Source organism: Bubalus kerabau, chromosome 22 (genome assembly GCF_029407905.1).
Source record: "Bubalus kerabau isolate K-KA32 ecotype Philippines breed swamp buffalo chromosome 22, PCC_UOA_SB_1v2, whole genome shotgun sequence".
Lineage (NCBI taxonomy): Eukaryota > Metazoa > Chordata > Mammalia > Artiodactyla > Bovidae > Bubalus > Bubalus kerabau.
Window position 1 is genome coordinate 2321161 of NC_073645.1, and position 144179 is coordinate 2465339.

Consider the following 144179-nt stretch of genomic DNA (forward strand, 5'->3'; position numbering starts at 1 on the left):
CTGTGTTGAATCTGTAACTTCATATGACAACTAGCACTCTGCACAACTTGATGACTATTCACTTTTTTTCTCAATGGGTTTTTTTCCCTGAATTCTATAATTTCTTGTTATTTTCTGACTGGGAACATCTCACTTATCCTTCATGTACCAGTTCACATGCCAGTTTTTTTTGAAAAATGATCTCAACCTCTCTGTAACCCCTTTTATTGTTGTTGTTGTTCAGTTGCTCGGTCGTGTCCCTAATAATGGAATTTGAATTGATTGAACCATGGTACTTTGCACATACTTTTATTTTAGCTGTAATTATTTTGTTCATGCCAAAGTGAAAGTGTTAGTCGCTCAGTCGTGTCTGACTCTGCGACCCTATGGACTGTAGCCTACCAGGCTTCTCTGTCCATGAAATTCTCCAGGCAAAAATACTGGAGTGGATTGCCATTTCCTTCTCCAGGGGAATCTTCCCAATCCAGGGTTTGAACTGGGGTCTCCTGTATTGCAGGCAGATTCTTTACCGTCTGAGCCATTATAGTTATTATTATCAATTCTCAAACTAGGCTGGAATTGTTTTGAGGTCAAGGGCTGCTTTTTAGTACATCTTTGTCTCCAAAACATCTGTTAAGATATTTCATATTTGTTCCTCGAATGACTATCTCCATATTAGTGTCTTGGCAGTGCAAAAGGAATTGGAAATAATCATTAACTTCTCAGAGGAAATAGCATTTGTGGACGTTTAACAGAAGCGACATACACAAAAAAAGAGTGAAAGAGGGCGTATATGCAAATGGAATAGCACAAATGAAGATGTGACTTTTTAAAGAATATAATTTATTTATTTTTTATTATTTATTTTGGCTGTGCTGGGTCTTTGTTGCTGCAATCAGCCCCCCTGGAGTGTGGGGCTCAGTAGTTGTGATGCATGGGCTTAGCTGCCCCTCGGCATGTGGAATCTTCTTAGAGGGTTAGAACCTGTGTCCCCTGCATTGGCAGGTGGATTCAGGCTTCTGTTTTCAGTGGCTTATCTTGCTGTGGAGTGTGGGGATCTAGGGTGCTTGGGCTTCAGTAGTTGTAGCTCAGTCTTCAGAGCAGGGGCTCAGTAGTTGTGATGCATGGGCTTAGCTGCCCCTCGGCATGTGGAATCTTCTTAGAGGGTTAGAACCTGTGTCCCCTGCATTGGCAGGTGGATTCAGGCTTCTGTTTTCAGTGGCTTATCTTGCTGTGGAGTGTGGGGATCTAGGGTGCTTGGGCTTCAGTAGTTGTAGCTCAGTCTTCAGAGCAGGGGCTCAGTAGTTGTGATGCATGGGCTTAGCTGCCCCTCGGCATGTGGAATCTTCTTAGAGGGTTAGAACCTGTGTCCCCTGCATTGGCAGGTGGATTCTTAGTTAGTGGACCACCAGGGAAGCCTCAAAATATGATTTCTTATTAAATCATTTGGATTAAAATGATTGCCTAAGTGATTAGTGGGGATAAAGAAAATTTGATAATATTTGCATAGGAGGAAGGTTGTAATAAAATTCCATTTCACATTGAGCTCTTGTTCTATTACTTTATCCTTGTTCCAACATTTTTGAGGCGGTGGAGCTATTTGTTCTTGTGTGTGCGTGGGCTAGTGCAGTTGAACAGAGTACTATGACAGGTCTTCTAGTCCTGTGTGGTTGTTCAGTCACTAAGTCATGTCCACCTCTTTTGTGACCCCATGGATGGTAACCCCCCAGTCTCCTCCATCCATAGGATGTACCAGGCAAGAATAGTGGAGAGAGTTGCCATTTCCTTCTCCATAGATCTTCCTAAACCAAGGATCAAACCCTTGTCTCCTACATTGGCAGGTGGATCCTTACCACGGAGCCACCAGGGAAACCCATCTTTTATCCCTTACTAAATGTATTTTAAGTTTGTTTTTGGCCCTTCCGTGAAGTCTTTTCCAACTATTGAAACCTCAAGGGCTCCTTTATCCTTTCTGAATTTTTCTGGACTTTCTGCTGGTTCGGTTCAGTTCGGTTACTCAGTCGTGTCTGACTCTTGCAGCACACCAGGCTTCCCTGTCCTTCACCAACTTCCAGGACTTGCTCAGACTCATGTCCATCGAGTCAGTGGTGCCATCCAACCATCTCATCCTCTGTTGTCCCCTTTTCCTCCTGGCATCAATTTTCCCCAGCATCAGGGTCTCTTCCTATAAGTCAGTTCTTTGCCTCAGGTGGCCAAAGTATTGGAGCTTCAGCATCAGTCCTTCCAATGAATATTCAGGACTGATTTCCTTTCGGGTTGATGGGTTGGATCTCCTTGTAGTCCAAGGGACTCTCAGGAGTCTTCTCCAATACCACAGTTTAAAAGCATCAATTCTTTGGTGCTCTGCTTTCTTTATGGTCCAACTGTCCCATCCATACATGGCTACTGGAAAAACCATACCTTTGACTAGATGGACCTTCGTTGGCAAAGTAATGTCTCTGCTTTTTAATATGCTGTCTAGGTTAGTCATAGCTTTTCTTCCAAGGAGCAAGTGTTTTTTAACTTCATGGCTGCAGAAACCATCTGTAGTGATTTTGGAGCCCAAGAAAATAAAGTCTGTCACTGTTTCCATTGTTTCCCCATCCATTTTCCACGAAGTGATGGGACCAGATGCCATGATCTTAGTTTTCTGAATTTTGAGCTTTAAGCCAACTTTTTCACTCTCCTCTTTCACTTTCATCAATAGAGTCTTTAGCTCTTCTTCGCTTTCTGCCATAAGGGTGGTATCATCTGCATATCTGAGGTTATTGATATTTCTCCCAGCAATCGTGATTCCAGATTGTACTTCATCCAGCCCAGCATGTTGCATGATGTACTCTGCATATAACTTATATAAGCAGGATGACAATATACAGCTTTGATGTACTCCTTTCCCTATTTGTAACCAGTCTATTGTTCCATGTGCAGTTCTAACTGTTGTTTCTTGACCTGTATACAGATTTCTCAGGAGGCAGGTCAGGTGGTCTGGTATTCCCATCTCTTTCAGAATTTTCCACAGTCTGTTGTGATCCACACAGTCAAAGGCTTTGGCATAGTCAATAAAGCAGAAGTTTTTCTGGAACTCTCTTGCTTTTTAGATGATCCAATGGATGTTTGGCAATTTGATCTCTGGTTACTCTGCCTTTTCTAAAACCAGCTTGAACATCTGGAAGTTCACAGTTCACTTACTGTTGAAGCCTGGCTTGGAGAATTTTGAGGATTACTTCATTACCGTGTGAGATGAGTGCAATTGTGAGATAGTTTGAACATTCTTTGGCATTGCCTTTCTTTGGGATTCGAATGAAAACTGACATTTTCCATACTAGACCATTCAAGCATGACCTAAATCAAATCCATTACAATTATACAGTAGAAGTGACAAAGAGATTCAAGGTATTAGATCTGATAGAGTGCCTGAAGAGCTATGGACAGAGGTTCTGCTGGTACATCTTCCGCAAAGGCAGGATTATTTCTTTTGCAATTGTATACTTTTTATTTTGATTTGTATTTGTAAAGTGAAGTTTTGACTTGGAGCTTATAGTGCAAAATATAAACATTTACGAGAAAGAGAAGACAAGGAAAAAAAAAACAAAAAACAAAACAAAAAAATATATAAATATTTACCACATATATAAATATACAGAGAAAAAGGACTGACTCTTCATTTCACCTTCCCAGAGAATTATGAGTATATTGAATACTTCTCACCAAGAAGAAAAGGGCTTTCCTGGTGGTTCAGACAGTAAAGAATTTTCCTGCAATGCAGGACACCCAGGTTTGATCCCTGGGTCAGGAAGATCCCCTGGAGAAGGCAATGGCTACCCACTCCAGTATTCTTGCCTAGAGAATTCCATGGACAGAGGAACCTGGCAAGCTACATACAGTCCACAGGGTCAAAAAGAGTCAGGCACGACTGAGCGACTAAGATGAAAAATAAATCTTATTTCTCTTTGGAAATTAGAAGATTAAGCCTAGAGAATTGTACTTCACTTAGGAAGTATTTTAAAAGTTTCCTATCATTTAAGATGTGTTTGAAGGCAATAGGAGATTAGAAATATTATTTGATATTACACATGGAGTTTTATGAAGCTCTTCCCCTGCAAGTGTGCATTTTTTTTCTGTGCTTACTGATAAAGAACAATCTCAAATCCACTTGCTTTGATCTGCTTATTATTTGGAGTTTGATTCTGCCCTTAGGGTTTACATTCTCTTCTTAGGACACTAATAAAAACTGAACTGGATGAAATGGCTTCTTTGAAATCCAGTGGTACTCCCCATTAGTCAACAGTACTGAAGCTCTCAGTTCAGTTCAGTTCAGTTGCTCAGTCATGTCTGACTCTTTGCGACCCCTGCAGTATGCCAGGCTTCCCTGTCCATCACCAACTCCCAAAGTTTACTCAAACTCATGTTCATTGAGTCAGTGATGCCATCCAACCATCTCATCCTCTGTTGTCCCCTTCTCCTCCCTCCTTTAATCTTTCCCAGCATCAGGGTCTTTTCCAGTGAGTCAGTTCTTCACCTCAGATGGCCAAAGTATTGGAGTTTCAATACAAAGTGTTGGAGTTTCAGCCTCAGCATCAGTCCTTCCAATGAATATTCAGGACTGATTTCCTTTAGGATGGACTGGTTGGATCTCCTTGCTGTCTAAGGGACTCTTAAGAGTTTTCTCCAACACCACAGTTCAGAAGCATCAGTTCTTCAGTGGTCAGCTTTCTTCATAGTCCAACTCTCACATCCATGCATAACTACTGAAAAAAGCATAGCTTTGACTAGATGGACCTTTGTTGGCAAAGTAACGTCTCTGTTTTTAATAAGCTGTCTAGGTTGGTCAGACTTCCCTGCTGCCTCAGATGTAAAGCGTCTACCTACAATGTGGGATACACAGGTTCAATCCCTGGGTTGGGAAGATCTCCTGGAGAAGGAAATTGCAACCCACTCCCGTATTGTTGCCTGGAAAATCCCATGGACGGAGAAGCCTGGTAGGCTACAGTCCATGGGGTAAAGAGTTGGACACGATTGAACGACTTCACTTTTGCTTTCTTTCTAGGTTGGTCATAACTTTTCTTCCAAGGAGCAAGCGTCTTTTAATTTCATGGCTGCAGTCACCATCTGCAGTGATATTTGAAGCCCCCCAAAACGAAGTCTGTCACTATTTCTACTGTTTTCCCATCTATTTGCCATGAAGTGATGGGACCAGATGCCGTGATCTTAGTTTTCTGAATGTTGAGTTTTAAGCCAACTTTCTCACTCTCCTCTTTCACTTTCATCAAGAGGCTCTTTAGTTCTTCATAGTTGTTCTAATCTAGATTAAATGTTAATAAGAAACTTTTAAAATGAGAAAGCTCCACTCTACCTAGTACCTTGCCATAGAAATGTGTGGCTAGGCCTCCCCCTGGTGGTCATGGTAAAAAGTACATGGGAGTCTTCAGAACTTCGCATTTCTCACTAGGCTTTTTCATTCTTTGGAGTAGACATTAATAGAAAAGCTGCTGCTGCTGCTAAGTTGCTTCAGTCTTGTCCTACTCTGTGCGACCCCACAGACGGCATCCCATCAGGCTCCCCCGTCCCTGGGATTCTCCAGGCAAGAACACTGGAGTGGGTGCCATTTCCTTCTCCAATGCATGAAAGTGAAAGTGAAGTCGCTCAGTCGTGTCTGACTCTTAGCGACCCCATGGACTGCAGCCGACCAGGCTCCTCCGTCCATGGGATTTTCCAGGCAAGAGTACTGGAGTGCGTTGCCATTGCTTTCTCCTTAATGCTGCTAAGTCGCTTCAATCGTGTCCGACTCTGTGAGACCCCATAGACGGCAGCCCACCAGGCTCCCCCTTCCCTGGGATTCTCCAGGCAAGAACACTGGAGTGGGTGCCATTTCCTTCTCCAATGCATGAAAGTGAAAAGTGAAAGTGAAGTCGTTTTGGCGTGTCCGACTCTTAGCGACCCCATGGACTGCAGCCCACCAGGCTCCTCCACCCATGGGATTTTCCAGGCAAGAGTACTGGAGTGGGTTTGCCATTGCTTTATCCGTGATAGAAAAGGCTAAAGGACAAAAGGGGCTTCCCTGGTGGCTGAGAGGTTAAAGCATCTGCCTGGAATGCGGGAGACCTGGGGTCGACCCCATGGATCGGGAAGATCCCCTGGAGAAGGAAATGGCAACCCACTCCAGTACTCTTGCCTGTAGAATCCCATGGAGAGAGGAGTCCGGTAGGCTACAGTCCATGGAGGACAAAAGACTTCCCTGTTGGCTCAGTCAGTAAAGAATCCGCCTGCCAATGTAGGAGACAAGGTTTCTATCCTTGGGTCAGGAAGATCCCCTGGAGAAGGAAATGGCAACCCACTCCAGTATCTTTGCCTGGGAAATCCCATTAGTAAGAGGAGCCTGATGGGCTACAGTCCATGGAGTTGCAAGAGTCCAGTACGACTAAGTGACTAAACTACCAAAGGACAAAAGGGGAAGGAGAATAATGTAGCAATGTTTGGATTACTTCTCTCAGCTTAAATTTCCAATCTCATTACATTTGTGTGGTGTGTTTATTGCTTCAGTTATTTTCCAGCTTCTTGTTCAGGATACTGATCAAATAAAGCGTGTAACAATCCAAGCCTCCTTACGCTCAAATCTAAATATGGTTGGTTGACTATAGTTCTAACCAAACAAGTTTTTGATTAAGAAAAGGTTTCTTTGAATTGAAATGGTCATGGCAGATGCAACAGTAGTGATTCCTACAGCATTTTGATACTGTTAAACAGCTAAAATTCAATAAAGGACAATAATAATTGAGTACACCTACCTGAGGCTGAGCATAGTGTGAAGTGCTTCACATGCATTTCGTCTTCATGACAGCTCTGTGAGATAGCCCTATTATTGCTGTTTTACAGGGGCTCAACTAGGTTAAGGGATCTGATCAAATTCACACAGTGGAAAACACAGAGTCCCTAGCTCTTAGTCACTTCAGTTGTGTCTGACTCTTTGTGACCCTATGGACTGTAGCCCACCAGGCTCCTCTGTCCAAGGAATTCTTCAGGCACGAATACTGGACTGGGTTGCTGTGCCCTTCTCCAGGGGATCTTCCTGACCCAGGGATCCAACCCATGTCCCTTACATCTACCTGCAATGGCAGGTGGGTTCTTTACCACTAGTGCCACATGGGAAGTCCTTTCACTTCACTATCTTTTTGCTTTGTTAGGGACCTTCTAGCATGCTCATGGATGGGCAGTGAGCAACTAGGATGATTTTGGTATAAATACCCACTTAACCTTCTTCAAAATTACTTTGTTGTGTAGTAATTTCAGTACACTCCAGTACCCCAGTTGTTTGGGGGTACTGGGAAGATTTATGTAATGATTAATATTTGAAACATTTTCTTTCCCAGGGCTGAAAAAAAAAGTGAGTTGTGCAGCATTACCAATGTCTTGGCAAATCAGACACTAAAAGCACAAGAGAACCACAGAACTGTAAACTGAACTTGTACGTCACTAGAATTCTGGGGATATTAAGGTTCTTACAAACAGCTGAGAAGAGAAGCTAAATGCAAAGGAGAAAATGAAAGATATACCCATTTGAATGCAGAGTTCCAAAGAACAGCAAGGAGAGATAAGAAAGCCTTCCTCAGCAATCAATGCAAAGAAATAGAGGAAAATAACAGAATGGGAAAGACTAGAGAACTCTTCAAGAAAATTAGAGATACAAAGGGAACACTTCATGCAAAGATGGGCACAATAAAGAACATAAATGGTATAGACCTAACAGAAGCAGAAGATATTAAGAAGAGGGGGCAAGAATACACAGAAGAACTGTACAAAAAAGATCTTCATGACCCAGATAACCATGATGGTGTGATCACTCACCTAGAGCCAGACATCCTGGAATGTGAAGTCAAGTGGGCCTTAAGAAGCATTACTACAAACAAAGTTAGTGGAGGTGATGGAATTCCAGTTGGGCTATTTGAAGTCCCAAAAGAAGATGCTGTGAAAGTGCTGCACTCAATATGCCAGCAAATTTGGAAAACTCAGCAGTGGCCACAGGACTGGAAAAGGTCAGTTTTCATTCCAATCCCAAAGAAAGGCAATGCCAAAGAATGCTCAAACTACCGCGCAATTGCACTCATCTCACATGCTAGTATGGAGAAGGCAGTGGCACCCCACTCCAGTATTTTTGCCTAGAAAATCCCATGGACGGAGGAGCCTGGTAGGCTGCAGTCCATAGGGTCGCTAAGAGTTGGACACGAGTGAGCGACTTCACTTTCACTTTTCACTTTCATGCATTGGAGAAGGAAATGGCAACCCACTCCAGTGTTCTTGCCTGGAGAATCCCAGGGATGGGAAGCCTGGTGAGCTGCCATCTATGGGATCGCACAGAGTTGCACACGACTGAAGCAACTTAGCAGCAGCAGCAGCACATGCTTGTAAAGTAATGCTCAAAATTCTCCAAGCCAGGCTTAAACAATACGTGAACTGTGAACTTCCAGCTGTTCAACCTGGATTTAGAAAAGGCAGAGGAACCAGAGATAAAATTGCCAACATCCACTGGATCATAGAAAAAGAGAGTTCCATAAAAACTTCTACTTCTGTTTTATTGACTATGCCAAAGCCTTTGACTGTGTGGATCACAACAAACTGTGGAAAATTCTGAAAGAGATGGGAATACCAGACCACCTGATCTGCCTCCTGAGAAATCTGTATGCAGGTCAGGAAGCAACAGTTAGAACTGGACATAGAACAACATACTGGTTCCAAATAGGGAAAGGAGTACATCAAAGCTGTATATTGTCACCCTGCTTATTTAACTTGCAGAGTACACCATGCAAAATGCTGGGCTGGATGAAGTACAAGCTGGTATCAAGATTGCTGGGAGAAATATCAATAACCGCAGATGATACCACCCTTATGGCAGAAAGTGAAGAAGAACTAAAGAGTCTCTTGATGAAAGTGAAAGAGGAGAGTGAAAAAGTTGGCTTAAAACTCAACATTCATTGGGATTAATATCATATGTGAAATGGATCACCAGTCCAGGTTCGATGCATGATACAGGGTGCTCAGGGCTGGTGCACTGGGATGACCCAGAGGGATGGGATGGGGAGAGAGGTGGCAGGGGGGTTCAGGATGGGGAACACATGTACACTGTGGCAGATTCATGTCAGTGTATGGCAAAACCAATACAATATTGTAAAGTAATTAGCCTCCAAAAATATAAATAAAAAAAGAGTCTGAAAAAAAAAAAAAAAAACTCAACATTCAGGAAGCTAAGATCAAGGCATCTGGTCCCATCATGTCATGGCAAATAGATGGGGAAACAATGGAAACAGTGACAGACTTTATTTTCTTGGGCTCCAAAATCACTACAGATGGTGACTACATCCATGAAGTTAAAAGACATTTGCTCCTTGGAAGAAAAGCTGTGACTAACCTAGACAGCATATTAAAAAGCAGAGACATTACTTCGCTAACAAAGGTCCATCTAGTCAAAGGTATGGTTTTTCCAGTAGCCATGTATGGATGTGATACTTGGACCATACAGAAAGCTGAGTGCCAAAGAACTGATGCTTTTAAACTGTGGTGTTGGAGAAGACTCTTGAGAGTCCCTTGGACTGCAAGGAGATCCAAACAGTGAACCCTAAAGGAAATCAGTCCTGAATATTCATTGGAAGGACTGATGCTAAAACTGCAACTCCAATACTTTGGCCACCTGATATGAAGAACTGACTCATTGGAAAAGACTGTGATGCTGGGAAAGATTGAAGGCAGGAGGAGAAGGAGACGACAGAGGATGAGATGGTTGGATGGCATTACCGAACCGATGGACATGAGTTTGAGTAAACTCTGGGAGTTGGTGATGGACAAGAGAAGCCTGGCATGCTGCAGTCCATGGGGGTCACAAAAAGTTGGACAAGACTGAGCAACTGAACTGAAAGGTTTTTCAGGATCAGGGACTCACCTCAAGTGCATATGCTGGATGGCACTGTTAAATTAAGACATGTAATTCATGGTATAATATTCCCATTACAAGAGAGTCTACAACAGGTGGTTTTCAGGGTCAGAATAGAAACAGTAACCAACAATGAAAAGTCAATGTTGTTTTAGCTTCTGTGCTAGAAGCAGCTTCCCAGTGGGTTCTGAGAAATAGTATTAAATGAGAAAGGGATGAGATTGCTTTATATGATGATCAAAATGCTCTTCACCCGAAGAATTGCAGAGGAGAAGAGATAAAGGTTCATGTGTTGACTTCCAGGCAGACTGCAAGTTGGAAAGATAAAGGCTGACCAATTCTAAAAGTATAAAATCATAATGATATTAAAGGAAACATGTAATATCTTATTGTCTAGAATGAAGAGAGGAAGTCAGTATCAAGAAAGTTTATGATAAAAGAGTGCTGTGCAGAGATGGAATACATAAGTGGAACTCCATTTTTCATAGTTGGGAGATTTCAAAATAAATTTAACATATTTAGTTAGCTAAGTTTAATGGTTGATACAGACATAAGAGACACCATCTTTCATGTCTACCTTATACATGGAGTGAGATGAGCTGCTGCCTAACCCAATAATGAAAATGTTGACAGGCAGTATTACCATCAGAAAACCAATTTATCCTATAGTAATGAGCATGTAGAGGCAGTGAGCAATGTTCAAAGTTATTTAAAATTGAAAATAAAGCTGAGAATCTATAAAACTCTATATGCTTACAAATGAAAAAAACTTTTGAAATAGCACTTGAAGAACCAAGTCTTGACAGAAATTGGCTTCTGTTCATCTGTAAGGGACAAGCTGGAAGAACAAGAAAGATATAGACTATCCTCAAAGACACAGGCATTACTGCAAGTGAAGAACATCCAGTTTCTACATGGCCTAGCTGACAACATTCTCAGCCTGGCACTGTTCAGTTCCATGTTTGAGGTTGAACTGCCTTTAATGTTGTTCAGAGACCTTAGGACAAACATCATACCAATACCCTTAATTTATAATCTGAATAATAGTTACCCATTTACTGATTAAAATTTGATTTCTAGTCTTTCCCCTTGAGCATGATTACTGGTAACTTCAGCTCAACATGCAATTCTTTTGTTTATGAAATACTGTTAAGTCCATAAAAAATACTTTTCTCAGAAAATGCAGATGTGCAGTTAACAGTCATCCTATGCAAATCTCAGTGTTATTTTATTTAACCCTTTAAAGTCATAAGTTGTGAGGGGATTAGGATGGATTGATGTCATTCTTTTTTATTTTTTGGCTGTGCTGGGTATCCATTGCTGTGTGTGCTTTCTTCTAGTTGTGGTGAGCAGGGGCTTCTCATTGTGGTAGCTTCTCTTGTTGTGGAGCATGGGCTCTAGAGCATGCTGGCTTCAGTAGTTTTGGTTTATGGTCTCAATAGTACCAGCTCCTGGGCTCTAGAGCACAGGTTCAGTAGTTGTGGCTCCTGGGCTTAGTTGCTCTGAGGCATGTAGGATCTTCCTGCACCAGGGATCGAGCCCATGTCTCCTGCATTGGCAGGTGGATTCTTTACCACTGAGCCAGTAGGGAAGCCCGGATTGACATTATTCTTAATCTTGATCATGATAGTAAGTTGAGTGGAAGTAAAATCCACTTTTATTACATGAATAACTTTGCATGAAGGTTCACTCATTGTCTTAAGTTATATATAAAAAAATTCAAATATACAAACCAAATATCAAGATCAATGAACCTATTGTTTTAACATCTTTATAAAATAATACCTAAGTCCCAGAACTTTAGAAAAACTCTTGGTTTAGTGGTTCCCAGATTTTTAGATTTCATGGAGCAGTTAAAGTGGGAGCTAATATGAGGCTGTCAACATTTTATTTTGCCAAGAATATTGAAACCAACTAATACTACTAACAATAGTATTTCATAAAACAATACTTCAATACCACAAAAGTAGGGATTAATCATGTAATAAAAATGGAGTTCAAGTTGATCGTCTATCAACCTTTTTTTTCACCCCTTTAGGGATGCTGAAATTTTAGTTGTGGCCTAGAATTGGGGAACAAATGCCTAACATGCCATTTCATCCAACTGTTCTAATTAAAAGGCTAAGAGGTAGCTTTGCCTGACATCAGTTGGTGTTAAAATTGGCGAGGAAAAGCAAAGACAAAGTAGCTTTGCCTGACATCAGTTGGTGTTAAAATTGGGGAGGAAAAGCACAGCTCCTGACAGCCAGTAGAGTAAAATACCCTGAGAGACACCCAAGCATTAAACATGTTGCTAATTAGGAGGAACCTTAACCAATTAGTTAGGACTTCCCTGGTGGCTCAGACGGTAAAGCGTTTGCCTACAATGCAGAAGACCCAGGTTCGATCCCTGGGTCGGGAAGGTCCTCTGGAGAAGGAAATGGCAATCCACTCCAGTACTCTTGCCTGGAAAAATCCCATGGATGGAGGAGCATGGTAGGCTACAGTCTATGGGGTTGCAAAGAGTCAGACATGACTGAGCGACTTCACTTGGTCACTTAACAAATTAAAAAAGTTACGTATTTATTTGGCTGAGCCAGGTCCTAGTTGCATCGTGGAGGTTCTTTAGTTGTGGCATGTGGGATCTTTTACTAATAGTTGCTGTGTGTGAATTCTTAGGTGAGGCATGTGGGATCTAGTTCCTTGGCCAGGGATTGAACCCAGGCCCCCTGCACTGGAAGTGTGGAGTCTTAGCCATTGGACCACCAGGGAAGTCCTACCAACGTTCATCTTAAAATCTTTGATAACTAATATAAAATCAAATAAATGCACCTACTTGGTAGAAAGAATTGGTGTACTGACTGCACCTGTTATAATGTCAAGGAAAATAAATCATAAATTATCATAATAATATAACCTATGTCATAGATGATATGATCTAAACTGTGAGCTTTTAATTCTATAAAGTGTTTTGTTCTCAATTACACAGTCTATAATAAATGCTTAATAAATATCTGCATGAATAGGTGTATATCACTCCAAATAGCTGCAAAACAATTTCTTCATAACATTAGAAACTTCTCAACCTGGCAGATTCTTACTGCAGAAATCCATAAAACATAAATGATATAAAGAAAAAAAGATAGTGATGGTATGGAGGAGTCCCACTTGCTTGATCTCTAATCAAAGGAAAAAACAATTAGAAGTTTTAAGTATTTAAGTGAGAACAGTAACTGTACATAACACCTACTTTACTTTGTAGGTTAGTAACATGAAAAGGTTTTAAAATCCTAAAGGAATTCTAGTTCAAAAGCATGGAATAGAATTTTACATGACCCTGGAACTACACTTATCTAATTAAATGCTACAGTAGATCTGCCTTTCACAATAAAGTGACCATTTCCAATTTTACCATAAACATACTCACCCATTTGAGAATTGGCACTAGTTTTTTTCCTTCTGCTAGCTATAAAAATGCATGACTCATAATTTATCATTTTAAATTCAAAATTAAGACTACAGAAGAATTCACTGGTGGTCCAGTGGTTAGGACTCACAACTTTCACAAGAGGGGGCACGGGCTCAATCCTTTGTCAGGGAACTAAGATTCCACATGCCATGGCCAAAACAAACAAACAAACAAAAAACAGCTTAGTCTGTTTAAAGGATGTCCTTTCATCAGTAAATCTGGGAGTTCATAGATGTATTTTTCTTTAAAGCAATTCACCTTTAAAAGCATGATCCTATGGCTGACCTAGTCATACTTATTATAAAAAGGGGGGAAGAGGCATGAAAAGATTCACCCTAAGAATTTTTCAGGTAGAATCAGAGTTTGTAGTACCATCACCAAAAGCTCTGCCTACACTGGTGCCAATCAAACCCCAGAGATGGTTTTGGATGTAGTAGAAAGGATGGCTTTTATTGCTTTACCAGGCAAAGGGAGACAAACCTGGCTTCACCCTTGAAACACTGTCTCAACTGGAGAGCTTGATGAGGGTTTCTCTAACAGTGGATCAAAGGTGGTCTCTGATAAGATAAGGAACTCCTAATCTTGATGACTATGCCAAAGCCTTTGATTGTGTGGATCACAATAAACTGTGGAAAATTCTGAAAGAGATGGGAATACCAGACCACCTGACCTTCCTCTTGAGAAATCTTATGCAGGTCAGGAAGCAACAGTTAGAACTGCACATGGAACAATACACTGGTTTCCAATAGGAAAAGGAGCACGTCAAGGCTGTATATTGTCACTGTGCTTATTTAACTCATATGCAGAGTACACCATGAGAAACGCTGGGCTTGAGGAAGCACAAGCTGGAATCAAGACTGCTGGGAGAAATATCAACCTCAGATATGAAGATGACACCACCCTTATGATAGAAAGTAAAGAACTAAAGAGCCTCCTGATGAAAGTGAAAGAGGAGAGTGAAAAAATTGGCTTAAAGCTAAGCATTCAGAAAACTAAGATCACGGCATCTGGTCCCATCACTTCATAGCAAATAGATGGGGACACAGTGGAAACAGTGGCAGACTTTATTTTGGGGGGCTCCAAAGTTACTGCAGATGGTGACTGCAGCTGTGAAATAAAAAGACGCTTACTCCTTGGAAGAAAAGTTATGACCAACCTAGACAGCATATTAAAAAGCAGAGACATTACTTTGCCAACAAAGGTCCATCTAGTCAAGGCTATGGTTTTTCCAGTAGTCACGTATGGATGTGAGAGTTGGACTATAAAGAAAGCTGAGTACCAAAGAATTGATGCTTTTGAACTGTGGTGTTGGAGAAGACTCTTGAGAGTCCCTTGGACTGCAAGGAGATCCAACAAGTCCATCCTAAAGGAAATCAGCCCTGCATATTCATTGGAAGGACTGATGCTGAAGCTGAAATTCCAATACTTTGGCCACCTGATGCGAAGAGCTGACTTATTTGAAAAGACCCTGATGCTGGGAAAGATTGAAGGCAGGAGGAGAAGGGACGACAGAGGATGGTTGGATGGCATCACCGACTCGATGGACATGGGTTTGAGTAAACTCTGGGGGCTGGTGACAGACAGGGAGGCCTGGCATGCTGCAGTCCATGCAGTCGCAGAGTCGGACATGACTGAGCGACTGAACTGAACTGAATCTTGATGAGCTTTTTTGCTTCTTTTAATCTTGCCTCAGGTGATTTCTTGGCTGCTGTTCTCTTGATTTGCAACTGTTCAAATCTACCCTTTGGAACTCGTGGAAGGTCATAATGGCTGGAGTCTTGCCTACAAGAAATGGGAGACAGAAAGGCCTGGGAGAAAGCCCTACAGGGTCCCACTCAGTTTCAGTAACTTTAGATATTGTGAAGATGTGTCTTGAAGACAAGTTCAACTAAGTCATGTGCACTACTTAAAAACTGGTACACACAATTTTGGGATCAACTCTATCTACTGTAATATACAAAGCAATATGTTAAAAAATACCAATGAGCATATTTAATATAACACTGATGTTTGGTTTTACTGACTCCTGTTACTTCCAAGGTAATTCTGGATTCTACATGACTGATTACTACTGTTACCTTTGTCAATTTCCAACTCTGTCTTCATATATATATATATAAACTATTCCTGTCATTATCTTCAGTTTTCATATTCTTTTCTAAATCAGCAATGAAATGCAAAGTTACTGGTCTGTCTTTAAAGAATATTACATAAACAAAAACTTGTCTTCAAATTTTTGCTTTTAAGATTATATAATTTAAAAGAGGATATAATTCTTATTTTTCTCTCTAAAATAGTTTCTTTTGTAACCGTATGCCTGGTGATTGAGAATGAGGAAATAAAAATCTTTCCATGTCTTTGATCTACCCTCATTATCACTATTTCTGCCAAGGATGTGTGTTTAGTGTTCAAGAGACTTGGCATTATGTGCTCCAATTCCTTCAGTGTCCCCAGTTCAAGTGCTTGCCACTCCTTGATGAGAATTCTGGAATATAACATTTTAAGACATCCTTCATGACAATTTAAAATCTCTTATTACTTTGATCTAAATTTCAACTATTGGTTTCCTTAATGGATTGATTAAATATCCAGGAAGATGAATACAAAGAAGTTACTGTCTCTTTATTACTGACCTGGCCCATTTATAATTGAATTAACATTCAAAGTTCATTTTGATTGAAAACACAGAAACTGTATTTTCTTAGTATCAGTACTATGATCAAGAAAAAAACCAAGGTCATAATAGGCTTTTCCTAGATTGTTATTAGGAGATTAATGTAGCTTAATCACACCCATTTTACTTTCTAGGCTAAGTAATATTAAATTGTGATTAATTCTTCTTTGAAACTTACAAGTACAATCTGCACATACATGATTTTGAGAATAATTTAATACGTTAACTTTGACATACAACTATATTCTAATGTCAGTTTTAAATGTTAAGAAACAGATCCTTAAGAGACCAAAATAACCCTCAGGCCATGAGATTGGTTTTTTGTTTTTCCTTTTTTGTTTCAACAGATGTGCACCACAATGGTTCCACATGTAAGGCAAATGCCGTGAATATGAAAGCTATAGTTTACCACACATCTAGAACCCAGAGGAGGTGAATTAGACGGAAGTGGTAGTCATTCTAATTAAGCAATCAGGAAACATCATGACAAGTTGGTTTGCAGCATCAAAACTGTCCATTTAAGTGTCTTTTTTCTTAATGATCAGAGGTCCCACGTTGTCTCCAGTTTCTTCATTGTGTTTTGTGTGAGATCCATCACAGAGTGGGAACTAGGAAGAGAAAGAATGTGAAATGTCTAACTGCAAAGTCAGTATTATGTTTGGCAGAGTAGCGTGACACTTAATTCACATATATAACATAATAACTCAGTAGATTTTTCTTGGCTACCTTAGAGATGGTTTTCTGAATGAGCATATGTAAAGTGTACACACTAAGGAGGAGGAAGAAATTGACTTGTGGATAAAACACAGATCATTAACTGCATTTCCATTTGTGATATCTGCTTATGGATGTAAAAAACCTTTTTTATGTTTATGTACTAGTCATATTTCCTTTCTAGTGAATTGTATTCCTGACCTATCTACTGGAAAGAGTCTAAGTTTATAATTTGTTCAAAATCAATCTGTTCATTATCCTTGCTAATCAACTTTATAGCAGTTTTTCACCCAAACCCTTTTTATTTTATTTGTTCATATCCTTAATTTCTCTTTCATACAAATAAGTCAGTATTTCCCTTGTTAACATCCATCATGGAGACTTCTTTCTCCTGGAGATGTGATAAATTTCCATTTGTTTTCAAGATCTCACATTTTAGATAAAACAGACATTTTGGTGTCCAGTGGGAGGAAAGGGGACAAAACTAAATATTTAACACGGTGTTTCCCAAAGTGAGCTCTGCAAACTAAGAATCCCTGCAAAATATTCTGATTTGGTTTCATTTCATATACAAAAAACATATACAGTTCTCCTGGTTAACAACATATATTATTATTTTAAAGAGGATCTACTATTAAAAACACACACACATGGGGTGGGAGTTGGGAGGGGTGGTTCAGGAGGGAAAGGACACATGGATACCTGTGGCTGATTCATGTTGACGTATGGCAGAACCAACACAATAATGTAAAGCAATTATTCTCCAATAAACACATACACAGATACACACACAATTTTAACCTCAAATTTCCCAGGCTGACTGGATTTACAAACACTTCTTTGCTGTCCATTATCTTCATGTTCTGTGGAGTGCAATTTGCAAAATGCTGTTCTAATAGCACTTAAGAACCTGTTGCTTCCGTATTATTAGAAGTGGTTGCCTCCCAAATTGTTATATCTTTATTCAAAATTTTATCAAAACTAAGTCTACATATAAAGTGCTTATTTATAGGTTCCGCATTATCATAGTCATCAGCCTACTTCGAGATAATGACTGTGTTTAAAATTGCTTCAGTATTAGGTAGGGCTGCTTTTCCTTCACATTTTTTCTTTGTTAAAACTTTCTGATTTATTCTTTACCTATTTATTCTTCCAAATAAACTTGAGAGTTTTTCAGCCAAGTCCTATTTTATTTCTCTTCTGTTCTTCATCCTTAGGTCTCATGCATTTTTCTGATATGAACATTTCTGCTTTATATGTTTTACAGGTATTAAGTATATATTTTCATATCTGACTATTCTTGATATATATCACATATATATATAAATATATATTTGTGTGTGTGTGTGAGTGCCTGTATATCACTTGTTTTTTGCAAGTATATCCTTTTTATTGTTAAATGATAAAAATAAGAACTCAACAATGTTTTTAGGTGTTTCTCAGGATTTTACAATTATCAGTAAATCATTTTCTTTCCTTCTATATTTTACCTTTTATTTTTATTTCATGTCAAATGATGATACCTAGAATCTTTGTTTTATTCTTTTTGTCTGGAACGTACCTTCACTCTAGAATCTAGCTTCACTGTTTGGTATAAGGTATACTCTTCCACTGAAGGAACCTATTTAGAAGAGTAAAGTGCTAGGAGTCTTGGTCTGAAGAGTAAGATCACCTTATTACTCCACCAAGGAAGTATAATTTTCAGTACCTGAAACTAGACAATGATGGTATATAATCTTTAACCTTGATGAAATGTGTCTAAGACTAAAATAATATTTAGTTGATATTAAAGAAATTCAATCTTAATTTTACTATCTGTATATAATTCTGAGAGGCAGTAAATTAGTTAAAAACTACCTTGGAAAAAACTCAAGGTATCATCATATTGTAAATTTCTAGATGTAAAATCTATCCTGGGGTAGCAATACAAATGTGATATATATGAAATTTAAATTGTTTCTGTCAATAAGATGTGGCACAGTATATTCATACTACAAACAAGTCCTTGCAGCAAAAAGATTAACTCAAGCTTTCAGGGTTTTCTTGTATGGATGACAAAACAGGCCATACAAAAATCAAATGGAAATGTATTCCACAGCAAAGAACAGCATTTCAAAGTGACATATATTTAATATACAAACACAGGTGATTTTACAGTGAGAAAAAAGGTTTGCATTGTAAAAAAAAAAAACCCTCCATTTTCATAAATAGGGATTGAAATATATACACTACTGTATATAAAATAGGTTAACTACTCGGTTAATTTATACAGGAAAAGAAACTAGAGTGTATATACGATACGTATAACTGATTCACTTTGCTGTACACCTGAAACTAAGACAACATTGTAAATCAATTATACTCTCCACCCCTCCTCCAAAGGGCTTCCCTTGTGGCTCAGCTGGTAAAGAATCCACCTGCAATGCAGGAGACCTGGGTTTGATCCCTAAGTTGGGAAGATCCCCTGGAGAAGGGAATAGCTACTCACTGCAGCATTCTGGCCTGGAGAATTCTATGGACTGTATAGTCCATGGGGTCACAGAGTCAGACACGACTGAGTGACTTTCACTTATGTTTCTCCTCCAGAAAAAAGGAGTGACTAAGTAGATCATGGCTATTTCTTAATTAACTTTTATGCTTTTTAAAAAAAAGTATATAAAGCTTTGAATGCCTTTAAAATGTAAACTCAGGATTCAAAATCATTCTGTTCAGAGGCCAATACATCTTTTAATAGTACTTCCTATATTACCTAATATTAGTCAGAATAATTTCCCAAACTTCATGTGAAGATTAGGTATTCTGTATTTATCTATTAGAGATTTCTTATTTTAAGATGATGAAAAGATTCAACTTTTTATTTTCCAACAAACAACAAAGAGCCAAAATGAGTTATTTCAAGAAAGGATTAGAAATTTCATAATATGCTATATTAATGAAATATATTTATTAAAATTAACTCATATTTCTAAATACAGTATAAACGAATGAATGGTAATTATTGGTACAAAAATTCAAGTGGCAAATTATCTGACAATATTGTGTTTTTCAGAAAGTGTCTTATTTCATTTTTTACCTTTCTGTGCAGGAGAAAGAAAACATGTGGTGGATATATACTTTTGAGCATAATCTAGAAAGTACAGCAGTTTTGTATTAAATAATAATATAATGAAAACATGAATTTTATTAGCCCTCTTTCATTTAAAATTTTAATTTTATTTTATTTTTTTAAACTTTACATAACTGTATTAGATTTGCCAAATATCAAAATGAATCCGCCACAGGTTTACATATTTTAAATGTGTTAAAAATGTCAAGCAAAGAGCTGAAATTTAAAAAAAAAGGTATATTTAATTCAGTTCATGTAGTATCAATACTTAAAAGAATCAGAAAATTGATGAGAAAACATTTAGCTCACAGATGATTCTAAACTTGTTCTAAGATGTCACTGTTTGTTTATTAACAAATCCTGGAGAAAACTTTGAGAATTAAATTGGCTGCATTCTCTGTATGTCCAGAAAATATCCTATCATTTGTTAACCCAATTAGAAAATTACAAATCCCAAACAGCTTTACAACTAGAGAATACAGGGTGTGGAGAAGAGATGGGAATAAATGTTTAAGGGAAAAAACCCTAGAGATCCTTGTTCTCCTCTTGGAAAGTTAGCAAACTTGGCAGGATGTTCATAAGAAAACACAAAATGTTGTTTCTTCTTAATGGTTGGTTCCCACATCCCAAATTAAGCTGTTTCTGTTTTTAGGGAGATTCAACATGGAGATAAATAAATACTCCTTGAATTATCTATTCTAGTTGCAAAAATTAAAAAAAAAAAAAATTGAATCTTCCTTCTCTAAACTTTGTATTTTTAATTAGAGTTTGGATTATAATTTCCAAGGAGGCTGCCTGGGGCAATTTGGCTCATTACCATAAATTGTTCTGAGGAATGAATTTGCTTTGGATGAGAAAGAAAATAAAAGCAATGAGATCTTTGAGACTACAAGAGAGAATATGACATTTTATACCATTCTTATATACTTAACTTTAGCAATGTTAAGCATAAGATAGTAGATATAATAGGAAAATACATAAGAAAAAATTAAGACTTACAAGACTGTCTTCATATGGATTGGGCAAGCAATGTAACCAATGTTTAGAATATTGTGTCTGTGAGGAAAGGGAGTCAGTGCAACACACCTCTAACCATTAATGGGAGACTTTCCATAATCACACCCCAGCCCCTCAAAACAAAAACAAACTCACCACTAACAAAAAACCCCAACTCAAATTCTGAAAGAAAATGACTCTCCAGTTACATTTCAATTTCAGTTGAGCTCCTGATATGAACTGGCTCATCTTTCCTCTTATTTCTTAGTCTGCTTTCTCCTTCAGTCCTTGTTCAAACTTTCTCCTGGCTACCTAATGATCACCACATAACTCAGTAAATGATGTAACCTATTTGAGGTGCGTAAGGGGCTCCCTGGTGGCTCAGAGGTTAAAGCATCTGCCTGGAATGTGGGAGACCTGGGTTCGATCCCTGGGTCAGGGAAGATCCCCTGGAGAAGGAAATGGCACCCCACTCCAGTACTCTTGCCTGGAGAATCCCATGGAGGGAAGAGCCTTGTAGGCTCCAGTCCCTGGGGTCACAAAGAGTCGGACACGACTAAGCGACTTCACTTTCACTTTCACTTTCAGTGGGTGGGAATCTAGTAAGACTGCTGAACACTGTTCCCTTTGATATCAAGTTTCCCTCACCTTGTTTCGAAAGACTACTTCTTGTTAAGGGCGAATCTCAAATCATTGCTTGTACTTTTGTTTCCTTCCAGTCTCTTACCACTGTCTCAGATGGGATTTCTCCTTGTAGTTGTTTTAAAATCATTTCCTTTGTATTGGCTCCTTTTTCTCTCACTTTACTTAGGGATAGCCCTTTTGTGAAATACTATGAAACAGGCCAGTTTCTGAAGAGAAGAGGCCACACCAGGGGGGCGGGGTGTGGGTGGGAAGAGAGGAGGAATGAAGCATGTTAAAAGCATGTAATTTCTGAACATGACTAAGAGATCTGATTCATTAGGTCTGAGAAAACTGCTCAAAATGTTAGAAACACACAACAGGTTACTAGTGACTGTACCTTAAGAATGAATTAGAGGGAAGATGGACAAATTTAAGAGTATGGGATTAACAGATGCAAACTACCACACATAAAAAATAGATAAGCAACATGGATTTACTATATAGTCCAGAGAATTATATCCAATATCTTGTAAAAACCTATAATGGAATATAATCAGCAAAAAAAAAAAAAAGAAAGAAAAAAAACCCAAAACTGAATCACTACACTGTACACATGAAACTTACACAATATATTTTTTTAACTTTTTATTTTGTATTGGGGTATAGCTGATTAACAAGCAATGTTGTGATAGTTTCAGGTGAACAGCAAAGGAACCCAGCCAAATATATACACTGAAACTTACACAATATTATAAATTAACTATACTTTGATAAAAAAAAGAATGAATTAAAATTGAATTAGTTTATATCACATGAAACTATTTTTTGGGGGGATAGGAGCTTAAATTTTGTTATATTATTAATATTATAAAAACTCGTTTATATGAAGAAAAACTACTGAATAAAAACTCAATATAGCCATCTAATCAAAGTTATCAGTTATAGGCCTTCTGTGCATAGACATGTAAATATATGACTTGGCACCTGTGTGACAACCTTAAAGAACCTCAGGAATGTGCGGAGTTTTCAAAAATTTCTGGAGAACAAGCACATCCACTAATTTGAAAAGCATTCAAAGTGATCTCTGAATCTACTCATGTGGGAATAAAAAGTGCCCAAGCTTCAGTGAAAATTCAGAACTGACAAATCATAGATGCAAAGAGGATTAATAATGACATAAAAGACAAGCTTAAAAAGAAAGAAGACATTGAGAAAACTGAAACATTTAAACCATTAGCTTGTGTCCATTTGTGATTTTTCCTGAAATACTTGAGATTTTAGTTTGTAAAAGCCCACATTTGCTTTATTGACCCTTTGTTGCTGTTTTTCAGTTGCTTAGTCATGTCCGACTATTTGTGACCCCATGGACTGCAGCATGCCAGGCTCCTGTCCTTCACCACCTCCTGGAGTTCGCTCAAGTTCATGTCCATTGAGTTGGTGATACTATCTAACCATCTCATCCTATGCCACACTTTTTTCCTTTTGCCTTCAGTCTTTCCCAGTATCAGGGTTAATCCCAATGAGTTGCGTCTTTGTATAACGTGGCCAAAGTATTGCAGCTTCAGTTTCAGCATCCATCTTTCAAATGAATCTTCAGGGTTGATTTCCTTTAGGATCAACTGGTTAGATCTCTTTGCAGTCCAAACACCCAACCAAAGCAAACACTCTTTACTTGGCTTCACTCAAGCAGTCATCGTATTTTTCTTTCCATGCAGTGTCATATTTACACATTCATACTATAATCAACTTGGACACAGCTCCTGTTCTAATTATTCTGTTCAAATGATGCCAAAAGGTCAATTGCCTAATTGCTTAACCTCATAGTCTTAGTTTAATAGTCTATTCACCTCCTTGTCTTTTGTACACACTGATGTTCATAACAAAATCTTCTTTGAAACTTTTCCCTTTTTCACTCTGAAGCCATGATATTACTAGTTTTCATTTAACTCTGGTGTCCATTTCATCTCCTTTTTTTGACTCTTTTTCCTTTTTAGAAGACACAGAAAATTCTCCAGATTTCTTACTTAGCCCTTCCTTGATTTTTATCTGTACCAAGGATCTGCTGCATTCCTACACTTGGCTCACAGTTCTGCTGATTGCTATCTCCAACCCTGATGTCTCAACTTTAGTCCCACACTTCAGACTGCTGTATGTTTCTATTCGAATGTCACCTTAATGTCACTCTTTGAAATTGCACTTTTCATTGGTGTCCTGAAAAATCAGCCATTCACTCCAAATTCCTTATTTCTATTGATCACACCATCTGGTCTAACCCTACAATCCTATCTTAAGCAAGACACTTCAGTGAGCTTCAGTTTTCCTCCCTCAATCTTCCACACAAATCATTCACAGCTAATCCTTCCTTCAAAATGTTTCATATATCTGTTCGTTTTTCTTCATTCCCACAGTGAGCACTCTGGTTTAAGTATAACTTTATGTCTGAACTCCCTGACAGGGAGCTCCCCCATGTCAGGAGGCAAACTCCTTTCGAAGGTGAAACAGGAGGGAAGGGCACAGGGCACAATCTTTAAAAGACTGATGTAGCCTAAGGACATGACATAAACTGATTAGAACCAAACAGGTCCAAGATGGCAAACAAGTCGACTTCCACTAGAACTTAAGCCTCCATATAAGATCATTGGAATACTGGGTTCTAGTCCCCACCACATGGGCTACAGTCCCAAGTAGGGTTCTGGCTGGGTTCGAGACCCTGCACATGGGTTCAACTCCCAGTTTGAGGTGAACCATTTCCTTGGTACTTAAGATTTTTGATTCAGACTTATTCTTTTGAGGAAGGAGGTACAAGGATCAGACTAGAGTCTTCATTGATTCATCTTCCCAGGGGGCAATTGAACTCCTATGGATATCACTATGTCTTTCCAGAAAATTCGAGCCCACAGTGTAACAAGCTCTTTCTTTTATTTAAAGCACTCATAGTGCACCAACTGTACACATTTATGACACCTGCTGTTTCACTATTTCAAGTGTTCTCATGTATGTATCTAGTAATAGAAGCTAAATGAACTATTTTAGATCACTAAGAATCAATACAACTCTGGACTTAGAAATTCCTTAATTTCTAAAGATATTACTTTTTATATCTTGGTGAGCAACTAGCGAATGAAACCTATTATAGGTGTTAATTAAAAAAAAAAAACAAATCTAGACTATAGAATATTATTGAGGATTATTTTCTAGCAACCTCAATAGTACGTATAAACAATCCCACACTCCAAATGAACAGTGCTCTTCTGAAGGAACAATTTGTTGTAATGGGACTATTAATTTTTGGTTCATATTCCGTATGTTCATCAAGCAGTTTTCAAACAGAATGACATAATCTAAGTGGTGTGTCACCACTGGATTATACAACATCAACTGCAGCCAGAGAAGGGGGTAAGTAGAATATGCTTTCTAGTACCTGGTATGTGACTTTTTCCTTATCTGCAATATGTAATTTGTGATAATGGCTTTCCACTGTGGGACAAGGTCCCTGATACAACATGGTTTCAGAAATAGATACATCATTTTTATTGTCTATGTTCTTAGGCCTCATCAAATCTATTTTATATAAATGCTAAATAGTGTCAGTACACACAGTATGCCATCGTATTTCTCTAAATATACCAGAAATTTTAAAGTCATTCAATGTATGAAGCTTTTCAAGATGACCTTAGAAGAACATTTTACCATCTTTAGATCACTAGCTGTCATCACTATCTAGAAGCTGCAGGTATCACAGAGATACTTCCAAATGGAACTTGATAAAATGCAATTCTCACAAAAGAAAAAAAGATCTTGTGTTAGATATTTAAATACAGGAGTTGCAGCTTAAAGAAAGCTTAGGATACAGGGTCAGTACATATGTACTAGGTAAGAAATCTTCAGGGGCAATTTTCTAATAGTTTCTCTTGATATTTCTTTTTTTTTTTTAAACTAGCATTTAATTTTTATTTATTAAAAAAAAACAAACAAAAACAACCACCTTATTTTCTATTGAGGTATAAAGTAAAGACTAGCATTTAATTTTTATTTATTAAAAAAAAAAAAAAAAAAACAACCACCTTATTTTCTATTGAGGTATAAAGTAAAGACTCAGTTATGTCTGACTCTTTGCGACCCCATGGACTATACAGTCCATGGAATTCTCCAGGCCAGAACACTGGAGTGGGTAGTAGTCTTTCCCTTCTCCAGGGGATCTTCCCAACCCAAGGATTAAACCCAGGTCTCCTGCATTGTAGGCAGATTCTTTACCAGCTGAGCCACAAGAGAAGCTCAAGAATACTGGAATGGGTAGCCTATCCCTTCTCCAGGGGATCTTTCTGACCCAGGAATCGAATCCAGGTCTCCTACATTGCAGGAGGATTCTTTACCAACAGAGCTACTAGCTGATTAACAAACAATATTGTGATAGTTTCAGATGAATCTCTAGATATTTCCAAAACTTATCCTAGAATCCAGGAGCTTGAAATCCCAAGAGGAGAGAGAGAGAGAGGAAAAAAAAAAGACCTATTTCTCTTTGTATTTATTTATTATTTTATTTAATTTTTTGTTTCTCTTTTTATTTAGGCTGTGTACTCCTTTTCCTGGGACAGTGGACACTAAGACAACTTGGGGAGGAAATTCTAAACATAAGCAAAGGAATTTTTCCTTCTTGTTTGGCAAAGAATATGGTTACATTCACCTAACTCAACGAGGGTGTGATGTAACTTTACTGCATGTTGCTTATACATTTCAGTAAATATATTCCTGAAGAGTACACAGAAAATAGAGAAAACAGAGATTCCATTAAAAAGAGAAAGAAAAGAAGAAGGGATGGTGGCAGTGGTGGTGTAGCTGCTAAGTTGTGTCTGATTCTTGACACCCTATGGACTGCAGCCCACCATACTCCTCCATCCATGGGACTTTCCAGGCAAGAATACTGGAATGGGTTGCCATTTCCTTCTCCAAGGGATCATCCCGATCCAAAGACTCCAGGTCTCCTGCATTTCAGGTGGATTCTTTACCGACTGAGACACCAGAGAAGCCCAAAGAACAGATATCTTAACAATTCATGATGATGCCAGCTTGACAGAATAGTTTAAAAAGAAATGTTACATTAAAAATGACATTGACATAAAGGACTTGTTTCTCTTACCTTTTTGGACCTCCAACAACGGCAGTACACAGCTTTATCTCCCAAATCCTCCATATCAAAAGCATGTACTACCTTGGGGTTATCTTTCTGGATGTGAGGGTTTACCATAGATTTGTTGCGATGATCTTTAACATAAAATCTTTTGTAAGCTAGATAACCAATTGCAGCTGTTCCAGCAGCAATGGTAACAGCTGCGATCCATTCAACTAGAATAGGGAAGGAAAACAGGAATAATTATCAAAACCAAAATGCATACTAATAATCTAACAAGAACGTTCAGGAAATCCAAGTTTTGAGTATTAAGTATCCCAACAGTCAAAGGTTTTTAATGTTAACAAAATGATCAAAACACACTGGTGTAGTAGTCCCTTGTTAAAACTTTCCCCAGCCTTTATGGAGGCAATTGTATATTTTCTATTGAGTGATGTTAGCTAAATTAATATAGAAGAGAGAAACTTAAAAATTATTTCATGGTTGGAGAAGGAAAAACAAGGCTTAGTAATCATTTAAAAGTGTTCATAAATAGATTTAAAGTAACCTGTGAGCCTGCACATTGCTTAAAAAAAAAGCAAAAAAAAAAACCTGATACATAACGAAATTCAGATTACAAACAAGAACCCCTTATCCCTCTTATTATCAGGAGGTGATTATGTTAACAAAATGACTCATCAGAGTTCATTTAAATAGGTCCTATAGTCATTTAAAAAGGAATAACTTCAAAGAGAAATGCTATCCAAAGAAAAAGCAAGAAAGGACAAAATTAAACCAAGCCTTAATATTAAACATTCAAAGGAATATATCCAGCAGTATTCTGGTCTTCAAGTCATGCAAATTTTTTTTGTTTTTTAATTTCAAAGTGTCTCATTAAAATAAAAACCAGAATATACTAATTTCATAGAAAAAATAATTAATATAATTAGTTAGATTCTCCTTTAATAAATTCTAAATTTCCATGATCCACTAGTGGATGATCTGAATTCTCTACAAATTCATTTTAAATTTAATGACTGTTTGTATGGCTGAGTCCCTTCACTATTCACCTGAAACTATCACATCATTGTTAATAGACTAAACCCCAATACAAAATGTTTTCAGTGTTAAAAAAAAAAAAAAAATAACTAAAAAAAATGACATTTTCCTGCCCAATTATTTGCTTGACTAATAGACCATCTATTTATTCTTTTTTAAAGTAGCTTTTCAAGGATCCTTTGGAAATCCAAGCACTTAACAACTACCCCAGTTCCAGAGAATTGTGGAGAGAAGAGGGTGCTGCATAGTCTGCTTAGCCTCAGCCTCAGAGGAGAGTTGTCTAGTCCCAGCATGGAGTGGACTGTAGGAAAAAGTTGAACAGGGGTCAGGATAAACACACTGGACTGCGTCCCAGCATTTCCTGAGTCAGATCTTCTCAGTGTTTGAAATAAGTTCCCAGACTATCAAATAAAGCCCTAGAGAGATAAGTACAAAAAACACATTCCAAAGCCAAATAAAAACATAAAATGAATAATTAACTGTATGGCTTACTTGCACTACTGAGTCAAATTTCTTATTGTACTAATGTGAGTAATCACTGAATCTAATTGTATCTTACATAAAATTGGAGCTCATTCTTACAAAACTCTAATGGAAGGAAATAGCCATTCTCACACTTAGTTCCTTTTATCTTAGTCTTCTCTTCTAGCTTGTTTAATAATTTAGTTTTTATCAAGTGTTTCTAATTAGCATGTTCCTTGGCTCCTGTTTTCAACCACAGTATTTTTATCTGCGAAAAAATTTAGTTTGTTTTTCTGGCAACGTAACCCTTCTATTCCTCCCTGCTATAATCCCCTAAAACAAACATTAACTTTATGCCCTTCCCATGTGCTGCATGACTGCGAAAAGTTAATAAGTCATTTGACAGCTTCAAACCTTTGGCCTCATTGAAAGATATTTTCAGCTACACACCTTGTATAGATTTGTCTTGAATGCTATGTTTCATTAATCAAAAATTGTTAAAAAAATATTTCTTTATTACAAATTTTTTTTTTTTTTTCCCTCAGTGATAAAGGATATATATTTTTTGTTTTTGGTGCCACTGTGCATCTTATGGGATCTTAGTTCCCTGACCAGGGATTGAACCCAGGCCCATGGCAATAAAGGCATGGAGTCCTAACCTCTGGATTGCCAGGGAGTTCCCTGCCTTGAATTTTACCTGCTTCATGGTATCATTCTGTGGCAACTCCAAGCAGGGCTGACACTAGCTCTGATTTCTAGTTTGATTCAAGATCTTCCTTTCTGATGCATTTTTTCAATCATGGAATTCCCTTAATAAAATGTTAGGAGGTATGGGAATCCACTTCTTAGCTAAGGGAAAGCCACTCTGAATAGCCAATTACCCATCACAAAATGGGCTAAAATAGAGCTTCGAAGGTATATATTCAATTATGTCTTCTGAATGCTGAATCCTTAGGGCAAACTTAAAAGCGGGAAACAGCCAAAAGACTGAAATAAAATAATTCCCTAAATGCTGTTGATCTTAGTTACTACTTACTTTGGAGGTGAAATTTGAAGTATTGCTAACATATTTGTTCTAATGGCGCCTACATATTATATAAATGTCTGAGATTGAAAAACAACTACAATTGGCTAGGATTAATTTGTCTCAAAACATGTACTCTGTTAACCTAACCCAAGGAGGGTCACTTATGACAGTATACAAATTTCACGGCACCATATGTGTGCTAGGGAAATGGCTTTGCATTTGCTCCAATGAGTTTGATAGATTCATAGAGTCACATACGGTCTTAAGAAAACAACTTCCATCCCTCCCTCCTTCCCAAATTCTAATTCTCTAACCTCATTAGAGACAAATATAAAAGTTCCCAGAATAAGAAAAATGTTGCTGTTTTATCATTTCATTACTGCAGCCTGAATCAGTCTTTCTGGCAAAAAGCTATGGATGCCACTGGCAACTCTAGGGAAAAGAGAGAAAAGGAAACTATACGGAGATAGACGAGAATAATGATGGATTTCAAAGTCAACAATTACAATGGACAAAGAATTGAAAACCGAAGACATTAAACAGATAAAAGCAATAAGCAAAACCCAAGTAACATTTAGTTCTTGATAGTGTATACATCTATGAACAACAGACACAATCTCAGGGTAAACAAGGGATTTTATCAAGATCTAATTTCTAAAGATATTTCAGTTGGCACCTTTCAGACATTCTTTCAAAATTGGGGTCCAGAAATATCCTGAGCTTTATTTCTGCCTCTTCTAGTTATCCTTACTTCCCTTTTTTGTACGCCTCTCTCAATGTACAGTAGTGCTATAAGATCAAATCCTTCCTTTGCTTAACCATGCTTTCTATCTACACAATTATCACATATGCCAATATAGAAAACACAAAAAATACATTTCTAAATAATCCTTCCCTTTCTTACTCTTCCCTTGGCTTACACTCTTTGTATATAATCTTTGGTTTTCTTAGTATTAACTACAGATAGAGAAAACATCAACTGATTCCCAAATCCCATACCCTCATTTATAACTCATTTCTTAACTTTTCTTTACTGTGGGAATCATTTGCTTTAACCCAAGACAGAAATCTCACCCTGCTTCTTTTCCTTTAGCCCCTTTTCGGCCCCAAACTGTCCTCTCCTAACCAGTGTCAACTGCCATGGAATCAGAATGTACCCTCCACCTCAGGAGAGGGGGAGGGGAGCTGTGTTTAAGTCTCTGCCTTTCTTGGGTCTCCCTCAGATCTGTAGGCTATGCCTGGTAATGTTTTTCTTTCCAGGACCAGTGTACAGGCAGTGTCCAATGTTAGTTTAATAAAAAGATATAACAGATTCCTAATTTGAATTTGCTACTCCATCTGTCCATCCTACTATCACATTGCTCTCACAAAAATGACTTCTCTTTGGCCTCGTCTTATCCTTCAGTATCAAAGTGTGGAATTCAAATACTTCCTGAGATTAAAAATAAAACTTCATTATGGAATGCTTCAGATCAACATAGAAAATAGTGTAATGAACTCCCACTTACCCTCACTCAGCTCCAACAAATATCAATTCTCTGCCAATCTTGTTTCATCGATAGCTCCCAAGTCCCTTCATTATTTATTGCTTATAACCTATAGGAGCTTCATTATATATTGCTTATAACCTATAGGAGCTATCTCCTTTATTTGCAGTATGATCTGCATGTTCCTTCTCTGATAAAAAACAAATCCTTTAAATGACTCGATAAATCTATTGAACCCAAGCAGTATTTTTATATGTTGAGATTAAATGGAATGGAAAATTATAGTTAGTTTCAATAAGAGACAACAATATAACAGTCAGAGGATTAGTTTCGGTTACATGCATTGTAGTGGTGGTGGCTTCCCTGATGGTTCCGTCGGTAAAAAATCCCCCTGCAACATAGGAGACCAGGGTTGGAAAGATTCCCTGGAGAAGGAAATGGCAACCACTCCAGTCTTCTTGCCTAGAAAATCCCATGGACAGAGGAGTCTGGAGGGCTACAGGCCATGGGGTCCCAAAAAGTCAGATACCACTTGGTAACTAAACCACCACCTCCACTGTAGCACTCAGGGTTTGGGTTACATAACAAAGCACCAGGCAGATAGCCTAACACCTATTTTATACCTTGAGAATAAAGTAGAAGGAAAGGGATTAAAGATGAGAGCAGATTCAATGAGTTTGAGAGATACAGAGGAGCAAGAAGTTTAGTAAACTTCCTAGAAGTCATCTGTTGGGTATGAAGAAGAGTCATTTGAGAACGGGGACTCTGTAGCAGTGAAAGCTGCTTAATGTTTCTTATAGTTTCTAAAACTGCAATAAATATTTGGTGTCCTATATAAAGGGGCTTTTCAGGTGGCACTAGTGATAAAGAATCTGCCTGCTAATGCAGGAGATGCAAGAGTTTCGGGTTCAATCCCTGGGTCAGGAAGATCTCCTGGAGTAGGAAATGGCAAACCACCCCAGTATTCTTGCCTGGAAAATTTCATGGACAGAGAAGTCTATCAAGCTATAGTCCATGGGGTCACAAAGAATTGGACATGGCTGAGCATACATACAAACACACACTCACAGACATTACATGAAAAGTAAGTTTGGTATAAGAATATCAATTATACATCAGTAAAGAAAAAAAGTGGGTACCAAAAACCATCTCTCTGGCTGGGATTGTTGGATTACAATTCCAATTACTCATCCTCATTGCCTCTATCAGATTCATGTCCTGACCTGATCTGCATTCATTTTATTTCTAGCCCAACCATTATTTTTTAAAATTTATTTTATTATTCTTATTGTAATTTATTTATTTAATTTTTGGGTGAGGCGAGTGGCATACAGGATCTTAGTTCCCCGACCAAGGACGGATCCCAGGACCCCTGCATTGGAAGTGAGTGAGTGACAGTTGCTCAGTCATGTCTGACTCCTCGCAACCCCACGGACTGGAGCCTGCCAGGCTCTTCTGTCCATGGAATTCTCCAGGCAAGAATACTGGAGTGGGTTTCCATTTTCTTCTCTAGGGGATCTTCCCGACCCAGGGATCAAACACGGGTCTCCTGCATTGCAGGCGGATTCTTTACCATCTGAGCCACCCCAGAAGCTTACTATTAAGAGACACTTCTAAGTATAAAGATAGGTCAACTTAAAAAGTATCAGCAGATACATGCTTGACTTTATTTTATACCTATAGACAATACATTAGAATATGTAATGAATCCACACACCTTTTCCAAAGGAATACCTGAAACAGAAGTAGCAATAAAGCTGTAAATGACATTCATCAATCAGATGAAATAATTTAGATGAAGCTTTTTTCTAAGAGATTTGCTACTCCATCTGTCCCGAGTCCTAAACACCAGACCCTCAAGGAAGTCTCCCACCCATTATTTTTTTACCTGAATATAAACAAGAATTCTGCATGCATATACACACCCTTTTATTTTTTATTTAACATTTATTTATATCGTGCTTTGTTGTTATGGTAGGTTTAGTTGCTAAGTCATGTCTGACTCTTTTGTGATCCCATGGACTGTAGCCCACCAGGCTCCTCTGTCCAGTGCCAAATACCATCCTATTCCCTTTATAACAATATAATATATACACAAACTATAAAGCATATATATAATTCACTTACTTAACTGAGAAATGCTAAAGCTGAAACTCCAGTACTTTGGCCACCTCATGCGAAGAGTTGACTCATTGGAAAAAGACTCTGATGCTGGGAGGGATTGGGGGCAGGAGGAGCAGGGGACGACAGAGGATGAGATGGCTGGATGGCATCACTGACTCGATGGACATGAGTCTGAGTGAACTCCGGGAGTTGGTGATGGACAGGGCGGCCTGGCGTGCTGTGATTCATGGGGTCGCAGAGTCGGACACGACTGAGCGACTGATTTGATCTGATCTGATCTGAACTGAGAAATGACATGATCATCCTCCCCCAAATCAAAAAATTTAAGCTGATTTTCAATCTATAGCAATGAACAGGTTTGGTTTAAAAACAGAGTAGAAGAATTTGAGATCTAAATGGATCTGTCCCTTGCCACACTACAGTATTTGTGAAAAGAAGGCACTCGTAGAGGTGATTTTCAAAGGCTTTGGGCCCCTCCCCATAGTCCTCACAACAATCCTTATGCTTTTAGGTGAAATAAAAACTTTCAAAACTTGAAAATAAGTTGTGCAAATGACCAGCTCTTATATACTGCATTAGTAACTTAAAAATGTCATGCGTTATCACTCTCATTCAGGTAGGTAACTTTTGGCTACAAGTGAATTCTCCAATTTATAGAATCTATTACAAAATTAGGGCACAAGTTACCAGGGATCTGTTACAGAACCTGGCACTACATGAATCAATAAGGCTATTTTAAATTAACTTCTGGACAATCTCTTTACATAACTACTTTCACAGGGAACCAAACCTTGAGGTGTGGTGTTTTATATCTGGGCAAAGATCACTTCTATCACGCAGCGGGTATACATTATTATACTGACAATTATACTACCACTAAGAGTTGCTATAAAGTGAAGCTCCATATTAATTGACTTCTAGAAAGTCCCTTAATTTTAATCGGACCTTCTGTGAAGTAACATTTCAGAAAGCTAGGTACCAGCACTAGGGAAGCAAGGCTGAGAAACGTCAAGGCTCAACGAACTGTTTTCAATCCTCTCTCCTGGACTACCGCCACCGAGCGCCAGATGCCAGAGGCGTAATTGAAAAAAAAAGAAAACAAAACAAAACAAAAAAACACACAAAAAACCCAAACTGGTAAAACTGAAGACCTCGGATTGGGTTTCTTCCTTTTAAAAAAAATGTGCAAAACTAAGATGTGATTAGTCATGCCTCGCTTGAGAGCTGTAGGAAATCCACGTTTTCGCTCCACGGTGATTTAAACCTTGAGAAGGGGGAAGGGTTTTTTGGTTTGTTTATTTGTTTGCTTTTGTTTTCACCTTTCCTTTTTCCCCAAGCCCTGTGACCTAACAGAGAGGAGTTTCAGGGGAGAACAAGAAAAGCTAGCAGCGTAGCGGGATCATTAGGATTTAGGGTTTAGCTAGCTAGGGGAAACGAGGTCTAGACCTGGGTAGATACCTGCATGGCTCCCATGGCACTCATGCCCCGCGATCGTAGCCTGATCTCACCCCCTTGCCCCATGCGGCTCGGGGAGCCTGCAGGCCCGCGGAGCTTTTGCCCTTCTGTATTTCAAGGTTACGGGACTGGCGGGAACGCACGGCAGCTGTATCAGTCCAAGGAGGTGCTGAGTAAGCTGCAACCAGTGCGCAGGCCGCCAGCGGCACCCACTCCCATGCCCCACTTCACCTCGTACGCTGGAAGTCATAGTCATGGCGCCGACGCTTGCAAGGGTGTGCACAGGAGACTGAGCACAAACCGGCTCGCGCGGACAGCAGGAGTCAAGGTGCGACAGGCGTACGTCCTAAGGGCACTGACTCCAGGCAGTTACCGCGCAGGCGCCGCGACTGTCCGTCAGCACGTGTGTATTAAGCACCCGGGCTGATACTGAGCATGCGCGGAGCTGAGTCCCAGACCTTTAGGAAGTGTTGAGTACGGAATTTGACAGCCCCAAGAGGAGCGAGGAGGAAGAGACCGAGAGAGGTAGCAACTGAGTTTGCGCAATCCTGAGGGGCTTGGTCCTGGAGCCCAGGGGACCCACCTTTGGAATAGAGAGTCCGAGCCAGGTTTTATGTCTCTCCCAGGTGTGCGGATTTATGAGGGCAGATTGTGTGTGCTGATATAACATTTGCCATAGACGGATATCTAAGATTTCACTCCCAAATTTCTTGCTTAGTCTGGTACCTGTAAGGCCAGGTCCAGTTTTCATTTGAAATGCCAAACACAGGAACCAACTGTGGTGTCCCATCCCAGAATCTCCCCCTCGCTCCCGGTGTGCACACCCTCCCCCCTTTTTTTTTCCTGATTTCGACACAATTCTCCATCTATGGAGCATCTTGGAACTTGCGCTAAGGGTCCAGTGGGAGAGAGAGAGAGAGAAAAAAAAAATCCTGCTCATTTCTTTTAAAAAACGTGCTCACTTAAAAAAAAATTAAGATTATTTCCTATCTTCTACAGTCTGAAATTAGTGTCGGTTTCAAAATTTTTTGAATAAGTTGTTTATAACTTGTTATAAGTTGTTTAGAGGCACCAATTTGGTGAGGAGGATAGGATTACTTAAAGGGTGTTTCGAAGGCTGCCTGGTTTTACTCCTATTGTATCTTTCCGGAGCGGGAGTTGGAGGGAGGTGATTGCGGTAAAAGATGGTCTCCCAAGACACCCAGGGCAACGCTTCTGCCTTCCACCTCTTAACGAGTGACTGACTGCCCCTTACAACTGCAAGAACCAGACGTCTTTAAGCCGGGGACGCGCTGAAGCGCGTACTGAATGAAAGAAGGAACAGCCCGGGCTGCACCAAAAGGCCCATCGGGTAGGGGTGAGAAGAGCTCCGCTTGTGCTTGCCCCTTCCAGGTCCTTCCGCTCTTCCGGGCAGCGCCGAGCGCGCGCCCCGCCTCGGGGGTCCCGTCGGGCTGCCTCTGGGCATGCTCAGTAGCGGCGGCTGCCGCGGGTCTCGCAGTAGGAAGCTAGCGGCGGAGGCGGCGGTGCAGGCGGCGCTGACGCGCACGCGGCAGCTAAGGGGACTGGAGGACGGCGGGAGGGGGCGGGGGCGCGGGAGGTGGGGCTGTCGTCGCCGTCAAGGCCCCGGGGAGCGCGAGGCGCCGCCGCCGCCGCTGCTCTCGTGCTTGGAACTGTCTCCAGGGCTGTGCCGGGATCGGCAGCCGCGGCGGCAGAGAAGCGGGAGCCTAGAGCCGCCCGGAGCGGAGAGTTGGGCAGGGGAGCGCCCGCGCCTCCGCGGCGTCATGGGTCCCCTCCCCGGGCCACAGCGGGCACCAGCCGCAGGAACCCCCGGGCCTCCTCGCGGCCGAGCCTGAGCGACCCTCGGGTCCTCCGGAGCCCTCTCCCTCCGCCCTATTTTTCCCCTTCTCTCGCCGCTGCCGCCGCCTCAGCTCTCCGTTATGGCAACGGAGCCGCCATCCCCTCTTCGGCTTGAGGCGCCCGGCCCCCCAGAAATGCGGACCCCACCGGCGAGCGAGACCGCCCCCGAGGGCACTCCGAAGTCGGCGGGCGGCAGGCTCCGCTTCCTCAACGGCTGCGTGCCCCTCTCGCATCAGGTGGCCGGGCACATGTACGGGAAGGACAAAGTGGGTAAGTGGGGGTGGCGCGGGGCTCGCCGCTCCCCTTCCGCCTTCGCGAGACCCCGGCCGGCGGAGGCCCCGGGGGGCTCACTGACCGGGCTGGACGCCTGTGCTGGTGTGCACGCCGCACCCTGGGTCTCTTTCACTTCCCCCCAGAGCCTCGCGACCCGTGCAGCAGGGGCTTGAAAAGTGGGGCGATTTCTGGGATGTGGGGTGTCGGGCCTGCAGTGGGAGGTGGCGAGAGAGGAGTGTCTGGTCTCCCCAGGGAGGGTGGATATTGATTGGAGACGGCGTTCGTTGTTAGTGAAAATAAGGAACTTCGTTTTTACTGGATGGGGAAGTAAATTCTCCCCTGAGCACAAGGTCTGTTTATTATAGGCGGGTAGCTAGTATTGCAAAAGAAAAGGAATGAAACGCAGATGATGCTAATCTAAGTGCTTCTCTTTTCGGTGCAGCTGCATAGCTGGAGGGGAAGGAAAAACAGTTTTGTTTTTTAATGTTTGTTTGTTTGGGTTCTGTTTTGTTTTGGGAAAGCTTGTCCTGGTTTATCTCTCTCCCCCGCCCTTTGGAGAGGTTTTTCTGATAGCTCTTGGATTTCTATGGGAGGCGTGGTTTCAGTAATGCTGAAACTCGGATTCACGGTCGAAAATACACTCTGCTGTTGTACTAGGATGGTACACAGTTAAGACAGTCATTCTTGATCATCTTTTTAAGACTGTATCTTTAGCCTGTGTAATACATTTTTTGAGTCACAGCGTTTAAAGCACAATCCAGGGCCTTTTTATTCTCTTGGTGATGTAAAAGTTCAGTTTAGGAACTGGAATTCACCTAGCTTACTCACACTGGTTCCTAGGCCATGATTACTTGGGGAAATCAGATGAGTATGTGAGTAATGCGGATCTTTGACCTGGAAACCACTGAGGACGATTTGGTTTATGCTGGTAAGATGATTCTGGCTTAGGCTAGTAAGATAATACTGACATTTTGAGGTGAGATAATAGGCCAAGACTGGTTCAGTGACAAACCTAAGGTTATACAGGTACTGTGTGGAGAATATGGAAACCAAGGGCCCTGCCTCGTAGCACGTTTTCCCCACCATGTTCTCAGGTGGCCCAGTGGTAAAGGATCAGCCTGCCACTTCAGGAGACTGTGGAGATGAGTTCCATCCCTGGGTGGGGAAGATTCCCCTTGAGGAGGAAATGACAACTCACTCCAGTATTGCTTGGGAAATTCCATGGACAGAGGAGCCTGGCAGGCTGGCTACAAGCCATGGGGTCGCAAAGAATTGAACAAGACTGAGTGAACACACATACATTGTGCTTGCAGAAAACCACTCAAACAAGGATTTTTGAAAATGGATGGGACAATGTATGTATGTTAATTGTCAGAGAACAACATTTTCCAATACTTTTATCTACTTTTCTCTTTTTCAAAGTTAGGGGTTAATGATTAGTCAATTGTATTCCTTTCTTCCCTTTAAATTGTTACTTCCTCAGAGGCTGAATCTTTGTATTCCAGTAGCCTCCTGCGTGGCCTTAGGCTCAGTTAAACTCCAGAAATGTTGAAAGAGTGAAAATTATCAGTTCTTTTGATACACCCTGGTTAGGAAAAAAATAATTGTTATCAAGTGCTTAGCTTAGGTGTAAGGAAACATTATCAAGGTGCTTAGAATAGAGACATTCTCCTATATGTTCCCTCTGTTAATGGAAGTTTGAGAGTAATTATGGAATACTTTTTAATAGATTTATACTACATACCTATTGATTTATATTAATGAATTATAAGGATGATATTCCTAATAACATTCTAGAGGCATGAAAAAAAATAATTGTTTCCCTGAGGGCCCCTAAGATGGACTTATGTACAAAGGAGAACGAACAAAATATCTGAAATTAAACCACAAACACGTTAGTGTAACCACTGCTTATCAAAGTATGTAATAATGAACCTGTTCAGAGTTATCTCTGACTAATAACTAATGTACCTTAAAGCTGCATTGCAAACAGTGACTGAAAGAGTTTGTCATCCAAATGAACTAATCAAAGTAGTATAGATTCTAGAAGCTGGAGTCCTTAGCTTTATTTATTATTACATTTAACTTAAAATGTTATTAGTGAAAGGACACCTGAATGATGATAATCTACTTTATTCATAGCATGGATAACAAGATGGTCAGTAATTCGAAGTTCAAGTTTATTATGCCTCTGTACTATCATAAATCACTTAGAGTTGTAAAGTATATCTTGTAGTTCAAGATGTACTTTGGCTATCAACTGAAATTCTCAGAATAAACTTTGTTAAAGACATTGTGGATTTTTAAAAAAAAATTATTGCTATCATTTAGTAAGCAGGGTTTTTCAATTTAGGATTAATGTCTTATCTATTTCCAAAAGGGATTTGTTGGCTTTATTAAATTTAAAAACATAGAACTAATAGCACCAAGTACTTGAACAGAAAAATAGATCTTGTTATATCGTTATAACTGCTTAAGAAGGTTATGTTATAGTTCTGATATCAAGAGATATATTTTTTGTTCTTCAGTGAAATCATTTCATCAAAGTATATTTATGTCTTATTTTTAAGAATACAAAATATTTGCATTTTCAAGTTGTAAATTGTACATGATCTTTCAGGAAAAAAATTTCAAACATATATCAGTGCCTTTCCTCCTATTTTCCCTCTCCCAGGGCAGTCACAAACACTGGTAACTTTCTGGTGTATCCTTTCAGGCCTTTGTTTCTGGTCACATATGTAAACACATTAACACACTTCCAATTTTTCGTACAAATATATCTGCAACTTCTGGCTTTCATTTTGTATTGTGTTATATAGTATGTCATATTTTCATGCTTATAATATACTTCATCTAAAAAACTGTTGTATGGATAGTGGATAGTGTAATGTGGATATGTCATAATTAGTCCTCTGGTGATGAAATCTTAGGTTTTCACTATTTTGTGTGTGTGTGTGTTAAAAATAATGTATTAAGCATTCTTGTACATCATAGTATACCTTGCACATTATACAGCCTTTTTTTGGCCATGCTGCAGGCCCTGTAGGATCTCAGTTCCCTTGACCAGGGATTGAACCTGGGCTTCAGCAGTGAAAGCCTGGAATCCTTTACCACCAGGGAACTCCTGGGTCTTGTTTTATACAACTTTTTCCATAGATATGTTTCACAAAAATGTAATTGCTACCAATTTGAAATCAAAAAGCTTGCCAAAATGTAAAATCCTTTTTTGTTTTGATATTTAACATGTACCATTAATTTCCTTCAAATGTCCTTGAGGTTTTAAACAAGTTGAAATCAGGTGTTTGTATCTTAATTCAATTTAGGATATAGAAATGAGATGATCTATAGGGAAAAGAAGGATTTAAACTGATATTGTTCTGGGGGAAAAACCCACAACTATTTTGGCTTACTACTGGTCTATTACTGGTCTATTTTTTTAAGATACCCTCTGAAACTAATTGACTTAAAATAATTTCAAACTTCCAGAAAAGTTACAAGAATAATATAGGGAATTTAACATTTTTCTGAATTTATCTCTCTGTATATACATACTTATTTTTTTCTTGGGCTTCCCTGGTGGCTCTGTGGTAAATAATCCACCTGCCAGTGCAAGAGACGTAGATTTGATCCCTGGGTTGGGAAGATCCCTTGGAGAAGGAAATGACAACATACAGCAGAATTATTGTCTCTGAAATCCCATGGACAGAGGAGCCTGGTGGGCTACAGTCCATGGGATCACGAAAGAGTCAGATATGACTTAGCGACTGAACAACAACAACATTTTTTCTTTACTATTTGAGAGTCGGTTGCATACATCATGCGCCTTTCTTTATACAGTAATGCCTCAGTGTGTAAATCTTAAGAATGTACTTTAGTGTGTATTTCTGTAACCACAGCACGTTTATCAAATATGGAAAATTTAACAATTTGATACAGTGACAGAGCTGTGGAGCACAGCCCTTAGCACCTGACTGTCGCTGAGCTCCATTACCGCCTCACACCAGACACCCCCACCCCCAAACAGGTAGCGGTCCTGTTCTGCCATTGGTTGACCCCACAGTGGGCCTCTCCCACAAGCAACCAACTGTAGGTGAACTACAGTTAGTGGGGGATTCAGCCAACAGTTGGGGGAGTGGTGGTCGTCAGGTGGAGAGTGAGGTAAGAGGCAGACTCCAGCCTTTGCCTGGGGGGGGCCCTCCAGCTCACCCAGCCTTGGGCTGCCGGATGATCTGGGGGTCCCAGGGAACAGACTGGGGGCTGTGTTCTGCAGAGCTCCAGAGCCCTGGCCAGGGCCACCCACCTTGAAGCATAGTTGACTTTGTAAGAAAATAAAAAAAAAAAGAAATAGCTCTCTGTTATTCCTATGTATGTGTGTTCTTTTTTATGATCAATTTGCAGTCATGGATTTTTATTTTATAGTGTCATAATCTATTATAGAACTTGTTTATTTTGCTGTTCAAATTGTCCCAGATTTGACCAGTTTGGAGCACTTCCTTCCTTTCTGTCAAACTATTTTTTTTTTTCAATAATTTTGTGTGTGTGTGTGTGTGTGTGTGTGTGTGTGTGTGTGTGTGGGCACACCACATGACCTGTGGGGTCTTAGTTTGCCAAACCAGGGATTGAAGGCCTGCATTGGAAGCATGGAGTCTTACCCAGTGGACTGCCAGGGAAGTCCACACAGCTCTGGAACCTGCCATTTCTACAAGGAACCCTGGTTCATTTGTAGTGGGAAATGGTTTTTAGAAACCAAGATCTGGGTGCAGGTTTGCTTGTTACCACTGAGATGTCATTGCTTCCAGGTCTTTTCAATGGACATTACTAAAAAGTGTGTATAAATATTTTAGAAATCATAATTGCATACTGATACTTCTAGTTTCATTCCAATTACATGGAGTTCTTTTCCTTTTCCTGATTCTATATTTGTATTTTCCATTTACCTCAGTGAGAACCTGGCTCCCAGCAATATTAAATTTTTTTTTAATCCTATGATCTTCAGAATTTCTGTACTCATACTACTGTAGAAAACAAACCTAGAATAAAGAATTCAAGATTAGATTCCCTTTCATTGAGGGTATGTGGTTGGACACTTTCAAAAGCTATTTGGATTAGGATTTTTTTGTGTGTGTGGTTATTTTTACTTCCCTCTTCTCCATGGTAATATTATTCATTTGAAATATGTTTGTTTCTGTTTAAATTCATTTTGCTTCCTTCAGTGATCAGTTTTTGAATGCTTATAAAATTAATATGCTTCCAAAAGCAAAACTTTACAAAAAAGGTGTATCAGAAGTGTCACTCTCTTCTGTATCACTTCATCCCATTTCTCAGCATCCCTTGTAGGTAACCAGTTTCATTGTTTCTGATTTATCTTTTCTGAATTTCTTGTTGCAGAATTAAGCAGATCTCTATTTTCTTCTTTTCCTTTCTTCTGACAAAAAGTAGTATGCTGTATATACTCTTTTGTACTTTGTTTTTTAAACTTAGCAGTATTTCCTAGAAATCAGTATCAGCAGTTCATAGAGTGCTTCCTTATTGCCTTTTTACAACTTATTAGTACTCAGTTGTGCATATATACCTTAGTTCTTTCAGTTTCATATTGGACTTGTTTTACTGATTTGTTTATCCTAGCAGTAATACCTCACTGTCTTAATTTAAACTGCTGTATAATAAATCTTGATGTATGGTAGAATAAACATCTCACTTTTGATTGTCTTGACTATTTCTGGCCATTTACATTCAGTGTAAAAGTCTTACACTAGATTTTACCTAAATAATTGATGCTACTGTATTTCATGCTTCCTTTTTAAGGAATTTAAAACATTTCTGTGTTGGGAAATTTCAAACTTCAAGTTGCAAATATAGAACAACAAACTAATACATATTACCATTCATCTGTATTTGCCTATTAATATTCTGCCACAATTGCTTTATCATGTATAATAATGGTTTTGTGGAACCATTTAAAACTAAGTTGCAGGCATCATGACCTCTTGTCTGTCTCCTAAAAATAAGAACATTTTCTTACCTAACCATAGTAAAATTACCAAATTCAGAATATATATCATTTGGCTTTTGCCACTATTCCTATAATATTTCTTTATAGCAGTTTTCCCTAATATTCTTTATAGCAGTTTTCCCCCATCTGAGGTTATACATTGCATTTAGTTATTATCACCCTCTAGTTGCCTGTCATATGGAGCAGTTCTTAACATTTTTTCTTTATCTTTTTTAACTGTGAAATATTTGAAGACTATAGGCATATGACTTTTAGAATATTCTTCAAGATTCTCTAATTACTTCCTTATGATTAGAATCAGATGAATGCATTTTTTCTAAGAATATCAAATGAATTATGTTGTTTTCTTGAAGCATCATATCATACAGCACAGGATATCAATTGCATTACTGGTGATATAACTTTGATCAGCTGATTAAATGATGTCTGCCAGATTTTTCCACTGTTAAGTTTAATTTTTCCTATTGTAGGTAAATAATTTGAGAGGAATATTTTGAGACTGTTAAACATCCTGCGTATCATTGGCATTTTCACCAAATGTTACAAGCACTCGTAATGATATTTGGCCAACTCAACTTACTACCGTGTTAGCTGGAAAATGATGTTCTAATCTCTTATTCCTGTTACATTTGTTAGTTGGCATTCTTCTTTAAGGAATACAGATTTTCCTTCTCTCTCTAATTAGGACGGACTGCTGGGTTTTTCAAACTTCAACAGATGAATCTTAGCCTTTATTGTTGCTGCTTAATTTTGTTGCTCGATTGTCCCAGATTTTGGCATTGGGAGCGTCTTCAAGCTGGCTCCTGGGTCTTTTTAATGTTCCCATATTTTAAAGCATTTTCTCATTTTGTGGCATGAAAAGATGTCCCACGTTCATCTTATACCTTTCAGGTTCCAGCCTTAGAATAAGACACTAATTTCTCAAGAACCTAGTTCATTTGGGGGTTGTTGTTGTTCAGTTGCCAGATCATGTCTGACTCTTTGCAACCCCATGGACTGCAGCATGCCAGGCCTCCTTGTCCCTCACCATCTTCGGGAGTTTGCACAGTTGGATTCATGTTTATTGCACCAGTAATGCTGTCCAGCCATCTCATCCTCTGATGCCCTCTTCTCCTTTTGCCCTCGATCTTTTCCAGCATCAGGGACTTTTTCAATGAGTCATCTGTTCATATCAGGTGGCCAAAATACTGGAGCTTCAGCATCACAGCAGAGTAATGTCTCTGTTTTTCAACACACTGTCTTGGTTTGTCATCGCTTTCCTGCCAGGAAGCAATTGTCCTCTGATTTCCTGGCCTGTAGTCACTGTCAGCAGTGATTTTGGAGTCCAAAAAGAGGAAATCTGTCACTACCACTTTTCCCCCTTCTATTTCCCATGCAGTAATGGGGCCATTCCATGATCTTAGTTTTTTTCATATTTAGTCTTAAGCCAGCTCTCTACTCTTTTTCACCAACACAAAAGAAAACTTTACACATGGACATCACCAAATGGTCAATACCAAAATCAAATTGATTACATTCTTTGTAGCCGAAGATGGAGAAGCTGCATATACAGTCAGCAAAAGCAAGACCTGGAGCTGACTGTGGCTAAGATGATAAGCTTCTCATAGCAAAAGTCAGGCTTAAACTAAACAAAACCAGGAAAAACACTAGGCCAGCCAAGTATAATTTAAATCAAATCCCGTATAAATTCACAGTAGAGGTAATGAATAGATTCAAGGGACTAGATCTAGATAGCAGAGTGCCTGAAGGACTATGTACAGAGGTCTGTCATATTGTGTAGAAGGTGGCGAACAAAACCATCCCAAAGAAAAAGAAAAGCAAGAAGGTGAAGTGGTTATCTGAGGAAGTTTTATGAATAGTGGAAGAATGAAGAGAAGCAAAAAGCAAGGAAAAGAGGGAAAGGTACATCCTTTGGGGATAAATGGTATTTAAAAACCAACATCTGGGCAACAGGTATACTAATTGCTCCTTGGTTGTTATTACTGTTGGTCCTTTCAGCAGAATGAATTAAGAAATAATTTCTTATTGGTAAAAATTAAGGTTAATATTCATATCTGTAATTAAAATCTAATATCACAGGGTTCTTTCTTCTCCCTGTTCTATATTCATATCTCCCTTTTTTCTCAGAAAACTGTCTTCCCAAACATCAATATGTTTACTCATCTTGGAATATTTAAATCAACTGTGCATTCCTGGATTAAGGTCCACATGGTTGTGATAAATTGTTGTTGTTCAGTTGCTAAGTCATGTCTGACTCTTTGCAACCTCTTGGACTGCAGCATGCCAGGCTTCCCTGTCCTTCACCATCTCCCAGAGCTTGTTCAAACTCATGTCCATTGAGTTGGTGATGCCATCCAAGGATCTTGTCCTCCGTTCATGCCCTTCTCCTCCTGCCTTCTCTCTTTCCCAGTATCAGGGTCTTTTCCAATGAGTCAGCTCTTTGGAAGCATCAGGTGGCCAAAGTACTGGAGCATCAGTACCTTCAGCATCAGTCCTTCCAAAGAATATTTAGGATTGATTTCCTTTAGGATTGACTTATTTGATCTCCTTGCAGTCCAAGGGACTCCCAGAGTCTTCTCCAACACCACAGTTCAAAAGCATCAATTCTTCAGCACTCAACCCTCTTTTATGGTCCAACTCTGACATATGTACGTGACTACTGGAAAAACCATATCTTTGACTATAGGGACCATGTCGGCAAAGTAATGTCTCTGCTTTTTAATATGCTCTCTAGGTTTGTCATAGTTTTTCTTCCAAGGAGCAAGCATCTTTTAATTTCATGGCTGCAGTCACCATCCACAGTGCTTTGGAGCCCAAGAAAATAAAGTCTGTCACTGTTTCCATTGTTTTCCCATCTATATGCCATGAAATGATGAGAGCAGATGCCATGATCTTAGTTTTTTGAATGTTAAGTTTCAAGCCAGCTTTTTCATTCCTCTTTCACCTACATCAGGAGGCTCTGTAGTTCCTCTTCATTTTCTGCCATTAAAATGGTATTATCTGCATATCTGAGGTTATTGATATTTCTCCCAGCAATCTTGATTCCAGCTTGTGGTTCATCCAGCCTGACATTTCGCATGATGTACTCTGCATACAAGTTAAATAAACAGGGTGACAATATACAGCCTGACACGCTCCTTTCCCAATTTTAAACCAGTGTGTTGTCCATGGTTGGTTCTAACTGTTGCTTCTTGACCTTCATACAGATTTCTCAGGAGGCAGGTAAGGTGGTCTGGTACTCCCATCTCTTTAAGAATTGTTTACAGTTTGTTGTTGTGATCCACACAGTCAAAGACTTTAGCATAGTCAATGAAGCAGAATAAGATGTTTTTCCTGGAATTCTCTTTCTGTGATCCAGCGGATGTTGGCAATTTGATCTCTGTTTCCTCTGCCTTTTATAAATACAGCTTGTATATCTGGAAGTTCTTGGTTCATGTACTGTTGAAGCCTATCTTGGAGGATTTTGAGTATAATAACCTTGCTAGCATGTGAAATGTGTGCAGTTGTGGGATAGTTTGAACATTCTTTGACATTGCCCTTCTTTGGGATTAGAATGAAAATTGACCTTTTCCAGTCCAGTGGCCACTGCTGAGTTTTCCAAATTTGTTGGCGTGTTTGGATTTCATTTCTTAGTGTTTTTATTGTAGATTTCTATGACTGTATTCATTTGAGATAATTGCCTGTAGTTTTAAGTCTTTGTTGAGGTTTTTAAAAATGATTATGCTGGCTTCATTAAGTGAGCAGGGAAATGTTTCCTACTTTTCTTGGTAAAACTGGTATCTTTTTCTGTAAGTGTTGGATAGAATTTACTAATGAGCACATTTTGGCTTCAGTTGTCTTAGTATATTTAAAAATATGAAATCAATGTTTTTGGTATACATAAAAAGTTAGCGCTAAGTCGTGTCCGACTCTTGTGATACCATGAGCCGTAGTCCGACAGGCTCCTCTGTCCATGGGATTCTCCAGGCAAGAATACTGGAATGGGTTGCCTTTTCCCTCTCCAGGGGAACTTCCTGACCCAGGAATTGAACCCAGGTCTCCCGCATTGCAGGCAGATGCTTTACAGACTGAGCTATGTGGGAAGCCCTTGGTATACATCAGTTCAGTTCAGTCATTCAATTATGTCTGACTCTTTGCGACCCCAAGGACTGCAGCACACCAGGCCTCCCTGTCCATCACCAACTCCAGGAGTTTACTCAAACTCATGTCCATTGAGTCGGTGATGCCATCCAACCATCTCAGCCTCTGTCGTCCACTTCTCTTCCCACCTTCAATCTTTCCCAGCATCAGGGTCTTTTCAAATGAGTCAGTTCTTTGCATTAGGTGGCCACAGTATTGGTATACATAGGAGAACTTAAATTTTCTATTCTTTGTCTAAAGGTGTTTGTACACTTTATCTGTTTTTTTTAATAATTTTTATTTATTTTTGTCTGTGCTGGGTCTTCATTGCTGCATAGGCTTTTCTCTAGTTGCAGTGAGCTGGGATACTCTTTGTTGTGGTGTGTGGATTTCTTACTGTGGTGGCTTCTTTTGTTGCAAAGGATGGGCTTTAGGTGTATGGGCTTTAGTGGTTGCGGCAGGTGGGCCCAGTAGTTGCGATTCCTGGGCTTTAGAGAACAAGCTCAGTAGTTGTGGCACATGGGCTTAGTTGCTCTGTGGCATGTGGGATCTTCTTGGACCAGGGATCGAACCTTTGTCTCCTGCATTGACAGGTGAATTCTTTACCACTGAGCCACTGGGAAACCCCTATCTAAGTTGTTGAATTTATTGGTGTGACGTTCATAATTCATTTATGCTTTTAATGTTTGTAGCATTTGTAGTGACATCTCATCTTTCATTTATTTCTAATAATGATTATTTGTTTTCCTTGATCTGTCTAGCTAGAGGTTTATCAGTTTTATTGATCTCAGAGAATCTTTTAGTTTCACTGATTCTTTTCTGTTGTCCATTTTTATTGCACTGATTTTTTTTTTTTTGCTCCTGTCTTTCTTTAATATCTTTTCCCCCCTGCATCTTAAGTTGGAAGCTTCTTTCTTTTGCAATATAAGCATTTAAAACTATGCATTTTTCTCTAAGCACTATGTGGTACTTTTAGTTGCATTCCACAATTTTGATATGTTGGTTTCATTATCACCTAGTTAAAATATTTCCTAATTTCCCTTGTGAATTTTGATCCATGGATTAGTTAGAAGTGTGTTTACATTCTGCCTATTTAGTATTTTCCCAGATGTCTTATCATTACTTCCGTTGTGGTCAGAGAATATTCTCTGTGTGATTTATTTTCTGTAGTCCAGCAGATGATCAGTTTTGGTAAAAGTTCCATTTATACATGAAAAATATATATATATTCTGTTGGACGTAGTATTCTATTAAGTGTTGGTATAGTCAAGTTGTTTGATACTGTTGTTACAAAGTTTTATATATCATTAATAATGTTCTGAATACTTGTTTTTATGAATTATTGAGATAGTAATTGTGAGTCTATCTTTTCAGTTTTTGTTTCATATATTTTGAAACTTTGCTACCATTGTGTCTTAGTGAATTGACTTTTTTATCATTATGGCATGTCCTTTACATTCAGTATTTCTTTTCTTGAAGTCTATATGACATTAGCATAGTTTGATATATAAGAATATTAATATATCAACTTTCTTATGAGTAGTATATCTTTTTTAATCCCCCATCCTTTTAACCATTTTTGTTTTTGTATTAAATATAAATTTTGTATTAAATTAGGAGGGTTTTTTTTTTTTTTTCTCCATAGTATTTATGATTCTCTGGGCTTCCTGACTCCATAGTTTGTTTTTATTAGTTTTAGAACATTTTAGACATTGTCATTTTGGTCATTAAAAAAAAAGTCTTTTTAATAACCTGGTTACATAATTGAGATTATACAGAGTATGTAATTATTTAGTGTATATGTTTTCCTGTGTCAAGTATGTTTTCTATTATGAAAGCAAAATATGTTTATTACAGAAATTTCTGGGAAAAGTTACCAAAAAAAAAGTTAAAAATTACCTAGACTGTTCCATCCGCAGATAGAAATTTTAACATGCAGTTATTTTTTTTCTCTTTTTGTGTTTCAATTTGGGTAATTTCTGTTGCATGCATGTGTGTGCTAAGTCGCTTCAGTCATGTCTGACTCTTTGTGACTCTATGGACTGTGGCCTGCCAGGCTCCTCTGTCCCTATGGATTCCTTGTCCTCACATTTACTGATTTCTTCCTCTGTTTTATGTCTATGGTAAACCAATAGAAAGCAGTTTTTAATCTCTTTTACCATGTTTTTATTTCTTACATTCCATTTAACTGAAAATTTATCTGTGCTGAAATTCCGTATCTTTTCATGCATGTGTTACCTTTCCTGTTACAGTTTTTAATAGATTAATTATGGTTATTTTAAGTTTGATAATTATAACATTAGTGTAATCTCTGAAACTGTTCTGTATGTTGCATTATCTCTTGGCATTGTTTTTTCCCTTAGTTTTTTATATGACTTGTGATTTTTTAATTAAAATCTGTATATCATATGTAGGACTGAAGTAACTGAGGCAAACAGTATTTATGCCTGAAATGAATATACCTCTTCTACTAGGCTGTTAACCTAGCAGAACCAGTCTAGTCAGGAGTAGAGCCAAGTTTGAATTAAGTTGTTGTAGTTACCTTCTGTTGTGAATTGATTGTTGTGCCCTCCAAAATTAATATATTGAAACACTAACTCCCAATATGATTGTATTTGGAGGCAAGGCTTTTAAGATTAATGAGGAAAGGCCTCAACCCATCTTCAGTTAGTTCAGTTGCTCAGTCGTGTCCGACTCTTTGCGACCCTATGGCTTCCCTGTCTATCACCAGCTCCAAGAGCTTGCTCAAACTCATGTCCATTGAGCCGGTGATGCCATCCAAGCATCTCATCCTCTGCCATCTGCTCCTAGCATCAGGATCTTTTCCATTGAGTCAGTTCTTTGCATCAGGTGGCCAAAGTATTAGAGTTTCAACCTGTCTTGGCTCTCTCTTTTTATAAGTTTTGTCTCCTCCCCCCTCACCTCCCCTATGCAAATTAGGGCTAGCTAGGAAGGGGGTGTGTTTGTTTCACCTGAGGTATTGGTACTGGGATTTTCTTTTGTTCTATTTTTGAGGGCTTTTCCCTTTGTCTTTTAGCCATTCCTTTTTCTTATTATAACTAAACAAACTCATAAGGTGGGGCCTGATCCGGTAGGATTAGTGTCCTTATAAAAATAGACCATGTGAGGACACAGTGAGAAGGTGGCTGTCCACAGGCCTGAAAGATGGTTCTTGCCAAGGTACCTGGCACCTTGATCTGGGCCTTCTAGCTCTATAACTGTGAGAAAATAGATTTGTGTTGTTTAAGCATCCAATCTTTGGTATTTCAGAAGTACAAGCAGATTAATATATCTTTAGTGTATCATGGGCTTGAAATTCCTCTGTTGTAATCTTATGTTTAGATTGAGAGTGATTTGCTGGAGGATTTTTCTCAGTATTCCTTTCCAGCCCTCTGCTTTAGGTCTTCTTTGCACCCATGCTTCAGAAGTGTTTTTCCTCTGTGTTCGTGCCCCTCCTCCATCTGTAGACTACTGTTGCTTACTGGTGACAGACAATGTCAGAAAGTGAGAGCTGCCCCAGGGCATAGGGGTCTTGGATTTTAAGGGCTCAGTAGTTTCATGTGCTAATGAGGGTGGTGAGTATCCTTGTTAGGTCTGGGAAGGGTGGGGATTTCCCAGGGTTTGGGCCACTGCCCACCTTCTGACCTTTTATGATCTAACTGTCTCAGCTTAAGTGGGGGTGATTTTTAGTACTGGTTGTGGTTGTATGTGTTCAGTCATGTCCGACTTTTTCGACCCCATGGCCTGTAGCACACCAGGCTTCTCTGTCCGTGGAATTTTCCAGGCAAGAATATTGGAGTGGGTTGTTATTCCTTTCTCCAGGGGATCTTCCCGACCCAGGGATTGAACAAACCCATGTCTCTTATGTCTCCTGAATTGACAGGCAGGTTCATTACCAACTGTACCACCTATTACAATGAAGGTATAATGAACTAAAGGTCAATGATTGGACTGTTCTCAGAGCCACCTTAGTTTAAGCTGGTTCCAGCCAGTCTGTATCCCAAGGGTTGCACCCCTTTATTTATCTAGCGTGTGTGTCCTACCCTTTTCCCTCCTGTCTCGTGCTCCTTTTTTTTTTTTTTTTTTGTGGGAGACAAACTCTTTAGCAAGTGAGTTTCTTTTTCTTCCCCCAGCAATAGACTACCTCTGGAGTCAGGACTCATCATGCTTTTCTGGTCCCTCTTTGCCTCCAGGATTAAAGGATTTTTTTTTCTTACTATTCTCCCCATCTTTGTGCCTTGGGGGCAACATGATTTACTGCCCTTACCTTAGAAGCTTAAGAATTTTGTTCATAGGGGAAAAGGTTCTGGGAGGAACTGTTTTTTCCTGTAGTCGTGTTACCTGAAAAATTGGGTTTCTCTTGGTGGGTGTTGAGCCAAAAGACATAACCAAGTTAAAAATCAGGAGAAGAAGGATTTATTACCTGCAGCAAGTAAGGAGCTCTTTCCCAAAGCAGTGTCTCCCCAGATGGTAAAATTGGGGAAACTTTTAAGTTAAGGAATGTTTGTGAAGGGGCTTGAGCAGAAAATTCAGTATAGAATTGGGGCAGAGATGGACAAAGTCCAAGTTTTAGTTGATTGAAATCGCAGAGGGTTCGAAAAGGAAACCTCATCATTTCATCCTTCACTTGAGTAGGGGTGTAGTTCCTGAACAGCTATGATCTGTATCAGATTGTTATATATATATATCTTGAGGAGGAACTAGGACTTTATCACTGAACTATTGTTTCTTGGTGCTTCCCTGGCAGTTGAGAAGGTAAAGAATCCATCTGCAATGCGGAAGATCTGGGTTTGATCCCTGGATTGGGAAGAACCCCTAGAGGAGGAAATGGCAACCCACTCCAGTATTCTTGGCTGGAGAAAGATCTGGGTTTGATCCCTGGATTGGGAAGAACCCCTAGAGGAGGAAATGGCAACCCACTCCAGTATTCTTGGCTGGAGAATCCCCATGGACAGAGGATCCTGGCAGGCTACTGTCCATAGGGTCGCAAAGAGTAGTGAGCGACTAAGCACAGCACTGCACATTGTTTCTTGACTGCTTTTCCTTTGTTCCTGCAATCCTTCACTTCATTGTTCAGTTGCTAAGTCATGACTCTTTGTGACCCCATGAACTGCAACATTCCAGGCTTCCCTGTCCTTCACTATCTCCCAGAATTTACTCAAACTCTTGTCCATTAAGCTGGTGATGCCATCCAACTTCCCTTAAGATTGTTAATTACTGGGTCCTGTTCAAGGGCAAGCATTGTGGCCAGGCTTAGATTCCCAAACAACTTAGACCTAAAATGGTTTCTCTTATGTCAAGAAAGCTGTGCCTGGTTCTTTTTCTCCAGGGACTCCCTGCCCTATCTACTTACAGGAATGGTGTCTGCTTCCTCAAGGACTGTACCTTTGAGGGTTGCTTTTATCTTTTTATTCAGTTTTTTTTTTTTTTTTTTTACTCCAGTCTTGGATACAGAGAGGGGTTTCTGAAAAAGATGTTGCAAGTGTTTTGTAATTTTTCGAAGTCAGTATTCCCTCCCTAACTTGTTATTGTTAACTGTTTGTTAAAAATATTAGCTGAATTATTCTTACTGCCTTGTAAGGCAGTCCCATCTTCTTGCCGTGTGCTACCATAAGCAAGGGAATGCTCCCATTGGGCATATCATAGTGGTTAGATTATATGTTTGTAGTTTACAGTCTCAGTGCTCTAATGGTTTCAAGAAAAGTTATAATTTTGTAGATTATCTAACTTTTCCTTATTTTAAGATGGGAGTGGTGTTCTTTCAGCTTTTTGTATACTATGTAGAAGTGGAAGTCCAGAATTATTTTTCTGACCCATTCTCTTTTCTCCTTATGATACCCCAACTATGTATTTGTTAGAATGCTTGATATTATCCTATAGGCTGCTGCTGCTAAGTCGCTTCAGTCGTGTCTGACTCTGTGACCCCATAGACGGCAGCCCACCAGGCTCCTCCATCCATGGGACTTCCCAGGCAAGAGTACTGGAGTGGGTTGCCCTTGACTTCTCCAATCCTATAGGCTACTAGTGCTTTATTCCATTTTTCTTTTTAGATACTTTTTCTCTCACTGAACTAATTTAGATATTTTCTGTAGACCTTCCTTAAAGTTTATTATCAGTCTCTTTGATTGCCTATTCTTAATCATCTGCTGATAATTGTATTTCAGATACTGTGTCTTTTTACTTCTAGAATTTCTTTTGGTTCTTTTTTAGACTGCATTTCTCCTGAAGTATCTATTCAGTGTTTATATCCATTTTTCCTATAGTTTCTATTGCATCATACTTAGAATTGTTTTAACATCCTTGTTTGGTAGTTATAAGTACTCGTTCATCTGTGTGTCATCATCTGTTGACTGTGTTTTCTTCTGGTTATACATCACACTTCCTTCTTTTGGTATGTCTCAATTTTTAAATTGAATTTTGGATACCTGATTTAAAAAACAGTGAGAAGAAAGAAAAGAACCCTGGGAAGTGAAATATATTATTTTTTGTTTTGTTTTGCTCCACATAGAGTATAAGCCCTTCCCCTCTGTTTAGAGTGAGAGACTGATAAATCATATTCCCTCTAGAATTTAGTTGAACTGGTGCTGGGCTGCATTCTTAGATTCAGTTCATGTCGTGTTGGCTCAGCCTTCCAAGATGTTTCTTTTCTTATCCTGACTGTTTTTCAGCTGTGAGGGATTTGGCTGCAGTGTAAGATACTAGTGGTTTACTTTTAGATCCTATAATTCATTCACTGGGAGAATGCCTGGTATTACTATCTCTTTCTCCATGGCTGCTTTCTCTGAAAACCTGGAGTGGTTTTTCAGAGTGAATAGTGTGGGAGAATTACTGGATCAAACAATCTGTTTTTGTGTTAGGACTATTGTCTGTAATCCATCCTGGTACCCCACGCTGTTGTCTATAGTCTGATTTCTGCTTGCCTGCTAAAATGTTTGTCTAATGGCAGACTCACCTGTTTCTAGATGAGGTGTCTGCCTCAATGTGGGGAAGCTTCATAATTCTCTCTTCACTGATGAATGCTCCCTGCTCCCTCCCAATTCAGCTCATCAGTCCTTTTTTTTTAAATAAAGTATTTTTAAGGTTTATTTATTTATTTATTTTTGGCTGTCCTGGGTCTATGTTGCTGCACACGCTTTTGTCTAGTTGTGGAGAGGGGGCTAATCTGTAGTTTTGGTGCATACACTTCTCATTATGATGGCTTCTCTTGTGGAGCACAGGTTCTAGGACTCATGGGCTTCAGTAGTTGCGGCATAAAGGCTCAGTATCAGCTCCCGGGTTCTAGAACACAGGCTCAGTAGTTGTGGCGCAGGGGCTTAGTTGCCCTGCAGCATGTAGGATCTTCCTGGATCAGGGATGGAACCTGTGTTTCTTTCATTGGCAGGCTGATTGTTTACCACTGAGCCATCAGGAAGCTCCAGGGCTTTTTTACATCTACCTTTATTCATTAGCCCATTGAAAATGTTTGTTACCATGGGCGTGAAGGCTCTCCCAGACTTTTGGAAAAGTATTTCTCTTCAGTAACTTTTAGCTATGTTAGACTGTTCTTTGAAGTCCCAAAATCTTTTCATTACTTACCAACCAATCTTACTCATATGAATTAATGTTTTTACTTTCCTTATATTCTATAAGTAGCACTTAAACAAACTCGATTATTGTATCTTTTAGGTTGATACCTTGTTGATTAAATTCTACATTTTTGTCCTTAAAAATTCCTGAAATTTGCCAAAGAAATAGAAACTTAAGTAGTGTATTTTATCAAAATTGGAAATAGATTTATTTGAGCTCTGTTGTGTTCTAACTGGCATGATTTTATGAAATCTCAATATATGAAAATTTAAGATTTTTACATATAAATGAAAAACAGCCTCCCCTTTGAGTGGGCATATCATAAAATGGTGCCCCTTCTTATCCAGGCTTGGCACCTGATTTCAGCCCCTACATTTCGCATTGGCTTGGTGCCCTCATGCTATCAGTACAGCTTTACACAGTGCATCTGACTCAGGAAAAACTTTAGTTGCTTTCTTATAACAGATTAGAGAAACTTAAAAAAATGAAAAAATGGGAAACTCATATAGAACCACTGTTAACATTTTTTTGTTTGCTTATAAAAGTGGGATCAGTTTATGCTACTGCTTTTAATTTGCTTCTTGAAAGTGAAGGTCACTCAGCCGTGTCCGACTCTTTGCGACCCCATGGACTATACAGTCCATGGAATTCTCCAGGCCAGAATACTGGGGTGGGTAGCCTTTCCCTTCTCCAGGGGATCTTCCCAATCCAGGGGTCAAACCTAGGTCTCCCTGAGCATTGCAGGTGAATTCTTTACCAGCTGAGTCACAGGGAAGCCCAAGAATACTGGAGTGGGTAGCCTATCCCTTCTCCAGTGGATCTTCCCGACTCAGGAATTGAACCAGGGTCTCCTTCATTGCAGGTGGATTCTTTACCCAACTGAGCTATCAGTTCAGCTCAGTTCAGTCGCTCAGTCGTGTCCGACTCTTCGCGACCCCATGAATCACAGCACTCCAGGCCTCCCTGTCCATCACCAACTCCCAGAGTTCACTCAGACTCAGGTCCATCAAGTTGGTGATGCCATCCAGCCATCTCATCCTCTGTCGTCCCCTTCTCCTTCTGCCCCCAATCCCTCCCAGCATCAGAGTCTATTCCAATGAGTCAACTCTTCGCATGAGGTGGCCAAAGTACTGGAGTTTCAGCTTTAGCATCATTCCTTCTAAAGAAATCCCAGGGTGGATCTCCTTCAGAATGGGGAGGCCCAATTTGCTTCTTATTTAACTATAAATTAACATCTCCTGGAAAGTCTATTACTGAAGAATTTCTATAAAAATTTAAGTATGTTCTATTTATTAGAAAGTCTGAGGGGGCTATAAGGGGCATAACAGTTGGAAACAACAAAAGCAAGCTATTTAGAATTTGTGTTCCTGGTGCTTTGCCTATAACAGGCACTGAAATATGTTGTTTGAATGTTTCAATTTCTGAAATAAGTAAAAGGAAACTGTTAAATTTATGAAATTGGCTATTAAAGCATTTTAGAATATCTTATTTTTGTTCTGTAGGTATACTGCAACATCCAGATGGCACAGTTTTGAAACAATTGCAGCCGCCTCCAAGGGGTCCAAGAGAGCTGGAATTTTATAATATGGTAAGTGAGGTAAGATTTGTTTTGTTGTATTCAAAGTGCTTTTCATAATTTTATACTGCTGACTCAATAAGAAATACATTTGATAACATGTCATAGTACACTTTGTATGTGACTGAAATAACAGCTCAAAAAAAATACGATGTTTAATATATTCTAGTATTTTCTATTCTATTTCATTTTTGAGTGATTCTTATTTTGATATACTGAATTAATTTTGATTGATGGGTTTTGATCTACATTTTTGAAAAACACTTAGATGATAGACTGTATTTTTCAGAAATGCTGAGTTTAACTAAGTACTTTTTTTTTTTACTATAGAATTTCTTTGAGCCTTGAACATGCTAGTGTGTACTATGAAACTCCAAAGGAGGGTAGAAGGGAAGGATTGGGGGACAGTTAACATTTAATTAACCTTATTACTAGGAATAATTATTAGAAGATTGACAATGTTTTGCAGCCATCACCTCTGTCTAGTTAACAAAACATTTTCAGCACACACACACAAAAAACCCTGTACTCAATTAAGCCACGATGTCCTATTCCTCCCTCACCCCAATGTCTTCCACCCACCAACCTGCTTTCCATGGATTTAGTTATTCTTGTGTCTAGCTTCTTTTGTTGAGCATGTTTTTAAAGTTTGTGGTAGGCACTAGAACTTTGTTCCTTTTTGTGGCTGAGTAATACTTCATTAAATTTACATACCACATTTTGTTTATTCATTTACTCATTGAAGAACATTTGGATTGTTTCTATCTTTTGGCTTTTGTAGATAAGGCTGTTATGAACATTTATGTATCGGTATTTGTTTGAATACCTGTTTTCTAATTCTTTTAGATATTAGAATTGGATATGGAGTGGAATTACTGGGTCATATAGTAATTCTACGTTTAATTATTTGAGAAACTGTCAAAATTGTTTCCCAAAGTGCCTGCCCTATTTTACACTTTCACCACTAATATATGAGGATTCCAGTTTTTCTATATCCTCATCAACACTTGTTAGTTTTGTTTTTGTTTTTAAATAGGCATTCAAGTGAATGTGAAGTGTTAATCTTATTGTAATTTGCTTTGATTTCCATATGTGACTTGTAAATATTTCCCCTATTCTCTGAGTTGTCTTCATTTTCTTGTTAGTGTCTTTTGAAGTGCAGACTTTTAGTGTCATATTTAATGTCATGAAGGTGAATGCTCATATTTTCTTCTAAGAATTTTATAACTTTACCTCTTAAATTTAGGTGCAAGTAAAAAGATAATGCAAAACAAAAACCAAATACTTGCTAGTTATGCTTTACCAACTCATTTAACAACAACATTTCCCTGTGAGTTAGATACACTGTTATTATCCTCATTTTATACTAAAGTATGATTAATTTAAATAATTTTACCAGGATCATTCAAATAGTTAATGATGGTCCCTGGATTTGAACATAGGCAGTCTGGCTTTAGAATATGCTTTCAATTGCTGACACTTCCTCTTCTTCAAAGAAAATATTTTATATTTACTCTGTAAAAGTCTTGCACATACTTTGTGGGATTCATTCTTAGTTGGATTCATTCTTATTTTTTGTTTCTATTGTAAACAGTATTTTTTTGAGTTAAGTTTTCCAATGATTGCTAATACACAGGAATGAGATATTTGTACGGTGTTCTTACATACAATAATCTTGGTGAACTCTTAGTAACTTATATTTATCTGAGACTTTCTAAGAATTTTAGTTGCTTTCTGTATAGATGGTTGCATCTTCTGTGATTGGAAACTCTATTTGTCCCTTGTGAATCTATATACTTCTATCGGGGATTTCTATATAGTTCAGTGTGATGAACTGAAGCAATGGTGGGGGGAATTTTCTCCTCATTTAGTAAAAGTGCTTCTAACATTTCCCTGTTAAAGTATGACTTTCAAGCTAAGTTTTTGAGAGATACTTCTCCATAAATTAAAGAAAGTGCTTTCTTTGTGAGTTAAGATTCTCTCAAGGAACAAATGATGCACTCTATCAGTTTAATAAAAGGACTATTTACAGTGAAATACTATTTACACCTGCAAGAAAGAAGGTTATATACCATCTGTAGGCCTGGTCAGCACGGAGAGGGAGTGGTTGCTGGAACTCAGCAAGGTAACTTTAAGAGAAGACTTGGACTGATAAGGAGGAAACTAGAGAAGTAAATAAGTGACCTCAGCTGTTCACCAACCCCCCTAGTCTCTTGCACCAGGAAGAGACAATGCAGGAGGGCAAAGATTTTCTGTATCTGTTGAAATGATCATGAGTTTCCTCTTTTAATCTGTTAATGTGGTAAATACCCTTGTTCATATTCTAAGTTGTGTCTGACTCTTTTGACCCCATGAACTATAGCACACCAGGCTTTGCTGTCCTTCACTATCTCCCAGAGTTTGCTCAGACTTATGTCCATTGAGTCAGTGATACCATCCAACCGTCTCATCCTTTGTCGCCCCCTTCTCCTCCTGCCCTCAGTCTTTCCCAGCATCAGGGTCTTTTCCAATGAGTCAGCTCTTCATATCAGGTGGCCAGAGGATTGGAGCTTTAGCTTCAGCATCAGTCCTTCCAATGAATATTCAGGGTTGATTTCCTTTAGGATTGACTGGTTTGATTTCCTTGCTGTCCGAGGGGACTCTCAAGGGTTTTCTCCAGCACTGCATTTCAAAAGCATCAGTTCTTTGGCACTCAGCCTTCTTTATGGTCCAACTCTGACATTTATACATGACTACTGGAAAAACCATAACTTTGACTGAGACAGACTTTTTTTGGCAAAGTGATAACTGTTTTTAAATACGCTGTCTAGCTATATCATAGCTTTTCTTCCAAGGAGCAAACGTCTTTTGATTTTGTGGCTGCAGTCACTGTCCGCAGTGATTTTTGAACCCAGGAGAATAAAATCTGCCACTCTTTCCACTTATCCACTTTTTCACCATCTATTTGCCATATAGTGATGGAACCAAATGCTGCAATTTTAGTTTTTGAAAGTTGAGTTTTAAGCCAGCTTTTATACTCTCCTCCATGGAATTCTTCAGTCAAGAATACAGGAATGGGTAGCCATTCCCTTCTCCTGGGGATCTTCCCAACCTAGGGATTGAACCCAGGTCTCCTGCATTGCAGTCAGATTCTTTACCATCTGAGCCACTGGGGAAGCCACTGGTAAATGCCATAACAGATTTCTAATATTACATTACCTTTGATTTTTGAAATAAAACATACTTGGACATGTTATTTTTGTTTTTTAATAATATGCATTACTGGGTTTTGTTTGCTGCTGCTGCTGCTACGTTGCTTCAGTCGTGTCCGACTCTGTGAGACCCCATAGACGGCAGCCCACTAGGCTCCTCTGTCCCTGGGATTCTTCAGGCAAGAATACTGGAGTGGGTTGCCATTTCCTTCTCCAATGCATGAAAGTGAAAAGTGAAAGTGAAGTCACTCAGCCGTGCCCGACTCATAGTGACCCCATGGACTGGAGCCTACCAGGCTCCTCCATCCATCGGATTTTCCAGGCAAGAGTACTGGAGTGGGGTGCCATTGCCTTGTTACATATATAAGATTTTTTACAGCTATGCTCATGAATGAGGTTATTATTTTCTTCACATATTGTCCTTGTCTTGTTTTGACACCAAGTTTCTTTTAGCTTCATAAAATGAGTTTTGAGGGGCATTTCTTTTTCTTTTCTGTGGAAGAATTTGTATCAGATAAGTATTTGATTCCTTAGACGTGATAAAACTTACCTATAAATTCATCAGAGCAGCCTGTTGACTTGTGTCTTTTTCTTCCATAAGTCCTTTCCATCTTTCCTTTCATTTGTTCCTGGGAAGGGATATATTTTTTAACTAATGATTCAGTTTCTTAAATGTTTTGATTTTCTTTGTTAATGTGGTATTAAAATATATATTATAGTTTTATGTAATTATCCACCTGGTAAAGTTCTTCATAGTATTTTTTAAAATGCTATGCTAGTTTAATTATGACTCCCTTTTTATTCCTGATATTGTTGTATTTGCTGTTTTTTTCTGTATTAGCTTGGCTCAGAGCATTTTTTTACTCTCCCTCTTTTAGTATCTCTGTCCTCATCTAGGACTGATCCTAAGTTCAGAGATCCTTTGGTTCAGGTCTTCAGAGTGGACCTCTGAGCCCAAAGCATTTTACATGAGTAAACTTAAATGGTTTTGAGTACTTAGGTACACCATATTTGGCAAGAGTTAATGGGTAAGATGTCTTGCTAGTCATTATTATTAGTAGACCTATTTGGCAAGAGTTAATGAGTAAGATATCTTGCAAGTTATTATTAAACCTTTTATTTTGTATTGGAGTGTAGCCGATTAACAGTGTTGTGATAGTTTCAGGTGGACGGCAAAGGTACTCATCATACATATACATGTATGCATTCTCCCCAAACTACCCTCCTATCCAGGCTGCCACATAACATTGAGCAGACTTCCCTGTGCTATACAGGAGGTCCTTGTTGATTTTCCATTGTAGATATTAACAGTGTGTACCTGTTATCCTAAACTCCCTAACTATTCCTTTCACTCACCCTTTCCCTGACAACCACAAGTTCTTTCCCTCAGTCTCTGAGTCTGAAACAAAAAATATTTTCTTTCTGCTTTTCTAGAAGAAAAATTAAAAATCTAGTTCCAGGATATCTGCATATTTCCATTGTTTTCTAGAATTATTACTGGTTATAAATCAAATAATTAAATGAACAATACTTAGACTTACATTGAGTTAAATGATACATTTTTTAAGGTAAAATCACAATTTCTTTACAGATATAAAATAAACACGTTAAAGATTTTGTTTAAACTCATTTAATGAGGTAAGTGATGCGAAAATATTGACTTTGTGTGCTGATGCCAAACAGAAATATGGAAATTGTTATGGAGGAGAGAGAAAAAGTGGCTTTATTTCTTTGCCAGGCAACAAGGGAACCCAGCAGGCTATTCCCTCAAGAACTGTGTCCCCATCCCTGGGCAATAGGAAAAGGTCTTAACAGACATGAGGTGGGGGTAGGTGATAAGGATCAAAGCAGTGACTGGCTTGCATTCTTCTGATGGGTTAGTGGTGAGGTAAGTAGGAGTCAGTGTCATCAACTTTCAGGTTCAAATTTGTCTGGGGTCAAAACAGTTCAAAGATAGTGTTGTGTGTATCCCTTGATAGGGAAACAGGACCTTCCCCCAAGGCTGCTCTTGACTGTTTCTCCCTGGTGTCACTTCACCTCTCTTTCCTATTTAGTAACTGCTTGCATCTGCACATTGGAACTCAGGGAAGGTCATGCAGGCTGAATGAAGCCTCTTTCTTATAATCAAAGAAATGGGGGATACGGAAAGGCTTTGTGCTCAGGAGCCCCACAGGGCCCTACTTAGTATCAGAACTAAGCAGGCGTTAAAACCTAGTTCAAAAGAAAAGTCAAAGAAGCACAAATTTATATGGCATAAAGGGAAGGTGAAATGAGTGTACATAAGAACACTGTAAACTCTCCCTTTCCAGGGAGGTTGGAGGGAAGTCAGTAATCCTCCTCTGTTGTTGTTTATTGGTCAGTTGTGTCTCACTCTTTGTGACCCCATGGGCTGCAACCCGCCAGGCTCCTATGTCTACGGAATTTCCCAGGCATAAGTATTGGAGTGGGTTGCTGTTTCCTTCTCCATAGGATCTCCCTGACCCAGGAATTGAACCCATGTCTCCTGCAAGTCTCCTGCATTACAGATGGATTCTTTACCACTGAGACTCCAGTGAGGCACAGATCCTCCTCTGGCCAGAATTCTTTGTCTATGGACAAGAATTCTTTTGCATTTGCTAAGAGTTATCTACAACTTACTTTGTTGTAAAATAGTTCAAGGACAGTGAAAGGCTAGAATTAGATAACCAAGAATATGCTCTAAATAATACAGAGTTTCTCATTGGAGACTATACATAGAGATTTTTTTTTTTTTTTTTTGCTTATTCCAGACTTAAACTTATTAAATTCCAGTTAAAACTCATACTGGATAAATTATGATTCATTGTATTGTGTTATTTGAGAAATGTGTGGAGCAGTTAGAAAGCATTACAAGGAACTAACTTGCAAATGTTCCATTTCTCTTTGTTTCAGGTTTTTGCTGCTGATTGTACTGATGATATTCTTTTAGAGCTACAAAAATATTTGCCAAAATATTATGGCATCTGGTCACCTCCTACTGCACCAAATGGTAATTTTTTCTTTAAAATCCATCTTTTAGTCTTAATTCATGAGAATTGCTTTTTAAAAGATTTAAGTAGGATTAAGCCTCGTATTATAAAAACAGAATATATGTGTTTTTCTTACTACTCTTTCTCTTATTCATTAAGAAAACTTATTAATACTTTTGCTTTTCATAGCCAGTTTCTTAAATAGCATATACAAATTAATGACCAATTTCTTAAACAATTGAATGGACATATATATAATATATATGTATATATATACACTAGTACTTAATACTCTTAATTATCAGATGTTCTTTTTTCCAAACATTTTGAGCAATTTCTTTTCCCATTTTGAAAAAAGAAAAATCAAGAAATATTTTCTTTGTGTAACTTCCTTCCTATCTTCTGTCTTGTTCCTTCATTTCCTACGTGCATGCTTTAAAAAATACTTGTAGTTTTCATATAGAGGACAAAATTTTTTATGTAAGGGCACAGAATTTCTCTCTTAATATTAGTTAATACTTGAAGCAGTATTTGCCACATTAAGGCCTTTGACAGAGCAGACAAAAGTCAGTTAAACTGGTAACATGACGGCTAACCATTGAAGATTCATGAGTGAGGGAAGAATTTCAAACTTGACTGAGTTTAAGAAAAACCCATAGTCTTGCTAAAATGCAAATTAATAGGCTCAACTCCCAGACATTTTGATAATGCGTATCTGTGTTGGAGTTCATGATATGCTTATTAAATAAAAGTGTGTTTGTTGTTGTTTTTTTTTTCCTAATGGAGATTTTGCTTGAACCACATTTTGAGAACAGGAGAGATGGGGACTCAAGTTTGAGGTTGTTCTTTCCCTCAGTTCTTTGTCACTACTTATGCTAGGTTTCATTAATAAGGACTCATAGTATCTCTTGTGAGTATCCTCAGATAATAGTAAATCAATGGTTCCCCAGGATTTGTAGGATTCTTCTGTGCTTCATTTGGGGAGGCAGGGGACTTGAGCTTTGCTCTGCTCCTGCTTTTCCTTTCTTTCCCTCTTTCCTGTCTTCCCCCTTCTCTTCTCACGTTCCTCTTCTTTCCTTTCCCTTTTTCTTTTCTCCCTTCTTTTTTTCCTTGTCTTTCTTCCCTCTTCCCTTCCCTCCTTTTTTCTTATCTAATCTATATCTAGATAGTTAAATGTTAAGTTTAAAAAATTATTTAGAAGGGGTAGAGAGAATTCTCTGGTGGTCTAGTGGTTAGAACTCCACACTTCCACTGCAAGGGGCACAGGTTCAAGCCCTGGTCAGGGAACTAAGATGCTGCATGTCACGAGGCACAACCAAAAAAAAATACAGTGGGTCAAATAATTGAGCCAACAGCATCATTATTTTGAAAAGTAGAGTATATAAGAAGAATTTGGGTAGGAGAAGAAATGTTTTAATTGAAACATTTTGTAGTCTAGAATTGTATAATTTAAAATAATTAAAAAATCAAAGACTTGCTAGCAATCAATACCTTTTTGGTTTTCAATACTGAGGGATATCTATGCTAATGTAGAAAGATCAGTAACTTTGAAGTCGGAAGCCTTGGCTTCTTTGTTGGTTATTTCCAAATTTTGTGAACTACTGTAACTCATTAACCTTTTGGAGCTCCACTTTTTCTTCTATACATTGAAAATAATTTCACGTGGAGTTGTGAAAATGCATGTTATTTTATGTGAAAATGCTTTATAAACTCTGAAACTCTTATTTGAGTATAAATGGAGATGTTGGTACTACTGAGTTGAAAAGATGAGGTGAGGAAAATGAGAAAAAAGAGGAGAAAATATAAATAGAAGTATACATGTAAATAGATGTGGTCCTGTAATACCAACAATTGCCTTAGGAAATTTCCTATTCCTTTGTAATCTTTTGAAAAATATTTTAATTTATTTTTTAAAATTAAAAACATATTTTTTCTTTTTGGCCGCACTGCAACTTCCTTGGGAGTTCCTTTGATCAGGAATTGAACTTGGGCCACAGCAGTGAAAGCACTGAGTCCTAACCACTGGACAGTCACGGAACCCCCTTCCTTTCCAGTTTTTAGCTCTGGAAGGAGAACTGCACCATAGAGATTGTTAAGCTTTGATTTTGCTAGAGAATTCATGGAGTCCTCTTTCTGTTTTTATCATTTTGATGGTAAATGAAACAAATATAAGATGGGAAACTTTTTGACATCTTTAGTCCACAGGATCATGAAAATGAATATTTTCTTAAATTTTAATAGAACACTGTGATTTGCATTACTATACTTTACATAGTATTAAATTGATAAAATTTATTTCTCAACTCTTTTTCCCCTCTTTCTACTTGAGCATCTTTATTTATTTATTTATGGCTGTGCTAGGTCTGGTTACTGCATGTGGGCTTTCTCTGTAATTGTGAGCAGGGGCCACTTTTCGTTGTGGTAAATGAGCTTCTCATTGCAGTGGCTTCTCTTGTTTTGGAGCAAAAGCTTGGGGCTTCAGTAGTTGCGGCATGTGTGCTTACTTGCTCAAAAGCGTGTGGAATCTTCCCAGATCAGGGATCAAACCCGTGTTCCCCGCCTTGGCAGGAAGATTTCCTATCTACTACTCCACCAGGGAAGTCTCAAGGTAGAGTGTTATACAACTTTGTATAATTCTTAGAATCCAAAGTTGTAAAACAGAGAAAGTACTTCTAGTTTGCACAGCAAGTTATTGTCACTTAAAGGAAGCATAAGGATGTCCTGACCAACAGTTTTTTACCTTTTAAATTTCTTATGGCAGTTTTATTGACATTTAATTTATGTACCATAAATCTCACCCATTTTTTAAAATTACAGTCATAGAGTTATACAAACATCACATTAGCAAACCTTAGAATATGACTAGTTTTTTTTAAGGTAAAGCATTTCTTACAATTATATTTGAAGATTTGAAACTAGTTATATATGTTAAATCTCATTTTACTTGTGTATAAGCACATAGATACATGTACCATCAAAATTTATTTGGCGGAATAGAAAAGTATATCTTCAAGTAGGTTTGAGCAAATTGAGAGTTCTCAAATGTAATCTCTAGTCTCATTGATTGATAGGTTTATGGATCTCACTACTAGTCAGGTTTTAAGAAGCATGGATTGAAATAAGCTGTTCCCTTTCTCCCCCTTCACCCCACATTTGGACACTCAAGGTCTCTTCTATTTATAATTCCTTATACTTCAAGCTTCTGTTGCTCTCAGAAATAGCTGATGATTGATGTGAAAGGCAGAAGAAAGGTGTCCTCTGTTTTTCCATTTGGCTTCATAAATGGGCAGGGTTTCACCACCCGGCCTTTTTTACATTTTGGGAGGTTCAGAAATGAAGATGGTAGCCAATGCCTAGACAGGGTGGGAAGGAATGTGATGAAGCTTGGAACCTATGTTGTAATGATCTATATAATCAATATTCATTAAGAGGATCTGAATAAATCTTCAACTCTCTAAATGTCCTCACCTTTGTCTTTCCTTTAAAGGAATAGTTATCTCATCTTTACTGTTTATAAGTATTTGCAGATCTTTCAGTTTTCCATAATATTTTAAATGTTTTTATTTTTTTCTCCTTTGTTACTGGGGAATTTTCTGCCCCCTTTTTTTTTCTTCCTTAGTATCAGGACTGTATTCCAACAGTAGAATTTTTTTATGTGTAATGTATTAGAAAATGATGTAAGTATTTAATTTATATTTAAGATAATTATATTTAATTGTATATATTTAAATAGAAAATACACTTAAAATAGAAAAACTTTTTTGTTCATAGTAACCTTATATAATTTTAAACATACTATCGTCAGCAGGATGAAATATATAAATATTTTGAGCATATTAACCTTGTCGTTGGTACAGCCACTGAGAAGTCTTAACTTATAGACTGCTTATAAAAGCATGAAGTGGTATATTTTGGACTACCTGGTAGATATTTTTATGATTTTTACCTCAAAAAATTAAAGAACTATAGAAATTCTATATACATTTTCCATAAATTAATAGATAACATATTTCTCTCTTACAACCATAGAGAACTATACTTCTAGTCAGTGTGACTTCTTATAATGAGATCCATATATTTATGAAAAGTAGATGTCCTGTTATTTATTACACAAATATTAAGACTAAGCTTAGTGGATTATCTCTTAGATTTGAGGTTCACAAATGTCAGTCTTTAGACCTCTGACAGACTGATTGGCTTCATCAGAATCTGTTGTACTAAATAGAGCTTTTAAGAATTTAAACAAGTAAACATAGTTATTTTGCTCTAAATGTGATTTATACACACATTAATTCATATGTATATATGAAAAAATCAACTTTTATTTTTTTAATATTTAAAAATATTAAATGTTTTTTAACTTTTACTTTCCTTACAAGTTACATCATAGCAAAAAGTCATAATTATTTTCCAAACATCATATCAATATAGTTTAATTTATTTCCTTGACTTTGGTCAAAATGAACCTGAACTATTCCAGATAGAACACTATCTTACTCTTAGTCCATCCGAGTTTTAGAACATATTCTCTATACACCTAAAAATTGAGAAATATTGTACCATTCTATACCCACAGGGGCTTTGGCTGACTGTCCTTTGTTATCTGTAGCATTGCCTTATCAATGAGGCTCTCCTGTAGTTAAAATGCCTTTGATCATTTAAGTTATTGTCTTGAGATTGACTTATTTTGAATTAAGCTCTCTTGCATTTTTTTCAGAGAGAATCAGTATTTAAATTTATTTCTAGTGATGATAATCTGAAAAAAAAATAAATTTAAATCTCAGTTCCCACATCATGTCTCATTTCCCTATTTTATTCGCAAGCAACTGTGGCAAACTGCTAGATATATAACCTTTTTTTTTTTTAACTGCTAAGTCACTTCAGTCGTGTCTGACTCTGTGCGACCCCGTAGATGACAGCCCACCAGGCTCCCCCATCCCTGGGATTCTCCAGGCAAGAACACTGGATTGGGTTGCCATTTCCTTCTCCAATGCATGAAAGTGAAAAGTGAAAGTGAAGTCGCTCAGTCGTGTCTGACTCTTAGCGACCCCATGGACTGCGGCCCACCAGGCTCCTCCATCCATGGGATTTTCCAGGCAGGAGTGCTGGAGTGGGGTGCCATTGCCATATGCATCTCTAAAGCAGGTTTTGATGTTGATTTTTTTTTTTTTAGTAACTTAGAGGGAAAGAGAAACAAGAATCTCAAAATTTCAACTTTTTACTTAGAGAACCAAAAGAATACACTAAACCAACTCTCAGTAGGCCTTAATTTAAGAATTATGAACTTAAGGCTAATAATCAATAATTTAGCCATTTATATGTATATATATATGTGTGTGTGTGTGTATATATATATGTTTTATATGATTTGGTAATTCAAATCAAATAAAGCATATCAAGAATCTGAAAGTAAGATAAAAACATATTTGCCTAGTCAAGTATTAGTCACTCAGTCATGTCCAACTCTTTGCGACCCCATGGGCTGTAGCCTGTCAGATTCCTCTGTCCATTGAATTCTCCAGGCAAGAATGTTGGAGTGGGTTGCTGTTTCCTTCCAGCGGTCTTCCCCGCCCAGAGACTGAACCCAGATCCCCTCCACTGCAGGCAGATTGTTTACCATCTGAGCCACCAGGAAAGCCCTTGCCTAGTGAAAATAAATGTCAGATAAAACTGATGATACTTAGGCCTGTTTACTGAAGGAATGGCTCAACTTATTACAGGATGAAGAAGGCCAAAAGGGCAGAAAGAGAATGAGAAGGGCAAACATTGATTCACTCAAGCAGGCATTTATTATATTCCTACTGTAAGGAGAGTTTGCATTTGTATTTTTCTCTTTCCCAAGAGAGGATGAAATAGGGATTTGCAAAAAGTCTTTAGCTTCTCTTGTTTCTTTTGTTTGGCCAAAAAATAGTTCTTGTTTTTAATCACTACCAAATTGGCAGGTAGAAAATAATAACCCTACACTTAACTGTAGATGCTGTGATGTTTAGCTAGATTTGCACACTACCTTTATCTTCCCATGTATAGCCTTATGTCACTAAGGCCTTCAGGGTTTCTTGAGTTATGGAAATTAATGATGATAAACGTGAATGCTAATGATTTACTGTATTGGGATCTAATTAGTCTCTTCTGATATTTGATACATAAGCCTTGTTACTGAAATTTTTATACAATTTTAAGGGAGAGGATGGATCCCTTTCTTTCTCTTTCCTCAAGGTAGCTGAAAATGGGAAGTATGTGAAGGGGACTGCTGTGCTTCCTTCTTCCCCATCTTATCATACTTTCCTATGGTTATCTTTTTAAAGTACAGAAATGGGTGGGTTCTAGTTTCTTGAGCAGGATATTCCTACTTGTCTCATTATCTCTCACCATCAACAGGATGTCTGTGTCCAGACCTTTTATCTTGTTGAAAATGTCCCTTTGTTAGAACCTTTCTTTTAAATGTAGCCTGCTCCTTTTTGTTTCTGTGAGTTCTAGTCTCTTAGGCTACAGTTAATTTTTTGTCTCTTAACTTCACCTGGTTCTACGCAATCCTCCCTCTCTCCATTTTCCTTTGACTAAGGGATAAGATTTTAAAAAATAAATTCATTTATTTCAAAAAATCAAACCTTATTACTTTGATAAAAAGTAAAATATTTTCTGTTTGTAAGGAAAGGTTTTTACAAGAAGTGCTTCTTATGACATGACTGAAATTTGTGATCTCATTCAGAATTTTGTGTGGGAAGATTTATTCACCTAGGAAGGGGGAAAGACTTTCTTTCCTTACTTCTTTCCCTCAGTGCAATCAGACCTGTATTTTCAACCTAAAACTATAAGGTCGGCTACAGTGTGTTACAACTGAGATGTTTATAATTTTTTACTTGAATCTCCCTTTCTAGTAGTTTTCTGAGGGAAGGTGTATACAGGATGCCAAAGTTATTTACAGATGAACTTTTGAAGACTTTTTGTGTTCTAAAAAGCAGGGTGTTTCTTTTTCCTTTTGGACTAGTAGGCCTAGAATGTATATTTGGCATTAACATCATTTGGATTGATTTACCTTTCTTAACCTATACCTGTTGTATCCTCTGTGGAAAGGATTTATTCCTTTTACTATTCTTAAATGAAGAATTTAAAAAATTGTTAAAACACTAAGATGCCTGCTGAGGCACATAGGATGTAAATCATGTTCAAAAGGAGAATGTATTCAAGGGCGGTTTTTAAAAATTATCTCATTGCCTTTTTAATGTTCTTGGAAGCCTTATATCTAATTCATACCTTTTAATTATGGTTGAATATTTATTCCACCTCTTGCAAGAGTTACTCTGTGATATTTATACCTGTTATAAAATTTATTAGTCAAGCTTTTTTTTTCCCCTCCAGGTGAAGTAATAATAATTGTTGACTCTGGATCAGTTTTAACTTTTTCTCAGTTTTAAGATTTCCTCATTTTTGTTTTCTCTTAAGTAGTAATATGTTTTCCTATTACTAATTAGGGTTTTTCTTTAATAACAGATTTATACCTAAAACTGGAAGATGTGACCCATAAATTTAATAAGCCCTGTATAATGGATGTAAAGATAGGGCGGAAAAGCTATGATCCTTTTGCTTCATCTGAGAAGATTCAGCAACAGGTCAGCAAGTACCCATTAATGGAAGAGATTGGGTTCTTGGTGCTTGGCATGAGGGTAAGAGTGATTTTTAGTGTAATACATACATTTCTCATTGCATGTTTTCTTGAAGGTTACAGATGTTACATATGTTTTAGAATTAGGTTATCCATAACTCCTCAGTGCTGGCAGAGATTTTTATCTCTTTTGTTCACTGGTATATGGACAGTGTCTGGATTTATTCTGGGAAGCAGTACATGATTAGTAAGCGAATGAGTGGCTGAACCTCAAAGCTCTGACTCTAGCAATTTTGTTTTAAAGAAGTTTTAAGTTTAGTGCAAAAGAAATAATATGATAAATGAATGTGATATTATTTGTGATTTTTTTTTTCCCATGAGAAAAGTGCCAGTAATTTTTTCTGTATATTTAAAACAAAAAAGGGAAATAAATTAGGTTACTACTGGTTTAAAAATGTGATTTAAAGCCATTGTTTTCTTTGCTTATTTTTCCCTGGACTGGCATTTTGCGATGGGCTCAGGTGGTCAGTTCTGATCTCATCCAGAGTCCCTCTTGTGACTATACTCATCTGATGGCTCCTCTGGGTCTGGTTGGTCCAAGTGACCTCACTCTATGTCTTTCAGTTCAGTTCAGTTCAGTCATTCAGTTGTGTCTGACTTTGCGACCCCATGAACTGCAGCATGCCAGGCCTCCCGATCCATCACCAACTCCCGGAGTTCACTCAAACTCACGTCCATCAAATCGGTGATGCCATCCAGCCATCTCATCCTCTCTCGTCCCCTTCTCCTCCTACCCGCAATCCCTCCCAGCATCAGAGTCTTTTCCAGTGAGTCAACTCTTTGCATGAGGTGGGCAAAGTATTGGAGTTTCAGCTTCAGCATCATTCCTTCCAGTGAACACCCAGGACTGATCTCCTTTAGAATGGACTGGTTGGATCACCTTGCAGTCCAAGGGACTCGAGGCTTCTCCAACACCACAGTTCAAAAGCATCAATTCTTTGGCACTCAGCTTTCTTCACAGTCCAACTCTCACATCCATACATGACCACAGGAAAAACCATAGCCTTGACTAGATGGACCTTTGTTGGCAAAGTAATATCTCTGCTTTTCAATATGCTATCTAGGTTGGTCATAACTTTCCTTCCAAGGAGTAAGCGTCTTTTAATTTCATGGCTGCAGTCACCATCTGCAGTGATTTTGGAGCCCCCAAAAATAAAGTCTGACACTGTTTCCACTGTTTCCGCATATGTTTGCCATGAAGTGATGGGACCAGATGCTATGATCTTTGTTTTCTGAATGTTGAGCTTTAAGCCAACTTTTTCACTCTCCACTTTCACTTTCATCAAGAGGCTTTTTTAGTTCCTCTTCACTTTCTGCCATAAGGGTTCTGTCATTTGCATATCTGAGGATATTGATATTTCTCCCAGCAATCTTGATTCCAGCTTTCTCATGATGTACTCTGCATATAAGTTAAATAAGCAGGGTGACAATATACAGCCTTGATGTACTCCTTTTCCTATTTGTCTTACAAGTTGATACTAACTTGTGGCTGGGCTTTTTCCCATAAGGTTCCTTCCAGAAGGCTGACTGGAGCTTCTACATGTACTATATACATTTTAGGAAGGCAAGAGTGAAAGCTATGAGGTCTGTTGAGATCTAGGTTAGGAAGTCACTTTCTGTCACTTTTATGGAATTATATGGGTCAAAGTATGTCACAGGGCCAGTCCATATTCATAGGAAGGAGAAGACTCCACTTTTGGTTGTGGAAAAAGAGAAGTCACAATACAAATGGCAGTGTGCATAAGGACGTTGAGGCCCTCTTTGAAAACAATATGCCACTGTTAGGTAATATGGAATAAAATTCTATAAACAAGTGGTGCCTATTTAAACCTTCACTGTTTTCAAATCATTCACCCTTCCACTTTCCTTCTTTTAGGAGATAATTTTGGCTTCTGCTTCAGAAAAAATAAGCCATTATACAGGGTTTGCTTTAATTTCCTGCTAACAGACGTACACATCTAACCTGCATATGCTTTCATTTCCTCGTTATTCCTCCCTACATTGAAGAATTTTCCATCCTCCTGTCAGAGGCAGCCCTTCCCTTTGCTTTCTGGATTGCATTTCTTTTCCACCTCTTCTGAACCTAATATTCTTGATTCTCTCTTGTTATTTTATTTTAGTTTTCTTTATCTTCAACTTTGGTCTCTCTTTAGTTGTTTTTCCTTTTTGTTTCAAATAATGTTCAAATCACTCTCAATTGAAAAAGAAAAAAAATCAAAACCCACTTTTATCCTGCTGTGTTCTGCAGCAGTGAATTTAAATGCTTCCCCTTTGTACCCAAACTTGTTATATTTGTTACTATTGCCTTACTTCCCATGCTGTATTCTTTAACCCATTTTAATCTGGCTTTAGCTTCATCATGCCACCAGACTGGTGCCTCATGAAGGTCCCTAATGACATCTCTGTGTCACTAAATTCAAATGGCATTTTTCATTATTCATCTTACTTCACTTTTAAAAGCAGCCTTCAACGTGACTATGTCCTTGAAACATTCCTTTTTGTGTCCATAACACTGCAGTCTCTCCTGTTTTTTCCCTAAGAGCACTTTGCAGTCTTTTTTTGTCAGCTCATTTCTTTGTTCTTTAAATATTGAGGTATTCCACTTAGTTCCATTTACTGCCTTCTGTTTCTTCTCAAGTAGTGTCCTTTATTCTCATTGATTCAGTTTCACTTGTATTGATAACTCCTGAACGTACATATCTAGCCTCTGGTTTTTCTTTGATCTCCTAATCTATATAGCTAACAGCCTATTCAACATTTTACTTGGATAACTTAAAGACATCTAGGACTAACATGTAAAAAACTGACTTACATCCCTCTTGCAAAATAACAACCAAAGCAGTAACAGCAAATCTCTGTTATTCTCCGTCTCAGTGAATGACGTGGAAACCTTTTAGTACCATCGTCTCTCAAAGCCATCCATCAATTTTGTTGATCTTAATTTTCAAGCACCTGAGTCCCATTTTCAAAATTACTCTTCTCTAGACAAGTATCTTACCTCTCAATTTCAGTTTTATTCTCCTCTGGTCTGTTCTCCAAATGTTTTAAAATGTATATCTAATTTTGACATTCCCCAGCTTAAAAATTCTTCAGTTGGTTTCCATTGCCTTTATATATGTGTGTGTGTGTGTGTCTATATATATATATAAAAACCTATATATATATATATATATATATATATAGACACACAGTAGAAATAAATAAGGCACTGCCTGATTTTGCTCTCTGTGTGTTATTTCCCCAAATAGAGGTTCTTCTGTTTGTATTTTTTAATAACATTTTTATTGAGATATGATTTACCCACCATTCAATTCACTCATTTAAAGTAGCAGTTCATTGGTTTAGTATACTCATAGAGTTGGGCAGCCATCAACATATTCAACTGTAGAACATTTTCATCACCTAAAAAGAAAAGCTATACATATCAGCAGTCACTTATTTCCTTCCAACTCACTAGCCATAGACAGCTCTAGTCTACTTTCTGACTGTATAGCTTTGCCTCTTCTGGACATTTCATATAAAGGGAATCATGTAATACAATATGTAGTCTTTTGTGACTGGCTTCTTTCATAATGTTTTCACAGTTCGTCCATGTTGTTAGCACAAATCTGTATTTTATTCTTTTTTGTTTTTGTATGGATATACCACATTTTGTTTATCCATTGGTTCATTGATCAACTTTGTGTTGTTTCCACTTTGGGGCTGTATTAATAATGTTGTTATGAACATTCATGTACAAGTTGTTACATACATATGTTTTTTAAGGTATGTAGTTCCTGAATTTGAGACTAGTGAATGCCATGATTAAATTTAAATTTTAAAGAAACTGCCAAAGTGTTTTCCAAAGTTGTTGCACCATTTTATATTTCTACCAATGATATATAGGAGTTTCAGTTTCTCTGCATTGTTACCCAAAGCCCAAACCTTGTTATTCTGTCTCTCTTCTTTTTTTATAAGTTATTCTAGTGGGTGTGAAGTGGTATCTCATTCTGGTTTTTATTTGCATTTCCCTAATGGCTCATGGAATTGAGCCTCTTTTCATGTGCTTATTGACCCATGTGCATGTCTTCTTTGGAGAAATGTCTATTCTGGTCCTTTGTTCACTTTTAATTTGGTTTATTTTTTTCTGTGGGTTGTTTTTTCACTTTTTTGATAATACCTTTGGAGTACAGATATTTTTAATTTTGAAGTCTAATTTAATTTTGCCTTTTGTTGTTTGTGCTCTTTGTTTCATGGCTGAGAAACCATTGCCTAACCTAAAGTCATGAATATTTACTCCTATATTTCTTCTATAGTTTTTAACTGTTACATTGAGATATATGTATATTTTAAGTTAGTTTTTTGTGTGTGGTTTGAGGATGGGGTCAACCTTTCTCTTTTGCGTATGTGTATCTAGTTATCCCAGCACCATTTGTTGAGAAAACCATTTTTTCCCTCATTGAATGCTCTGGACACATAAATGAGAGTGCATTTGTGGACTCTCAATTCTCTTCTGTTGATTCATATTGTCTATCTTTATGCCAGAACCACAGTCTTTTTTTTTTTTTTTTTTCCTTCAGCTTTATTTAAGGTATCATTTACACAAGATATTTAAAGTATACATTGTGGTGATTTGAAATACATACGCATTGTAGAAGGATTCACTCATTTAGTTTATTAACACATGTTTCACCTCACATATTTATCTTTGATTTGTGTTTATGAGAACATGTTCTACCCTCTTAGCAGATTTCAGTTATGCAGTAGTATTATTGATGTGTCACCATGTTTTACATTAGATTCTCAGACTTTAAACTTATAGTTGGAAAATGAATACTAACCTCTTTGTATTTCCCCTCCCAGTCCTTGGTAAAATTTACCACTTTCTACTCTCTTGTTTCTATGAGTTTGGTTTGTTTTTCAGATTCCCATGTGTAAGTGAAGATATGCAATATTTGTCTTTGTCTTAGTTCACTTAGCATAATGCCCTTAAGGTTCATCTGTGTTACTCCAGATAGTAAATTTCCTTCTTCTTAATAACTGAATAATCTGTTGTTTATGTACAGGCATACCTTGGAGATACCATGGGTTCAACAATAAAGCAGATATTACAGTAAAACAAGTCATAATTTTTAGTTTCTCAGTGCAAATGAAAATTTTGTTTACACTGTACTATAATCTGTTAAGTATGCAAAAGCATTATGTATAAAAAAAATGGATGTGACTTAATTTAAAAATACTTTATTGCTGAAGAAATGCCAAAACAATTATAATAGTAATATCAAAGATCACTGATCACAGCTAACATAACAATACAGTAATAATGAAAAAGTTTGAAATATTGCAAGAATTACCAGATGTGACACAGAGACATGAACTGAGGCAAATGCTGTTGGAAAAAATGGCTCTGATAGACTTGTTCAATGTAAGGTTGCCATAAACTTTCATTTTTGAAGGTTTCTATGCTCTGAAGGTTTACACAGTGTCTATGAAGTGCAGTAAAATGAGGTGTGCCTGTACATACCACATTTTTATCCTTTCATTCATTGATGTGCAGTTAAATTGTTTTATATCACAATTTGGCTATTGTGAATCATGCTGCAGTGAACAGGTAGTTCATGTAGTGCCAGGATATGTGTTTTCTTTTTCTTGGGTGTATAATGGTATTTCTTAAGTTTTTGAGGAACTTTCATACTGTTTTTTATAGTGGCTGTACCAGTTTACATTCCTACTAGTAGTACTCAAGGTTTCCCTTTCCTTCATATTCTCAACAACACTTGTTAGTTTTTCATATCAAATTGTCTGACTTCTTTATATGTTTTGAATATTAACCCTTTACCAGATACATTGATTTGCAGCAGATATTTTCTCAGAATCATACTGTCTGGTTTTTTTTTGTTTGTTTGTTTGTTTTTGTTTTTTTGGCTGTACCACATGGCTTGCTAGATCTTAGTTCCCTGATCAGGGATTGAACTCTGGCCCATGTCAGTGAAAGCACTGAGTGCTAACCACTGGACCACCAGGGAATTCCCAAGAACCAGACTGTCTTGATTAATGTAGCTTTGGAATTACTTTTGAAACTAGGAATTGTTAGACTTCCAACTTTGTTCTTTTCCAAGATTGTTTGGACTACCTAGGGTCTCTTCAACTTCCTTGTGAATTTTAGGATCAGTCTGTCAGTTTCTGCAAGCAAGTGTCCACCTGGGATTTTGGTAGGAATTATGTTGAATCTGTAATTTGAGTTCTCCTAATTTTATTCTCATGGCTTTCCTTTGTATAGTAGTTAGCAGTTTATAATTACATATAGTTTGCTTATCTGAGAAAGGATATGATTGCAGTGTGAAATAATGAATGGGAATAAGAATATAAATATAGACTAAATTATATAAGTCTAGAATGTTAAAATTGGGAGATATAACTTGAATTTTAGTATGAGTTCTGTTAGGATTTTTTTTTCAGATAGTTATTTCCTTAGCGTTTGGTAAATTTATTAAACTTTTCAGTCACAATGGGTTTATAGATTAATACTAAAGATAGAGTTGGATAATTTTAGAATCAGTGTTCCAAATTTAAAAAATTTTCCTCCAAGACAATCATGCCTAATTTAAATTAAAAAACAAAACAGAACAAAAATCCCAAAACCAATCCTCACTGAATATACTGAAGTTTACCAAATATATCAGTTTTAAATTGTTTTTCTGTTATATTTAACCAGTAAGTAAGAAGAGGTTTGGTGGGCAGAAGAAAATGCCAATTTAGGAATTCCTTATATTTAATTAATTATATGCCAACAAAGGTCTGTATAGTCAAAGCTGTGGTTTTTCCAATAGTCATGTATGGATGTGAGAGTTGGACTGTAAAGAAAACTGAGTGCTGAAAAATGATGCTTTGGAACAGTGGTGTTGGAGAAGACTCTTGAGAGTCCCTTGGACTGCAAGATCAAACCAGTCCATCCTAAAGGAAAAATCAGTCCTGCATGTTCATTGGAAGGAAGGTCTGATGCTGAAGCTCCAATACTTTGGCCACCTGATGTGAAGAACTGACTCAGTGGAAAAGACCCTGATGCTGGGAGGGATTGGGGGCAGGAGGGGGGACGACAGAGGATGAGATGGCTGGATGGCATCACCAACTCGATGGACATGAGTTTGGGTGAACTCTGGGAGTTGGTGATGGACAGGGAGGCCTGGTGTGCTGTAGTCCATGGGGCCGGAAACAGTGAGACATGACTGAGTAACTGAACAGAACTGAATTATATATAATTATTTCTTATATAAATATGAGGAATTTATACATATAAATATATTTATAGGAATTTATTACATTTAAACGAATTTATTGCATACAAATACATAAATTCCAGAAATTAATTAATTAAATCTTTTGTTTGCACTGTGCAGCATGTGGGATCTTAGTTCCCTGACCAGGAATCAAACTCATGCCCTCTGCATTGGCAGCATAGAATCTTAAGCACTGGACTGCCAGGGAAGTCCCAGGAATTCCTTGTTTTTAAATGACTGTCAACAATTATACTGTTATTTCCTTGATCCCAAGATGGTATAGATGATAAGACTCACTTTGATTTAATAACAAAAGAATTATTAAGATAATTTGTAATAAATAATTTGTAAATAATCTGTAAATACAACATTGTAAAAGAAACAAAATAGGAGCTATAAGAGCAAAGCAGTCAAGAGAGGAGGAGTATAGAGTGACTTTGGAAAAGATAGTATTTTGAACTGGCAACAGGGAAAATAGTTAGAAAACCAAGAAGCAGAGCATTTTTTTAACTAGTTAATGAAAGGTGACTGTAAGTTTATGTAAGGAGCATATTATATATAGGCAGGTGGAGTGTATTTTAGCTTAAAGTATGAGACTTGAGAGAAGTAAATATATCAGTAGCTTGCTTTGGGACTTTCTGCCTTTTTCAAGTAGTGTCCTTAGTGGTCAACTAATAAGTGAATGAATGGTTGTTTAATTTTCCAGTTTTATATTGACTTTTTAAACATGTGCTGTTCAACTGTGGGGATTATTATATTTATTGGACTTCTCTGTTGGCTCAGGCAGTAAAGAATCTGCCTGCAGTGCAGGAGATGTGGGTTCAATTTCTAGGTGCGGAAGATCTCCTGAAGAAGAGAATGGCTAACCACTCCGGTATTCTTACCTGGAGAATTCTGTGGACAGAGAAACCTATTGGGCTACAGTCCTTGGGGTCGCAAAGAGTCAGACATGACTGAGAGACTAACACTTAAAATATTAACTGCAAATAATTGAAATACAATTTGTTGAAATTCACTTGAAATTTCTTTAAAACATATAATTCAAGATTTTAGTTGATTTGTACTTGTCATTTTCTCCCCCTCCTCATGTCTTCTGGGTTACCTTTCCTTTAAAAAAAATTAAGTATCTTTTTTGTTACCTGTTTCGATATTTTCAAGGTGGCACTGTTAACTTTTGATTTACAAACGTCTTTGTAACTGATCAAGACTGGGTAGTGGGTTGAGATTGGAGAAATTCTCAGATCTCTTTATGTTCTAGCTTTAACTAGTAAAGTAGAAGTAAACAGACATGCCTGAAATGAATACAACATTGTAAATCAACTATACTTCAATAAAAAAATAAATGAATAAATGAAATTAAGTAAATAGAGAAAGAGAGAATATAAATAAAGGAGTCTCACTGAAACTAGTTAGCTTTAATCTGTAGGTGAAATCTAGATTTTTCATATATGAATTTTTTTTTTTTTCATATGTGAAATTTAATTTAGCTCAGAAAATAAATCCCTGGATAGTAGAATGGTGAAGTTTTGAGAATCCTTTTCTGGGGATTCTATAAATATTTCCTAGTTGGTAGTTTTGGAGAAGGCAATGGAAACCCACTCCAGTACTCTTGCCTGGAAAATCCCATGGGCGGAGGAGCCTGCTAGGCTGCACAGTCCATGGGGTCGCAAAGAGTCGGACACAACTGAAGCTACTTAGCAGCAGCAGCAGTTGGTAGTTTACATGATTGGGTATTTGAAAATTCTTCTCATTTATTTTTGTATTTAATCACATTCTTTTCTCAATTTCATCTTTTTATTGCAAGATAAGTGACACATGACATTGTGTATGTTTGAGCTGTACAGAGTGTTGATTTGATAAATTTATATATTGCCATCTTATTGCCATATAGTATTAGGTAATACCTCTGTCGGAGAAGGCAATGGCATCCCATTCCAGTACTCTTGCCTGGAAAATCCTATGGACGGAGGAGCCTGGAAGGCTGCAGTCCATGGGGTCGCTGAGGGTCGGACACGACTGAGCGACTTCACTTTCACTTTTCACTTTCCTGCATTGGAGAAGGAAATGGCAACCCACTCCAGTGTTCTTGCCTGGAGAATCCCAGGGACGAAGGAGGCTGGTGGGCTGCCGTCTATGGGATCACACAGAGTCGGACACGACTAAAATGACTTAGCAGCAGCAGTAGCAGCAGCAATACCTCTGTCACTTTGAAAATCCTTTTTTATACATATTTCTGGGCATAGAGAACATGAGTACTTTTTAAAAAATCACTTTCTGGATACGAGTAACTGTCCTTATAAAAATAATTTTTCCTGTAGTCAAATGTAATTTTGGTATATATATATAAAGTGTTTTTCTTCTGTTCATAGTAACACTTTGTTCAAGATAAATTGTCTTTCTTTAAATAGGCTGCTAAGTGTATGTAAAAAGAATACAGTTCTATTTGGATTTTTTGAATAAAGTGAAGCATTTGAGATAGAGAGTAAGTAGCCATATCATACTGAAAGTTATAAAATACCAGTTTCTAAAGCAATGTATTCTTAATGCTTCTTAAAAATATTTAATTAAAAATTGATGAAATACATCATTGTATGGTTCAGATGCCAAAAAGTATAGAAACATATACTGTGAGAAGTCACCCTCCCCACACAGGATATTATATTAATAGTGATTTGTTTTTTTCCTCACCAATGTATGCTTCCAGAGATATTGGTTCCTATATTGCAAAACCATCTACTTTGAACACTGTTCTGTATCTTGCTTTTTCTGTTTAATGTATCATGGAGATTTTTCCATAGTGGCATTACCAGCTGTCTGTAATGGATCTTTTGACTTGTTTCCAGTCTTTTGCTATTATGAATAATGTTAGAAATGAATGACTGGAGACCTTCCTCATTTCACCAGTGTGCTAGGGTATTTATGAAATAAGTGCCTAGAGGGGAATTGAGCTTGTATGCATTTATAATTGTGGTAGATATTGGCAATCTGCTTGATACAGAGCAGTGATTTTGAACCAGTTCAGTTCAGTTGCTCAGTCATGTCCAACTCTTTGCAATCCCATGAACTACATACAGCATGGGACTATTGCAGCTTTCTAACTATTGTTTCTTGACCTGCATACAGATTTCTCAGGAGGCAGGTCAAGTGGTCTGGTATTCCCATCTCTTTAAGAATTTTGCACAGTTTGTTGTGATTCACACAGTCAAAAGCTTTGGCATAGTCAATAAAGCAGAAGTAGGTGGTTTGAACCAGGGGCAGTTTAATTTCCCAGGGAGTCATTCGGCAGTGTCTGGAGATACTTTTGGTTGCCACAGTTTGGGGATATTCTGTGTTCCTGGTCTGTTTGAGACCTGATTTCAGTGAACTCTTCAGATCCATTGTTCATTTTCCCATGAGTAAACATGCTCTTTGTTCATAAGATATATTTCAAATACCTTTTTTTTTTTTCTGTTGGTCTTTTGATTTTTGAATGGCAAAAACACTATCAACATTTTAAAAAGCGTATTGTATGTGGTAGATTGAGTTTTAGTTGGAAATGCCTTCCCTAGTTACCAGTTATTCAAGGATTCTGCCATCTTGAGGTGGGAAGACATTTTATTCTGTTCATTTTGATCTTTGATGTATTTGGATTATTATTAATATTTTAGTATAAATTATAAATGCAACTTATTTTTTTCCAGATCCCCACCTAATGATACTAATACCATTTAATAATCATCCATCTTTTTCTACTGGTTTAAAATACCATGGTCACATACAGGCTTCTCATATGTTTTTTAATTCTATAATATGTTTTAATAGAATTATTATCCTGAAGAGATATCTCTACTCCTGTGTTCATTGCAGCATTATACACAATAGCCAAGATGTGGAAACAACCTATCTGGGAGCAACCTAAGTGTTCGTCTACAGATTTATGGACATAGAAGATGTGGTTCTTTACACAGTGGAATATTATTCAGCAATTATAAAGAAGGAAGTCCTGCCATTTGCAACAACATGGATGAAACTATGCAATAAACCAAAAAAAGACAGATACTATGTGGTGGCACTTACATATGTAGTCAAAAACAGGAACTCAAAAGACAAAGCTGATTTCATAAAAACAGAAAATGCAGTGGGGCTTTCCAGGGACTTGGGGAAGGGAGAAATGAGGAGATCAGAAGATACAAACTTTCAGTTATAAGATAAATTCTTATAAGCTAATGTATAGCATAGTGACTACAAGTGTGCTAAGTCGCTTCAGTTTTGTCCGACTCTTTGCGACCCTGTGGACTGTAGCCTGCCAGGCTCCTCTGTCCATTGGATTCTCCAGGCAAAAATATTGGAGTGGGTTGCCATCTCCTCCTCCAGGGGATCTTTTTGATCCAGGGATTGTAGCTGCATCTCTTATGTCTCCTGCATTGGCAGGTGGGTTCTTTACCAGTAGTGTCACCAGTTAATAATGCAATATTCTTGAAATTGGCTGAGAGTGGATCTTACATACACACTAAAAATTAGTTAACTGTATGAAGTGGTGCATGTGTTTATTTTCTTGATATTAGTAATCATTCTGCTGTGTCTAGTTTTAATTCAGTTGCTTAGTCGTGTCCGACTCTATGAGACCCCATGGACTGCAGCACACCAGGCCTCCCTGTCCAACCCACTCCAGTATTCTTGCCTGGGAAATCCCTTGGGCAAAGGAGCCTGGCAGGCCACAGTCCATAGGGGTCTCAAAGAGTGGGACATAACTGAGCGATTAACACTTTCACTTTTCCATATAATCTCTTTTACATTTTATCTTATAAGTACTTTGCACATAAGGTTCATGCCTTCTGTTTATTCCTTTGTTTTATTTCCTAACTTGATTTATAAATGGAGTCTTACATTTTCTAGTCAGTTGTTTGTATATATGAAAGCTTATTTTCTATTTACTAATTTGTACTGTCACCATTTCAGGTTTTTATTGTTTGTGTTACTTTTTAAATTGATTTTTCCAATTATATAACCATTATGTACAAAGGGTAATATTTTTTTCCTCCTTTTCAAATTATGCCTCTTATTTCTTTGTAATCTGTTTGGATTTGCAGAAGCTCTGGAACAATATTAGGTAATAATAATGATAAAAGGTATTGTGGTAGAGTAGTTTTTGTGGAAATTTCTTCTATTTTAAGACAAATGCTTCCTTATTTCATTTTTAAACTTGAGACTAACTTTTGATGGATTGAAATGGATACTTTTTTTTCATATTGAAAATACTTAACTATCTTTTTAGAGAGTTTTCATCAGTAGTGGATATAAATATGCTTAATGCCTTTTCAACATCATTGATATGACACTATGACTCTTTTTCATTTTAAATCCATTAGAATGAATTATATGAGTAGATCTTCCCATCTTTAGCCATCCTTTCATTGCTGGGATAAAACCCCCAGGGTTAAGGAGTATTAGTGTTTAATATTCAGTATTTTTTCTGACAGGTTTATCATGTTCATTCTGATAGCTATGAGACAAAAAACCAGCACTATGGAAGAAGCTTAACAAAAGAAACTCTAAAGGATGGTAAGGATTGAAAAACCATACTTCAGTGCTTTTTATTACTATAGAATTAATCAGAATAATTCTAAAGTGATTTCAGTTTTAGTTCTTCTTTGGTGTTGTGATTCAATTCTCAATACTGTCTTAACATATATACTTTTAAAATATGTATGGCCAAGATATTATAAAAGCAATGATAACAGACTTCCAGATATAATGTTCTGTTAAAGTTTATTATTAACTGTATCCAGGATGAGGAAGAAGTTGAGTAGTGTAAATAGTTGAAACAATATTTATGCTTACAAAATACTCATCTACGATGTTTGATATTTGCCTTGGTATACTTAACCAATAGCAAAATAACATTCAAATTGGCTCTATATTAAAATATTTCTCAGGCCAATATGAATATATTTTTTAGCAGTTTTTATCCCAAAGTAGGGGAACAGCAAAAATCAAATTCCATGAATTCCCAAATATGATAAAATATGCATAAATAATTTTAAAAGAGGCCTAATATGATAGGTTAAAACATTAAGTCTCAGTATTGAATAACATACTTAACTTGGACTACTGCTAGTCTCCAAAGTGAGCTCACCTTTTGTGAAAAGGCTGGTTTAATTAGTATTGTTGAGAGCATAAAAAATTAAGTACAGTTATGATTTGGTATTTTGGTAATGGACTTTTTTTTTAATCATTTAATTAAAGTGTCTTTATTTAAAGAAACAAAACATTGCAGACCCAGCTCCGCATCCTTTTCCTCCCCTGCTCTTGTGGTTGGTGTGTAGAATTTTCATGTCAGTTGTATAACTCTCTTGCATATGTTTGTACTTGATCTACATACTGATCATCGACAAATGATGTATAATGTTGAAAATGGTTATGCTTTGACTCTAGGTTCTAGATTAGTTCATGATTCTAACAAACATATAGTCTTACTATAAAATTTCTCATAATAGCAAATGAAGCAAATCTTGGAATCCTATTCCTTAAGAGAATATATATATAGAGGGCACTAAACTAGTAGTCTACCTGTAGTAAATTTTTTGTCTAAATAAGGTATTTTGCTTTACTTAAGTGTCATTTGTATGTTTTCTAATAATAACGTCTTCACCAGAAATTAAGTTGAGCTCCAAGATTCTGTGTTTAACTGGAATTCTTATCTGTTCACTTAATTGCAGGGGCTGATGGGAGAAAGTTTAAGAGTTGTATCTAAGATGAAATTACTTCCCAAGTGATGGTTATTTCATAATTTCATTATAATCCTAGTATTTTCCTTTTTATAGGAGTCTCCCATTTTTTTCATAATGGATTCTGCTTAAGAAGAGATGCTATTGCTGCCAGTATTCAGAAGATTGAGAAAATTCTTCAGTGGTTTGAAAGCCAGAAGCAGCTTAACTTTTATGCAAGTTCATTACTGTTTGTTTATGAAGGTTCATCTCAGCCAACTACTACAAAATTGAATGACAGGACTTTGGCAGAAAAGTTTTTGTCCAAAGGTCAGCTCTCAGACACAGATGTACTGGAGTACAATAATAACTTTCATGTGTTAAATTCTACAGCGAATGGAAAAATAGAAGCTTCAGTGGGTAAAAGCTTGTCCAAAATGTATGCTTGTCACAGAAAAATGTATTCAAAAAAGCATCACAGTCAGACTTCATTGAAAGCTGAAAATATAGAACAAGACAATGGGTGGAAAAGCATGTCACAGGAGCGTTTAAATGGAAATGTACTTTCCCAACTGGAAAAAGTTTTCTACCATCTTCCCACTGGTTGTCAAGAGACTGCAGAAGTAGAAGTGAGAATGATAGACTTTGCTCATGTGTTCCCTAGCAACACAGTGGATGAGGGATATGTTTATGGGCTGAAGCATTTAATTACTGTACTGCAGAGCATATTAGACAATTGAATCTTTTACTGCAGTCTTTTAAAGGGGTGGGGCAATCATAATGAAGAGCAGCAGTTAATAACTCTACACTTGTAATGCTGTGTAAAAAATTTGTATTGTGAGTCTACATTTTGTCTTTATACTTTTGGTAGAAGAGTTAACTTTTTTATAATCTTAACTCAGGAAAACTAATTATTTGTTCATTAGAAAACTATAAAGAGTAAAGAAACTTAAGAATGTTCTGCAGGGAATGTGGTGGTACGTGGCTTAAATGTCTGTTGGCTCAAGCAAAATGCAAACCATTATTCAATCATAATGAGTTTAGTTTGTTTTCTGTAGCCATTTATCATGAAACCTCTGTCTACCCGGACATAGTGAGCCATATCTATAACTCATTACATTATTAGAATACTTTAAAAAATGTAGAAAGCATAGGCTGATATCCTTAGTATTGCTATGTATGAAGTTATTAAAACTGGAGAAAATTCTACAGAAAAAAGTTACTCTTTAGGTTTTGTATTAAAAGTTCAAACCAGCATATCAAAAGGTGCTTCTTAGTAAAATGATTTAGAATTATTGCATTCCAAAAGCAGATTTTTTTCCTTTCATTTTCACTTATATACATAATTCACGAAAAAGATCATTGAAATGGATAAAAACAACAACAACAAAAGTCTTGGAATTAAGGGCACTTATTAGCCTTGCCAGGATTAGGGAAAAGAGAAGATATTTGCAACGAACAAAATATATTTCTTTTAAAATGTTTAATTTATGGGAAAATTGGAATATGTATTTACTACATTGTAACAAGTATTTATAAACCATAAAGTACCTTGCCTCTTACTCTGTAGCTTCAAAAAGATGGATGATTGAAGCTCTTTTTGTTTCCCCTTTAAATAACTCATTTTGAGGGTTTTCTTTTATAATTCATGTATTTATATGTCCCCTTTTAGTTAAGCCGTGGTATTGACTGTATGTTGCTAAAAAGTGTTTCTCAGAATTCTAATAAGCAGTTAAGGACAACATTCAGTTGTCAAAAATACCATGTGTAAATTAGTACGTCGTACAGAGCTTGGTGCATATCTAAATTCATGCTTCTGTTTCATTCTTACTTAAAACAGTTTTATATCATATTCAAGAGAGAGATTATAATTTAATTTCATGAAAGGGGCAGTGCTAATTTTCTTGGAAAAAGTAGATCTATAAGTATTATCTCTGTTTCACATTCACCACCTTAAAAAAAAAAAAAACTAGTTATTATCAGAAACATTTAAAACTTTGAAATTAAATTTGCAAAAATGTTAAATGTTTGTTTTCATTGAACTTTAATTTACCAGCAAAATGTCTTAAGTAGTTAACAGTCTTGTCATATTCTTGGAAGTTGTTTTAGAGTTGTGAACTGTTAGACTCTTCCCTTTCTTTCCCCCTCAGAATTAAAATACCCTTTTTTAGTGTGAAGGAAAGTATCACAGTTTTATCTCACCTTCCCAATCCTCTCTCTGAATGTGCTTTTGCAATCATCTGAGCACAAAGAGAAGTATGAAATTAATTCTATGCTTAGTAACTTTATTAAGCTTATATACCTTTAAAATTCACATGCATTTATTATACCAAAATTTGATTATTTTATATTTTTATTTAGGGTCAATGTAGGTATTTTCCATAAGGACTTCATATGTTTGCCTATTGCCTAAATGGGTATTGCTGTAGCTTTTTTGGTGGGGATGAAATTCAAGTCATAGTGAATGGAAATTTTTGTTTTGCTTTTTCCATCCTACAATGTGGACTTTTGTTGTTGTTGTTACTTGGATAGTGATTCAGTAAATCTTAAGCTCAGATAATTAAACACTATTTTGAATCTTAACAAGATACTTTTTAGTATGGGATAGTATCAACCTATTACAATGAATTAATAAATTTAAGTATTATCATATTTTTGTGCATTTTAGCTCAATAAAATGTGAATCTATTGTTCCAGATTTTCTTTATCCATATTTAGAAATAATGGATTTGTAAAATCAGTGTCTTACCTTTTTGATAGATAATGTTTTGTTTTCATAAAACGAGAAATACTTTTATCTTTTGTTCTTCAGGGAAGGGATTCACATTTTATTCTGTTTACATTTTTTTTTAATCACTGTCATTCACTGCCTATTTGGTGTTACTTTATAAGTAAGCTTACATGTAAGAGAACAAGTATTGGTTTGCGTTTATCTACATGTGATTATTTTATTGTCTAGTCCAGTCATTTAACATTATGCTGAAATTTACCACTGTGGGGATGAAAGATCACTAGTCACCAAGCATATTTAAACATTTAAATGTTTAAGAAATAATAATAAGGATATAGTTTGGGTTAATAGGATTACCATAGTTTCTTCTTCCTAGGAATCAAAAATAATGATTTTTGTGTATTTCTTATGAAATGCACTCATGAAAAAGACTTTAATTATGGATAGTGAATAATGCATTTCTCTAATAAAAATTTAAATTGTATAATAGTTTTATAATAAAGTATTTACAGTAATCAGTATTTTAATATGGATGAAAGTTGCATAGATTCAGATAAATTTAAAATTGATGATAAATGCTAAATATTTTATCTAAATAGTTTTTCAAGAAACAGTTGTGAAAATGTGTGTATTAAATGACTCTAAACTGGAGCATGTGGTATTTTCAACTCCGTATTCATTATTTGTTTAATATGTCTAGAAATTGTACTTACTGTGCCTCTCTACACTACAATTTGCTGTTGTGGGGCTTTAGATTGTGTTCAACTGAATATGATCTTTTTTCATGATTTTAATTGAGTATAATTTACTGTTTTATGATTTCCAAGATGATCTTCATATCTCTGTACCATATATATATGTATATATATATCAAATTTATAATGTAGCTTAAGATAAAATTAATTTTCAGAGATATTTCAGTTGCAGTTTTCTTATTTCATGCAACTGAAAACACTTTTGTTTCTAGGATTTGGAATATTAAAGAACATGTAGGATGAAAAAAACTGGTAGAACAATGAAAGAATTTTATTTGTGAAATTATAGAAATTTTGTCCACTATTTTAAGGCATTGTCATCATTTTAGTACCATCTGCCCTTAGTAGTTTGGCATTTGATATTGTAAAACTTGATTTGCTTTAAAAATTGTTTACAGTGCTTTGTAATAATCTTCCTTAGCCAGTGCCTTTAACCTTGATTTGATATATTTGTAGCCTTGGTTATCCTTCCTTACATCCTGTAATATCTTCATAGCCTACACTTAAATTAAAAAAAAAAAGTCAATTTGGTCAAGTGAAGAAGTAGCAATTATCTGCCAATGCTTTGGGAAAATAAGTAATGTTGTCTATGGAGGCCAGGCATCTTAGTTCATTCAGAAATATAAATGGGACAAACATTTTTAACCCCTGAATATATAGTTGTGATCCAATCAGACAAAGCCCTAACATTTCCAGCATTCTGTCTAGATTGACTGGGTTCAGGGCTAAATGAAAATAGAGATATGGAGAAATGCTTATTTAAAGGTAATAGTTAACTAACATTCAACTTCATGGAAAGATAAGTAATTGAGTTGAGATGAAGCAACTAACAATATGTTAGAGGTTAAAAATAATAGTTTGCAGCATTGTAACCTCTATTTGACATTTGAGTTCAGCTGTAATTATTGATAGCATTAAAAGGCCTTAATTTTTCTTGCTGGTAAAGGTACGTGTACTTAGACTGAGCATTTAGAGTAGTGTTTTAACATAGTATTACTGTGAAAAACATTCCATTACAAATTCACAGGCAAATTACTGCACATTTAAAAAATTGTACTTTTCAATTTACTGCAAGTATTTTAGACTTCTGTCTTCAAATCATAGGTATTTTAATTTGGCAATGAATATGAAATTACTTTTTGATTTAAATGGTAATATTACTAAAATGCTTATTAATATTTTAGGAAGGTTGGAATCTCCATGTTTTTGGACTTAATATTTAAATTCTTATTACTTATTTTGATAGTATTTAGTAAGAGGAAATAGTACCCATGCAATTAAACAAATTAGAATATACTGTAAAGAATTTTTTTTTTTTAAATGTTGAAATTTTCATCACTGGGGTTAAATTTTGGCCTGGTATTCACTTACAATATACATTAACACATTTAATTATGAAATAAAATAGTGTTAAGTATGATGTATGATGCACCTATATATAAATGAAAATGGCGTGCACAAAGACACTTTACTGTGGGAACTGAACTGGAAGATTTATGAAAGCATGTGAAATTGCACCTAAAATTGTGTTGTTAGTGACTATGCTAACTTTATTGTACTTGATGAATGAATGTATTTAGTCTAGTCAAAGTTACTTTGGTTTAAATGTCTAAACAATGTTTTTTTTAAAAAGTGTAATTTGTACTATTGATGAGGGGGCTATTCTTGGACTGCAGGGGTCGTTGTCAATGTGTGATTTGTGTTTTTATAGAGTCATCTAATGTGATATACCAATTTTTATATAAGTGATATTTAGGTAATTCTAATAACTGTATATTTGACCACCTATTAAAATGTTTTGCATTGGAGCTTCTTTCATTAATTGTGATATGCTCACAGACTCCTGGTAGTTTGAAAATAACTTACTCATTCAACAAATATTTGAGTACATGTTATATACCAAAAACTGTAGGAATCATTGGGGAGTCAAAGATGATTAAGACAAAATATTAATAGATAGAAGCATATGCATTGGAAATGAAAAAGTATGTAGACTATTTTGTATTAATATTTTTTTCTATCATAGTCTGAAATCTTTGAAATCAGCCTAGTAGGAGAAATAGACTATAAGAGAAAAATATTGACTTAACTGTGAAAATATATACTATAATTTAAAACTTCAGAAATAGATTAGATATTTTTGCATGTATTTGAAACTTTATGAGTCACTTAGTGACCAAGTTTGTTTGTTTGTTTTTCCTTTCATTCATTAAAGAGAGCACAATCCAACGTCTATCTACCCTGTATCATGCACTGTATTTGGCCTTGGAGATTCTAAAAAGTTGAATAAGGGATCTAGTACTTGCCCTCAAGATATGCACTGTCTGATAGAAGAAAAACATGTAAATGTGGGGAAAATGTTATTGAGGCTAGGATGCATACTTATCAATATCCAGCAGAGATGGAGAAGGGGAATCAGTTCTGATGGCATGTAAGAGGGTGAACACTTCACAGCAGTTGTGAGTCAAAGCTCTCAAAGGTTTTGTGGCATTACTCATGCCTGCTGCTGTGCACTGTAGGGAGGAGCAGTGCTGTGTGAAGTACACTCCTTCAGTATTTTTGGGATTGGTTTCAGGAGCCCGCACGGATACCAAATCCACAGGTCAAGCCCCTCATGTAAAATGGCTAGTACAGTCAGCAGTATATATTCATGGGTTTCAAATCCATAGATATGGAGGGCCTGCAAACCATATCTAAGTGGACACACCCAATTGAAACCTACAGTCTTTTTAAGACAGGCTCTTTAAGGAAGAAAAAAAAAAAGACTGCCTGCCTAACCACTGAAAACAATAGGGAACTGCACTGCCATGGTCTCCAAGTTATGGCTAAGTATAAGAATTAAATAGAGCCTGAAATGAAATAATAAATGAAAATAATAGTAGTATAATTAAAAGTGAAAAGTAATCACTTGGAGATTTTTTTAAAAATGCAGATTCTGATTCAGCATGCTTGGAGTTTTTGATATTCCTGGTCTGTGGACCACACTGAATAGCAAGGTTTTCAAAATTTTTTTTTGTGGAAGACAGAGTGTATAGTGGAACTTGATCCAAGGAATAGAGCCATTTGAAAGCTAGGAGAGTGCTGGGAAAGAAAATGGTTTACAATGTGAGAAAATAGAGTCAACAGGGGTTCAAGGTAATGGCCATTCTGTTAGGCCTTCCTTTTGCAACAGATCTTAAAAATTCTTTAATCAAATCATAGACATTAATTTTCTATTATTTGCATGTGAATGTTGACTAATTTGCCAACTGAAGAAAACATCCTATATATGCTTGATAATTATGTTGTATTTGCCATCTAACAACATTCTAGAAGTGCTTTAGGCATAAATGACATGGTATCATTGGCTTAGATACTCTGAAATAGTCAGATCTGTGTGTTTCTAAGAGAAGTTAGTTAAAACTGTTATTTAAATTAATATAATTTGACAAACTGCCTTGGGATGGGCAGAAAAAAAGTGATGAATGTGGAAGAACCATGTGGACATGTTAGTCTATGGGAGAATAAAAGAGTATCACCTCACACATTTTGAAGAATATGAATTTAAGTTAAATATATAGGCTTAACTTACAGATTATAGAGCTTGGATCCAGTTCAAAGAGTATCTTTGTTGTTGTAAATTTGTTTAGAAGCTATAATATAACTTTAAGTTCTCATCCATCTTAACTTCCATTTTTCACTTTAGTATGGTTGACTCTAACCCACTGTGGTTTGAGCAAGCTCCGGGAGTTGGTGATGGACAGAGAAGCCTTGTGGATTGCAAAGAGTCAGACACGACTGAGTGACTGAACTGAACTGAACTGAACTGAACCCATCTAGGTTATGCCAGAAGAAGAGAGGACAGTCTAAGTTGCAGTAGCCTGATTACCCTGTCAGCAATTACTGCTGCAAACACCCCAAAATGTAAGTGGCATAAACAACCAACCATCTTTTATTATTTGTATGGATCTGCAAGTTAATTGAGTCGTTCTGCTAATCTTGGCTGGACTTGGCATCTACAATCAGCTGGCAGGTTGGCTGAGTGAGGCCTAGTGAGGATGGGTTGTGAGCTAGTCCAGTCAGGCGGGTCCAGGCATTTTCTCTTAATAGTAGTTTTGGGTCCAAGAGAAGATTGCTAAATCCTGAGTTGGTAAGGGAGGAAAGACATGCCAGTAGGCCACAGTGCAATCAACAGCATGCTCTAATCTCAGACTAGCTCACATGGGGCCCCAGAAAATCAAGTCGTATCATGTCATTAATGGTCCAAGGTTTTTTATCAGGAAGAAGTATTAGATCAGGTTCAGTTCAGTTCAGTTCAGTCGTGCAGTTGTCTCTGACACTTTGCGACCCCTTGGACTACAGCACACCAGGCCTCCCTGTCTGTCACCAACTCCCAGAGTTTACTCACTCATGTCCATTCAGTCAGTGATGCCATCCAACCATTTCATCCTCTGTTGTCCCCTTTTCCTGCCTTCAATCTTTCCCAGCATCAGGGTCTTTTCCAATGAGTCAGTTCTTCACATCAGGTAGCCAAAGTATTGGAGTTTCAGTATCAGTCCTTCCATTGAATATTCAGGACCGATTTCCTTTAGGATGGGCTAGTTTGATCTCCTTGCAGTCCAAGGGACTCTCAAGAGTCTTCTTTGACACCACAGTTCAAAAGCATCAATTCTTCAGCGCTCAGCTTTCTTTATAGTCCAGCTCTCACATCCGTACATGACTACTGGAAAAACCATATCTTTGACTAGATGGATTTTTGTTGGCAAAGTAATGTCTGTGGTTTTTAATATGCTGTCTAGGTTGGTCATAAATTTTCTTCCAAAGAGCAAGCATTTTTTAATTTCATGGCTGCAGTCACAATCTGCAGTGATTTTGAAGCCCCCCCAAAAAAGTCTGTCACTGTTTCCACTGTTAACCTATCTATTTGCCATGAAGTGATGGGACCAGATGCCATGATCTTAGTTTTCTGAATGTTGAGTTACAAGCCAACTTTTTCACTCTCCTCTTTCACTTTCATCAATAGGCTCTTTAGTTCTTCTTCGCTTTCTGCTGTAAGGGTGGTATCATCTGCATATCTGAGGTTATTGATATTTCTCCTGGCAATCTTGATTCCACCTTGTGCTTCATTGAGCCTAGTGTTTCTCATGATGTACTCTGCATATTGGTTAAATAAGCAAGGTGAAAATATACAGCCTTGACATACTCCTTTTCCTATTTGGAACCAGCCTGTTGTTCCATGTCTGGTTCTAACTGTTACTTCTTGACCTGCATTCAGATTTATCAAGAGGCAGGTCAGGTGGTCTGGTATTCCCATCTCTTCTAAGAATTTTCCACAGTTTGTTGCAATCCACATAATCAAGGCTTTGGCATAGTTAATAAAGCAGAAGTAGATGTTTTTCTGGAACTCTTGCTTTTTTGACGACCCAGTGGATCTCGGCAATTTGATCTCTTGTTCCTCTGCCTTTTCTAAATTCAGCTTGAACATCTGGAAGTTCACAGTTCACATACTGTTGAAGCCTGGCTTGGAGAATTTTGAGCATTACTAGCTTGTGAGATGAGTGCAATTGTATGGTAGTTTGATCATTCTTTGGCATTGCCTTTTCTTTGAGATTGGAATTAAAACTGACCTTTTCCAGTCCTGTGGCCACTGCTGAGTTTCCCAAATTTGCTGACATATTGAGTGTAGCACTACCACAGCATCATCTTTTAGGATTGAAATAGCTCAGTTGGATTCCATCATCTCCACTAGCTTTATTCGTATTGATGCTTCCTAAGGCCCACTTGACTTGGCATTCCAGGATGTCTGGCTCTAGGTGAGTGATCACACCATCGTGGTTATCTGGATGATGAAGATCTTTTTTGTACAGTTCTGTGTATTCTTGCCACCCTTTCTTAATATCTTCTGCTTCTGTTAGGTCCATACCATTTCTGTCCTTTATTGTGCCCATCTTTGCATGAAATGTTCCATGGAATCTCTGATTTTCTTGAAGAGATCTCTAGTCTTTCCCATTCTATTGTTTTCCTCTATTTCTTTGCATTGATTACTGAGGAAGGCTTTCTTATCTCTCCTTGCTATTCTTTGTAACTGCATTCAGATGGGTATATCTTTCCTTTTCTCCTTTGCCTTTTGCTTGTCTTTTTTTCACAGCTATTTGTAAGGCCTCCGCAGACAGCCGTTTTGCCTTTTTGCCTTTCTTTTTCTTGGGGATGGTCTTGATCACTGCCTCTTGTACAGTGTCACGAACCTCCATCCATAATTCTTCAGGCACTCTTTTGTCTATCAGATCTAATCCCTTGAATCTATTTATCACTTCCACTGTATAATTTTAAGGGATTTAAGTCATACCTGAATGGTTTAGTGGTTTTCTCTACTTTTCTTCAATTTAAGTCTGAATTTGACAATAAGGAGTTCATGATCTGAGCCATGGTCAGCTCCCAGTCTTGTTTTTGCTGACTGTATAAAGCTTCTCCATCTTTGGTGCCAAAGAATAGAATCAATCTGATTTCTGTATTGACCATCTGGTGATGTCCATGTATAGAGTCTTCTCTTGTGTTGTTGGAAGGGGGTGTTTGCTATGACCATTGCATTCTCTGGCAAAACTCTATTAGCCTTTGCCCTGCTTTATTCTGTACTCCAAGGCCAAATTTGCCTGTTACTCCAGATGTTTCTTGACTTCCTACTTTTGCATTCCAGTCCCCTTAATGAAAAGGACATCTTTTCTGGGTGTTAGTTCTAGAAGGTCTTGTAGGTCTTCATAGAAACGTTCAACTTCAGCTTCTTCTGTGTTACTGGTAGGGGCATAGACTTGGATTACTGTGATATTGAATGGTTTGCCTTGGAAACGTACAGAGATCATTCTGTCGTTCTTGAGATTGCATCCAAGTACTGCATTTTGGACTCTTTTGTTGACTATGATACCTACTAGCATGTCGGGTACCTACTGACCTGGGGAATTCATCTTTTGGTGTCTTATCTTTTTGCCTTTTCACACTGTTCATGGGGTTCTCAAGGCAAGAATACTGAAGTAGTTTGCCATTCCTTTCTCCAGTGCACCACGTTTTGTCAGAACTCTCTACCATGACCGTCCATATTGTGTGGCCCTACACAGCATGTCTCATAGTTTCATTGAGTTAGACAAGACTGTGGTCCATGTGATCAGATTGGTTAGTTTTCTGTGCATGGTTTTCAGTGTGTCTGCCCTCTGATGGATAAGGATAAGAGGCTTATGGAAGCTTCCTGATGGGGGAGACTGATTGAGGGAGAAACTGGGTGTTGTTCTGATGGGCGGGGCTATGCTTAGCAAATCTTTAATCCAATTTTCTGTTGATGGGCAGGGCTGTGTTCCCTCCCTATTATTTGACCTGAGGCCAAACTATGGTGGAGGTAAAGGTCCCATGCAGGCACTGTTGCATTCAGTGTCCCCTACCCTGCAGCAGGCCTCAGCCGACCCATGCCTCTGCCAGAGACTCCTGGACACTCACGGGCAAGTCTGGGTCAGTCTCTTGTAGGGTGACTGGACCTTTCTCCTGGGTCCTGGTGTGCACAGGGTTTTATTTGTGCCCTCCAAGAATCTGTTTTCCAGTCCTGTGTAAGTTCTCATGGCTCTATGGTGGATTAATGGCGACCTCCAAGAGGGCTTATGCCATACCCAGGTCTACTGCACCCAGAGCCCCTGCCCCTGCAGCAGCCCACTGCTGACCCATACCTCCTTAGGAGATACTCAAATATAGTTCTGACTCAGTCTCTCTGGGGTCTCTGGGTCCTGGTGTGCACAAAATTAGTTTGACCCTCTGAGCATCTCTGCTGGTATGGGGTTTGATTCTAGACGTGATTTTGCCCCTCCTACCATCTTGCTGGGGCTTCTCTTTTGCCATTGGACGTGGGCTGTTTCCTCAAAGTCATTCCAGTGCTGCCTAGCTGCTACTCCTGCTGCGGTGCTGCGCAGCAAGTTTTAAATATGCAATACATCAAATATCCAATGGATATATTATTATTAGTTACAGTCACCATGCTGTACATTATATCCCCATGAATGACTTACTTTATGGCTGGAAGTTTGTACTTTCTGACGTACAGAAAGTATTTCTGTAATTTCTCCCCATATAAAAGTATTTCTCCCCATATAAAAGCTGACTTAAAACTCAACATTCAAGAAACAAAGATCATGGCATCCTGTTCCATCCCCTCATTGCAAATGATGGGGAAAATGTGGAAACAGTAACAGTTTTCTTGGGCTCCAAAATCACTGTGGCTGGTGACCGCAGCCATGAAATTAAAAGACGCTTGCTCCTTGGAAGGAGAGCTGACAAATCTAGGCAGTGTTATTAAAAAAGATCACTTTGCCAACGAAGGTCCATCTAGTCAAAGATATGGTGTTTCTAGTAGCCATGTATGGATGTGAGAGTTGGATCATCAAGAAGGCTGAGCGCTGAAGAATTGATTCTTTCAAATTGTGGTGCTGGAGAAGACTCTTGAGAGTCCCTTGGACAGCAAGGAGATCAAATCAGTCAATCCTAAAGGAAATCAACCCTGAAAAAGCTGAAGGTCCAATACTTTGGCCACCTGATGTTTTGAATGATTGAAGGCAAAAGAAGAAGGGAGAGACAGAGGCTAGGATGGTTAGATGGCATCACTGACTCAATGGACATGAGTTTGAGCAAACTCCAGGAGATAGTGAAGGACAGGGAAGCCTGGCATTCTGCAGTTCATGGGGTTGAAAGAGTCAGAGATGACTTAGTGACTGAGCAACAACCCATTTTGCACCCCTGACCCTCCACCTATGGTAATCACCAATCTGTTCTTTGTGTCTATGCGTTCCTTTTTTTTTTTTTTTTAATCCACATATAAGTAGGTTCCAAAGATCCTACTGAAGGATCATGACTGAAGTGACTTAGCACAGTAATATAAGTAGGATCAGGTGATGTTTGTTTTCTCTGTTTGTTTGTTTTTTTTTTTTTTTCCAGCCAGTATAATGCCTGCAAGGTCCACTGTGAGCAACATGGAGGTACTCTGCATGGTAAAGAAGATGTTGAAAAGGCCAAAACTAAATACTGGATTATTTTTATTTGAGAGTACTACCTAACACAGGAAAAGAGTTTAAATATATCCTTAATTACATTGATTCAGATTATATACCTGAATTAAAAATGTTAACTTGTAGCTAACCAGAAAGTTTTTTATGAATATATAGACAAAGTATACATAAATTTCAAGATGTGCCATGTATGGAAATGTTTATTTTAGCTTTTTTCCTCTTTGAAGTATTTTATTGAAGTACAATTCAAGCTGGTTTAGCAAAAAATTATGATTTAAATTTGTAAGCCATCACCACAGTCCAATTTGGGAACTTTTTCATCAAGCCCCAGATTTCCTTTAAGTATATTGCACTTTTTTCACCGTTCTTAACAGGACTGAGAGAGGAAACACACACACACACACACACACACACACACACACATGCGCGTCTCACTTATAAGGGAAAAGAAAAATTAACCTAGTACCACCTAGTGGTTTTTGAGTAGATAGCAAGTTGATATCTGAGTTCCTGAAATCCTGAGATTCATGTTTCCTTGTTTTCTTCCATGAGATCACTAAATCAGCTATAAATATTTATGGTTTATGAATGAAATTCAATTTGAAAGTATATACAAAATTATCTAAAACCATTACTAGATAAATTTGAAATGCGTAATTAAAAATTAATGGCATTCTTCAAATGAAAATTTACTTGAAGTCTCAATATGTTTAGCTGATAAGTGCTTCACAACTGAAGCAGGGATGGGGACTGCTTGTTCCCCTACTTGATGAAACTAATTTTATAAATACAAGACATACACAAAAAATAAAAAAGAGTGATTCGGTACTGGGAAATGAATAAATTCTTCCTCTTGGTCTTATTTCTGTCTCGAGTGTGTATTTATAGGTGAACACTTATTTTTAAAGGAGAATATCAAATTTTTTAAATATTGCAAAAATATCAAGCAAAGTCTGTGAAAGATAGTAATTTTCCATTACTTCCCCCTTCTGGATTCTTCCCTATTGGTGGCAGTAAATACATCACTCACACGCTAGGACTGAAGGCAGTAGCTAACTCAAGGAGCCCCTGACTCAGCCTCACAGCTTGACTTTTTTGCTGGAGACCCCACATGTTACCTCAGTTCATTGGAGCTCCGTGACCCAAAATTAATTAAATTGTGATCAACAGTGTAATATTTGGTGAAATGCACATAATTCTTACAACATTCCTAAAAAACAGTACCTTTTTCCAGAAGTATGTTTCAGAGAAACAATAATTTCAGTTATATAATTAGAAATGTCAAATTGAATAATAACAATAATTACCTAATATAGGTTCCAGTTCTGCCTTAACTCTTACTTTTTGTGTGATCTTGGGCAAGTCACTTGACCTCCCTTTGCTGAATATCTCTCAACTAAAAGCTGGAGATAATAAACAATGCATGTATACCACATAGTAAGAACACAATGAATGTTAGATATCATTGCTATTGTTTTACTATTAGTATTATTTTCTTAGAGTGGTGTATGAGGGATGGCTTAACCTGTGACTGTAGAAGAAATCTGATCACACCACTTCCATAGGTGTAAATACAAAATTAACAGTATGGGAATGGTAGGGCTCAGGTGCTGACCTTGGTTCTGAAACCACCATCACTCAAGAGGGCAAGATTGTTGTGAAACCTTAGGATATTGGTGATTTCTAAGTGACGGGAAATGTGTACACACACACACACACACACACACGGGGGAAGTGTGAGGAAGAGAGAGAGAAAAGCATAGCTCTGGAGAATTTGCTAGGTTGATGAGTGGGAAAAAAAAATGGTGCTTCATATTTTCAAATTTCATTGCTTGCTATCATGAAGACAGAAATAAATACCTTGCTTTTGGCAGAAAGCTATGGGCAGGTATGTAGGGGGTAGTTTACATATTTCTTCCCTTGAACTATCATTGTTGTATTTCCTTGTCACACTAAGTAATTGCTTTGAGATTAGTATTTAATCACTAAGCTGTAAGTCCCCTGAGGGCAGAGACTGGGTCTTGTGCACCCTGATGAGAACAAAGAATAATGCCTGTTTCTTAGTCAGCTCAAGCTACCTTAACAAAATACCATAAACCAAGTGGCTTAAATAAAAATAATTTTTTTCCTCACAATTCTGTAGGTTAGAAATGTGAAATCATGGTGTCAGCATGGTTGACCCTCTTGCTGTGTCCTGATACAGTAGAAAGAATGAGAGAGACAGAGTCCTCTGGTGGCTCTTCTTATAAAGATACAAAGCCTATCACTGGGGCTCTAACCTTATGACCTCATCTAACCCTAATTACCTCCCAAAGGCCCCACCTCCAAACACCATCACACTGGGATTTAAGGCCTAAACATGGATTTTGGGGGGATGAAAACATTCAGTTCATGACAGCATGGAAAGTGGGATGTACACAGTGCCTGTCACATGGAAGGCCCTCAAGAAATGGCAGTTATATACAAAGGGAAAACTGTAATCTGGGTCTCAGTGTTTCAGTTTCACTATATAGTTCTCTTGCATGTTATAGGTCACATATGATGAACCAGGTAGCAGCATATACAGCTTTGTCATTGTCTTTGTTTCCTTAGCTACATGCACCAGCTCAGCAAGGAAGATGTTCACACTGGCTCTGCTGGGAGAGGCAGTGAGACAGAGATGTGAAACACATCAAGATGGAGCCTGAGCACCAGAAAAAGGTCCTAGCTACTGCTTTCAATGGAACAGTTGTTGGCTGGAGCCTACGTGGACTGCATTCTAAAGGTAGTTTAATGTAGCATTCAGTCACAGGTAAGACTTGCAGAGCTGTTATTATGTGCCAGATATTCTAAGCTCTTATATATGTTGACTCATTTTAGTAATTACAAAAACTCATAAGGGGTAAAAAAATTATTATTGTAATTTCACAAATGGTGAAATTGAGGTAAAAATATGTAAAGGACACAGTTCAGCTCATGACACCATCTTTGCCCAACTTTGGTGTTTATAGCTCCTCTTAATCGTTTTCCGTTTTTGCCTATCTTGAACCTACTCTTCCCTGCTAAACCTCTCCCAAGACTTCAGAAGTAGGCTTGGGGACCAGTGAAAGGTAATGCCTCTCTGCACAAACACATTTCAGAACTCAGGACATGGGGAAATGTATGTGTCATGTGAAAGAAGCTTATTTCCACTGGCTACAGTTAGATTCATCCCTAGGGTATCATGAATTCCTTTCCTGGTACCAGCACTGACTCTGATAGGCAGCCAGTGGCACCCCAGGAAAGAGAGAGTGTTGTCACTTCCTACATTATTATCTCTTTTATGCACTTTTGGGGAACAAATGCAAATGTTAGATGGATTTTACTTGTGTATCTACATTTCTTTGAGTTCTATGGGGGACAGCAGAAAAGAGGTAGAATAAAAAGTGATATTTCATCCCTGTTCAGTCAATGGGGTGAGGATCTTGGACCCTTGATCCTTGATCTGCTGACCCTTGACGTAAGTGCAGTGACCTTGAACTCTAGTGCTAGCACCTTGCTTTGTGTCACAACCCTCCACCTCTTGGCTTTTGCTTTTCTACCCATTTATTCTCATTTTCCTGCTTGCTTCTATCATGAGTCAGTCATCAGTGACAATAGGTCTCTTGATTCTTTCTGTGTGTGACAGAATCTTAAGACTTTTCCTTGAAGGTTGAAGACTAGAATGTTTCTATATAAAGAAATCAGACTTCTATAAACTGATAAGCCTGGGTTATCTTGTTTCCTGGGAAATAAGTGGAAAGGGTCTGAGAGAGGAAATTATGGCTTTTCATATTAATTGAGAGGAGTCAGTTATTCCAAAGAAAATATTCTGCTCTGTATTCAGTTAAACAATTTGTCAAATACCCATTCATTTAACAGAGATACAAAGAGGTGTTAAAAGTTCTTGTCATAGCATGCAAGGAGGCTTATACATTTTTCTTGGGGTGAAAGAATTGAAAAGATAAAAACATTAGTAAATCATGGAATATCATGAACAGAAATGCAAAATAGTCTGATTTTAAGTATACATAGTTGACAGCCATCAATCCTCAGGATCTGAACTTCCAAATCAGTTCCACTTTATAAGACCACAGATAGTGTTGATTTGAACACTCCATAAAAGGAACATGCTTAAAAATTAAATACTGGACTAAAGAGTTTCCTAGAGGAAAATTCCATATATATTTTTTTTCTTTCCAAAGCTACTTTTGGCATGTTTTTGAAATCCAAATCTGAGCAGCAAAGACTTTTTTACAACTAAATGAGAATATCAGAAGGGAGCTGGAACCTTCATAGAAGTCCAAGAGTAAAAAAAAATAATTCATTTAAGTGAACTGTGACCGAGCATGCCAGCTCTCTGCTCAGTATCCATTCTCTGCTCCTTCAACAGTAATGTAAAACACCAGTTATCATCTTGGTATATGGAAGCCATACTATAAAATATACATATCCCAGACCTTAAGAAAGCTCTGAGGTGTCATGTATAGTCATATGACCAAGTTCTGGTCTGTTGGTTTTGAGCTGTGGTCATGTGTGTATTTTTCAGGCCATGTACCTTTTAAAGAAAGGGATTTCCCATTCCTCTCCATTTCCTTCTTTTTATGATGTCTGGAATGCAAATATGGACTATGCAGATGTGTGTAACAAACCAGCCTTGTAGCTCATTGTTTTTATTTGCTTATCTCTGAATATTAATGAGGCTGAGCATATTTTTCATATACTTATTAGTCATTTAAGCACAGCATCTAACTCAGTGAATTGGAAAAGAGTAAGAAAGCACATCCAAAGAGGTAAGAAGAAAAGAAATAATAAAGATTTCTATTTTTAGCCTTAATTCCTAATGAGTGCTTGTAGAACAATCAGTTTCCTTCTAAGTGTTGGCTTAGCTATGTCAAACAATTTTTTACATGAGTGGTGTTTTGTTCATGTTCAGTTCTAAGCATATCTTTATTTTCTCTGTTTTTTTTTTTTTTTTTTTAACTCCATGAGTTGCCTGGTCTTATGTTATTTAATTCTCAAGCATTTGAAAGGTCTTAATAACTATATTTTTTTGGCATTAATTTCAAATTTTATTGTACTCTGGTTGAAGTAATCTGAGTTGTATATTGATCTTTGGGGATTTATTAAGATTAATTCAAAGGCCTAAAATGGTTTACTTTTATAAATGTTGTATATGTATCCAAAAAATATATATTCTTAATGGCTCTGTGTGTGTGTATTCCAACATTTAATATATTTGATAAATCCAGTACAGTATTAATTGTTCTTATCTTTGATATTATCACTTATTCTTATCTGTTTCTTATATCACTTTCTGAGAGGACGATGTTGTAAATATATAACATAATTTTAGAATTATAGTTATTCTTCTTAGAATAATGCTTTTTGCAATTATTTTGATGATCACCTTATGCTTCTTCTGGTGTTTGCCAAACAATTATAGAAGTTGATTGTGTTTATGTCTTGGCTTGATTAGATCTTTTCAATGATTTTGGCATTTGGAGGGAATTCTTGAGAGGGAAATTTTATTTTAGTTATTATTTCTCTCTCTCCTGCTGTGCTCATCCACTCTTCTTTAGTGGTTTCGCAACTGTAAAAAGAAGTGTGAAATTTCAACAAGAATAGATATTTTCAGGGAGTTTTACCCAGAATAACAACATTACTAAAAGATTTAGCTGAAAATGTGGGGACTGTGCTGAATAGTACTGGCAGTGTTGTGTATCTCTGGGAGGGGAGTGTAGAAGTGTATGTTAAATCCATGTTAGCAAAAATCTTTGAAATGAGGCTCTTCATTTTATTCGGTAGACTTTGTACAGGTCTGAAATACTCTGTTGGTTTGGCTTTACTTTTGGTTTCTTAATAATAGAACAGGGAAAACATTTACTTAATATTATTCTCAACGTTGTCATGTAAACTATTTGTGACTATTTGTGACATTATTTGAAGATCTGAAATGAAAAACTCCCAATGTCTGAAAAATTATTTCGTTATTACTCTCAAAACAATGTCTTCAGTGAATGTCTACAGTTATATAAGTGATGTACCTAAAGTCTCTGGCTGACACAGTTTGACTTTTATCATGATATAGTATTCTTCTGGATCAATGAGTCCCTAATTTGACAGTGTTATCAGGAGACCAATTTGAAATATAACTGCTTAGAGTTCCAGAAATATAAAGCCAAACACATCATTCCTTTATTTTGTTTTATTATCACTTACTAGCTTGTATTGCACTATAATTATTTAACTCTTTGTATTAAAATCTTATAGTTTTCCCCCAGTATTCATTGTTCTCTCCCCAATTTTTAAACTCCAATTTTTGGTTCAGTGCTTGGTTCCTCAGAAAAAAGAACAAATTTCCCAGCCTCTTTTGTAGCTGCTGCTACTGCTAAGTCACTTCAGTCGTGTCCGACTCTGTGTGACCCCGTAGATGGCAGCCCACCAGACTCCCCAGTCCTTGGGATTCTCTAGGCAAGAACACTGGAGTGGGTTGCCATTTCCTTCTCCAATGCATGAAAGTGCAAAGTGAACGTGAAGTCGTTCAGTCGTATCTGACTCTTAGTGACCCCATGGACTGCAGCGTACCAGGCTCCTCCATCCATGGGATTTGCAAGGCAAGAGTACTGGAGTGGGTTGCCATTGCCTTCTCCAGCTTTTATAGCTAGATATGGCCAAATGATTATGTTCCATTCAATGGGATGTATCTGGAGGTAATGTATAAAGTTGAGGTGGAGGGGGGGATCTGTCTTCTTTTATACTTTCTTATAGTTGTTGGGCAGATAAAGATGTAATACCTGGAGCTACAGCATTTATCTTGGACAATGAGGTGACCTTTAGACTAGATGTCCTATAGAGAGCAAAAACAAGATAGTTAAGTTTGATTTCTTATACTACAAGTTCTTTAACAGTTCTGATATGACTACTATTTGGCTTTTTGAATATGAGAGAGAAATAAACTTCCATTTTTGTTTAAACCACTATGATTTTTAGCTATTTTGGCACTCACATTCTAATATAATCTTAGCTAACAGACTCTACAATGTTTTTGCATGTCAAGCATGCACTTTCCATTCTTCAGGATATACTATCTCAATTTTCCTATTTTTATACATGTGATTAGATGAGGCTGAGACTAGTCCCCTAGTTTCAAGGAAGGGCATATGAGCCTTGCCTCACCAATCATAGCATTCCATCTAGTGGGCCTCGGTGATTGGTTCACAGATAGTCACAGGATCCATCCCAGACTAATGAGGTACAATCTGGGACTTTTGTTGGAACTAATAGGAAGGAGAAGCTCTTTTTCCACCACAGTTGATAAACTATGAGGACTTGAATCTGAGGCTCTTTTTAGCATAAATGAGGGCTTGTCTGAAAGAGAGGACAACACAGGAAAAATATTGGCATGGAGTTAACACACACACACACACACACACACAAAGACACCAAAAGATTGTAACATTATTTGAGTGTTTTGTTCTAGCCATTCCTGAAGCTAAATATTCCTGGCCTCTAATTCAGTTCAGTTCAGTTGCTCAGTTGTGTCCGACTCTTTGCGACCCCATGAATTGCAGCACGCCAGGCCTCCCTGTCCATCACCAACTCCCTGAGTTCACCCAAACTCATGTCCAACGAGTCGGTGATGCCATCCAGCCATCTCATCCTCTGTCGTCCCCTTCTTCTCCTGCCCCCAAATCCCTCCCAGCATCAGAGTCTTTTCCAATGAGTCAACTCTTTGCATGAGGTGGCCAAAGTACTGGAGTTTCAGCTTAAGCATCAGTCCTTCCAAAGGACACCCAGGACTGATTTCCTTTAGAGTGGACTGGTTGGATCTCCTTGCAGTCCAAGGGACTCTCAAGAGTCTTCACCAACACCACAGTTCAAAAGCATCAATTCTTTGGTGCTCAGCTTTCTTCACAGTCCATTCACATCCATACATGACCACTGGAAAAATCATAGCCTTGACTAGATGGACCTTTGTTGGCAGAGTAATGTCTCTCCCTTTGAATATGCTATCTAGGTTGGTCATAACTTTTCTTCCAAGGCGTAAGCATCTTTTAATTTCGTGGCTGCGATCACTATCTGCAGTGATTTTGGAGCCCCCAAAATAAAGTCTGACACTGTTTTCACTGTTTCCCCATCTATTCCCCATGGGACCAGATGCCATGATCTTCGTTTTCTGAATGTTGAGCTTTAAGCCAACTTTTTCACTCTCCTCTTTCACTTTCATCAAGAGGCTTTTTAGTTCCTCTTCACTTTCTGCCATAAGGGTGGTGTTATCTGCATATCTGAGGTTATTGAGATTTCTCCTAGCAATCTTGATTCCAGCTTGTGCTTCTTCCAGCCCAGCATTTCTCATCATGTACTCTGCATATAAGTTAAATAAGCAGGGTAACAATATACAGCCTTGATGTACTCCTTTTCCTATTTGGAACCAGTCTCTTGTTCCATGTGCAGTTCTAACTGTTGCTTCCTAAGCTGCATACAGGTTTTTCAATAGGCAGGTCAGGTGGTCTGGTATTCCCATCTCTTTCAGAATTTTCCACAGTTTATTGTGATCCACACAGTCAAAGGCTTTGGCATAGTCAATAAAGCAGAAGACTGGATTTTATTCTTTTTTTTTCTTTTTGCAGTTTTCATAGGCAACAGTATCTTCAAGAGAGCTAATACTTAACAATGGTATGACCAACCATTATCAGATACCTAATTTTATTTTGAAGGCCAAAACTCATAGAATGCTTATTACTATTTCCAAAGTAGTCACATTGGGGTCTTTAAACATCTTTAAATAAATGTTACTGCCACTGCTCAGTATATTTTGAGAAATGGTCCTATAAATTGCCTTCAACATCTGTGGCATTTTTTTTTTCTTTGTAACTCAATAGTAATAAACCTTTATCATGTGAAAATGACTTGGTTTCTGCAACCAGCCAAACTTGAGTTGAAATTAAGTCTGCTAAGTTTGGAGAGAAAGAGACTCAGGAGCATAAGTGAAAGGAAGTATAGTAGAAAGGAAATGAACTTTTAATACATTTTGTTAAAACTCATTAAAATATATTTAGTAGCCATTATTAAGTTCAGTTTACCTAAGAGAAGTTGTGTAAATGGCCTGAGGGTTCACAGTCCATGTAGCCAGGGCTAGGACCCAATTTCAGATCTGTCTGACTCCAAAGACTGACTTTTTCTTTCCACCATTTTGCATCCTTAAGGCTGACTTTGTTTGATGAGATTGGATACATCCAGGGTGGTATGGCCATAGACAAGGCTGACTTTATTTGGAATAAAAACTGCTGGTGGTGCTAATGGTAAAGAGCTCACCTGCCAATACAGGAAATGTAAGGGATTTGGGTTCAATCCCTGGATCAGGAAGATCTCCTGGAGGAGAGCATGGCAACTCACTCCAGTATTATTTCCTGGAGACTCCCATGGAGCTAGGAGCCTGGTGGGCTACAGTTCATAGGGTCACAAAGAGTTGAACATGGCTGAAGCACAACATGCAAAGCAAAGAGACTTACTTCCTCTTGAGTTTTGTCATGTAAGTGTCATGCCATAGGGTAGAGATAAACACCTCTAGTGTCACAGGGGTACGGATCAAGTGAAGTTTATTAGGGGAGATTTAAAAAAGGTCAGCCCATCATGTGTAGTTTAGGCTTAGCAGGATGTACTGTTGAAAGCAGCCCCTGAGAAGAATCCTGCCACTGTACTCCTTGGAAAACGGAGAATGCTGTGGTCTGAGCATGTGTGTCTCTCCAAAGTTTACAAGTTGAAAACCAGTAGGTAGGGTCTTTGGGAGGCAATTAGGCCCTAAGGGTCAAGCCCATGTGAATGGGATTAGAGCCCTTATAAAAGAGGCTCCAGAGGGCTAGTTTGCCTCTTTCACCACATGAGGATACAGTGAGAAGTTAGCAGTCTGCAACCTGGAAGCGGCCCCTCACCAGAACCCGACTGTATTGGCATGTTGGTCTCAGACAAACAGCCTCCAAAGCTGTGAGATACATGTTTCTGTTGTTTATAATCTGTTTTGTTATAGCAGCCTGAAAGGATTAAGAAAATACTGAAGGGGAGCAGAAAACACTTGTTTGGTCACGTACAATGAGTGTTTTCTAGTGGCAAGAAGTGGCCTTGCTGAAAAAAGAGAGTGTTCAGTGCCCAGAAGTCATTAGTTTAGGGGGTTCACATGCTAGAAGCTGGTAGGAGCTACTTACCTTGTAGAGCTTCAGCTGAGCCAGCTCACTCCTACTGAGCAAACTCTTTGCCAGATCACCAAAAGGATGGGCAGTGATGAGAAGGGACAGTAAGGGGGCAGGTGTAGATGGAGCCACCAGGGCCACCCATCAGATTTACAGTTTGTCTTTTTCCAGCAAATGTGTACTTTCCTGACATGACAAATTTATTTTGAATGGATATGTTTGTTTGTTCTAGCATGTGCCCCCAAAGGGTAACTTACAGATTGAATACTCTTGAAAATGAGCTGCTATAGAGTGTGTTTTAGGCATATGTGACCTAGGACTCAGTATGTTTGTTTGTATATTCTAGAGTGTGGATATGTTGTTTTGTGCCTCCAAAGGGTAACAGATTCAATTCTCTTTGGAAAATGAGCTGCTGGAGAGTGTATCTAAGGCATATATGACCCAGGACTTTTAGCTCGCTGTCTATTTGAAAGAAAGTCTCCCAGGAGCTTCAACAGAGAAGAGGAATACGTCATGGTTATCTTGAGCATCTGTGGTGATAATTAGTGACCAGAACATCCCAGGGTAACAAAAAGTCCAAGATTCTCTATCTGTTCTTTTGAACCTAATCCAGAGATGGGAATAGAGGCAATGAGTCAGCTGTCTTGATGGATGCATGTGTTGTTGTCTACAGATAGGGACTGTTGTTTTTAAGAAGGTTGTCTATGCCTTTGGGTAGGAGACTTTTATTTTACCTGCTTCTTCTCTACCACTTAATGACATCATTTTCCAGTGGTGATTGTGGAATGGAGCACTGTCACATTCTCTATCTCTGTCTGTTGCCTGTTCAAGAAGTGGCTGGAAATTTTCTGCAATTGCAGCATGTAAAATACAGCTCTGCTGTGGTGCCTTTTATAAAGGAAAGGATGGGCTAAGCTGCTTCTGGTTTTGATGAGGATCGCAAGAAACAATACCAGGAGCATAGTGAGGGGAGGGGTCTGGAAGCAGATAGTTGGGAGATAAAGGGAGATGGGATGTGAGCTGCTAACAGACACAACTACTGTGGATTCCATTATCTCCTGGCTGTTTGATCCTGCACCAGTTACTGAACCTCTCTCAGCCTCACATCTGTTTGAAAATGGGAATTATAATAATACCTTTTTGGTTTGAAACCTTAGAGTTCCCTGGGTGAATGTTAAAACTGGCCCCCATGCATGGAGGGTAGGGAGAAACTGAATAAAGAGGCTGACCACTACAGATTGGTATATGGCTGATTTAGTAAGCAAGAAAATTTACATGTGAGGTTTGTTTTGTGTGACCACAAGATGAGTAGATCTCTGTACCTGAACAACAGAATCTTAAAAGTTTATACAGGGGTCTTCAGGGGTTCAGTCACATATACCATCCAGAGGGTCTCAACAACTCCTTCCTCTTTTAAGGCTACATCCTTGAATTGGCTGCTAGGATGGGGACAGTAAGCACAGGTTCATTCCAAGGACAAGGAAGTGGCTGGGAAGCCTCCCACGGTCTGGGTCCAGCTCAAGAGCCAACCTGCAGCACATCCTCTCAGTGACCTCCTCCAGCACGTCTACCCCATAAAATTGTTGAGATTAAATGATTCAATTTCTAGAGTGTCTGCTGTGTAGAGGTATGATGGTAAGCAATAAAAGTGCTATTTTTTGTTAGGATGATGATGACAATAATTATAATTTTTAAGGGCATCATGGTGGCTCAATGATAAAGAATCCATCTGCACCGCAGGAAATGTGGGTTCGATCCCTGGGTTGGGAAGATCTGCTGGAGTACCAAATGGCAACCCACTCAAGTGTTCTTGCCTGGGAAGTCCCATGGATAGAAGAGCCTGTCAGGCTACAATCCATGGTGTCGCAAAGAGTCAGACACAACTGAGCACACATGCATGCAAGGATGTCATGGGAGAGGACTGGCATTTTGAAAGCATCTGGCAAAATATATCAGTCTGTATCCAATCTGGTGAGATAAACCACAAAATAATTTAAACGGGTGTATCATATAAAGTGGAGAAGACGATGGCACCCCACTCCAGTACTCTTGCTTGGAAAATCCCATGGATGGAGGAGCCTGGTAGGCTGCAGTCAATGGAGTCGCTAAGAGTCGGACACGACTGAGCGACTTCACTTTCACTTTTCACTTTTATGCATTGGAGAAGGAAATGGCAACCCACTCCAGTGTTCTTGCCTGGAGAATCCCAGGGATGGCAGAGCCTGCTGGGCTGCCATCTATGGGGTCGCACAAAGTCAGACACGACTGAAGCGACTTGGCAGCAGCAGCAGCATCATATAAAGACCTATTAAATGTTGAGAAAAGGGTAACTGTAAGATAAAAGAAGACTTTATAGGGTTCCTAGACTGAGGGAGAGTACACAGGAACACACACCTGGAAGAAGGGCTCATCCTTAAGGCTGGGGTTCAGATTTTGTTGAAAAAGTTGTAGTTACAGCCCACTGCATGGTAAAAATTTTTGATTTGCATGGTCTGCATATTCTGGGCAAGCAAGAAACAACTATCCAGGAACATGTCGGATACAGGACAGCTGTAGCCAGCTAGCTGGCATGTGGCTGTGCAGAAAGAGTGAGGGCACCATTCAGGGTTGCCATCGCTATTGAGAGGGCTCTGAGAAGGTGATTGCTAGGTCAGGCTGAGGCTGCAATGTCATCAAAAGACCATACATTCTGGCAGCTGGCTGGGGTCAAGTACTACATTTTGCCTACACACCAACACCAAGGACTGACCCTGCAGCCACAGCAAAGAGCAGTTATCTTTCCTTTAGAAATGTTCCTGTAGCACCCTCTACTGAAAATGTTTTAAAACGGCACTCACTGTAAAAGAGAAATGCATTAAGAAAATCCACTTACTGCAGAGCATGTGTTGAAGGGGTGCATTTAAGGTAAAGCTGAGAGGCAATACTTTGATAACTGGCACACAGGGTTTCTTGTGGTTCATAGTAACTGTTCAATAAATGTTGGTTTGATCTTTGCCCCAAGGCAACTGGATGAGCTAGTCATATTTGACATAGAACACTGGCTTGAAAACCCTCCCTCTAGCATTACTTTTGTAACCCTGCACAAGTGACTTATCTTCCCCAGACCTTAGCTTCTTCATTTATAAAACAAAAGGGGTGGACTAGGTGCATAGCCTCCAATGTTCACCTTTAAGATATAAAAATATTAAAATACAGGGCAAACCCCCCTGGCCTCCAGAATCAGGCAATCAAGTAGTGTCCCTTGGGCTGTAGCCACAGAAGCCAGGGCACCAGTTGTGTGTAGAAGCTCCTCTCCAGGAGATACTGTCACTCTGGAGGTCGGCAGAGGGAGAGCAGGAAGGTGGCATGTACCAATCTTGGTCCCCTGAGTATACAGCAAGCCTCTGCCCCTTAGTCCAATGCTTGAAAACTAGCAAATGAGCCTCTTTCATAGGAAGTCTGAGTGCTTTGCAAAGGGCTGCTTCTGTGCTGAGCCCTGAGGTGAGTAAGTTGTGTGGGGACCTAGGAAGAGCTCTTTCTCAGTTCTCCATAGCCCTGTGGGTCTTGTGGATGCAAGCTCCATTGGTTTTCACAGCCAGATTTTTTTTGGGATTGTCTCTCAGGTGCAGGCCTTAAAAGTTGGGGTGCCCAATGTGGGATAAAGCCTTTCCTTCCTCAGGGAGAAGTTCCAGGTTTCTATTTTCCTTCTGATTGTGGTTCACCCCGCAGGGGGTATGGTTTATGATGAGATTGTGTCCCAGCCTCCTCTATCCTTTTGATGTGTTTTTTTCTTATTTGCCAGCTATATATATTTTTTTAATTTATTATTTTTTTATTTCTAATTTTTTAACACCAAAATCATTTTATATTGGGGTACAGATGATTAACAATGTTTTGGTAGTTTCAGGTGAACAACGAAAGGACTCAGCCATACATATACATGTATCCATTCTCCCCCAAGCCCCCCTTTCATCCAGGCTTGGCAGCTATTTTTAAAGTGTTTCCCCCCCCCCCCCCAGAGGAAATTATTCTGTATATAGCTATACATGAGTGTGCTACTGGAGGGAGGTGAGTTCAGGATCTTCCTATGTCACCAGCTTAAACTGGAACCCCTGAAATACAATAAAATTTGAATAGCAGCAGCTGCTACTGCTGTTTAGTTGCCGAGTTGTGTCTGACTCTTTCAGACCCATGGACTGTGGCCCACTAGACTCCTCTGTCAATGAAATTTCCCAGACATTGTGCTATTATTTGAATAGCACAATCCCTTTAATACTGCTGTGATATGATGGTATATTATCTTATTGAACATCATCTTGCAATAGATGAGGATGTTGATATATAGGTGTCCTTAAGTGTCTGTGGGACACTGGTTCCGTGACTTCCTTGAATACCAAAAATCTGTGGATCTTAATGTCCTTTATATAAAATGGTGTAGTATTTGCATATAACCTATACATATCCAAGTACTGCATTTCGGACTCTTTTGTTGACCATGATGGCTACTCCATTTCTTCTGAGGGATTCCTGCCTGCAGTAGTAGATATAATGGTCATCTGAGTTAAATTCACACATTCCAGTCCATTTTAGTTCGCTGATTCCTAGAATGTCGACATTCAGTCTTGGCATCTCCTGTTTGACCACTTCCAATTTGCCTTGATTCATGGACCTGACATTCCAGGTTCCTATGCAATATTGCTGTTTACAGCATCGGACCTTGCTTCTATCACCAGTCACATCCACAGCTGGGTATTGTTTTTGCTTTGGCTCCGTCTCTTCGTTCTTTCTGGAGTTATTTCTCCACTGATCTCCAGTAGCATATTGGGCACCTACTGAGCTGGGGAGTTCCTCTTTCAGTATCCTATGATTTTGCCTTTTCATACTGTTCATGGGGTTCTCAAGGCAAGAATACTGAAGTGGTTTGCCATTCCCTTCTCCAGTGGATCACATTCTGTCAGATCTCTCCACCATGATCCGCCCGTCTTGGGTTGCCCCACGGGCATGGCTTAGTTTCACTGAGTTAGACAAGACTGTGGTCCTAGTGTGATTAGATTGACTAGTTTTCTGTGAGTATGGTTTCAGTGTGTCTGCCCTCTGATGCCCTCTTGCAACACCTACCATCTTACTTGGGTTTCTCTTACCTTGGGTGTGGGGTATCTCTTCACGGCTGCTCCAGCAAAGCACAGCTGCTGCTCCTTACCTTGGACAAGGGGTATCTCCTCATCGCTGCCCTTCCTGACCTTCAATGTGGGATAGCTCCTCTAGGCCCTCCTGCACCCGCACAGCCAAAAAAGATGTGCTTTTCATTATAGGGGACTGGAATGCAAAAGTAGGAAGTCAAGAAACACCTGGAGTAACAGGCAAATTTGGCCTTGGAATATGGAATGAAGCAGGACAAAGACTAATAGAGTTTTGCCAAGAAAATGCACTGGTCATAACAAACACCCTCTTCTAACAACACAAGAGAAGACTCTACACATAGACATCACCAGATGGTCAAGACCAAAATCAGATTGATTATATTCTATACAGTGGAAGTGAGAAATAGATTTAAGGGCCTAGATCTGATAGATAGAGTGCCTGATGAACTATGGACGGAGGTTCGTGACATTGTACAGGAGACAGGGATCAAGACCATCCCCATGGAAAAAAAAAATGCAAAAAAGCAAAATGGCTGTCTGGGGAGGCCTTACAAATAGCTGTGAAAAGGAGAGAAGTGAAAAGCAAAGGACAAAAGGAGAGATATAAGCATGTGAATGCAGAGTTCCAAAGAATAGCAAGAGATAAGAAAGCCTTCCTCAGTGATCAATTCAAAGAAATAGAGGAAAACAACAGAATGGGAAAGACTAGAGATCTCTTCAAGAAAATTAGAGATACCAAGGGAACATTTCATGCAAAGATGGGCTCGATAAAGGACAGAAATGATATGGACCTAACAGAAGCAGAAGATATGAAGCAGAGGTGGCAAGAATACACAGAACAACTGTACAAAAAAGATCTTCACGACCCAGATAATCACAATGGTGTGATCATTGACTTAGAGCCAGACATCCTGGAATGTGAAGTCAAGTGGGCCTTAGAAAGCATCACTATGAACAAAGCTAGTGGAGGTGAAGGAATTCCGGTGGAGCTATTTCAAATCCTGAAAGATGATGTTGTGAAAGTGCTGCCCTCAATATGCCAGCACATTTGGAAAACTCAGCAGTGGCCACAGGACTGGAAAAGGTCAGTTTTCATTCCAATCCCAAAGAAAGGCAATGCCAAAGAATGCTCAAACTATCACACAATTGCACTCATCTCACATGCTAGTAAAGTAATGCTCAAAATTCTCCAAGCCAGGCTTCAGCAATATGTGAACCATGAAATTCCAGATGTTCAAGCTGGTTTTAGAAAAGGCAGAGGAACCAGAGATCAAATTGCCAACATCTGCTGGATCATGGAAAAAGCAAGAGAGTTCCAGAAAAAACATCTATTTCTCCTTTACTGACTATGCCAAAGCCTTTGACTGTGTGGATCACAATAAACTGTGGAAAATTCTGAAAGAGATGGGAATAGCAGACCACTTGACCTGCCTCTTGAGAAATCTGTATGCAGGTCAGGAAGCAACAGTTAGAACTGGACATGGAACAACAGACTGGTTGCAAATAGGAAAAGGAGTACGTCAAGGCTGTATATTGTTACCCTGCTTATTTAACTTCTATGCAGAGTACATTGGACTGGAAGAAACACAAGCTAAAATCAAGATTGCCGGGAGAAATATCAATAACCTCAGATATGCAGATGACACCACCCTTATGGCAGAAAGTGAAGAGGAACTAAAAAGCCTCTTGATGAAAGTGAAAGAGGAGAGTGAAAAAGTTGGCTTAAACCTCAACATTCAGAAAATGAAGATCATGGCATCCGGTCCCATCACTTCATGGGAAATAGATGGGGAAAAAGTGGAAACAGTGTCAGACTTTATTTTTTGGGGCTCCAAAATCACTGCAGATGGTGACTGCAGCCATGAAATTAAAAGACGCTTACTCCTTGGAAGGAAGGTTATGACCAACTTAGATAGCATATTCAAAGGGAGAGACATTACTTTGCCAACAAAGGTCTGTCTAGTCAAGGCTATGGTTTTTCCTGTGGTCATGTATGGATGTGAGAGTTGGACTGTGAAGAAGGCTGAGCGCCGAAGAATTGATGCTTTTGAACTGTGGTGTTGGAGAAGACTCTTGAGAGTCCCTTGGACTGCGAGGAGATCCAACCAGTCCATTCTGAAGGAGATCGGCCCTGGGATTTCTTTGGAAGGAATGATGCTAAAGCTGAAACTCCAGTACTTTGGCCATCTCATGCGAAAAGTTGACTCATTGGAAAAGACTCTGATGCTGGGAGGGATTGGGGCAAGAGGAGAAGGGGACAACAGAGGATTAGATGGCTGAATGACATTACCAACTCGATGGACCTGAGTTTGAGTGAACTCCGAGAGTTGATGATGGACAGGGAGGCCTGGCGTGCTGCCATTCATGGAGTCACAAAGAGTCTGACACAGCTGAGTGACTGACTGCACTGAAATGAACACATATATATGGAAGAAGGCAATGGCACCACACTCCAGTACTCTTGCCTGGAAAATCCCATGGACGGAGGATCCTGGTGGGCTGCAGTCCATGGGGTTGCTAAGAGTCGGACATGACTGAGCGACTTCACTTTCACTTTTCACTTTCATGCACTGGAGAAGTAAATGGCAACCCACTCCAGTGTTCTTGCCTGGAGAATCCCAGGGACGACAGAGCATGGTGGGCTGCCGTCTGTGGGGTGGCACAGAGTCGGAAACGACTGAAGCAACTTAGCAGCAGCAGCAGCAGGAAGATGATACTGATGAAATTATTTTCAGGGCAGGGATGGAGACACAGACATGGAGAACAGACTTATGAACATGGGGAGAAGGGAGGAGGCAGAGGGTGGGATGTATTGAGAGAGTAACATGGAAATTTACATTTCCATGTGTGAAATAGGTAGCCAATTTGCTGTATGGCTCAGGGAACTCAAAAAGGGGCTCTGTATCAACCTGGAGGGGTGGTTTGGGGAGGGAAATGGGAGGGAGGTCCAAGAGGGAAAGGACATATGTATACCTATGGCTGATTCATGTTGATGTTTGGCAGAAACCAACAAATTCTGTAAAGTAAATATCCTTCATTAAAAAATAAATTAATGAAATAAACAAGCAAACTAAAAACATGCCAGGTGTTAGGGATTTCCCTGGAGATCCAGTGGTTAGGTCTCTCAGCTTCCACTGACGCAGCACAGGTTCAATCTTTCGTTGGGTAACTAAAATCCCACATGCCACTTGGTATGGCCACAAGGTTATATATATATATGTATAGATAGATAGATAGATAGATTGTGTTAAGGAATAAAAAGATTTATTAAATAAATTAATTAAATAAACATGCCAAGTTTGTTCTCTATAAATTTTGAATATAAAAACTGGAAAAAGATCAGAAAATGAAAAATCATAAGAATAATATAACACATAAAACATTAAGATACCACTTTTAAAATGCTCAGAAGCAACATTGACGTTTAAAATAAAAATGTGCTTATGCAAAAATAAAGTTGATAAGTGGTATAGTAACAGTATCACTGATAGAAATTATTTTTCCTAAATAATCTCCAAAATAAACATAATTCCAATCAAAAAGAGAGAAGTACAAAGGGGGAATCCACCTACTATACATTTAAAATATAAAATAACACAGGTTTCCCTGGTGGCTCAGATGGTAAAGAATCTGCCTGCAGTGCGGGAAACCTGGGTTCAATCCCTGGTTTGGGAAGATCACCTGGAAGAGGGCATGGCAACCCACGCCAGTATTCTTGCCTGGAGAATCCCCATAGACAGAGGACCCCAGCAGGCTACAGTCCATGGGGTCACAAAGAGTCAGATACGACTGAGTGACTAAACACAAACACAGAAGAAAAGAATTTATTTTTAAAAAATTGACCTTAAATACTATGACAAATATGCAATGTAACTAAATCACCAATGTTAGTCTCAAAGATACACATTAAATGTGCACACACAAAAAGGGAAAAGACCAAGAGCATAATTGATGAAAAATTTGGATTGGCAGGTAATCTGCAGAAGAATAATAAAAATAGTCAGAAAACAAATAAAGGAATAATCAATCACATTGATGATCAGGAATATTCAAATTAAAAGATTATATGATACCCTTGTCCACCTATAATATGGATTTAAAATAGTCTAAAATACTAATTTTTAAGGCTGAGTGCTGAAGAATTGATGTTTTTGAACTGTGGCACTGGAGAAGACTTCAAGAATATCAAGTCAGTCAATCCTAAAGGAAATCAGTCCTGAATATTCATTGTAAGGACTGATGCTAAAGCTGAAGCTCCAATACTTTGGCCACATGATGTGAAGACCTGACTCCTTCAAAAAGACCCTGATGTTGGGAAAGATTGAAGGCAGGAAGAGAAGGGGATGACAGAGGACGAGATGGTTGGATAGTATCATCGACTTAATGGACATGAGTTTTAGTAAGCTACGGGAGATGGTGAAGGACAGGGAAGCCTGGCATGCTGCAGTCCATGGGGTTGCAAAAAGTCAGACACAACTGAGTGACTGAACAACAACAACAATGATACTACTATACACCTATTTAATATGGATTTAAAATAGTCTAAATATTATTCTTTTATAAAAATGTAAAGGAAATTCTAACACACTGCTGGCATATAAATAGAAATGTTTTACGGTACTTTAGATTACATTTGGCTAATATCTGAGAAAGTTTAAGATGCCCTTGTACATGATCCCAAAACTCCACTTCAGGTATATACCCTAGAATTGCTCTTATGTAAAGGCTAAAGTACAAAAATGTTCACAAAAGAATCTCTTAGGTCGGAAAAATATGCATCAGTGTTGCAGTGGATCCTGAATATGCATTAAATAGAATAGTGTGGAATGCTTCCATTGACCTCTTATTTCTCTCTGGTTCCCCAGGATAATTATGATCTTCTTTTTCTTTCACAGTATTTGACACCTAGCCTATGTGTTCACGGAGAAGGCAATGTACTTTTGCCTTTTCACTCCAGTACTTTTGCCTGGAAAATCCCATGGATGGAGGGGCCTGGTAGGCTGCAGTCCATGGGGTCGCCAAGAGTAGGACATGACTGAGGGACTTCACTTTCACTTTTCACTTTCATGCTTTGGAGAAGGAAATGGCAACCCACTCCAGTGTTCTTGCCTGGAGAATCCCAGGGACGGGGGAGCCTTGTGGGGAGCCTGGTGGGCTGCCATCTATGGGGTCACACAGAGTTGGACACGACTGAAGTGACTTAGCAGCAGCAGCAGCTATGTGTTCATAGGTCATTATCAGAAGAGATGAATATTGGTTTAAACTAACCACACATCTGTGGACATTCAACTTTCTTCTTCCTTTCCTTCTAAGTCACCATGAATTAAGTATATCTACAGTCCCATGAATGGAATTGCCCTTTGGGGAAGCTGGACATGGAAGTAATTAAAAATGATCTTTATCAGTTTCATGACATCATGTAGCTGTCTTTTAAATTGGGCACTCATTTGTACATAAACTAGAAAAGATATGTACAAGTTAGGGTCTTGCCTGCAACTGTTTCCCCACCCACAAATTTACACAACAGGCTGATATTCCCAAGGACTGCATCTGAGATTCTGACAAGGATTGGGCTAGCCATCAGACTGCTCAGTAGTAATATAATGCAATATTTTATGTATTTTAAAAACCATCACTAGTGAGAATGTTACAGCACAGGGAACTCTACTTAATGCTCTGTGATGAGGTGAATAACAAGGAAGTACAAAAGGGAGGGGATGTATGTATAAGTATGCTGATTCATGTTGCTATACATTAGAAACTAACACAGCATTGAAAAGCAACCACATTCCAATGAAACTTAACTTTTTAAAAAATCACAAAAAAAGAATGCTAGGATCAAAATTTTATCAACTAGATCACCTTCAAATATGAGGGGATAATTCATATATTTGTGTGTGTGAATATATACATATATATATACACATCTGTCTATAGTCTTGCCTGAAAAATCCCATGGACAGTGGAACCTGGTAGGCTACAGTCCATAGGGTCGCAAAGAGTCAGACACAACTGAGTGACTTCACTTTCTTTCTTTCACTTTACACATCTCTCTCTATATATATGTGTGAGTGTATATACATATATATATACATATATTTCTCATACACTTTCCTCTTCAGAAGAGTTACCCCATAAATATTTACATTTAAATTTATATTTGAAGGAGTAATGAGAAGAAAAATTACACAACTACATGGATGTTAAGTTATATGAGAATTAATATGACCAAGTATATAATAATTTGTTTTCTTGAAAAATTAATCAAGAATAAAAAGAGAAAAAATAGAAACCATACACTACAGAAGTGATTCCAGGAAAGAGACCCTTAAAGCTGGAATCTGGAATAAGCTGTCTAATTTGGTTAGGTTAGAGGATGGGAATGGTTTATTCTTCACGGAACTGGGAGAGTGGAAGTCAATGTAATTCAGTGGCAAACAACAGCAACAACCACAATACTTGTCCCCTGTAGTCTTCTGGAATCATGCTACAGGTTTTGGGCCAAAGAACGTCTTCTGTGGGCATGCTCAGAGTCTCTAATTTCTTGGAAATGCAGAAAACACATTTATCTGAATTTAAGTTCTCCAATTTAATCTTGAGAGTAGCAATATTATAATGTAATTTCAAATGTTCTTTGACTTGAAATTTCTAGTTTGGATTGGGAAAGAAGGCCCTGAGAATGAGTTGTAACTTTGATAGACTCCTGTCAACCTGCTTACCTCCCATCTCTCTTTCACCCCTTCTCCCTCCTTTGGGGAGATTAAAGGACCTTTCCAATCCTTGTTTTGTCACTAAGTCATGTCCAATTCATTGGTGATCCCATGGGCTATAGCCCAATAGGTTTCTCTGTCCATGGGATTTCCCAGGCAAGAAGACTGGGGAGGGTTGCTATTTCCTTCTCCAGGGATCTTCCCAACCTAGGGACTGAAGCAGGTCAGCCTGCCTAGCAGGCTGATTCTTTACCACTGAACCACCTGGGAAGCCCTAGAGGCCTGTGTAATGGACATGAGTTTGGGTAAACTCCAGCAGTTGGTGATGGACAGGGAGGCCTAGCATGCTGCAGTTCATGGGGTCGCAAAGAGTCAGACACGACTGAGTGACTGAACTGAACCGAACTGATGTATCAGTTCAGTTCCGTTTTCTGTCATGTCTAACTCCTTGCAATCCCATGGAGTGTAGCACATAAGGCTACCCTGTCCATGACCAACTCCTGGAGCTTGCTCAAACTCATGTCCATCAAGTCAGTGAGACCATCCAACCATCTCATCCTCTGTTGTCCCTTTCTCCTCCTGCCTTCCATCCTTCACAATTTCAGAGCCTTTTCCAACTAGTCAGTGCTCTGCATCAGGTGGCCAAAGTATTAGAGTTTCAGCCTCAGCATCAGTCCTTCCAATGAATATTCAGGACTGATTTCCTTTAGGATGGACTAGTTGGATCTCCTTGAGCTCTCAAGATCTCCTTGAGAGTTCAAGGGACTCTGAAGAGGGTATATACATACATACATTTTCAGAGAATATTGGATTTTGCAAAAATATTAACATACATCATCATAGCCGTCAATACAACCATCTGATTAAGTAGTTTCTTTTTTATAAAGATTAGTAAACACAATTTTCGGAGAAGGCAATGGCACCCCACTCCAGGACTCTTGCCTGGAAAATCCCATGGATGGAGGAGCCTGGTAGGTTGCAGTTCATGGGGTCACTAAAAGTCAGAAAGGACTGAGCGACTTCACCTTCACTTTTCACTTTCATGCATTAGAGAAGGAAATGGCAACCCACTCCAGGGTTCTTGCCTGGAGAATCCCAGGGACACAGGAGCCTGGTATATCAATTGCTGGTATCATCATCGTTTACCACCAGATATCAAGGATCTTATAAACCATTGATAAATAAGATTGTGAAGCATTAGTGTAAAAATAAGAAGGAAAAAAAAGCCAGTAAAACAGAATAAAACAGAAGCCAGACACACACATATTAATACTTTACAAAGTTATGTTATGTGTAAGAAATGTTCCACTGCAGTGAAGTGAGAGGAAATTGTACTATTTTTAAGAAATTGAATGAGTTTGTTTAAATAAGCACACAGGGAAAAAAATAATAATGTAACCACCTACCTCATACTAAGGGCTTCCCAGGTGGCTCAGTGGTAACAACCCACCTGCCAAGCAGGAGACAGGGGACACAGGTTCTATTCCTGGATTGGGAAGATCCCTTGGAGGAGGAAATGGCAACCCATTCCAGTATTCTTGCCTGGAAAACGACATGGACAGAGGAGGTTGGAGGGCTATAGTCCATGGGGTCACAAAGAGTTGGACTTAGTGACTAAACAACAACAGCAACCTCACCCTAAACACATAAATATATTCTAGATAGATTATAGATATAAGTGCAAATAAAAATAGAATTGTCTCTTAGAAGATAAAGCATAAGGAAACATTTTCAAAATCTTGGAGTGGGAATTATTTCTTAATCAGCATTTAAAAGTAGTAACTACACAGGAAAATATAAGGAACTGAAATATATTATGAATAAGAACTTCTGCTTACCAAATGCATTTTATGAGTAAAATACACAGGCCAAAGTATGAAGAAAGTTATTTGAAATATGTTATTCTAAAAAAAGACTCATAGTCCCAATTATAAAGGAGTTTAATGTACTAATAAGGCAAATAACTCAACAAAAGTTGGCAAAAGAAAGGGATGACCCAAAAGCTTACTTGCATAATATCATTAGTCATCAGGAAATATGTATTGAAGAAAATTAGGATCCATTACATACTCAATAAGATGAATAAAACAAACAAACAAAAAATTACCAAAAGGTGATGAATGCATTAAACACCTGAAATTCATCTCTGTTACTATTTGGAGTGTGAATCTGTAGTATACCTTTGGAAAACAAAGCAGCAAAATATCTTTATATTCATGAAACAAATTCAAATCATTCTACTCAGTCAGCTGATAGTATATATAAGGGTGAGCAGTTCCAATCTGCCTCTCAAAATCCTTTAACAGGTGTGGACATTTTTTGTTTAAAAATAGCCATATTCCTACTTGAAAACTAGGTGCCTGGCCATGACTCGGTCTTTCTGATCACCAGACAGCGCATGTGCCCCTCTCCCCCGGCCCTCCCTGTGCGTGTTTGTTGCCCTTCCCTGTCACTTCCGGCTTCCCCCTCCTCCCGAGTCGCACCACACAGGTGACCGCCCAGTGCCCCCTTACCCTGTTTAGGACCTAACCGGTCTCGCCTCATGTGGTGTCCCTCCCTGGCCTCCATGGCCGGTGGCGTCCCTGGGCAGAGAAGTGCCCTCGGTCCCCAAGGGGGAAAGCTGGGCACAGCAAGTTGCACGTGAGGGCTGTGGAGGCGCTGGTACGCAGCGGGAGAGTGTTCTCTGGGCCAGTTGTGGCTCTGGGTGTTGGTGGTGGTGGGCACAAGACCCGAGAGGGGGGCGCCATGGGGGCCAGGAAGGGCAGTAGACATCCAGGGTGCCAGGGGACCACTCCTGTGCTGGAGGCTTCTGGCGATTCGATTCCATGGTGGGACGCAGAAGCTGCTTCGCTTCTGGGTCGTTTTGAATGGCTTCCGGGCCCTTCGCTGTCACTAGAGGCCACCCCACCTCCACTGTCGGTTCTGTGCCTCTGCTGTGTCTTTGCCACGTGAGCCTACGTGGCAGCACTCCATTGGTGCCTTGTCCGTCCTGTCCTCTGATCCCTGGGGCTGCGCCCTGGTGTGTCTCGCTTCCCCAGCCCGCCTGGTCACCGCTCCATTGCCCTTTGCCTCCTGTCCACCGATGTTGTTGCGTGCTGGACCAGGAAGAGCGCCTGTGCCCTCCAGCAGTTGGTGATGGACAGGGAGGCCTAGCGTGCTGCAGTTCATGCGGTTGCAAAGAGTCAGACACGACTGAGTGACTGAACTGAACTGAACTGATGTATCAGTTCAGTTCAGTTGTTCTGTCATGTTTGCTGGTACTGCTGCTAAGTTGCTTCAGTGGTGTCCGACTCTGTGCGACCCCATAGATGGCAGCCCAGCAGACTTCCTGGTCCCTGGGATTCTCCAGGCAAGAACACTGGAGTGGGTTGCCATTTCCTTCTCCGATGCATGAAAGTGAAAAGTGAAAGTGAAGTCGCTCAGTCATGTCAGACTCTTAGTGACCCCATGGACTGCAGCCTACCAGGCTCCTCCATCCATGGGATTTTCCAGGCAAGAGTACTGGAGTGGGGTGCCATTGCCTTCTCTGTCTGTCATGTCTAACTCCTTGTAATCCCATGGAGTGCAGCACATGAGGCTTCCCTGTCCATGACCAACTCCTGGAGCTTCCTCAAACACATGTCCATCGAGTCAGTGATGCCATCCTACCATCTCATCCACTTTTGTCCCCTTCTCCTCCTGCTTTCCATCCTTCCCAATAGCAGGGCCTTTTCCAATTAGTCGGTGCTCCGCATCAGCTGGCCAAAGTATTAGAGCTTCAGCCTCAGCATCAGTCCTTCCAAAGAATATTCAGGGCTGATTTCCTTTAGGATGGACTAGTTGGATCTCCTTGAGCTCTCAAGATCTTGAGAGCTCAAGGGACTCTCAAGAGTGTATATACATACATACATTTTCAGAGAATATTGTATTTTGAAAAATATTAACATACATCATCATAGCCATCAATACAACCATCTGATTAAGTAATTTCTTTATTATAAAGATTAGTAAACACAATTTTCGGAGAAGGCAATGGCACCCCACTCCAAGACTCTTGCCTGGAAAATCCCATGGACGGAGGAGCCTGGTAGGTTGCAGTTCATGGGGTGGCTAAGAGTTAGACACAACTGAGTGACTTCACTTTCACTTTTCACTTTCATGCATTAGAGAAGGAAATGGCAACCCACTCCAGTGTTTTTGCCTGGAGAATCCCAGGGACACAGGAGCCTGGTATATCAATTGCTGGTATCATCATCATTTACCACCAGATATCAAGGATCTTATAAACCATTGATAAATAAGATTGTGAAGCATTAGTGTAAAAATAGGAAGAAAAAAAATGGCCAGTAAAACAGAAGACAGACAAACATATATTAATACTTTACAAAGTTATGTTATGTGTAAGAAATGTTCCACTGCAGTGAAGTGAGAGGAAATTGTACTATTTTTAAGAAATTGAATGAGTTTGTTTAAATAAGTACACAGAAAAAATAATAATAATGTAACCACCTACCTCATACTAAGGGCTTCCCAGGTGGCTCAGTGGTAATGATCCACCTGCCAAGCAGGAGACAGGGGACACAGGTTCTATTCCTGGGTTGGGAAGATCCCTTGGAGGAGGAAATGGCAACCCATTCCAGTATTCTTGCCTGGAAAATTACATGGACAGAGGAGGTTGGAGGGCTATAGGCCATGGGGTCACAAAGAGTTGGACTTAGTGACTAAACAACAACAGCAACCTCACCCTAAACACATAAATATATTCTAGATAGATTATAGATATAAGTGCAAATAAAAATAGAATTGTCTCTTAGAAGATAAAGCATAAGGAAACATTTTCAAAATCTTGTAGTAGGAATTATTTTTTATCCAGGATTTGAAATGTAATAACTACACAGGAAAATAAAAGGAACTGAAATATATTATGAATAAGAACTTCTGCTTACCAAATGCATTTTATGAGTAAATACACAGGCCAAAGTATGAAGAAACTTATTTGAAATATATGTTATTCTAAGAAAAGACTCATAGTCCCAATTATAAAGAAGTTTAATGTACTAATATGGCAAATAACCCAAAAAAAGTTTGGCAAAAGAAAGGGATGACCCAAAAGCTTACTTGCATAATATCATTAGTTATCAGGAAAAATATGTATTCAATAAAATTAGGACCCATTACATACTCAACAGGATGAATAAAACAAAAAAGAAAATAAATTACCAAAAGGTGATGAGTGTGTTAAACACCTGAAATTCATTTATATTACTATTTGGAGTGTAAATCTGTAGTATACCTTTGGAAAACAATGCAGCAAAATATCTTTATATTCATGAAACAAATTCAAATCATTCTACTCAGTCAGCTGATAGTATATATAAGGGTGAGTGGTTCCAACCTGCCTCTCAAAATCTTTTAACAGGTGTGGAAATGTTTTTGTTTAAAAATAGCAATATTCCTACTTGAAAACTAGGTGGGCTGTCGTGACTCAGTCTTTCTGATCACCAGACAGCGCATGTGCCCCTGTGCCCCGGCCCCCCCGTGCGTGTTTATTGCTCTTCCCAGTCACTTCCAGCTTTTCCTGGCTCCCGGCCCGCCCCACACAGGTGACCGCCCAGTGCCCCCTTACCCTGTTTAGGACCTAACCCGTCTCGCCTCATATGGTGTCCTTCCCTGGCGTCCATGGCTGGTGGTGTCTCCGGGCACAGAAGCGCCCTCGGTCCCCGAGGGGGGAAGCTGGGCACAACAAGTTGCACGTGAGGGCTGTGGAGGCACCGGTACACAGCGGGAGAGTGCTCTCCTGGGCCAGTTGTGGCTCTGGGTGTTGGCGGTGGTTGGCGCAATCCCCGATAGGGGGGCGCCATGGGGGCCAGGAAGGGCAATAGACATCCTGGGTGCCAGGGGACCGCTCCTGCACTGGAGGCTTCTTGGGTGAGATTCCGTGGCATGACGCAGAAGCAGCTTCTCTTCCGGGTCATTCAGAATGGCTTCTGGGCCCCTCGCAGTAGCTGGCGGCCACCGCACCTCCACTGTCGGTTCTATGCCTCTGCCACGTTTATGCCACGTGGGCCTACATGGCAGCATTCCATTGGTGCCTCGTCCATCCTGTCCTCTGATCCCTGGGGCTGCGCCCTGGTGCGTCTCGCTTTCCCGGCCTGCCTTGCCCCGTCTCCTTTGCCCTTTGCCTCCTTCTGTCCACTGATGTTGTTGCGTGCTGGACCAGGAAGAGCGCCTGAGCCCCCCAGCGTGATGCCCCCTGCCGTGCGCTCGTCCAAGTGTTCGTAGGTCACCGCCTTGCTACCATGCCTATACCGCCACCCGTGGGCGGTTGGAAGTGAGGGTGCCATGGCCGTCCCTGATGTGACCACTGGTGTCCTTAGCCCCACTTCCGGCGCCCGGGCCTTAGAGGAGGGTCTCCCCATCAGAACTTTGGGGAAGGATACTGCATCCCTAGTGGATGGAGCGTGGGGGATCCTTCAGCCTCCCCATGGGAGGAGCGGATCACCTGGCCTCAGATGATCGCCCTCCCCATTCTTCACCTCGTGGAGTTTCGCTGCCACTGCCCTTCACCCCATGCCCAGCACGCCAGGCGCCCTGTGCTCACTTGGGATTCCCAGGTGGTGCAGTAGAAAAGAATCAGCCTGCTAATGCAGGCAGTTGCAAAAGATGCAAGTTCAATCCCTGAGTGGGGGAGATGCCCTGGAGGAGGAAATGGCAACCCCCTCCTGTATTCTTGCCTGGAAAATTCCTTGGACAGAGGAGTCTGGCAGGCTGCAGTCCAAGGGGTCGGAGAGTCAGAGAGGTGGACACGACTGAGCACGTGCACATATACACATGAGAAAAAAGAGAATCCCAGATACAAGTCAACTGTTGTGTAAAGAATTTTGTAATTGGCTTTCCAGAAATGCCACCTTTAGTAGCTGACTTAGTAGAAGGAGGACCCGGATTACACAGGAGGGTTGAGAAAGTGGCTCCTGTATCCAGTAGGAATTTAACAGGATGGCCTCTTCTAGTTAGAGACACCTGAGGCTCCTGTGTGGTAATGAGGACAGAAGCCAAAGTGGGAAGCCCTGGGCCCCGTGAATCTTGATCTTGTGTCTGAGTTTCTGACCCCTGAAACCTACGTCCCTGGGGATATTACTCTTCCAGTGATCTCCCTTGCAAGTGGGGCAGGGCCTTGGTGGTGGCCTCTGCTTGCCTTGGGGACATTGTCCCTTAAAGTGTCCATCCTTGCCACAACAGAAAAAGACTTCACGTTTTTGCTTGTGTCCTCCCACCTTTGTAGCCCTAAAGTCAATTCCCTTTAGGGCCATAATGAGAGCTTTGGCCTTTCTCTTATCTCTATTCCATTTTTCTTTAGGTTCTTCCTGATTTCTGTTTAAGAATACTGATGTGGCAGCTCTTACCAGTGTAGGGCAAGGGAGTTAGAGGAGGCGAGGTTCAGAAAAAGAAGGAGACCGGCACTTTATGGAACGGATTCACCTTTAATGAGGCAAGAAGGGGCAGCATCAGATTAATGACCTGCTGCGCTAACCCAAGAAAAGAGTAAGTATATATAGGCATATATGTGGACATCTACTGTTAAGGGGGCCTGTTCTTCTCCAAGGTTGTTTGGAGTGAGTGAAGTCTCTCAGTCATGTCCAGCTCTTTGTGACCCCATGGACTGTAGCCCTACCAGGCTTCTCTGTCAATGGGATTTTCCAGGCAAGAATACTGGAGTGGGTTGCCATTTCCTTCTCCAGGAGATCTTCCTGACCCAGGGATTGAACCCGGGTCTTCTGCATTGTAGGCAGACGCTTTACCGTCTGAGCCACAGGGAAGCCAGGGAAGTCTTCAGAGTAGTTATTTCTTAAAGGGCTGGGGCAAGGAATTCTGGAGACCAGCTGGGACCAGTTAGAAGCTGGGTGTGATCAACCTTATTGTCCATTTTTTTTCTTCAGGTCAGAGTTCTTTGTTTTGCATAGAATGGTGAGGAGGACCTGGAAAGGCCAGTTTTAGGAGTTTCCTCTGAGTATCTGGAGCCAACTGATTAATAAATTTCTCTTTAAGAATAAGAAAGCTGTGGTACATGTACACAATGGAGTATTACTCAGCCATTAAAAAGAATACATTTGAATCAGTTCTAATGAAGTGGATTAAACTGTAGCCTATTATACAGAGTGAAGTAAACCAGAAAGAAAAAGACAAATATAGTATATTAATGCATATATATGGAATTTAGAAAGATGGCAATGACAACCCTGTATGTGAGACAGCAAAAGAGACACAGATGTATTGAACAGTCTTTTGGACTCTGTGGGAGAGGGAGAGAGGGATGATTTGGGAGAATGGCATTAAAACATGTATAATATCATATAAGAAACGAATCGCCAGTCCAGGTTCCATGCAGGATATAGGAAGCTTGGGGCTGGTGCACTGGGATAACCCAGAGGAATGGTATGGGGAGGGAGCTGGGAGGGGGGTTCAGGATGGGGAACACGTGTACATCTGTGGCAGATGCATGTTGATGTATGGCAAAACTAATACAATATTGTAAAGTAAAAATAATAATAATAAAATAAAAAAGAAAAGAAAAAAAAAGAATAAGTTTGGGGCATCTGGGTCCAAATTAGTGTGCTTTCTTAGTGCCTCCCTGAGCCTTTCCAGAAAAGCTGTGTGAATTTCTTCCTTTTCCTGAGTCACTCTAGATAGTTTGGAGTAGTCTAAGGGCTTAGCTTGTGATTTTTTTAAGCCTTCCTTAATGCAAGTGATAAAGTGAACTCTCTTCCAGTCATCACTGTCTTTGTCATGTGCCCAATTAGGATCAGCTATGGGCACTGCCTGAAGCCCTGTAGGTAACCAGGCTGATTCACTGTCAGGTCTCCACTGCATGCCAATAGCATACCATTCATCTCCCCATCCCTGGGCATTTTTAATTACTACTTCTTTCATTGTCAGTAAGGGTGCTAGTCAGGATTAGCACAATATCTTTCCATGCCATTTCAAATATTGCTTTAGACCCTGGAAAACACTTATATAATTTTCAAGATCTTCAGTAAAGCTTCCTAGGTCTAATTTAATTTGCCTTAAATCTCAGAGGGGGAAAGGAACATGGACTCCTGTGGCTCCCAAGTCCCCATTAGGAGCTTCTTGTAATGGAAGGAGGGGAGGATATAGCATAGAGGTCACCAGTGTTGGGTTAGGAGCCACTGGGGTAGGAGCTGCTGCTGGTGCCCAAGGCATTACCGGAGATTGTGGAAGCTCCTGCAGGCTAGGTTTGGGCAGCTCTGGTTAAGGGTGACAGTTTGGACCTGAGGACTTGGAGGAAGTTATAGGCAGCATGGAAGTAGCAAGCCCACAACTCCTGGATAAGAGGGTTTTCTCTCTCAAGACAAAACCTGTATATATGGCACTTCTAACCATTTTCCTTCTTGACTACAAAAGATTTCTAGTTGGAGGATGGTATTATAATCAAATGAGCCCTCAGGGGGTCATTTTTCACCATCAGATAGATCCTATTGAAGCTATGCCTTGGTGCAGAAAAAGATCATACTCTTCTTTAACAAGGTCTAAGGGTCAAACTTCTTCTAGTTCTTCAGTATACTTGCCAAAGGCATCTGCTTTGAGCTGGGCATAGGGCACAAAGAGGTGGCTCCCATCTGAAAGACAGAAGACCAGCATCCAGTGCTCTTCGTCTTTTCTCTGGTTCTTCTGATAGAGGGTGTCCCCACCTTGCACAGTGGGGGCAAAGAAACACCAATAAAGTATGCTTCCCTCAACTTTGGAGTGCACCTGGTCTTGAGCATCATTATCCAGTTACCCTAGATTGTTGTCCTCTTCCTGTCTCTATCTTCCTTTCCACCTAGAGATAGATATAGAGTGAGAGCCTAAGTTGGTGGACTTGCTGTGCTCTTGAACAATGAGTGTGCCTGAACTGGAGTTCCCCTAAAGCAAGCTATGTAGTGCACAAGGTTAGTAGTAGTTACACACACTCCGAAATGATCCTACCTTAAGTGAAAAATCTCAAAACCTCTAAATGTTAGGAAAGAGAAATGGTAGATGTCCTGTGGTTCTCACTGAGGCAGCAGCCTAGCAGAGATTTTGCTCAGCACCCCAGGTCAATCTGCTGGCTAATACTGAGACCTGAGGCCACTGTCTACTAATGCTGTCTGCCTTTGGAACTCAGGCAGGCTTGTGAAATAGAGTGGCTCAAGAGACCGTGCAGCTAGATTAGATAATGAGAAGTGAATGACAGATTTGAGAGTGAATGTCTGTGCTTACCTTGAGTAGGCATTCAGGCTTTCCAGACAAGCCCCCAAAAGATGAGACAGGAATCCGAGTTCTTGTCCACGCAGCCAAAGAATGGAATCCATGAACATGCAAATGTACATGGTAGTAACTGAATAAGATTTATTAAAGAGAAGGAAAGTGCAAAGCTTTCAGCATAGACACTTAGCATAGAGAGGGGGTAAAGAATCACCCCAAGGTGGTTTTTATACCCTTCCTTTCAATCACATTATTTCTAAATATTAAATTTAAAGGTCAAGATACTTAACATCATTTTTATGACTTCTTTTGATCCTTGGATTAAGTCACTTCCCCTTTTCATGCCCTCTGTCCATTTTACCATGGGCCAGATGTATGGTCTTAAGATTAATGATCACCATTGTTTCACCCTCAAGCATATGGAACAGAATGCAATTGCTGCTCTTCTTTGGAACTGAGTGCTGATAATTGATCAGACTAAAGACACATTCCAGGAATCCAGGACAATGGAGCAGGATATTTAGTGAAAACAAGGCTGAGGTTTCAGAGTTTTACACTGACTGCCTAGTAATTTATACTGAAACAGCACTGTCATGGCAGAAATCAAAAAGGAACTAAAGGTGAAAGAGGAGAGTAAAAAAAAACAAAACAAAAATGCTAGCTTCAACCTAAGCATTGAAGAAATTAAGATCATGGTATCTGATATCATTAAGATAATGAGCAACCTAGACAGCATATTAAAAAGCAGAGACATTACTATGCCAACAAAGGTCCGTCTAGTCAAGGCTATGGTTTTTCTAGTAGTCATGTATGGATGTGAGAGTTTGACTCTAAGGAAAGCTGAGCACTAAAAAATTGATGCTTTTGAACTGTGGTGTTGGAGAAGACTCTTGAGAGTCCCTTGGAGTGCAAGGAGATCCAACCAGTCCATCCTAAAATAAATCAGTCCTGAATATTCATTGGAAGGACTGATGTTGAAGCTGAAACTCCATTACTTTGGCCACCTGATGCGAAAAGCTGACTCACTTGAAAAGACCCTGATACTGGGAAAGACTGAGGGTGGGAGGAGAAGGGGCCAACTGAAGAAGAGATGGTTGGAAGGCATCACTGACTCAATGGGCATAAGTTTAAGTAAACTCTTGGAGTTGGTGATGGACAGGGAGGCCTGGTGTGCTGCAGTCCATGGGGTAGCAAAGAGTCAGACACGACTGAGTGTCTAAACTGAACTGAATTGAATGGTATCTGGTCCCATCACTCCATAAGAAGTAGATGGGGAACCAATGGAAGCAATGAGACTTTATTTTCAGTTCAGTTCAGTCGCTCACTTGTGCGCAACTCATTGCAACCCCATGAATCGCAGCACACCAGGCCTCCCTGTCCATCACCAACTCCCGGAGTTCACTCAGACTCACGTCCATCGAGTCGGTGATCCCATCCAGCCATCTCAGCCTCTGTCATCCCCTTCTCCTCCTGCCCCCAGTCCCTCCCAGCATCAGAGTCTTTTCCAATGAGTCAACTCTTCGCATGAGGTGGCCAAAGTACTGGAGTTTCAGCTTTAGCATCATTCCTTCCGAAAAACACCCAGGGCTGATCTCCTTTAGAATGGACTGTTTGAATCTCCTTGCAGTCCAAGGGACTCTCAGGAGTCTTCTCCAACACCACAGTTCAAAAGCATCATTTCTTCAGTGCTCAGCTTTCTTCACAGTCCAACTCTTACATCCATACATGACCACTGGAAAAACCATAGCCTTGACTAGACAGACCTTTGTTGGCAAAGTAATGTCTCTGCTTTTTGGAGGGCTCCAAAATGACTGCAGACAGTGACTGCAGCCATGAAATTAAGACACTTGCTCCTTGAAAAAAAAGCTATGACAGTGTATTGAAAAGCAGAGACATCACTTTACCAACCAAGCTCCGTATAGTGAAGGCTATGGTTTTCCAGTAGTCATGTGTGGATGTGAGAGTTCAACTGTAAAGAAGGCTGAACACCAAAGAGTTGATGCTTTTGAACTGTGGTGTTGGAGAAGACGCTTGAGAGTCCCTTGAACAGTTCAAAGATCAAACCAGTCAATCCACTCTGAATATTCATTGGAAGGACTGATGCTGAAGCTGAAGTTTCAATAATTTGGCCACCTGATTCAAAGAACTGACTCATTTGGAAAGACCTTTGTGCTGGCAAAGATTAAAGGCAGGAGGAGAAGGGGATAACAGAGGATGAGATGGTTTGATGGCATCATCGACTCAATGAACATGAGTTTGAGCAAACTCTAGGAGATAGTGAAGAACAAGGAACTCGAGTGCTATATAGTCCAAGGTGTCCAAAGAGTTGGACATGACTAAGTAAATGAACAATAGCAACATAGTAGTCCTATTTTTAGTTTTTAAAGTAACTACTTTTTTCCATAATGGCTTCACCAATTTATAGTCCCATTAACAGTATGGGGTGGGGGGTGTTACATTTTCTTAATGCCCTCCGCAGCATTTGTAATTGACATTTTAATGATAACCATTCTGACTATTGTGAGGTGGTACATCGCTGTAGTTTTGACTTGCATTTCTCATTATTAGTGATGTTGAACATCATTTTATATGCTTATGAGCTCTGTGTTTTCTTTGGAAAGATGTTTATTTAGGTCTTCTGCTCAGTTTTTGGTTGCGTTTTTTTTTTTGCTGCTGTTGTTGTTATTGAGTTGTATGAGCTGTTTGTATATTTTGGAGATTAATCCTTTGTTATTCACACCATTTGCAAATGTTTCCTCCCATTCTGTAGATTATTTTTCATTTTGTTTCTGGTTTCCTTTGCTGTGGAAAAGCTTATGAGTTTCATTATGTTCCTTTTTTATTTTCACTTTTATATCTATTGCCTTGGGAGACTGATACATGAAAATATTGCTGTGATTTATGTCCGAGAATGTTTTGCTATATTCTCTTCTAGTTCTGTCATGTCATGTCTTATATTTAAAACTTTAAGCCATTTTCAATTTACTTTTATGTATGGTGTGAGGGTGTACTCTAACTTCATCAATTTACATGTGACTTTCCAGCTTTCCCAAAAGCATTTGTGGATGAGACTATCTTTTCTCCATTGTGTATTCTTGCCTCATTTGTTGAAGATTAATAGACCATAGATATGTGGGGTTATTTCTGTTCCATTGATCCACATGTCTGTTTTTGTGCCAATACCATTCTGTTCTGATTACCATAGTTTTGTAGCATTGTCTGAAGCCTGTGAAGGTTATGGCTCCTGCTTTGATCATTTACCTTAGGATTGCTTTGATGTTTTTTTTTGTTGTTTTTTTTTTAATAAATTTTGAGATATTTGTTTCAGTTCTGTGAAAAATGTCATAGTTGACTTGACAGAGATTGCATTAGTTCTGTGGATTGCTTTCTGTAGTGTGGGCATTTTAACAATATTAATTCTTCCAATCAAATATCATGGGTATCATTCCATTTCTTTGTATCATCTTAAATTTCCTTTATCCATGTTTAGTATTTGTCAGCATATAGTTCTTTTGCCTCCTTAGTCAGGTTTATTCATAAGTATATTTTTTCAGTCAATTTTAAAAGGGACTTTTTAAAGCAAATTATTCATTTTTATTTGGAGGATAATTGTGTTACAGTGTTGTGTGGTTTCTGCCATACATCAACATGAATCAGCCATAAGTATACATATGTCCCCTCCTTCCTAAATCCTCCTCCCACCTCCCATCCCATGCCACCCATCTAGGTTGTCAAAGAGCACCAGTTTGTGCTCCTTGTGTTATACATAAAGTAAACATTAGCTATCTGTTTTACATATGGTAATGTATATATTTCAATGCTATGCTCTCAGTTCATCCTGTCTTCTCCTGCACGCTCTGTGTCCAGAAGTCTCTTCTCTATGCCTGAATCTCTATTCCTGCCTGCAAAGACATACATTAGTACCATTTCCTATATCCCTTATACATGCAACACTTGTTTTTTTCTCTTTCTGACTTACTTAACTCTGTAATGCCCAAAATTCTCCAAGTGAGGCTTCAGCAATACATGAACTGTGAACTTCCAGATGTTCAAGTTGGTTTTAGAAAAGGCAGAGGAATCAGAGATCAAACTGCCAACATCTGCTGGATCATCCAAAAAGTAAGACAGTTCCAAAAAAAAATCTGTGTCTGCTTTATTGACTATGCCAAAGCCTTTGACTGTGTGGATCACAATAAACTGAGAAATTCTTCAAGAGATGGGAATACCAGACCACCTGATCTGCCTCTTGAGAAACCTATATGCACCTCAGGAAGCAACAGTGAGAACTGGACATGGAACAAGAGACTGGTTCCAAATAGGAAAAAAAGTACGTCAAGGTTGTATATTGTCACCCTGCTTATTTAACTTATATGCACAGCACATCATGAGAAATGCTGGGCTGGAGGAAGCACAAGCTGGAATCAAGATTGTCAGGAGAAATATCAATAACCTCAGATATGCAGGTGACACCACCCTTATGTCAGAAAGTGAAGAAGAACTAAAGAGCCTCTTGATGAAAGTGAAAGAGGAGAGTGAAAAAGTTGGTTTAAAGCTCAACATTCAGAAAATGAAGATCATGGCATCCGGTCCCATCACTTTGAGAGAGTCATTTTCTAGGCAGGTTGATAAGAAGTCCAGGGGTTCCCAAGGAAAGAGGGGTCTGGAATTCTCAATGAGGAAGAAAGGACAAACTTTTGTGTCCTTCTACATTCCTTAGGATTATATAACAATAATGTATTCTGTTTGAGGACAGTCTCTGGAAAAAAAGCTTCTGGCTAATCCTCTTATCTTAAGGTGTAAATATGGGAGTAGGTCTAGTGAGGTCTTTACAACCTCCAGACATTCTTTTGATTCACTGTAATAACTAATTACAGAGTATATAACTCCATGGCTAACACTAGCAGGGGGGTACTCTTTCTGCCCCCTTCTGATGCCTATGTCAGAAGTTTTCTCTATCTCCTTTATACTTTAATAAAACTTTATTTCACAAAAGCTCTGAGCAATCAAGCCTCTTCTCTGGCCCCGGATTGAATTCTTCTCCTCCAGAGACCAAGAATCCAGAGGTCTTTGCATGGTTCAGCAACAGCCTTTCAACTTCATGGTGAATAGATGGGGAAACAGTGGAAAAAGTGGCTGACTTTGTTTTGGGGGCTCCAAAATTACTGCAGATGGTGATTGCAGCCATGAAATTAAAAGACGCCTACTCCTTGGAAGGAAAGTTATGACCAACCTAGACAGCATATTAAAAAGCAGAGACATCCCTTTGCTGACAAAGGTCCTAGGTCATATGGTTGTTCCAGTAGTTGTACAAATGGAAGAGTTGGACTATAAAGAAGGCTGAGTGCAAAAGAACTGATGCTTTTGAACTGTGGTGTTGGAGAAGACTCTTGAGAGTCCGTTTGACTGCAAGGGGATCAAGCCAGTCACTCTTAAAGGAAATCAATGTCAAATACTCATTGGAATGACTGAAGTTGAAGTGCCAATATTTTACCCACCTGTTCTGAAGATCAGACTCATTGGAAAAGTCCCTGATGCTGGTAAAGATTGAAGACAAAAGGAGAAGAGGGCAGGAAATGATGAGGTAGTTAGAGGTAGTTAGTTAGCATCACTGACTCAATGGACATGAATTTTAGCAAACTCCAGGAAATAATGAAGGACAGGGAAGTTGGGCATACTGCAGTCCATAGGGTTGTAAAGAACTGGACATGACTTAGTGACTGAACAACAACAGCAGTGTCACAGAGTGATGGTTTTAGTTTTAAAAGTAAGATCAAGACTTATTTAATTACACTCTTACATCCAGCAGATTGTATTACATAGGAAATATTTTCAATGAGAAATATGTGATGCCAGGTACTCACTAATGGATTTAATTATGATACAAATACCATAATAAGTGAAGGACTAGGAAATCTCGCGTGTTGCAGTCCATGGAGTCACAAAGAGTCCGACATGACTTAGTGGCTGAACAACAAGAAACTGTATTTTAATAAGTTTTCTTCAATTTTACTCTGGCTAATACGCTTGCAAATAGGAATAAGCACATACCTGTATGTGTTCAGGGGTCTGGATGTCTCAGGGGGATCCCAAGCTGATAGCAGCCTGGCATGACTTCTAGCCCCTCACACTGTTACCATTACAAGATTAGTCATTATAATATATACTCTCATATCATTGAGCAAAACATCCAAAAGCTTTGATTTGTTGTCATTATCGTATTTGTCCTTCATTAAAATGTAGAATTGTAAAGTATGTATTAATAAAAGATATTATCAAGAATGATGAGGGATTATTTTTACTGCTTCGTTTATTCAGAGTTTCTTCACGAATAAACCACAATGTAAAATGATTAGCAGTGCATGTCTACCAGATCAAAAGATTTTCTTTTGTTTATTTTTGCCTTTCTATCAAGAGTAAATAAGCAAGAACTAGGACTTTACGAAAAGGGCCTTAAGAGTCCCCACAGTTTGTATAAACTTCAGACATTTTTAAAAACTAATTTGTCTTGGAGTACAGTTGCTTTACAATGTTGTGTTAATTTTTGCTGCACAGCAAAGTGAATCAGTTACATATATACACTCATTTTCGACCCTCTCTCTCTCTCTCTCTCTCTCTCTCTCTCTCTCTCTCTATATATATATATATATATATATATATATATCAATTATAGAGTATTGACAGAGGAGCCTGATGGATTACAGTCCATGGGGTCACAAAGATTTGGGCACGACTGATTGACTAAGCACAGCACATAGAGTATTGAATAGAGTTCCCTGTGTTGTATACTAGAGCCTTATTAGTTGTCTACTTTGTATATAAGTGTATAAATATAAATCCCAATCTCCCAATTTATTCCAGACACTTTTTCTTGATCTCCTTGTTCTTTGACCATCTACTTCAGAAGGTGTGTCAATTCCTTCTCTACCATGATGATATGTGAACATTTTACAACCCAGGAATGTCTTTTTCGAGAACCTTTGAGCCCGCCTTCCTAAAAGTGATCATCTGAAAAATGGGTCCCTTTATCCCAGTCTGTGTAGAAAGGCGGAAGCTTCATTTCCACAAGTGCCAATGACTAAGCACAGATGGGAACCTTGAGGCTGAGGGCCTGTGTTATGTTCTCATTAGCTCACTCAGGGTTTACAAATCCCCCTATCCCAGTCACTTGTTTCAGGGGAGTTGAGTTCAATCTTTCTCCTTCCAGTAGTCTTGACCTTTATCACAATGTCTTGAATAAAGTTTTCCTTGCCTATTTAACTCTTTCCAGTGCAATGTTTTTGGAAGGATCTGTGGCTCCTTTCTATTAACTAAATAGCTAAAGAAAAATCTTACTCTCAAAACCCATAATGATAGGTGCTTCAGTCAGTTAGGGGTGCAGTAACAGAATACCTTGGATGAGGGTGCTTATACAATAATTATTTGTTTCTCATAGTCTAAAGGTTGAGAGTCAAGGTCAGGATTCAGCACAGTCAGGTTCTGGTGAATGTGTCTTACTTAGATTTTGCCACCTTCTCATTTATCTTCATGTGGCAGAAAGAAAGGATGAGCTTTATTCCTCTTTTTAGAAAGATGATAATGTCATGGGGACTCCACCCTCATGATGTAATTACCTCCCAAAGGCCCCACCTCCTGGGACCATCTCATTGGAGGTTAGGGTTTCAACATATAAATTTATGTGGGGACACAGAGATTTAGTCCATAACAATAATAGCTCACACTACTTATAGTCAGCAGAATTTAGTTAGGATGTTCGAGGTACTATGCACTTAACAGAGTGATATTCTCTAAGTTGGTCCCATTTCCTTGTTTTACATAATTTATCCTGTTTAATTATTAGAAATATTCACCAACTTTTATAAATAGTTCTTGAATCAACTGTAGGAATACGTTCAAAAAGTCCAATATGTTGCTTGGTCAAAGAAATACAAATATACTTGGCAAATTGGAGCTGTATTAAAACTCAGTGAATTCTCCACCATTGAAATCATTAATAGGACATAACAAATTTAATCACAAATTCTTTTAAAGTTCTTTAACTAACATGACTTGAACGTGCCCCTCTTTTCTCAGAAAACAACTGCAAGTTCATTATCTGATGAATAGACACATTGTAAATGAAATTTGTTAAAATGACTTAATCATTGATATACCATCATTATCGCTTCCAAAATGTTTTCAGGTTTTTGAGACATAAATTATCACATGTGCTTTACAAAACACTCAGTTCCATTTATGACTTCATCAGGATATTTCTACTCTATATCATTTCTGGGGGAAATTTTCTATCATTACCCTAAAAAATTAATTAGTCCATTTTGACAAACATCTTTAGAAATATTTAGAATTGTTTAATAGAAAAGTTGTCTTTAAACACCTGCTGTTATTTTCCTATTTATTAAAATATTTTTAAAGGAGTACTTGGCCCTTAATAAAAATATTAGTCATAACATCCTTCCCCTTTTCCTTCTCACAACCAAAATAACAAAAATATTTAAATTACTGATGTTTTTGAAAATAAATGTCTGCATGATATAAGTAAAAGTAACCATAGTAAAAAGACAGTGATGGGACTTCCTTTGTGGCCCAGGGGTTCAGAATCTGCCTGCCAGTGCAGAGGACATGGATCTGATCCCTGGTCTAGGAAGATCCCACATGCCGCTGAGCAACTGGCCCGTGCACCACAGCTACTGACCCAGGGCCCTAGAGCCTGCGAGTTACAGCTACTGAAGCCTGTGCACCTAGAGCCTGTGCTCCACAACAAGAGAGAAGTCCCTACTCAGGACAGCTAGAGAGAAGACAAGCATGACAAGGAAGATCTAGCATAGACAAAAACAAATAAACAAAAATTAAAAAAAAAATTAAAGATAGTGATAAATTGAAAACATGCTTGCAACACACGACAAAAACGTTCATTTTTGTGAGAAGAATTTACAGGGATCCAAATAAAGAGTACAAGTGGATACATTAGGTGTGAAACTTAATTTTGTTTATAAGATTAAATCTTAGGCTTTGTTTCTTCTAGGAAAGTCTGGGGACTCAGAAGGAGTAGAAATGGGTGGAGGAGACTGTACTAAGGGTGGGGTGGGCGCACAGTCAATATTGTAAGACCTTCAGTGGGACCCTTAGCCTAGGGTTAGAGGTCATGCTCCACCAACAGGAAACCTGTCAGCAGTCCTCACCAGAGTTTGATGAGTCTGGGACAGAGGCCTCTCCATGCGCTATCCAGGCCCTCAGGCCTCAGGGCAGATGGGTGAGATGGGGGCCCAGGACAGTTTGGGGACTGTGTCCCACAGAGTCCCAGAGCCCTTCCCATGGGTGCCCACAGGCCAGATCCAGGCCACAAAGCAGCTGAAGTGAAAGTGAAAGTCGCTCAGTAGTGTCTGACTCTTTGCGACCCCATGGACTATACAGTCCATGGCATTCTCCAGGCCAGAATGCTGGATTGGGTAGCCTTTCCCTTCTCCAGGGGTTCTTCCCAACACAAAGCAGTGAACCTTTCCCCAGTCCCTGCCTCCATGACCTATAAGCTGTAGAGGACGATCTGGGCATGGTCCCCAGAGCCCTGGGCAGCTGGAGGATATGACCCTGGCTACTAAGGAAAGAGTTTCCCAGCTCCTTTTCTCCATTCACGTTTCCACACTTGGTCCAGCATTGATTGGTTGTCCACCCCCAGGAGGTGGCAGGAGGTTAGGTTGGTGTGCAGGGATCTTACACATCATTTCAGGCTTGCCTCTGTGGTTGAGACTTCTTTCAAAGAGAGGAATTGTTGTGAACTAAAGATTAACCCAGTTGGAAATTGCTACAAGTGTGTCTCTGCAGCTTAAATGAGCAGCCTGAGGCCCGGCTGGGTCCTAGACGCTAGGACCCAGAGAGATGAAAGTTGGATGGGTTCTGGGACTTGGCTCTGAGGTGCTGCCCACTGAGACCTGCCCCCTCAGCCAGGGCCAGGCACTGGACATAGGACCCTGACTGGGTGCCGGATGCCCTGCACGCCCAGGACCCGCTCCTCCTGGCCTGGGCCTGGACCCCAGAGGTAGAGGGTGGTGCCTGGGACCTGATGCTTTCTTTTCAGAACTGAGAGTAGCATTTGTTTAGGGGGGAGGTTTACAGAAACATTAGGGCTTCCCTCTTGGCTCCATCGGTAAAGAACCTGTCTGCAGTGCAGGGGACCAGGGTTTGATTCTTGGGTTGGGAAGGTCCCCTGGAGAAGGAAATGGCAAGCCACTCCAGTATTCTTACCTGGAGAATCCCATAGACAAAGGAGCCCGGCAGGGTACAGTCCATGGGCCCGCAAGAGTCGGACTTGACTCAGTGACTAAACCACCACCACCACCACAAGAACATCATGACCTGACCGTGACCTGACCTCAAGAGCAAAGACTCTGACCCCAGAAGTAACCAGGCCACTCCCTCAGCTTTCCTAGAAAAGTGCTTTGCTGAAAGTTTTCTGGGTGCTCAGCTTTTTTTGTTTGTCTGTCTTTTCTCCTTGTGTGGCCCTGCAGTAAGGCTTTCTCTCCTCACTGTTTCAGGAGCACAAACTTGTGATCAGTATCAAGATGATATTCCAATCAATAATAGAATTTCTTTTTATTCTCAATGTATTAGATTTGTCCCTCCTCACCCCAAAATGTTCACTATCAGCTATACTTGGGGACAGAACATTTTAATTCATATAAATTATTTTCATAATCAGAGAGGAATGTGTGAGCCTGAGATTCAATTTTTGAAACAAAATGTTTACTCTGAAAAGCCAAACTTGTCCATAAAATGACAGTAGGAGTTGGACAGTGGCAGTTGGACTCATCCTGTGCAGAGTTCAGTTAATTCTGAAGGTTCTGTGATGTGTGGTCACCATGGTAATGTGGTGATACACATTCTGCATTCAGTGTGTTTTCGAGCTGAGAGCTTCATGTATGGTGGCAAAGAGAAATGGGTAACCTGAATTGTTTGGGAGGTAAGTTCCCACTGATCCTCTGAAGGCTGCTCCTTCAAATGGGCTGGTTAATCTTTACTGATGAATTTTCCTCATCTTTTTAAATTATTTTTCTTTTCCATCACTCTAATTTATGTACAGAGTTATAACTGTGTTTTATAGTTTTGTATTATTCCTTAAATTATATTTTGATTCTCCTGTCAGCTGGCTGCCTTAAATATCTTCCTAGATTTCCAATTTCCCAATGCCAGTTTTGTACACCAGAAACAGATGGAAAGAACTAACAGAGGAGAACCATGATGTCTCCCCAACATCGGACATTATAGTAAAGGGAATTACATCTTAACTGTTCTCAAATGCTGCTGCCCAAATCTACAAACACTAGCAGTGTAAATCTAAAGACTTAAAAAGGAAAGAAACTGGAATTTACTGGTGGGATTCCCATGGGTGGATGTGGGCTGGATTATTGTTTGTCTGTTGCCAAGGAGTTTAGTGAGATGGCATAGTGCTATTGGGTTGGTAGGAATAACATTTGGTCACTGAGGGAAGGAGAGCTTGTCTGTTGATCCTCAAGGAGAATCTAGGGTTAGAGTCTCCAGGCTGTGAGGATGGAGATGATTTTCAAAAAGAATATGGGGCACTGTTGTCTTCCACTACAGGGTCTAGAGCATGATGAGAAGTTGATAGAGTCAGAATTTTAGTGGGGAAAGATTGAACTCCTGCTCATTCTTAGCTGGCACTTGGTCCAGGCTGCTCAAATAAGTGTTCAGATCAGCTGTGATACTTTGAGCATCTCAGACTTAGTTAAGCCACCAAAGGCCAGCACAGATACCCACCTCCCAAGTTAACTCACATTAACTGCTCATCCAGACTTGCTCAAGTTAAAGGGAAGTTAATTCTTGGTAGAACCATCATGTGGCCTTTGGTTTAGACGATTCTGAGCTCTGAGCCAACTTGTTGGCCAAACAGACCACTGGTCACTTAGCAAGGTGAACTGGGCTTTGGGAAGGCTGCTCGTGAGATGGTTGAGTGTGTGAAGAAGCTTTGGAGGATGGACAGACTTGGAATCCTGTGGTCTTTTTGAGGGGCTTTGCTCAGAGGAAACTTGTATTTTGGATCAGGAACTGAGATATAGAGATGAGTGGTAGAAGGAGGATTTGAGCTCTTTTTAAGGCTGAGGCATCTTCTTCAGGGCATCAGCTCTTATCCACAGAAAACTAGGGGCAGGATAATTTGAGTTGGAGGTAGGGTTGAGGTCCTGGGTAAGGGGTTTTAGCACAGGTCTCAGGGGTGCAGGCATCTGTGTCCTCAGGGAACCATCTACAATCCTGCCCCAGATTCACTATTTATTATTGTGTGACCCTTGGAAAATCACTTCATCTCTCTAAATTTCAACACCATCTAATGTAACATATAGATTACAGCCCACACTTTGTCCACTCTTCCTCTTGAACAGGGCTGAGTGTCCGAGGAGGTGATAATAGATACTTTCCATGTGCTCTAAAAACTTGTTTTGGTGAAAAAGCTGAAGAATAAGCTTCGATCTCCACTTACTGGAGCCATCAAAATGTCCTCTCTGCTTTCAACCACTACTGAAGGTCCATCTTATTCTTGCCATCATTCAAGGTTGAACACTTACTGAGAAATTATGAAGCACCAGTCCTTTACTTTTCTATTTATTTATTTGTCTATTAATCATTCTTGGCCTCATAATACTAAAAATACGCCATGTTAACATGTCTCCAACTCAGGACAGGGAACTGAGGCAAAGAGGGATCCATATGTCTTTCCCAAGTACCTGCTTCTCCTAAATGTGATTTGAATCCAGTCCATCAGGCATGGTCACCATGCTCTGCTGAGCCTCTAGGTCTCAGTTAAATAGAGATATTTGCACACACAGCCAGTCTGTTGGATGTTTTCAGTGCACATCAAACTGCAGATCTTCCTAAGTCCACTTTGAATTCAGGAAGCCTTGCTAGGCATCCGGTGAGGAAGGGGACCAGAGGATTGAATTATGGATCACTTATTATTAGCTCCCGGGTGGTCCTCTGCCGGCAAGATGTCGACAGCTCTCACCATTATAATGCATTTCACAGGATGTCTCACCCAGAAGGCGAGAAGAAACATCCCTCAAATGTCAAGAGCATCAAGAACCAGCTGGATGAAGAGAGTTTGTTGTTGGCCACATAATAGGGTGCACCCTACAACTGACTCAACTGAAGGTACTGTGGAAATTTTCTCATTAAATTCATTCAAGAATGATTATTGTAGTATGTTCAGGGCTTCAAGTTTAAGAAAACAAACAAATACTAAGCAATGTTCTTTTATTTCATGTGTTCAAATTGAAACTATATCAGTTGGTACTGCTTTAAGTATGAAAGGAAAGATGCATTCTAAATTCAGCATTTGGTTCATGCTTAAAAGTGAAGATGGTCTCTAGCTATGGTTTGGACATTAGCTAATTTTTTAACACTAGGTGTGATGTGTTCCCCCCTGAAGTCATGTTTCAAGATATCTTTAAATTATTAGACTTTATTTAAAGCAGGATTACATTGACATAAAAGTTGTATGGATTATACAGAAAATTCCAATATCATATCACTTCAGTTTCAGTTATCAAATTCTACTCACAGATAACATATGTGTGGTACATTTTTTTACAATTAGTGAGAAAATATATTTTTAGTAATTCAAAATCTAACATATTAGTTCACCTAACATTCACACTTTGTATTGTTATATTCAGTGATATTTTAAATATGCACATTTAAATTATAGGACCGTACAGAAATCTGCACACTAATGTTCACAGTGTATTATTAGTACTTAAATACTAGAAACAACCCAAAGACCACCATGTGATGAACGGATAAATGAAATGTGATATGTACTCAGAATGGAATACTATCCTGCCATAAAAACGAATTAAAGATTGAAATATGCTACAAAATGGGTGGACGATTTAACACAAAAATTTATTATAGTTAGCGAAATACGGCAGACACAGAAAGACAAATATTATATGATTCCACTGGTTTAAGGTACACAGAATAGGCTAACTCATGGAAGTTGGAAATAGAAATTACCAAAGCGAGGAGGCAACGGAGAAGGTGGATTATGACCTAATGGCTACAGAGGTTATATTAGATCTGATGAAAAAGATGTAGATGGTGTTGACAGGTACATTAAATTGTGAACACAGAAAAATCAAGATTGCCGGGAGAAATATTAATAACCTCAGATATGCAGATGAGACCACCCTTATGGCAGAAACTGAAGAAGAACTAAAGAGCCTCTTGAGGAAAGTGAAAGTGGAAAGTGAAAAAGTTGGCTTAAGGCTCAACATTCAGAACTAAGATCATGGCATCTGGTCCCAGCACTTCATGGCAAATAGATGTGGAAACAGTGGCTGACTTTATTTTTCTGGGCTCCAAAATCACTGCAGATGGTGATTGCAGCCATGAAATTAAAAGACGCTTACTCCTTGGAAGGAAAGTTATGACCAACCCTGACAGCACATTAAAAAGCAGAGACATTATTTTTTCAACAAAGGTCCGTCTAGTCAAGGCTATGCTTTTTCCAGTAGTGATGTATGGATGTGATAGTTGAACTATAAAGAAAGCTGAGCACCAAAGAATTGATGCTTTTGAACTGCACTGTTGGAGAAGACTCTTGAGAGTCCCTTGGACTGCAAGGAGATCCAACCATTCCAACCTAAAAGAGATCAGTCCTGGGTGTTCATTGGAAGGACTGATGTTGAAGCAGAAACTCCAATACTTTGGCCACCTGATGTGAAGAGCTGAGTCATTTGAAAAGACCCTGATGCAGGGAAGGATTGAGGGCAGGAGGAATGTGGATGACAGAAGATGAGATGGTTGGATGGCATCACCAACTCAATGGACATGGGTTTGGGTGGACTCTGGGATTTGGTGATGGACAGGGAGCCCTGGTGTGCTGCGATTCATGGGGTCACAAATAGTCGGACATGACTGAGCAACTGAACTGAACTGATAGAACTTTTTAATTCTTAAAAATTATGAAAAGAATAAATACAATGTATTTTTGATGACATTGCTCAGTCGCTAAGTTATGTCTGTGAGCCCATGGACAGAAGCATACCAGGCTGCCCTGTCTTTCACTATCTTCCTGAGTTTGCTCAAATTCATGACCATTGAGTTGATAATGCTATCCAGACATCTCATCCTCTGTGGCCCCTTCTTTTCCTTCTGCCCTCAGTCTTTCCCAGCATCAGGGGCTTTTTGAGTGAGTCTATTCTTTACATCAGGCAGCCAAAGTATTGAAGTTTCAGCATCAGTCCTTCCAATGAATATTCATGATTGATTTTCTTTATGATTAACTGGTTTGATCTCCTTGCTGTCCAAGGAACTCACAAGAGTCTCTTCAGCACCACTATTCTAAAGCATTAATTCTTTGGCACTCAGCCTTCTTAACGGTCCAAGTCTCACAAATCTACATGACTACTGAAGCATAGTGTGATTTTTAGTGCTTCCCTCTGTCAGACCGAGTTTCAAGGTGATCAGGTTCCCCTCAGTCAGAAAGCTTAAGGCTCTCTGACTGATTTCTGAAACGTTCATCTCCTTTGCCTTCCTCCACCCATGAGAAAGGTTGTCCAGCAGATTTCAGCCAACACTTATTAACCACCCACATCCACACACTCCCCCGATGTGTCCACATTAACAAGGTCTTCCCAATCAGCATCACAGATGTCCTGACAATTCCTCTATGTCTTCTAGAGCTCCCTGAAGACCAGCCTGAGGGGCTATCAGTTTCAGCGTTGGAGGGAGAGGCTCTGCCCAACTCTGAAGTAAGTGCCTCCTACTCATCTGAGATAAAAGTGTTGCTTCATGACTTTATTTTCTAGCTGAATTCAGATAAAGGTTCAAAATATTCAATGCAGTTCATATAAACAGGTTTTAATTTGATGGATGAATTTTTCCCAGCAGATAACTTATTCAAAATGATATTTTCCAAAAATGACAACATAAATTAAAAACTGGAATCGGGAGCAGTTTCCTCAGCAGAAACTGTTCCTTCCTGAAATGAAAGTTTTAATTACTGGTGAAAATGAGCTGGAGAGCTCTTCCAGGAGGAGCTCCAGCCTTTCCCATAGGTGTCCTCT

At 38.9% G+C, this 144179-nt stretch overlaps 2 protein-coding genes and 1 non-coding gene across 17 annotated transcripts; 2 read left to right on the top strand and 1 right to left on the bottom strand.

Moving 5' to 3' along the window:
- Window positions 1-12227: 12227 nt before the first annotated feature.
- On the top strand, window positions 12228-12299 carry TRNAC-ACA (transfer RNA cysteine (anticodon ACA)). The gene has a single exon. It is a non-coding gene; the product is annotated as a tRNA-Cys (tRNA).
- Window positions 12300-16218: 3919 nt separating this feature from the next.
- On the bottom strand, window positions 16219-34601 carry CISD1 (CDGSH iron sulfur domain 1). 3 transcript variants are annotated; one of them, XM_055560484.1, is made up of 4 exons: window positions 34413-34601; window positions 27833-27927; window positions 26598-26803; window positions 16219-16628 (listed from the first exon to the last, which is right to left on the bottom strand). In XM_055560484.1, the coding sequence occupies exons 2-4, from the start codon at window positions 27870-27872 to the stop codon at window positions 16539-16541; spliced, it is 336 nt and encodes a 111-aa protein (XP_055416459.1). In that variant the 5' UTR covers window positions 27873-27927; window positions 34413-34601; the 3' UTR covers window positions 16219-16538. The 3 variants fall into 3 exon arrangements, with proteins under 3 accessions (XP_055416459.1, XP_055416458.1, XP_055416460.1); XM_055560483.1 differs by lacking the exon at window positions 34413-34601 and adding an exon at window positions 32320-32387; XM_055560485.1 differs by lacking the exon at window positions 27833-27927 and having other exon boundaries at window positions 34413-34597.
- A 1-nt stretch (window position 34602) lies between these two features.
- Window positions 34603-88662, top strand: IPMK (inositol polyphosphate multikinase). 13 transcript variants are annotated; one of them, XM_055560481.1, is made up of 7 exons: window positions 34603-34706; window positions 55512-55597; window positions 61687-61783; window positions 64207-64371; window positions 69255-69427; window positions 82142-82223; window positions 83486-88662. In XM_055560481.1, exons 2-7 carry the CDS (start codon window positions 55595-55597, stop codon window positions 84106-84108), a joined length of 1143 nt encoding a protein of 380 aa, XP_055416456.1. In that variant the 5' UTR covers window positions 34603-34706; window positions 55512-55594; the 3' UTR covers window positions 84109-88662. The 13 variants fall into 13 exon arrangements, with proteins under 13 accessions (XP_055416456.1, XP_055416453.1, XP_055416454.1 ...); XM_055560478.1 differs by having other exon boundaries at window positions 34686-34807; window positions 55512-55606; XM_055560479.1 differs by having other exon boundaries at window positions 34686-34807.
- The last annotated feature ends 55517 nt before the right edge of the window (window positions 88663-144179 follow it).

Coding starts and splice junctions, on each gene's coding strand:
- IPMK (XM_055560468.1), top strand. CDS start 36,119: ATGGCAACGGAGCCGCCATCCCCTCTTCGGCTTGAGGCGCCCGGCCCC. Junction 55,607..61,686: donor TTTATAATATGGTAAGTGAG/GTAAGATTTGTT, acceptor TCTTTGTTTCAG/GTTTTTGCTGCTGATTGTAC. Junction 64,372..69,254: donor TCCACCAGGGAAGTCTCAAG/GTAGAGTGTTAT, acceptor CTTTAATAACAG/ATTTATACCTAAAACTGGAA.
- CISD1 (XM_055560483.1), bottom strand. CDS start 32,372: ATGTCATTTACAGCTTTATTGCTACTTCTGTTTCAGGTATTCCTTTGG. Junction 27,928..32,319: donor CAGGTATTCCTTTGGAAAAG/GTGTGTGGATTC, acceptor TTTTTCCTACAG/TCCACTCCATGCTGGGACTA. Junction 16,629..26,597: donor GTTGTTGGAGGTCCAAAAAG/GTAAGAGAAACA, acceptor TTCTCTTCCTAG/TTCCCACTCTGTGATGGATC.